The 114,191-nt window shown below is 44.1% G+C and overlaps 1 long non-coding RNA gene across 3 annotated transcripts; it reads left to right on the top strand.

Annotated features, from left to right (window-relative positions):
* The first annotated feature begins 29,501 nt into the window (after nucleotides 1–29,501).
* On the top strand, nucleotides 29,502–101,066 carry LOC128347368 (uncharacterized). 3 transcript variants are annotated; one of them, XR_008317530.1, is made up of 5 exons: nucleotides 89,141–89,372; nucleotides 94,630–94,774; nucleotides 94,916–95,054; nucleotides 96,833–96,930; nucleotides 100,873–101,066. It is a non-coding gene; the product is annotated as an uncharacterized LOC128347368 (long non-coding RNA). The 3 variants fall into 3 exon arrangements; XR_008317531.1 differs by lacking the exons at nucleotides 89,141–89,372; nucleotides 94,916–95,054 and adding an exon at nucleotides 29,502–29,610; XR_008317529.1 differs by lacking the exon at nucleotides 94,916–95,054.
* Nucleotides 101,067–114,191: the final 13,125 nt, after the last annotated feature.

Here is a 114,191-nt window from a genome sequence, read left to right as displayed (position 1 = left end):
TCAGAAAATTTGGGTACAAATCGAACCTGGGGTGATTCAGGGGAGGGCAGATTCAGACCCAAAACAGATCGGGGGTGATTCAATTTGGGTTCAGATTGAATCGAAAAATTGATTCATGCACATCCCTAGTTGTGCTAATACTTCATCAAAGGTTTTATAAAATTCTACCGATAGGCCATTTGGGTCCATGGCCTTGTTATTTTTCAGTTTCTTTTAAAAATTGTACCTTTCCATTCCTGCATTGTAATGGAGTTTTCTATTTTATTTACTTTCTCCTGTCAGATCTTGAATATCCCTAATTTCTCAATAAAGGATTAAACTGAAGCATTAGTTGGATGGTCAGAAGTATATAATTCTGTATAATCTATGTATATATTTCTCCTGGGTGTGCCCAGGAGAAATGTGTCCCGGCAGCCCAGCTGATTGGCTGAGCTGCGGGGGCGCCTGATTGGTCCTGGCGCACACCCAGGAGAATTATGCGAGGCGGCGGAGGCAATGGCCGGGGAGCCAGGCGGGCCCAGCTGCAGAGGCGAGGCGGTGGCGTTCTGACACCGGCGGCGGCAGCGGCGCTCTGGGGCCGGCGGCGGCGGCGCTCTGGGGCTGGCGGCGGCGGCGCTCTGGGGCCGGCGGCGGCCGCACTCTGGGGCCAGCCGCCGGAGAGAAGAGTGCAACAGGAGCCGGTTGGGCCGGCAGGCGGAGCGCCGCCACCGCCGCAAGGAGGAAAAGGGGTGTGTGGAGGGAGGAGGCAGCGGCAGCATGGGGGGGGCGAGGCGGAGGGAGCCGCCGACGGCGGCGGCACGGCTGGCTCTGCCCCCAGTCCCCGAGACGGCAGGGAAAGGCTGTGCCACGCTAGAGGTGCAGATGTTCTGCGCCCGGGCCCACTAGTATTAAATAAACCGTTGAAGTATCTCTTCAGAGTTTGAAGCCATTTCCCCTTCATATTTTGTTACAGGTATTAAACTTTTTTTTGTTTTGTTCTGTAGCATTCTAGTCAAAACTTTACCAGGTTTATTTCCTTGCTCAAAACATTTCTGTTGAGGAAAGCTATAAGCATTATTTAATGCTGTTGTTTGCAACACTTCTAACTGTGCCCTTAATGCATTTAGTTTAACCCAATCCTCTGATCTTTGCCTTTTTTAATGTTCCATTTCCCATTTGTTTATTTGTTCAATTACATTTTTCTTCCTTTGATCTCTTTCTATTTAAATCTTTTATTTTTCCAATAAAATTTCCTCTTATAAAAACTTTACAAACAACCCATATATTTCCAGTCTTTACTCCACTTTGGCAGTTAAGTCTAAATAATTCTGCCATTAATGTCTTGATTTCTTCCACAGTCTCCTGATCCTGTAATAAATGAGTATTTGACCTCCATTGCTGTCCTCTCTCTTCATCATAAAATTTCCACACAAAATCTTTTTTCTTTGTAAACCTCTTTCAGAACTTTGTGTGTGTGTTGAAAATTAAAATATAAAGATGATGATGATGATAATTTTGTATATGGTTAGGAAGATCACTTGCTTTTACTTCATGGAAGTTGTGAGATTGTAGTTTTCCCTGCCCATAGCATATGCATAGTCTTAGGAAAGTGCAACAGATACACTTCCACTAGGCCCTGTTTCCACAGCTTCCAAGTATTCCCATTTCATAATCTAACTAGTGTGTGTGTGGTGTGATTCAGACAAGGCTATTGTGCTGCTTCTTCCTTGCCTCCTCTATCTCACCTGATACCCTAGATCAGGGGTTCACAACCTCAGGCTCCCAGATATTGCTCAAGTACAACCCCCATCACTCCTTTAGTCACTGCATTGGAGGCCTGCAAATCCCACAGCAGCCCTCATTATGTCCTACATTTAGACTGTGTTGAGAAGTACTACAAAATGTTGCCTATGACTTTGGCTTAACTGTTCACAAATGGCACCACTTTGTTTGCAGAATTCAAAATGAGCAATTCCTTTTTGGTGCCACAATTTAGGCATGGCATGTTGTTTTAATTCAGGATTCATTTCCACCTCTCCTTTCTTTGTTAGATAAAAGGTGAAGCCACCACCACTGGTAAATTCTTGCTATCTCCAGTTATTGATATTCGTTCTTGCTTGAAAGTAAGCTGGTAGCTGCTCAGAAATGAAATACACTTGTTTCTCGACACAAGAACTGAAGGGTGGGGGAGGGCACTTGTGTGGGTCTCACAAGAACAGGTCACAGTTTTAAAAAGATGTATTTGTGTATACCAACTGTAGTGTTATTTGTAGTTTAGAAGACTGTTATTAGTCTAACTTACTTGAGTTCTTGAGCATGCCTAGTGGGGTTCTCTTTTTCTGGTGGGCTGAGTGTGCTCAGTGTGTTTGTCTCTTCATTTTGTGAGTCCCTTCAGTTTGGGTGTTCTTGTGAACTTCTTTCACTCAATTGTGATCTCCATTGCCCTTTCCCTCAGCGTTTCATCCTTCTCCTATCTTCCCCCTTCTTCTTTCCTCAAGATTCAGTAGTCCACACATTTCCCCCTCCTATCCAGAAACAACCCAGGCATGTTCATTACAGCACAGAGGGGACAATAATGTAGATGTAGATGCCCAAAATCATTTTTGCAGGTTTGGATATAGAGGCCCAGGTCCAAATCTTCATCCAGGCATGAAGCTCTTTGGATGGCCTTGGACAAATCACTATTGCTGACCCATACTTAGCAGTTGCAAGGCTTTCATGAGGGTAAATGTGAAACATATGTCCACTCTGAGATTTATTCTGAGAAGAAGTAGAAACAAAATCTACATGGCTAATAATAAACAACTGGCGACAGAGTCTGTACACATTTGGAGTTCACTTTGGCTCTGCCTGATAATTAATTGTTCTGAGGACTTAAAGTAATTTTCCATTTAATATTCCCTTCTGCTTCCCAAAATGTGGCATTCAGCTTCCTCTTGGTCCTCTCCTCTGACCATAAGGTGAGAGAAATTCGTTCACAACATAGCTGAAACTCCAGTGTTGTTCCTATACTAGGAATCATTTCCCTGAGACACATTTCTTGGGAATTTTCCTCCAGATGAAAAGAATGCCTGGCTGGACAAGTTCAACTGATTAAACCAGGCAATGATTCTACAGTTTTGAATTTTAAATGGTTATAATAATACTGTAGACTTCAAAGCTAATAGCTCCCAAAACAAACGGAACAAGTTCTTACCCCCCCCCCACCCCAATGCTAAGAACAGATCTAGAAAATCATAACCACTGATGTAAAATTACTTGGCATTATAAAAAAAAATGTCTATGCTCTGGGGATTGGCAAGGGGTTTTTTTTATAGTGCTGCTGGATACACTACCCGTAGGCCATAGCTGATCAGTGTGTTGTTTCAGATGATTAACCTAATTTGCATGTGGTTGGTGTTAGGCAAACAAATCTCATATTACTAGCTGAATCTCCCAGTCAGCTGATTCATGTCACCATTTTATTATGTACCCTCTAATACAAGGGTAAGTGTTTATAGGGCTGTAGCCCAAATGTGAACATGAGTGTTGAAGTTAAGCATTCTACCTAGACCACAGTTAAATGTGAGAATATTAACCAGAATTTCATGGCTTAATGTTAGGTCTACTACTTTTTCTTCCTTATCGGGTATGTGTGTGTGTTGGGGGTTGTTAATTTTACCCCCAGTAGGTAAACAGCAGAGCACTAAGGAAGAGAGCACACACTCCAGAGTAGGTAGCAGAGGATGGTTTAGTTGTTGCAGCTATTTAGAAAAAAATACATGGAGAATCTTGTAGGACTAAATACTAAGTATTTATTGGTTAAGTACACTTGGATAGGAAAGTCCTACTCCTAATCTAAAGGACTACATAATGAATAGGTAAGGAGGGAGAGAAATATTTCCATCTACTCTCTAAGAGGAAAGAAAGGATTGTGACTCAGCACAGGAAGTGCATAAGCGTTAGATCAGGGGTCATAGAGTAGGGACAGATAGGGAGACTCTTACTCACTGTCTCTACTCCCAATGCCCCTGTTGGTCATTAGGATAGTTGGTGCAAAAGGTTGATGCACTGGAACTCCGTTTCCAACAGGAGGGAGGCCTTTTGCACCAGGTGCAGGTGCAGTTGCAGCATTTCCATGGCTGGGACAATTGCATTTGTTGGATTTCTGCATGCCATGCTGCTGTTATTTGCAGAAAGGCAGAGGCTGTTGTCAGGAGCAAAGGGAGGCACCCCTCATAATAACCAACACTGCAATTAATCAAGTTACTTTAGGGTACATATGTAAAGAGAAAAAAGTGCGGTGGGTGTCTAACTTTTAAATCCTATTATTGGACATTCCATGTAAGAGTATTAGATGTAGCAAATTCTGTTTTTGAATGTTTGTATCTCTGTTAAAACTGCCAATTTTTCAACTGGCCTTAGATGTGGCTTTAATGGTAGCTTGATGTACAGATGCACATCTCCACACTGTGAAAAGCTTCACCTTCTGATTTCTGCACATCAGGTTGGTGTTCAAGATACAAGAAATGCCAGTTCTTCCCCCACTCCTTGGTCAGTTGACAACCTTAGTTTAACTTTACCCGGTTGTATAAACTTAGTTCCAGGACTGGTTTGGGCCCTTTTCTTATGCACTGTGTTTTGCCAATGAAAGGTGTGGCTGATGAGAACTTTGGGCACCAAAAGTTCCCACTCATCGTGAGTCTAGGAGGTGATGTTTCCCAAACATACTGTCTGGAACTGGTATATACAGCTTTGAAATGGCTTCAAACAAATACTTCACAGAAGAAACTTCTGCAGAGCTCTGGTGGGTGGAGCAGCCAAGACCCCACTTTAGTCTTGGCTTGCTTCCACCCCAGTCTTTTTATTTTGACATATTGTACCGTGCTTAGCTCTTCCCTGGAGCACTTAGTACATGCCACTGGGCTGAAACTAAAAAAATTAACTTTCTGTCCGCTCTTGAGCAATTGCCTCTCCTTGGCTTCAATGCACTCCTTTCACCTGCAACAGAGAATAAGCCTTGATCCTGCATGATTTTTGACTGATAACTTTTCATTCTCATAAGAACATAAGAACAGCCCTGCTGGATCAGGCCCAAGGCCCATAGTCCAGCATCCTGTTTCGCACAGTGGCCCACCAGATGCCACAGGAAGCCACAGGCAGGAGTTGAGGGCATGCCCTCTCTCCTGCTGTTACTCCCCTGCAACTGGTACTCAGAGGCATCCTGCCTTTGAGGCTGGAGGTGGCCCACAGCCCTCCAACTAGTAGCCGATGATCGACCTCTCCTCCATGAAGTTATCCAAACCCCTAAAAACCATCCAGGTTGTTGGCTGTCACCATATCTCGTGGCAGAGAATTCCACAAGTTGATTATGCATTGTGTGAAAAAGTACTTCCATTTGTTTGTCCTAGATTTCCTGGCAATCAGTTTCATGGGATGACCCCTGGTTCTAGTGTTATGTGAGAGGGAGAAGAATTTCTCTCTATCCACTTTCTCCACATCATGAATGATTTTATAGACCTCTGTCATGACTCCCCGCAGTGGTCTTTTTTCTAAACTAAATAGCCCCAGATGTTGTAGCCTTGCCTCATAACTCATGCATACTCTCTGATCACAAATTACATCAGTAATCTCCTTATTTTATTAGTTACTACAAATACAAGCATTCACCTCCCCACACATGTGCAAATGCCTGTGCTGTGTTATTTTGGACTCAGCTGCTCACATGCCAGGCAATGAGCCACCTATCTAAGTGACAGGCATGCTTGCTGCTTCTGCAACACTTTAAACCCTGCCATCACAGCTTGTGATGGTAGGGGTGGTTCTAGGCCTGCTAAGGAGTGCATCTTCTTACACCTGCTGCTACTGGTACTGAGAATACTAGCAGCCACTCACCCAGTCAATTCACTGCAGGAGTTTAACACCAGGTAGTGTCAAAATATTTCACTTCCGGCTGCCAGCTGCATATTTCAGTGGGAAGCTGTATACATATTGCAGATCACCCAAGAGTCATTCATACAGCCCAGAACGAACATAAGAACAGCCCTGCTGGATCAGGCCCAAAGCCCATCTAGTCCAGCATCCCGTTTTGCACAGTGGCCCACTAGATGCTGCTGGAAGCCACAGGCAGGAGTTGAGGGCATGCCCTCTCTCCTGCTGTTACTCCCCCGCAACTGGTACACAGAGGCACCCTGCCCCTGAGGCTAGAGGTGGCCTACAGCCCTCCGACTAGTAGCCGTCAATAGACCTCCATGAAGTTATCCAAACCCCTCTTAAAGCCATCCAGGTTGCTGGCTGTCACCACATCTCATGGCATAGAATTCCACAAGTGGCTTATGCGTTGTGTGAAAAAGTACTTCCGTTTGTTGGTCCTAGATTTCCTGGCAATCAATTTCATGGGATGACCCCTGGTTCTAGTGTTATGTGAGAGGGAGAAGAATTTCTCTCTATCCACTTTCTCCACACCATGCATGATTTTATAGACCTCTATCATGTCTCCCTGCAGTCGACTTTTGATAATTATATTTAAAATTTGTAGAGTCTTTTGAGTGTTCAAAGTGTTTCATATGAATTGTCTCATTTTAATCCTTACAGTGACCCTGCAGGGTAAGCAAGTGTTATCCTCATATTGCATCTGGGAAGCTGAAGCTGTGAGGACTCCCTCACAGGGAGAAATAAGGCCACCTAGTAGCTCATGGCAGAGGCAAGATGTGAAAGAGGCAGGGTTTTCAGAAGAGGCTTTCCAGATGTTGTTGGACTACGTCAGCTGAGAGTCTGAGGCTCTCCAGATGTTGTTGGGACAACACCCATCAAATCCAAGTTCTAGAACCCAGCCATGATTTTTTAAAAAGAAAATTAGGCTTGGTCCTGTACCGTTCACAGTATCCAGGTATGCTGAAATATAGCAGGTGAAACTTTTTCTGACATGGAGATAAGTGTGGCAAAAGTTTCATCTGCTATGCTTCTGCACATCAAGCTACTGTTAGGTACAGGAACGAGTCCAATAAAAATTATGGCAACCCTTGTGTCAGCAGAGTATCCTTGGCTATTCTGAAAGATAAGCTGGGAGGGGAGGGCTAACTACTGTATACTGTACATGTGATTAATTCCCTATGCCTTTTTTTTTTTTTAAGGAAAGCAATTTGAGGGAAATGGAAAAGCAGAGGAGAAGGGGATGCTAAAGCCCTCTTTCTTTTTAATACTGTACTAGTTCCCACTGGTCTTAGTGGATAGTGTACTGGTTCCTAAGATTGTTGAATCATCATGCGCTCTATGTGGGGCTGCCTTTGAATATAGTCTGGAAACTACAATTGGTACAGAATGCGGCAGCCAGATTGGTCTCTGGGACAACATGAAGGGACCACATAACACCGGTTCTAAAATTGCTGATATGTTTCTGGGTGAAATACAAAATGCTGGTTATTATATATAAAGTCCTTAACGGCTTGGGTCCAGGCTGTTTGAGAGAGTGCCTCTTTTGTCATAATCTATTACTATCTTCTAGAAAGGGCCGGTTAGGGTTGCCACTGGCTCGTTTGGTGGCGACCCACAGCTCTGTGGCTGCCCCAGGGCTTTGGAATAAGCTTCCTGCTGAAATAAGAGCATCTCCTTCTCTGTTTGTTTTCAGGAAGAACCTCAAGAACCTCTTGTTCTCTCAGGCTTTTAATTAGAATTAATTTTAATAATTTTAAAAACTGGTTTTAATAGTTTTATTATATTGTTTTTATTGTCATGTATTTTAATTTGTAACTTTTAAATATTTTAAATTTTTTACACTGCCTAGAGATATGCATATCAGGCAGTATTAAAATATGATAGATAGATAGATAGATAGATAGATAGATAGATAGATAGATAATCTTACAATTGCTTTTATGGCTCCTCTCATAGATTTTTCAGAGCAAGCTGCAAATATAACTCTACTCTGCTGACATAATCAATCACGAACGTGATAGTTTCTCTGTTAGCCCCATGATTTTAGCCCTATTTACCACATTGGCCTCATTAGCAAGTAACATGGAACTACAATTCTGCTCCTGTCCCCTGCTCGAAATGGAGAGTGCAGAGAAGAGGGGAAACTGGCTTTGTGAGCTTCCTTCTTGCCTGAAGGACAGCCTGCTCAGACAATCATGCCTGGAGAGAGGGAGGAGCTTTCTCCCTCAACTCCAGTTTGACAGAATGGAGCCTCCTGTGCTGCATTCGGATGTAACACTCCCAGACTGGAACTCTGGTTATGAGCAGTGAAACTCACTAGAAACCAGGGGTTCAAATTGGAGTCTGCAGAGCTCAACTTTGGGTTGCTGAATGAACGGGACTGGAGTTGCATGCATTAAGACATAACGGTAGGGAAACCTCTGGCCCTTGCAACTCTGGTTCTGCATTATGTGTGAATGCGGCCATTATGTTCAACACACATACAGTCTAACCACACCTTATGCTCAACACACAAGACTGGTTTGGACAATTCTTTCTCTACTAGCCTGACCATATGCAGTAAAGATCTGGTGTGAATACACATATCATTCTTCCTTTCTGAGGTAACTTTCCCTAATCATATGGGCAGGGGGTTCATCTTAAACACTCCTCTTCACATGCTATAAATATCAGTTTAAACTGTAGTTCCCGTAAGGAGGCAGTTCAGATGAACCGCTTCCACATGATGAAGTAATGGTGCCCCAGGTTAGGGAAAGGATATGTGTGCTCATGGCATGCACAATTCATATTGTGTGTTGTCAAGCCGGTGGATGAAGTAGTGTCTGAACGACCCATGTACAATCTATGTATTCTCTATGCACATATATTTATTCACACATTATGTTCAACACTTCCTATCTGTACCCTGCGTTTGAGGGAGCCTGTACCTAGGTTCACTTTTAGAATGAATTAATGTAGTTGTTCACACCTAATCATATACATGCATGAAGACACCTGTACGCTCACACAGTATGATCTTTTAATAAAGCTTTTGTATCAGCCACATTTCCAGAACCAAGTCATATGACCAACTCTAGCATGGTGTGTGCTGTATGCACCAGTACCATGAACTGAGATGGTTATGTGACAGCCAGTGGCACATGAAGACCAATGTGTGGATCTGCCATTTGGGCCTCAGCTTGGGGACTGGCATGTGTGTACAGAAATTTTAAACAACCCTGTTTGTTGCTGTGCAATGTGTGAAATGCCTGCTGGTCCAGGGTGAGAGTGGACCTAGCTTTAAGAGAGAATGTAATGGACTCCTTTGCAAAAGCCATTCAATTCATTTTTATTGTACTTGTGTAGCAGGAGTAATCAGTGGACTTCGGACAGCTTGTCTCTTATAAGTTGTCTCTTATCCAAGTCTCAAGCATTGCTAATAACTATTGTTTGTCATAACAGAGAAGATGTCTTCTGCCCCATCCTGTTGCCTATCACAGAATTCAAAATGTAGACACTCGCTGCAATTTGTAATTGCAATGAGTTTTATTTGGGGGGTCCCATTTATGCACCTGTTTGGGTGAATGCCCAGCATAATAGCTATTCTTAAAAAAAATAAAATGAATGCAGCCAGCTGCTTAAAAAGAAAAGAACCTGTGGAATGAAATAAAATATGGCCCTTAAATTAATACACCAGAACATTCAGCTACTGACTGCCCATAGATTTGTATCTTCTGCTACTGATATTTGTATTTTATTTTTCTCATTTACCAAAATTGTGGCAAAACCATGCACTTATCCTAATATGTCCCTGCAATGAGATGTGTGTCTCCTGAGGCGATCTGAATACAGAGACCATCTAATAAATAGGCCCTCTGAAAAGAAAACAAAGGCATAAACCTCCTCAAAGTAACCCAGTGCCTCTTACGGCAGGCTTCTAAGAGGCTCTGTTGTTTCATGTCCATATTGCTTTTTATCCCTTTGTTTTATGGCGCTTGCAAGTGAGGGGGTGTTTTGTCTTTCCTCTGCTGTCTGGGAGATCAGGGAAGGTTCCTGTGGGTTAATCACATTGGGAGATTTTAATTCCTGCCTTAAACAAAAGCTGGGATTGGCACAATGTTCCAGTTCCAAGACAGTGACCCAGTAATTCTAAAGCACTTGGGGGCTGTTGTAAGACAGCAAAAGCCGAGGCTGCTTTTCGCTTGCCCTGTTACTGAGCAATTTCTCCAGTAAAAAGCACAGGATGCAAGTTGCTAAGGCTTTGATTCCCCCTCCCTTTTCACGTACATCATTAGAGAGAGAGAGAGAGGGAGAGGGAGAGAAGGGGGTGAGAGAGAGCCAAGCCACATATAGGTAGAGTATATTGTTCTTCTACCTTTGTTAATGCCTACGAACATAAAGAGCAGATTTAAGGTCACTAGTCCATATTTTGCCCTGATTTTCTTCTGTATCTGTTTACAAAGTGTTTTCCATTGCTGTTTCCTTTGAACTCCCCCCCGCCCCCGACAAGGGCATAAGCTTAGCTTTCTCACCTGCTGCAGCATACATTAAAAATCAATAAAGCACTGCTGTGTGTATGCATAATGAACAACTGAAAAATCCTCACACTACTTAGCCACCAAGAAACCTGAACCAATAATTGGGCTGTTTATTGGTTGTTTCTGCTACAAATTTAAACTATACCATAGTAGTTTTACATGCTGGAGGTCTTTTGTATCCTACTATGTTCTATGGGAAAAACAGGAAAACATATGCTGGTATAAAATGTAGGTTCCTCTGTCACTGGAATGTTTGAAATCATATGGAAGGTGTCTTCTGAATGTTTAAAAATAAAAGTGGGCCTAGAGCAACTCTTCCAGTTCTTATGGGATGCCAGCTATCCCCAAATGCTGCAAACTAAAGGCCTAGTTCAGTTCTGAATGGCCAGATGACACACAGCCCTTACCACATTTTCCCCTGACAAATAGCTGCCCGACCTGTGATAGATGTATTTTTGGAAGCTACTTTTATACTATCTTAAAAGCACAAGGGAGAATAATGCAGGAATAGTGTCCAGATAGATTCAGTGCGACCCTTGTAGGTGTGGCTTTCCACATGGGCAGTGACACATGGGAAAGTTGGTGTTGAAGGTTGTCACCCCACATGCCTCCTCACTTTCTCACCTGGGCACACCTCTTGCAGACTGCTATGCAATTATGCACAGTTCTTTTCTGGTCTGTGACCCATAAAGATGTCGTGCATAGATTCTCAGCTATATGCAGAGATCCCCAGCTAATTTTTAAAATACATTTTTAAGGTGCTTTGGTGGCATAGCACTTTCCCTGCCACTCATCCATTCTCCTTGCTGCCCCGACCTGCTTCTTTCTCTGATTTTGAACTTTAGCATTATGCCTGCTTGCCACTATGCCACCTTCAACCTAGAATGCGTGTTCACCGAAGAGGTGACTGCGTGTGGTTCCATGCAGTGTTGCAAAAGCTTACGTGCAGCATATAAAATGATTGGACAACTGCAATGTGCTCGACGTGGGACTGCTCTTGAAGATGGCCGGAAGCTTCAGCTGGTCCAGAATGCTGCTGCAAGGATGTTCATGGGGCCAAGTCACTTCATAAGTGTCACACTCATTCTGCGGCAGTTTAAATGGTCTGCTTCTGGGCTAGATTCAAGGTGCTGGTCGTAACCTTAAAACGCCACACTGCTTGGGGCCAGGGTACCTGTCAGACCGCATTCACCCATATGAATCTTCCAGGGCCCTCTGCTTATCATCTCAGGCCCTGCTCATGGCCCCGTCACTAACTGAGATCCAGTTAGCAGGGTCTAGAGACAGGGCCTTTTCAGTTGTGGCCCCTCGGCTTTGGAACACCCTCCCTGAAGAGCTTCGCCATGCTCCCTCTTTCATTGTTTTTAAAAAACAACTAAAAACACATCTTTTAAAAGAGGCTTTTTAATGTTTCATCTTTGGTTATATCTGGTAGGTTCTTTAGTTTTTAGTTTCCATAATTCTCAATTTTTAGCTTTTAAAATAACTTTTAATTTGAAACTTAATTCTGATTGTGGTTTTAGCTTGGACGTTTAACTTGTTTACTTAATTTGGTTAATTCTATTAGTTTTATTTTACATTGCATCTATTTTATTGTTGTGAGCCACCTCAAGCAATAGTATACTAGAAAGACGGGGTTTAAATATTCTTCTTCTTCTTCTTCTTCTTCTTCTTCTTCTTCATAATAATAATAATAAATAATTTGTAAGAGGTCCCTTTTGCTAGCATAGGTTTCCGGGGCCAGGACTAGATAGTAGAACCGAAGCAACACATAAAGGCTATCCTCATGACCAGCAAAAACAGGGCTTGAGGACTGAAGGCATAGCACTCCCCTGTGAACCACTGGCAAGCCCTCTAGCTGTGCCCTTTCAAAAAGTAAAGTGTGCCGTTGAATTGGTGTCAACTCCTGGTGACCACAGAGTCCTGTGGTTGTCTGTGGTAGAATATAGGAGGGGTTTACCATCGCCTCCTCCCACTTAATATGAGATGATGCCTTTCAGCATCTTCCTATATCGCTGCTGCCCAAAACCCAAATCCCAGCCCCACCTCTTAAATGAGGTTTCATTCACAGACAAAGGAGCTTGCTTACCCTCTCCCAGTGCTCATGTGGAGCCACAAGTCATTGGTTGAGCTCCGACACCAACCCTCTCTTCTTCTTTATAGAGCTACCATAGAGTCTGGATACCAGAATGGACTAGGGGCTGTCCTGCAAAGAGAGCAAAACACTCAACAGAAGTCTGCTCAGTAACAGAGGGCATCACCAGCACTGAGCACTTGCTCAAGCATTCTTAAAGTGGCATGCACTCTGCAAATGGGCTCAAGACCAAAGAGGAACATAGGAAGCAGCCTTCTACTATGGCTTCCTGCCCTGAAATCAAGCCCTTAATGGTAATGGTCTGTCCTGAGGGCTCCCTGTTGAGGCCTGACCATGTCCTCGTGTGTTTGCTGTGAGGTGAGTGAAAGGGTTACCACAGGGCTCCTGTGGTTACCCTGTTTGCTGCTCATGAGAATGGACTCATAGTCATTCTCCACACTGTGGCTTCTCTAATGTTCACATGCAGTGTACAGCCAAAGATATTTCCAAAACAATAACAGCGAAGCAGCACAGGGCAATACTAATAATTTAAAAATCCTGAATTTGAATCATAACATCCTTGAATTTCCACTATTTCCACTATTCTTGTCTATAAATTGTTCTTTCTTTCTTTCTTTTTCTTTTTTTGCAGAACATGCACAGTGTCAGCTGCATAGCTGGCATATTTAGTGGGTGGGATTGGAAGGAAGAGTGGACAGAATATTGGGGAGGTAAGGGAGATGGGAAGCCACCTAATGGCACAGTGGGGAGCAACCTGTCTAGAGAGCAGGAGGCTGTTGGTTCAAATCCCCGCTGTTTTGTTTCCCAGAATACGGGAAACTCCTATACAGATATTGGGCAGCAGCGATATAGGAAGGTGCTGAAAGGCATCATATCATACTGAGTGGGAGAAGGCAATGGTAAACCACTCCCGTATTCTGCCAAGAAAACCTCATGACTCTGTGGTTGCCAGGAGTTGACACCGACTCGACGTCACAACCCTACCAACCTTGGTGGGCAAGGTATTGGGTGGGGAAGGTATCTTTGGAGGACCAATAACCACAGCAGTTCATAATGGATATAAAAAGTGTGGATGGGGAACTGTGGATGAATGGTGGGGGAAAACACAGTGCATGTGGACAACTAATCATAATTCTGCATAGGATTTAATGGAAGACACAATTGAATGTCCCGCACATCTGAAAAGGCTCTTAGCTACCCATGATGCCTACCGAGGTGTATATTCAGTCTAAGGAAGAGCTGTTGCTGCCACAGGCAGTATTATGGAGGAGGAACCACAATGGGGGAGATCCAATCCATCCTGTGGATCTTGGAGAGAGACAGCTGCTGGGGTTGGCCACAGCATTTTTCTGTCCTCAGGGCACTGGGGCCTTGGCAGCTGTCTGATTATGCTGACTCTTGGTTCTGGTCCTCATCTCACTTGGTCTACTTAATCTACATTAAGGATGCTTACAAGCATGCCACAAAATGTGGAAGGTTATTCAACTTGTTGCTAATGATTGTGAGAATACAATCAGACGGAGCCTGGATTAGCTAGCCCAGAATATATTTTTCTTTATATAAATCCTGTTAAGAACACACCAACTGTTGCCATAAGAGTGAACAAAGTGATTTCTAAGTGTCAGAAAAGAAAGTAGAATCTTAACTGCATTTTAAATTAAGCTTGTTCTTAAGGAGAATTACTAGGGAACAAATCCATTGAATTTAATAGGGCTTGTTTCCAAGTAAACATGTTATCCTATTACTCTTATGAATTAGTCATGCCTTTAAGCATTTTGACTGACATTTCTGGGAACATTTTCCATTTTTGGTTAACTAGAAATGGTTGAAGAATGAGAGGTAGCGCTGGAGGGGAAATTATATAAACATTGGTTGGGAAAAGATGGCTTTGGTGGCCAGCTGTATGTCAATAAGCTTGTCATAAAATGACAGAAATGACAGAAAAATATGTTTTAAAAATTTGAAAGAAGGGGAGCATTTGAAATGGTAGCCTCTCAACCAGTGGCTAAGAGATAGATCTCCCCTACAGGGATTTGTCCTGTTTTTCAATAGCCCTTTCTTTAAAGCACAAAGGCAACTATACCGAAGAGAGGAAGTGGAGAGCAAAAAGAACAATATGCTCTTGACATCTCTGTCTTCTGTAAACGTTTCATTGTTGTAAATATTTAACAGTTCTACATTTGTGGGCCAGTTTTAGAAAAGAAAGAAAGAAATAAATAATCAGTTCAGATCAGAATTTGGAAAATAAGGCAAAGCAAATGCATTTTGTTTCTCTTAATTATAACAACTGATATGAATATAGCAACTTCTATGTTTTCAAAACACCAAAATGTATTATTTTGTTTCTAGCTACATTCTTTTAATTTTTAAATTGCAGGAGAAAGTAAAAGACAATGAGGCGGGTCTCACGATCCATGACGGAGCCGGCGGGGCTCCAGTTGGCCCCCGCAAGCTCCAGCATGCCCTGCTCAAGTGCGCAGGGCATGCTGGCGAAACCCCCAGAGCTGGGAGGAGACTTTTCACTTCCCCTCTGGGGTTCTCCTCATGAGTAGCCACGGCGCGGAGCCACACCGCAGCTACTCATGACCAGATAGCCCGGGCTAAGAGGAGGGCTACCAAAGCAAGTTACCCGCTGGAGAACCACTGGGCTCGCAGCTGAGCCCGGTGGTTCTTACGACTGGGAAAAATTGGGCTAGACTTTCCTAGCCCAATTTTCCCCGATCGTGAGAATAGCCCCAATGACTGGAATAAAATGTTGTGGGTTATAGGAGGTTCATGTTCCACAGAGCTCACCCCTGCAATATTCCCTTTAGATCATGAGCCAGTAGTGGAGACAGGATGGCTATGAAACCACACTATTTGTTATCTGGAATACAATGAGCCCTTTCTCATGTGCAGATGATTGTCCTGCCATCCCTGGTGTGGGTCTACTTTGGTTGGCGTGGGCCTACTTTGGTTGGAGGTGCTATGCCTCAATTGTTAATAACAGGATGATCATAGATCAAATGTAAATACCAGTTACCCAGAAGATGAAGTTTTGGCAGTTGCATCCTCTCTCATAGTTGCACAAGCCACACCTGCCAAAATCCCCTCACCTGTGGATATAGGAGTCCTGTCTATGTGTATCTGGTCTCCATTATTGTTGATGGGTAAGATTTCCCTAATATCTTAGAGGTCCCAGTTTTTCCACAGAAGGGATCCTGACTGACCTAATTTTATGATCCTTGTCTCTGTATTATTCCTTATAGTTTCCTCTGGAGCTGGCTCATTAGCCTACCCAGGTTATGATAAGAACATAATAAGCCGTGCTGGATAAGGCCCAAGGCCCATCCAGTCCAGTATCCTGTTTAACATTGTGGACCACCAGATGCTTCTGAGAAGCCCACAGGCAAGAGCTGAGGTCATGCCCTTTCTCTTGCTGTTGTTCCCCTGCAACTGGTATTTAGAGACATCTTGCCTCTGAGGCTGGAGGTGCCCGATAGCCATCAGACTAATAGCCATTGATAGACTTGTCCTCCATGAGTTTGTCTAAGTCCCTTTTAATGCCACCCAAGCTAGTAGCCATCACCATATCCTCAATACCCCTGCTAACTTGGCAAAGGGGCACCTTTTAACGTGGTGATTCTTTTTATTTAGCAAAGGGAGAGTTACTGGCCCTATCCAGCCCCAGCACAGTACTTCCAGTGATTGTTGCTGGTGTCGGTCTTATGTTTCTTTTAGATTGTGAGCCCTTTGGGGATAGGGATCCATCTTATTTATTTGTTATTTCTCTGTGTAAACCACCCTGAGCCATTTTTGGAAGGGCGGTATAGAAATCGAATCAATAATAATAATAATAATAATAATAATAATAATAATGGGACTCACTATTCCCTCTGTTGTTAGTAATCGCCATGACTCCACTTTCACAAATACTTAACAAAACAGGCCTCAGATACCAAACATCTAAAACATCAAGTCTGCTGTACATGGACGACCTGAAGTTGTATGGAAAGTCCCAGTAGGAAATCGAATCACTGCTAAACACTGTCCGTAAAATCAGTAGCGATATCGCAGTGGAGTTTGGACTAGACAAGTGTGCTGCATTCATAATGAACAGAGGGAAAATAAGAAAAACAGAAGGAATAGAACTGCCCAATGGAAGCAAGATCAAGAACCTGGAAGAGAAAGAACATTACAAATACTTGGGCATTCTCCAGGCTGATAACATCGCACACACTGAAGTTAAAAGAAAAATAGGAAGTGAATACATCAGGAGAGTTAGAAAAATCCTCAAGTCCGAACTCAATGGCAGGAACACCATACAAGCCATAAACACCTGGGCTATACCTGTTATCAGATACAGTGCAGGAATAATAGACTGGACCCAGGCAGCGCTAGGGACGCTAGATCGTAAGACCAGGAAAATAATGACCATCAATAAAGCTCTGCACCCCCGCAGTGATACAGGCTATACCTCCCTCGCAGCTCAGGTGGAAAAGGAATGCTGCAAGTCCATCAAACAGTAGAGGAGGAGAAAAGAGGCCTTGAAGAATATATCAAGGACAGTGAAGAAGATGCACTTCAAATGGTCAATAACGAGAAACTATTCAACACCAATGAAACAAAGCAGGCCTAAAAGAAAGAACTGAGAGGAAAATGGAAGAATAAGCCACTGCATGGTCAATATTTGCACAATATGTGGAAAATCAGACATCACCAAGACCTGGCAATGGCTCAGAGGTGTAACTATAGGGGGGGCAGGGGGGGCACGTGCCCCGGGCGCCATCTTTTCTGGTCACGTGGGAGGCGCCGCCATGACCAATTTTTTTTTTAATTTTTAATTTTTTGTTAATACAAATGTTTCCTGCTCAGTGCAGCAGCGCTTCAGCAGTCAAGGGAGCGCGTCGGTGCCCCCTTCCCCACGAGCGGTCCCTTCCACGCCGCCTGCACCCCCCCATTGTTTTGCTGGCGCCTGGCAGCCAGTCAGTGGCCTGGCTTGGCAGCGGCGGCAGGCACTTGTGAGGAAAAACCTAAGTATAATGTAGTCTGTTGGGGGGGCGGTGGGGGGGCGCCATTTCAGTGCTTGCCCCGGGTGCCGTTTTCCCTAGTTACGCCTCTGCAATGGCTTAAGAATGGCAACTTGAAGAAAGAAAGAGAGGGTTTAATACTGGCTGCACAAGAACAGGCACTAAGAACAAATGCAATAAGAGCAAAAGTCAAAAAAATCAACAACAAACAGCAAGTGCCGCCTTTGTAAAGAAGCAGATGAAACAGTGGACCACTTAATCAGTTGTTGTGAAAAGATCGCATAGACTGACTACAAACAAAGGCATGACAAGGTAGCAGGGATGATACACTGGAACATCTGCAAAAAATACAAGTTACCTGTAGCCAAAGATTGGTGGGACCGTAAAATTGAAAAAGTTGTCGAAAATGAAGATGCAAAAATATTATGGGACTTCCGACTACAAACAGACAAACATCTGCCACACAATATACCAGATATAACTAGTCGAGAAGAAAGAAAAACCAGTTAAAATAATTTACATAGCAATACCAGGGGATAGCACAACAGAAGAAAAAGAAATAGAAAAAAACCACAAAATAAAAAGATCTCCAAACCGAAATTGAAAGGCTGTGGCAGAAGAAGACCAAAATAATCCCAGTGGTAATTGGCACCCTAGGTGCAATTCCAAAACAACTTGAAGAGCACCTCAACACCATAGGGGCCACAGAAATCACCATCAGTCAATTACAAAAAGCAACATTACTGGGAACAGCCTATATTCTGCGATAATATCTATAATAACAACAGCAACAATATTGATAATAAAATTCAGCCATCCCAAGTCCTTGGGAAGGACTCGATGTCTGGATAAAACAAACCAGTCAATAATAACAACAATAATACTATCCTGTGGCAGAGAATTCCATTATTAATTACGCACTGTGTAAAAAAGTACTTCCTTTTGTTGGTCCCAAAATTCCCGGCCTTCAGTGTCATGGGATGAGGTGTAGTGAGAGAGGCAGAAAATTTTCGCTCTGTCCACTCTCTGTACTCCATGCTTAATTTTATATAACTCTATCATGTCTCCCTGTAGTTGCCCATTTTTCAAACAAAAAAGCCCCAGATGCTGCAGCCTTGCCTCATAAGGAAGATGCTCCTGGCCCCTGATCATCTTGGTTGACCTCTTATGCACCTTTTCCAGTTCTACAATGTCCTTCTTAAGCTAAAGTGACCAGACTTGTGTGCAATACTCCAAATGTGGCAGCACCATAGATTTGTATAAGGGCATTATGATATTAGCATTTTTATTTTCAATCCCCTTCCTAATGATCCCTAGCATGGAATTGGCCTTTTTCACAGCTGCCATGCACTGAGTCGACACTTTCGATGAACTGTCCACTACAAACAACCCCAAGATCTCTCTCCTGGTCAGTTACTGACAGCTCAGATCCCATCAGTGTATATGTGAAGGTGGGGGCCCCAATATGCATCATTTTTCACTTGCTTACACTGAACCGCAATTGCCATTTTGTCGCCCACTCCCCCAGTTTGGAGAGATCATTTTTAAACTCCTCAGAAACTGTTTTGGGTTTCACAACCCTAAATAGTTTAGTGTCATCTGCAAATGTGGCCACTTGGCTGGTTACCCCAACTTCTAGATAATCTATGAACAAGTTAAAGAGCACTGGTCCCAGTACAGATCCCTGGGGGACCCCACTTCCTACTTCCTTCCATTGTGAAAAATGTCCATTTATTCCTACCCTGTTTCCTGGCCTTCAACCAGTTACCAATCCACACATGAACCTGTCCTCTTATCCCATGGCTGCTAAGCCATGACTGCTCTTTACTCATGAGCCTTTGATGGGGAACTTTTTGAAAAGCTTTTTGGAAGTCCAAGTATACTATGTCAACTGGAACACCTTTATGCACATGTCTGTTGACACTCTCAAACAACTCCAAAAGGTTAGTGAGGCAAGATCCTTGCAGAATCCGTGCTGGTTCTTCTTCAGCAAGGCCTGTTTTATACGTTTAACAATTTTGTACTTAAGTATGCTTTCCATCAATTTACCTGGCACAGAAGTAAATCTAACCGGCCTGTAATTTCTTGGATCCCTCCTTGATCCCTTTTTTAAAATCAGAGTTACAGGCCCTTCCTTCTTGGTATACATCCCAACTGAGTTTCTATTATATACCTGTTCCTGAACCAGGCTTTTTGGGGATGGAGGCTAAAGAACTGAATTAGACAGAAGTGACAAGAGATGATGTTCTAAACTGGAAAAACTGAAAACTAACAAATCACCAGGGCCGGATGGCATCCATCCAAAAGTCTTCAAAGAACTCAAAAGTAAAATTGCCAACCTCCTTGCTAAAATATATAACTTGTCCCTGCAATCAGGCTCTGTACTGGAGGACTGGAAAGTAGCAAATGTAACACCGATTTTCAAAAAGGGATCCAGGGGCGATCCGGGAAATTACAGGCTGGTAAGCTTAACGTCAGTTCCAGGCAAATTGATAGAAAACATCCTCAAGGATAAACTTGTAAAGCACATAGAAGAAAAGGCCCTGCTGGGAGTGAACCAGCAAAGGTAAATCTTGCCTCACCAACCTTTTGGAGTTCTTTGAGAGTGTCAACAAGTGTGTGAATCAAGGTGATCCAGTTGACATGGTATACCTGGACTTCCAAAAGCTTTTGACAAAGTTCCTCATCAAAGACTCCTGAGGAAACATAGCAGTCATGGGATAAGGGGACAAGTACATGTGTGGATTGCTAACTGGTTGAAAGACAGGAAACAGAGGGTAGGTATAAATGGAGGGTTTTCATAATGGAGGTGTAGCCCAGGGATCTGTACTGGGACTGGTGCTTTTTAATTTAATCATAAATGATCTAGAAGTAGGGGTAAGCAGTGAGGTGGCCCAATTTGCAGATGATACCAAACTCTTCCAGGTAGTGAAATCCAAAACGGATTGTGAGGAGCTCCAAAAGGATCCCTCCAAACTGGGTGGGTAGGCGACAAAGTAGTAAATGAGGTCAATGCTGGCAAGTGTAAAGTGATGCACATTGGGACGAAAAACCCCAACTTCAAGTATGAACTGATGGGATCTGAACAGCTGGTGACTGACCAGGAGAGGGCTCATTGAGTCGTGGTGGACAGCTCCTTGAAAGTGTCAACACAATGTGCGGCAGCTGTGAAAAAGGCCAATTCCATGCTAGGGATCATTAGGAAGGGGATTGAAAATAAAATGGCTAATGTTATAATGCCCTTATACAAAACTATACTGTGGCCACACCTGGCCATTTCTGGTCACCACACCTAATTCTGGTCACCACATCTAAAAAAGGACATTGTAGAACTGGAAAAGGTGCGGAAGAGGGCAACCAAGATGATTAGGGGCATAGACCACCTTTCTTATGAGGCAAGGCTACAACACCTGGGGCTTTTTAGTTTAGAAAAAAGATGACTGTGGGGAGACATGATAGAGGTCTATAAAATCATGCATTGTGTGGTGAAAGTGGATAGAGAGAAATTCTTCTCCCTCTCACATAACACTAGAACCAGGGGTCATCCCATGAAATTGATTGCCAGGAAATCTAGGACCAACAAACGGAAGTACTTTTTCACACAACACATAATCCACTTGTGGAATTCTCTGCTACGAGATGTGGTGACAGCCAACAACCTGGATGGCTTTAAGAAGGGTTTGGATAACATCATCGGCTACTAGTTGGATGGCTAAAGGCCACCTCCAGCCTCAAAGGCAGGATGCCTCTGAGTACCAGTTGCAGGGGAGTAACAGCAGGAGAGAGGGCATGTCCTCAACACCTAGCTGTGCCTTCCAGTGGCATCTGGTGGGCCACTGTGTGAAACAGGATGCTAGACTAGATGGGCCTTGGGCCTGATCCAGCAGGGCTGTTCTTATTTTGGTTTTGAATAAGTTCCATCAATTTGACCCTCTTGACTTGCCCTTTTTTCATTTTTACCACTCCCCTCATTTTTGGAAATTTTTGATCCTGCAGGACAAGCTTCATCTGCTCTTTGGCCATTTTAGGCATGTGGAGTGAGAATGTATCCCTTTCATGCCCGCATCATCTAAGAGTCTAACCACCTCCCTGGCAGGTTTTCTGCCTCTAATATATTTAAAGAAGTTTTTGTTATTCCTCTTGACACTTCTAGCTATATGCTCCTCAAACTCTCTTTTTGCACTCCTTTATGTCTCCTTGCATTTCCTTTGCCATAATTTATGTTCCTTTCTGTTTTCCTCATTTGAGCAGGACTTCCATTTTCTGAAGGAAGCTTCCCTGACTCTACTTGTTTGCTATTCTGGAGTCCTCCTGAACCTGGTGTTAGTGTATTTCCTCCTTTTTGGTATACATTCCAACTGAGCTTCTATTATTGTGATTTTGAATAAGTTCCAAGCTTTCTGAAGTGATTTGACCCTCTTGACTTTCCCTTTCAGCCTCCTTTTTACCAATGCCCTCATTTTTGAGAATTTTTGATCCTGCAGGGCAAGCTTTATCTGCTCTCCTCTTTGGCCATTTTAGGCATGTGAAGTCCAGTTCAGGGAACAGAAATGTGATTTCCACTCACTCCCCTGAACTCACAAAACCAGGCATTGCTTGCAGTTCATGTTCCAGGCAGCTGCTTAGTAGGCTCAAGCTCATATCAGCAACAATATGACTGCATGGCAGGGCAAGTGGGAAAAAAATCCAGTGGCTACTTTTCACTTGACAGGGTTGCTCCTTACATGACGGGGGGGAAGTGGCAGCTGTCAAATAGGTTTGGAGTGAGAGATCTCTATCTTTGGAATGTACCATTTGTCAATACATAGAGTTCCTCTGAATAGCAGTCACATTTGAAACTGAATGATATTGTGATATTGGGGAAAGTGCATGTTGAGATTACATGAAGGGAAACTCTTATGTAGAACTGCTGCTGAGTCAGTATTAAAAAAAGACCAAAGTGACAGAACATTCTGTCACTTTTCAGTACTTTCTTAAAAGCATTTGAACACTAAAAGCAATGGCAAGACAGTTACCTCCACACATTTGTAGAATTTTCAGAACAGGGATTTCTGCCAGTGTCTGAGCTGCTCAGAGATGCATTTTTCAGTCAACTTCCTTTACTGGTATGGTGATTATTGACCTTATAGGCAAGGTGGACTCATTGATCTGTTAATCCTGAAGCTGCTCCTGCCCCTCCCACTGAAGGGAAGAGCCTTGAATCAGCTGCCAAGGAGTAGAAGACACTGCGCTACTCCATGGGTATGTTGGTTCTGCTGAATGGCTATAGCCTGGTAGCAAAACAGGTGCTTTGCATGCAGTGGGCCACAGATTCAATCCCTGGCAGCTCCAACTAGGGCTAAGAAAGGGCACAGTCTGAAACACTAAAGAGTGTGCAGACAGTACTGAGCTAGAGGGCAGGGGTACACCTAAGTGTTTTAGGAGCCCCCCACTCCTCATTTTACTGAACTTCCCCTGCCAAACCTAAAAACCCACATCTACCTCAGTGGCTTTTCTTTCCTCATGAAACAAGCAAAGAGACGCTCCTCAAGCATTCTCTTATCCTGCACCCCTGAGGGTCTAGAACAGGGGTGGGGAACCTTGGCCCTCCAGCTGTTTTTGAACTACAACTCCTGGGAGTTGTAGTTCAACAACAGCTGGAGGGCCAAGGTTCCCCACCCCTGGTCTAGAATGTGCACACTTTAATTGTAAGCCTTTTTAGAAGCCTTTGAATATTGGCTGGAAATATTCAATATTTAGAATATTGTCTGAAAAGCAAGACAATAAATACTGTAAATATTATTGTAATCTGCATCACAAAGAAATATTGCTATAATGCTGATTGTTTGGTCATTATTTAAAGTATCCCTCAAACTGTACTTTTTCTTTTAAGTTGACAATAGCAAGTCATTCAGTTTTAAAATCTTCAGCTTCAAAACTCAGTTTCAACCTTTGAAAAGGCCTCTGTTATATTTAGCAGGGAGATAGCAACTCTCCTTTTCATCCCAGCATAGATGTCGCTCCCGTGGCTGTTGCTGGTGTCTCCTTTGTGTTTCATTTTAGATTGTCCTGAGCCCCTTTTGGACAGGGAGCCATTTTCTCATACCTTCTTTGATGTACATTGCTTTAAGAATGTTGTTGTTGTTGAAAACTGGTATATAAATATTCTCAGTAATAACTCTTTCTCTCTTCTCATTGTATCTGCACTAAGGTTATTCTGTTAAGTAGTTTTACCAGCAATATGTTGGTTTCTAAACTGACTTTGTATGGCTATTGGAATGGAATTCCTTCTCCCCACCAAGGTCACTGCAGACCTGTCCTCCTGGCTTGCCAGTAGGCCGTGATTAATTCAGCTAGATGTCTCCGTGCTTATTAGTGGGCTGGCAGGCAGTGGGAAGGATGGTGATGAGCAGCCTCTCTGTCATTTGGGTACAGTACTGAACACCCTTGTAGGATTAAAGGTGGGCAGTGGATGTAGTTTGGGAACAGAAGGAGATGAAGTGGGTGACTGTGAGGGCTCATAGGCTCATGAGGAGAAAGGCAGCCTGACTGACAGAATGAGTAAGCCGTTCTTTGATCTTCCAGTTGCTTACTCATGCCTTGAATGAGAGAGCTGGCAAAGGAGGCTGGCTGCAGCCTTCGTTCCGTTGCTTAGAGATAGCTGCCTATAAAAATGTACAGTATTTGTCTTCCCCTTCTCATGCACAACGGGAATATCAGTCATCATTGTACACTGAATATCTGCATATGTGTGGCAACTAAATTGACATTTGGATTTGGAGCACTGAGCTTAATGATGTTTTGTTAAAAACTGAATTGTATACTGATATTTCTGGGACTTTTGCCCCCACATCCACCCCCCAATTAAGGCTTTTAAAAATCTGCACCCAGGTAATCAACTATGTACCAAGAGAACTGGGATGCTGCAACCTGTACAAATCGTGCAAATTTGCATTGTTCCTTGTATTTCACATCATTCTAAAATGTTTGTGCTTTCTTCTGATTTTCTTATTATTGGAGGGACAAGTAGTTGCGCTGGCCAAGAATGTCAGCCCTGACTGCTAACCAGTGGAGCTCTAATTCATCCACATACCTGGCAGGCATAGACCTCACTTGCAAACATCTCTTTGCAGCAATGAGTGTTAGAAATTTACTCTTTTTAAGAACATAAGGACAGCCCTGCTGGATCAGGCCCAGGGCCCATTTAGTCCAGCATTCTTTTTCACACAGTGGCCCACTAGAGCTGCTGGAATCCTACAAGCAGGAGTTGAGGGCATGCCCTCTCTCCTGCTGTTACTACCATACAACTGGTACTCAGAGGCATCCTGCCTTTGAGGATGGAGTTGGCCTGTAGCAGGGTTTCTTAACCTTGGGCCCCCAAATGTTGTTGGACTGCAACTCCCATCACCCCCAGACATGGCCTTTGTGGCTGAGGATGATGGGAGTTGTAGTCCAACACCTGGGGGCCCAAGGTTAAGAAACTCTGGCCTATAGCCCTTCGACTAGTAGCAGTTGATAGACCTCTCCTCCATGAAGTTATCCAAACCCCTCTTTTAAAAATAGTTCTTAGGAAGCTGAATTCTGTACATAGTCTCTCTCTCTTTCCCCTGCTCCCCCACCATGCTTCTGCAGAATTGCGGATATACACAGACATGATGAACATGCATACTTACATGCAAAGGGTACAAATAAACATGTAAATTTAATACCTAAGGTGCTTATAAATGGCTTGTCTCTGGGTCATATTCAAATGCAAATGCAAAATTCTTTACTACAACTATCTTCAATAGCTGAAAAATTATATTTTAAGACATGGAAATGAACAAAGCACAGACACTAGTTAATGAAGTAAATTGCAGAGATGCAGAGCAATTATCCCACGTCTTCCCTCAAGGGTGCAGCTTATGTTGCAGATATATTCTACTTTCTGAACATTCAGACAACCATGTCATACACAGCACCTTATTTAATGCTATGCTTACTGTTAAATCATATGTGATTGTCTAAGTGTTATAGCCACTCATTGGCTGCCTTTGGATGTAATGTGGAATCGCGGGTCCAATGGACCTGTGGTTACACGCCCCCTCCCACCGCACTCCCATTCAAATTCAGACAAAATGGAGAGCTCTCTCTCTGCACTCTTGCTGACTGCAGAGAGGAGGGGTAAGTGGCTGCTGGGGCTTCCTTCTTTACTGAAGGACAGCCCCAGCAGCCAATAGCAGTCGGAGCGAGGGAGGAGTCTCCAGTTACAGAAGGGGGAAACTACAGTGCTAGCATTTGGACATAATGCTGGCACTGCAGAACTGGAGTTAAAGGCACTTAAACTTTATTCTGATCAAAGGTAAAAATCAGAATCTGGGAAGGGAAACCACGGGTCCATTTTCCCCACAAAACTGTGGTTGCTTGTGTTTGGACGTGCAGTTTCCAAGACTGGAAGTGAAGGGACCTCCGGTTTCATGTTATGTGCAAATGCATCCAGTGAATCAGTTTGTGACATAGTTAATGATAAGTGACACACCTCTTTCCACATGCTCATACAATACTGTGATCTTTCTAGTTTTCTTTTTAAATAGTTTATATGGAAGCCACTTATTTATTCAATTTAATGCATGGATATACCAATAGTGAATGTATAGAAAAGCGTTAAAACATCTGAGTCCCAATGGCCAAGCAACATATTGGGTTCATGTTTATCTGCCCTTGGCAGTCACTGTATTCTCAAGTGTTAAGCCAGCTGAGGTGGTCGGTACCATTTAGGGGGACTCTTTGTGTGATTTTTGACAAGGTCTACACCCCAAAGATAGAAAATAGGTGATAGCATTGCAATGCTGCATTTTCAGCTTTCAGCGTGTTATCATGCTTTTATTGTCCTGACTATTGGGGCTGCAACAACAAAATTTCCAATGGTGTTTTAAAAGTTTTAAAAGCACATAAACTACTATACAATTGTATTGATGTTATCAGAGGAATGAAAATGAAAATTGGCAGGAATGTCCTCCAAAGATTACTCCATGGAGAAAGTACACAATTTTTTCATTGTCACCCTGACCCTATCCTCTGCATACAAATGCCTTAAATTTTACCCTATTTGGGGGAGATTAGGGTAAAGGGGTGATAATGCACAGAAAGCTGTAAGTATAACAACGCTATCAACTATTCCCGATCCCTAGGGGAGTAGATGTTGGCAAAAACCACTGTGAGCATCCATCCCCTGAGATGATACCGATGGCCACAATTTATGGGTGTGACTAATGGGCTATATTAAATAAGCCACCTAATGGAGCAGCGGGGAAATGACTTGTATAGCAAGCCAGAGGTTGCCAGTTCAAATCCCTGCTGGTATGTTTCCCAGACTATGGGAAACGTCTATATTGGGCAGCAGCGATTTAGGAAAGATGCTGAAAAGCATCATCTCATACTGCGTGGGAGAAGGCAAAGGTAAACCACTCCTATATTCTACCAAAGAAAACCAAATGGTTCTGTGGTTGCCAGAAGTCGAGACTGACTCAACAGCACAATTTTACCTTTACCTTTACTGGACTACATTAACAATTGGTGCTGAAAGCAATGGAGTGCTAAACATAATAGATACAGGTATGGGCCTTTCATGAGGCAGGATGAGGCAGTTGCTTCAGGTGGCAAATTATTGGGGCACCAGCGGGGTGGCAAAATTCCCCCCACCACCATCAGGGCAGTTCTTTGGAACTGAACTGGCCCTTGCAAATCTTGCCAGGTGTGCCTTCTCACGCTCCTTGCAAAGCTTGCAAGAACCTCAAGGAGAGAAAAGAAGGCTGTTTCACTCCTTCCTGCCCCCCATTCCACCTTGGAAATTATATATATTCAATTACATTATGCTGCCCATTCTTGAAGAATATTTTAAAAACTGAACATGATTCCTCACTGTTTGTCTTCACAACAAGCTTGTGGGGTAGGTTAAACTGAGATAACATCATCCAGTGAGCTTCCTAGCCAAGCATTGTCCCCACCCCACCCCAAGTCTCTCTTGACCAAACCCAACATTTTGCCCACTATATTCCACCGAAGTGCAACATTGTGATAAGGGTGGTGCCTTGAGGCCATGTGAACGGTCCTTACCCTTATTATATGGTGCACTGTGAAAACTAGTAAGGTGAGCAGTTATAATGGAGGATAACTTTGGCTGGCAATGCAATGTTTTGCTTTTTTACATTTCATTTAAAAATGATCACACAACAATGATTTACAAGTTATTATTTACATTTCTTCTGTGATTATTTTGAAAATTAATGTGTCTTCTGTGGAGTGTCAACAGGTTTGAAGTCAATGTTGGATTTTTGCCTTTGCAGATGTCAAGGTGCTATCCTGTTCTTAGAAAGAAATGTTTTCATAAACAAGGGTGTAGATAGTCCTCTGAATTTATCAAAGAACTGTCAGTATATGGGGATTGATTTCAGCGTGATTTGCCAGCAGAACATGTTACTACATTAGCAATGGAAATATTACATATGCTCTGGTTCAGCTCAGCTGAAATGTGCTTTGCTTGTTGCCTAAGTCTTTTTAAATGCTGCAGCTATATAAAAAAGGCTTTTGAGAATCACAAGATTCTCTTTTATGAGGCTGCATTCAAATTGTGATTACTGTAAGGTAGTCAGATGGAGAAAGGAGCAGTTCCAAGAAGGACTTAATTTTTGCTCTGAGCCAACATTTACTATGAGACTCCAGTAAAAATCTGATGGGAAAAGGCCACAGTCAGCATAGAATAATCTTTTAAAGCTGACATCTCCATGCAATTAGTGGTAACCTTTATGGAGAACTCTTCCACCTGGAAAGCTTGGGGCACAATTTATCATCCTTACAAAATGGCATTCGAGGCCAGACAAACACTGTGTAACTGGTTTTGAGCAAAAGGAAGCACACAGCTTAAATGCCCGAAGGTCACTGCAAGGATATACTTCCCAGGCTCTTCTCTGTTTGAGAGAGGAAGGAAATTGACCTTATGCCCAATGTAGTAACTGACTGTGCTGTGCATTTTGGGGTGAAACCAAACTCAGCCAGATCCCACACAGCTGAGGAAGTAGTCCACATGATGTTTGCTTTCATCTGCACAGTAAACTGCAACTGGATCAGTGGCAGATCAACTAAGAAGGACCCATTCTGTACCCCAAATCTTGCTTTGGTAGATAGAGGTTTTCAGGTGAATGTAAGGATTGCCTTGCATGATTAAACCAAAGGTGTACCTGGTACAACACACTAGGCCTGTTCATACAACCATTTCAGGGTGGGTTGTAGGGTTAGAGAGCTCCCACCCCAGTAGCAGCAGATGATCAGAATCTGTGTTTGAGTCAGGAAACCCACAATTAAGACAGGCATTGTTGAAATCAGGAGCTGCAAGCATGGAAATTCCTTTTAAGGGTGTGCATGAACCTGTTTGTAGGCCCTTTTACGGGCATCCGAACAGGTTGGAACACAGGCCGTTTCGAAGGTTTGAAGGCGGGGGCGTGTGGGGGAGGGTGCACTTGCCCCTCCCTCCTCTCTTCCCCCGCTGGCAATCGGTTAACTCAAAGTCCATTGGGGCGGCAGCATACCTCCCTGCCACCCTGTTGCCCCCTTTACTGGAAGCAACCGGAAGTAATCAATGCACCTGTGTGTGTCGGGCACATGCGTGCAATGTGTGCGACGTGCGCACACACTCTGAGTACCTCCATTTACTACCAGCAAAGTGGGCAATGGGGCGGCAGGGAGGTATGCTGCTGCCCTGATGGACTGTGGAAAATGAGCACTGGCAGGGGAAGAGCAGAGGGGCGGGTAAGTACACCCTCCCCTGCCCTTAAAGGCAGATGCCACCCACCTTCGAACGGAGCCCACCCGGTTCCATGCACATCCCTAATTCCTCTGAGACCTAGCAGGCTTTCCTAGCATGTTTTGCTCTGCCAGTAGACTGGAATGCCTCATTACATCAGCAGCTGCCCTCTGATTGGCTATGAAAGAGTAGGAGGGGGACTCAGCCCTGTTGAAGCTACTGCAGCTACAGGATCGTAGAGTGTGCTTTGCAGAGTGGCACATTCATGGATTCAGCCCCTGTAGCCACAGTTCTCTTTTGTTTACAGGCCTGCTAGGTCCTAAAGGTTGAGTAGAAAAGGTAAGTGGATCCACATGACCAGAAAACAAATGTAGGAGAACTTGGTTAAGAGGAAATGCTGGGTTATCTTGCTTTGAGCATTATGGTTGGAGGGATTTTTATGAATTCTCACAATCATGCAAACCATGGTAGAATGTTTCCTACCCTGATTTTGATTATTATGTGAATAGGCTGACTCCTAGAAGGTTGTACCAGATGCAGTACCAGATGTTGAATGTGGTCAGTTTCATGTAAAGTATGGAGATGAATTGCAAGCACCACGGAGGGAGAAAAGCAGAAAGAATTCACTTCAGGGTAAATGCTTCCAAAATGCAGCCTATTGAAACAATATAGAACTTAGTCACTGTGTAATTGATTGATCTTTATCACAGACTATATATTAATCACATAACTGTGCAAACTAACTGATGAGGGAAAGATTCCAAGGGGCTTCTTCATTGTTTCTGTTTAGCTTCCAGGGTCATTCTCTTGCTTTATATACTGTAAGTAACAGCTTTTCAGAAACCTGCATGAATTAGTGTAGAGCTGCTGCTCATTCTTACATCTTCTTATGGCCTCTGGTCAAACTGGTTCTGCAGATATTCAGAGCAATTCAAGAAAAACCAGATCATCCCCTAAATTCATGACCAGTATTGCTGCAATAGGCACATCGATATTTTTGTGGTACAGCCACATGCACTCATGATGAGGGATGGACAAACACACATCCACACAGTCTGCAGCTTGTATGTGCAGTGTGACCATAATTGGTGCTATCAAGCCCTGAAACTATGCTTTTGCTCTAAGTGGAGAAATTGGCTCTAAAACCAATGGCAAGCATGCAATAGCAGCAATAATATTGGACTGTTAGCTGTGGGTAAAGGCAGTTTAATGTTAAAGTACCCCTAGTGGAGCAAATCTCTGGGAGAGGGCTGGGGGTCCTGGGCAGTGGGGTAAATGTAAAACTCACAGTCAGCCCATTTCAGGAATCTCTCAACCTCCAAGAGGCTTTAAACACAGGGCTTCTACCGCAAATCTCTTTCAGAAGAGAGTGTGTGCATTCACACACCAGTCAAAGTTACCCTGAAGTCCCTTTGAGATCCTTGGACCCACTCCACACACAAATCAGGCTTTGTGATGTGAATTCAAGCTTATCTTGATGTATTTCTGGATTTTAAAAATGCTGGTTTTAAGCTACTTTTTTCTGAAAACGCCGATGTAGAATCATTAGCATGATAAGAGGGATGCTCTCTATATAAATGCAGATATTACTCTCTCTCTCTGCCACCCATTGGCTAGAAGGAGGAAAACACGGAGGCATGCCATGTGAACTTGTTTAAAAACAAAACTCGAGAGCAGAGGGGAGGGGCTGCTTCCCTCAGTGCTGCGAGTGTAGTTCGAAGTTGCTTCATTCAACATTTACCCCGAAGCATGAAGTCATGTGCGAATAACTCCCTGGAGAGATTTTTCTGGCCTCTGAATCCCACAATCCAGGGTTCCTAGCAAATTCTAGAAGCCAAGTGAATTCAGTTTGGAAAGGTTCTGAGCTAGTGAGTCTTTAGTAATGTGGGACCACTAAACCCACACAGAAGCCAGCCAAGAGAGGGATCTCAGAGGCTGCCTGATCAGGTTCCCACACAAAGCTGATGAATGAAAGATAGGTGCTGGTTCTCTGTGCCATTCAGGTAGATGCATAGGGCAAAAGGGCTGTTATCTCGAACCTGCATACTTGATGAAAGGTTCCTGCCAGCTTGATTAAATTAGAAATATTTGCAGTGATCTGAACATAGGGAGGCTTCACATGGCTTTGAAAGCTCCAGAAAAACATCAGCATATCTTATTGTCCCACAGAACTATATGCTTTCCCCAAGACACAGGTCACTCGATAGTGTGTCCTGCTGCTTTTGCTTAAAGAACTTCCCTGGGGGCCATTTTAATTCCTTCCATGGCTGGCTTCTTCTAAAGTGCTAAAATGTCAGCTCTCACTGCTGGTACTGTTCCGGGGACAAACAAGGCTCCAATGGACACCACTGCAGAGAGGTCAGGGGGTGAAGCAAGCTGTCTATTAATAGCAGTTTTTAAAAGTGAAATTATTATTGTTTCAATATGTGAAAATAATGGTACAAATCCAAATCTATATGTGTGCATCTATCCCTTTCAAAAGGCAGAATGCATCAAAATTTCCCACTGGAGTGTCATAAGCTAGACTGGATGCTGTGTGTGATCTGGTCCACCCAATTTCACTATCCCATTGACTTGTATGGGCAATCTGTGTGCAGTGTATGCATGTACATATCTGCACATATGTACAGTTATTCACATGTTATGATGAACAAATGCACGTAACACTTCTATCTGTACCATGCATTTGAGGAACATGTTACCTGCTTTACTTTTGAAATGAATGCTTATATGTTATTCATACCAAAAAAATGCACCTATGTACAGACATCTGGATGCACATACAGCATGATGTCTGAATAAGGTGACAAAAACATGTACATGTGTACAAACATTTCTATGCAAGTATAGCATAATGTCTGAATAGGGCCCAAGGCTTCCTTCCTTCCCTATCATCTGTTATATTTGTACAATTATCAAACTTCTGATATAAGATCAGAGCTAGTGCCATAGTTGTAGTAAAGAAAAGTCATTCTGTTGTTCCACCAAAATATTTTTAGTACACAGCCTTTAAATGATACATTGGGTTTCAATTAAACATTCTTGCATCCAATGCAATTAGTTCTACTTAAATATGAGTTTTATAACTGCCTGCTATACTGTAGCAAGTAAAGGCATGGTTTTTCTCTTCCATTAGTAGTACTATCACTTTCTAAATAAAATTCCCAGTTAAATTCCACTGTACTTTAACTCTAGTAGTTTTAATTCTTGAAAAAAGAATGACCATCACAAGGTTTTCCCTTGACCTGCCAGTTGACCCAAATGATGCAAAACTCAAGCAATTAATTTGCTTCTGACACAATACACATCAGGGCTAATGAAAGATAGCCGTGTAAATATTTGGGACCAGCTCTTGGAAAATGATACTAGTATTGTTGTTTTCCGGTTGGGTTTTGTTGTTGTTGTTGTTGGCTCAATTTTCCTCTGAGAAAAATAACCCAAATAATCACAAATAATCCGAATGGCTTGTTCTTGTGAAGGCAGAAGACAAAATGCACTTGACCTTTCAATTTTTCTTGGATTTTAAACAATTCCTGGAAAAATGAGAGACAAGAAGCCAACAATTATACTTTCCAATGTCAAATGTGTGGTTCACTTTAGTCAATCCTTTGCTAAGTCAATCTCTTAGGCAGCATGCAGAACATTTCCACTAGTCATCAGAAGGGCACCATCATTATCCCAGATTGCAAGGCAATATGCCTTTATAACATGTTCTAAAGGTTGTATGAATCAGCCCAGACTCTAGTAATCTTTTGATGTTCAGTACTGACCAGTGTTCATCTTATCAAAAGGATAAATGAGGAGTATTTAGCAAAGATTTCCAAATCACACCAAACACACTACAGAGCCCTTTCCTTTCAGGCAAGAACAGCACAAATAAAAATTTCAGTGTGAGTGACTGTCACTTGTTCAATCAAATCTCCAAACAGAAAGTAGGTTTGCACCTCTGGAATAAAGGAATGAGGTGTCTCCTTGTATTGGTTCTGGATCATTTGTGGAAGAAGATCAAACATTTTATTTTATTTTATACTTTTCTAGGTCCTTCAATGGAACTACCAGAGCAACATGCAATAAAACAAAGGCAAGCAATACAATATATAAATACAATTAAACAAAACACAGGAGGTAAAGTGAAGAAGAAATATGAAATTTAAAAAAATCAGTGCAAGCAGGAGAAGATCTGGTCTTATGGTAAAGTGTGTGCCATTGAGTCAGTATCGACTCCTGGTGACCACAGAGCCCAGGGGTTGTCTTTGGTAGGATACAGGAGGGGTTTACCATTGCCATCTCCCACGCAGTATGAGATGCTGCCTTTCAGCATTATCCTATATCACTGCTGCCCGTTATAGGTTTTTCCCATAGTCTGGGAAACATACTAGCGGCGATTTGAACCTGTAATCTCTGGCTTGCCAGTCAAGTCATTTCCCTGCTGTGCCATTAGGGGGCTGGTCTTATTCTAGCAAGCATGAATTGTCCCCTTTGCTAAGCAGGGTTTGCCCTAGTTTGCATTTGAATGGGAGACTATATCTGAGCACTGTAAGAAATCCCCCTTAGGGGAAGAGGGTCACTCTGGGAAACATTTGCATGCTTCTGTGCAGAAGGTTCCAAGTTCACTCCCTGGCATAGCCAAGATAGGGCTGAGGGAGACTCCTGCCTGCAACCTTGGAGAAGCTGCTGCCAGTCTGGGAAGACAATACTGAGCTAGATAGACCAATGGTCTGACTCAGTATATGGCAGCTGCCTATGTTCCTATATCCCTAAGCTCATGTTTTGAAACAACAAGAGATCCTCGATTCAAAATCTAAGCTGTACTTACCTGTCCTAAATCTATATAGGAGCACTTCTTGTTCAAAACCTTGCTAGCATAGTCATACTATTCTTACAGTCAAAAGCTATTTGACACATGGTTGAATGAAAAGTCTCAACTTTCTTTTTGCATGACATGTATTTCAGTCCTACCTGCTCTGAACCTGTTCTTATAATTATTTTCTGTCAAACTGTAATGAGTTTCTATTTTATGCCAAATTCTTTATTTGCTGCCACGTTCAACTTCAATACATTTCCTTCTAAAAGGGAAAAATACAGCATTAAAATCTGAGAGCTAGTTTTTCAGAGCTAGAGGTTAGCAATTCAAGGAAAATGCTATTTAAAAAGAAAATGTGGAATGATTGTCAGTTGATTTATCCCTTAAAGCATTTTGTTAGATAGCTAGGTTATAATTTCTCAAGAACTAGAGTGTTACTGCTCTCTTTGAAAAGCAGCCTGTGAATCTGAGTGGAGTCATCAGGGGCAAATAATACAGGATCATAGGTAAAAGCAATTTCTTCTATGAAATACTATATGCAAGAGATTAGGAATTACATCTGCAAGGAACAGGAGCCCATAGAACACTTCTGGGTGAACTTGTTATTACAGCAGACATTTGTATTAATGTCTCTGTATTATTAATGTCTTTGCAATTTGTATTTTTATTAACTGCATTACAGCTATTGTTTCAATAGCAAAAAACTAACAATAAACCACTTGGCAGAAAAGAATCTAGCTGCTACAATTTTCACTTGTGCTCCAAAATCATGGATATTGCAAGTTAAAGTGCTCACTTTAACTTCCATATCATGTACAGTCCCATATATTATGTGGCTTAAAAAATTAGGCTAAATGCACCCAGACTTTTCCTTGGGCTTTAAACTTGACACTGAGCTGGGGAGGGATGCATCCAAGCAGACATTCAGCAGGTACATCTTTCCCAAATCACTTCTTAGAGATGCACCTCATGAATTTCTGCCCATTGCATCTCTACAAGGCATAGTGTTTTCCCAAAATGTCACCTGGGAATTTTCTGGAATATGAGATTTGTGCCAATTAAAGTGTTGCAAAGTGCCAATGAAACAGTGGCTTGAAACAGCGAGTACAACATTTCTTGATGCATTTTTCAATGCATCATGACAGGGTTTTGACTGCTTATATTGCCCACCACTGCAGCAGGTTTTCCAGGCAGGGGGTGTCCATATTCCACCTGAATCGTATTCACTGCCCTCCCCTCCTCCATTTTGGACCAATAGGGTCACAGAGGGGGCGGGGAACTGCTGACACAATGAACTATTTTAAAAAATTCTCAGTGTCTTTGCACAAAGCTGACAACAGGGGGAAGTACGGCTCAATGTGCTCTGCTTTCTGCTAGTAAGAGCATAAGCTAAGGCTGAAAGCGGAAATGAAATGAAGTGGAAATATATAATTAAAAGTACATATAAAATTGAAGAGACAAATGTGACCAAAAGATAGGGCTGAAAGCTGAAATGAGAGCAAGAAGAGATTGCACCCTTGCGCAAGAAATGGAGCGATAATATATATATTAAAAAAATGTGGCCTTACATATCAACAGATCCTCGATCTGCCGAATGAGCCAGCACACAAGAAAGGAGGAGACATGAACGTGTCTGAAAAGTAACTTGATGAAAAACAAAAACAGATGCAATCGAAATCAAAAGCCAAAAGCAGATGAAAATTGGGTTGCATCTTTGTGCAAGAATCTGGGTGGGGAAATCCCCCCCCCCATTTCACGGAACAGATTATTTCATGAATGAGGCTGTAAAAATCAACAAATGGTTGCACCACAATTTGAACCAACCACACCACACCACACTGCAATGCATAAACGACGGGGCAAGCCTCCTACAACTGAAAAATACAGCTACTTTCCTGCAATGTACGATACAACATTATAGGGCTACAAAACATCTATAAAATCAGTAACAAGGCATTGGAAATATGAATGGCCCCCTGCTGACAGGGCAGCGAATGTGATGTCGAAACACAGGCAATATAGAGGGGCACTTAGCGGACATGTTGTGAAACTGTTGCAGTGTGTAATCTGGAAAATGCCCTACAGTAGAAAAAGTCCAGGCAGAAATTCATGGACTCTATTTACAGGCCTACTTTAATAGCAATAGCAATAGCACTTACATTTATATACCGCTCTATAGCCAGAGCTCTCTAAGCGGTTTACAATGATTTAGCATATTGCCCCCAACATTCTGGGTACTCATTTTACCGACCTCGGAAGGATGGAAGGCTGAGTCAACCTTGAGCCCCTGGTCAGGATTGAACTTGTAACCTTCTGGTTACAGGGCAGCAGTTTTACCACTGCGCCACCAGGGGCTCTTTAAGTACTTACAGGTATATGCTGAGATCAGAACAGTAATGCAGGGAGGTCAGTGGCGGCCCCAGTTCAGCCTGCTGCCAGTGGCCCCCTAGTCCCCCCCCCCCCTGCATCCAACGTCAGATGTCAGCATCTGACATCAGACACTGGGGGTGTGGTTTTGCTCGCAAACGGGACTGTGTACTCCGTGAGCAAAATCTGGCCTGTGCCACGTTCACAGCGGCCTGGAGTGGCTCTCCCAGCGGCTGGCTGGATTTTGCTTGCAAATGGGGTGTGCGTCAGATGCAGGGGGCAAGGCTGGGGTGTGAGGCATGGCCCCTGAGCATGGTGGCCTGGGTTCTTTGAACCCATTTGCTCTATGGTGGCTCTGCCCCTGGATCAGAGATTTAATTAGGGATCCAGCCAAAGGGAAAGGAGAGGAAGTTATATTTGTTACACATGGTTAAATGCCGTGTTGCTTTGATTAGAGTTATTATAGGCATGCCACCTATAGGTTATACAATACATCTTTTAGTTATTGATTCTCTCCCCTAGGGGAGAGCGATGATTGCAAAAAAGTCATTGAAACTACTTAACTACTTCAGAGTAGTTGCAAAAGTAGTTCCAATTACTTCTACTAAAATGTAGTAGTAGTTTAGCAGCAGCAGGCCTGGCTCCATGTTTCAGAGGGTCTTCAGCAGCCTGCCATCCATGGATCCCCTCCTACCTGCATTGATCCTGAGAGAGTCATTCTGTCGCTAACACATGAAGGCTATCCTTGCAGGCCTTCTGAGGGCCCTGAGCCTCAGCAGCTGCCCAATGACACCACACTTGATGTTGGGCCTGGATAGTGGTAGTGGTTAATAAGGTCCATCAGTGCCAGATAGACCCTTGTCTGCTCATCAGGGCTGTTATTATGTTCTTGCATGTCTTTTCTCCATTTGTGTGAGTGTGTAAACTGGCCAGTTTTAATATTAAAGGAAGAAACTTTAAGTACAAATCAATTACTATATTAGAACTCTGCAAGCTACTAGCACCACAGAATAGAACACATTACAAGGAAACTGGGCATTGTTGCAGCGACTAAGGAAAATCTGGATCTCTGAGTTTTTGCTTGTATTTTTTTCACTTCATAAAAACAGCCCTGCGGGATGAGGCCCAAGGCCTATCTAGTCCAGCACCCTGTTTCACACAGTGGCCCACCAGATGCCTCTGAGAATCCCACAGGCAAGATATGAGGGCATTCTCTCCCTCCTGCTGTTACTCCCCTGCAACTGGTATTCAGAGGCATTTTACCTCTAAAGCTGGAGGTGGTCTATAGCCACCACCAGACTAGTAGCCATTGATAGACCTGTCCTCCATGAATTTCTCAAAGCCCCTTTTAAAGCCATCAAAACTAGTGGCCATCATCACATCCCATGGCAAAGAATTCCATAGATTAACAATGTGCTGTGTGAAAAAGTACTTCCTCTTGTCGGTCCTAAATTTCACGACCTTCAGTTGCATGGGATGACCCCTGGTTCTAGTGTTGTGAGAGATTTCTCTCTGTTCACTCTCTCTACTCCATACATAAGTTTCCTTATTCTGCATCCACTCAGCATATTTCAGAAGTAGGATAAATTTCCAGCATCACAAACAGCTGCATTGCATTGCTTCTCTAATATAGCAGAGCTAAGCAAAATGCCAGAAGGCAGCAGGTAATTTAATAAGGCAAGGCATGTAAGGCATAGACTTGCCCTGCCATGGCGATATGAATGATGCTATTGTGTTGTGCTGCTGCTTTGAAAACCAGGCACCCTTTCCAAATGGGAAAAAATTGGACTCTTTTGTCCCGATTAAACAATTTTCAAAACAAAGATTAATATGATTGATTGTCAGTGTTTATTATATTTTCCCAGGGAGAATTTGGTAATTTTACATCTAACAAAGAAGAAAATCTATTCTGTGTCTAAGGAGCGTCTTTCTTTCCTTTCCAAACCACTTAATTTATTTTATACCACAGAACGAAGTGTTTATTATTGTGATGGAAAGTAAAGTGACCAGTGTCGGTGATTTTTTACAGCAATTCCTTCAAAATCCATAGCACCATGGTAACCGCCCCAGTGATTTTAGAATAGAAAGAAGTTGTGAGTCTGCAGGCAGGGACTTGTCCTTTCTTTTTTTGTACAATATTTGTACAATATTTTTGTTTTGAGTAGTTTTATACATAGGAAGTTATTATAACAACCCATTTGAATGCCTCTGTTGTATCAGAGAGGAGAGCTGTTCTTGTGGTAGCAAGCAGCATGACTTGTCACCTTAGCTAAGCAGGGTCTGCCCTAGTTGCATTTGAATGGGAGACTACATGTGAGCACTGTAAGATATTCCCCTTAGGGGATGGAGCTGCTCTGGCATCTCCAAGATAGGGCTGAGAGAGATTCCTGCCTGCAACCTTGGAGAAGCCGCTGCCAGTCTGTATAGACAATACTGAGCTAGATAGACCACTGATCTGACTCAGTATGTGGCAGCTTCCTATGTTCTTATCTTTTGGGAGAAACAATACGTTCAGAGTGCTGTTCTTTTAATTGTGATGGGACTTCTTTGTGTAACTTTCCTCATTACTTTGATACGCTCTTCAAGCTGCCTGTTCCATACAATGCTATTGCATGCATGTTTTTTTTTTAGCCAATAATATGGTGACATAAACAACAAACATAGTCACCACCTAGATGCCATGACCAAGAGTACCAATCCGATATGACCTTTTTGATCTTGATCTGTTTGATCCTGGTTTTTATCTTTAAAGCAGAGATGGACAAATTTCTTTGCACTCAATTTATAATTTATGTGCACTGCCTAGAGATACATATATAAAGTGGTATATAAATAAGTAAATAAATAAATAAATGGTGGTGCAGCTATCTGAGCTATTTCCCCCCAAACAGTGGCAAATTGCTCAGTTATTTTTAAACTCCATTACAAGCTCTTTTTCCTTTGTTGCACTCACAATGATGTCATGTCAGTGGGAGTGGGATAGCAGCCAACTCCCTTCCTGCTAGCCCCTCTGAACATCCTACCCCAGCCCTCCGTACCTGGCTGCTGCAGCTTCCATGCCTGCAAGTTTCTCTTCCTCTTTTTTCTTGGCTGCAATGAAGGCTGCAGGTAGGTAGGTCTCTCCTTCCTCCTTTGTCTCCCTCTCTCCCTTGGTGCAAAGGGATGCTTCCATAGCAATGTCCACCATGAAAAGGAGGAATGAAAGGATGGAGCAACTTGACATCATCTTAGCTGCCATGGTACATAAGAACATAAGAAAAGACAAGGCCAATCTAGTCCAGCATCTTGTTTCACCCAGTGGCCCACCAGATGCCTCTGAGAAACCCACAGGCAAGAGCTGAGGGCATACCCTCTCTCCTACTGCTGCTTCCTTGCACCGGTATTTAGAGGCATCTTGAGGCTGGAGGTGGCCTATAATCCTCAGTCTAATAGCCATTGATAGAGCTTTCCTCCATGAATTTATCTAAACCCTTCTTAAAGCCACCCAGGCTGTCAGCTGTCACCACATCTTGTGGCAGAGAATTCCATAGTACTTCCTTTTATCAGTGCTAAATTTCTTGGCAGTCAGTTTCATGGGATGACCCCTGGTTCTAGTGTTATGAGAGGAAGAGAAAAGTTTCTGTCAACTTTCTCCACACCATGCATGATTTCATAGATCTCAATCATGTCTCCTCTCAGTTGTCTTTTTTTCTAAACTAAAAAGTCCCAAGTGTTGTAGCCTGGCCTTGTAAGGAAGGTGCTCTAGGCCCAAGATCATCTTGGTTGCCCTCTTCTGCACCTTTTCCAGTTTTACAATGTCCTTCCTAAGATATGGTGAACAGAATTTACACAGTACTCCAAATGTGGCCACACCATAGTTTTGTACAAGGGCATTATAATATTAGCAGTTTTATTTTCAAACCCATTCCTAATGATTCCAAGCATGGAATTGGCCTTTTTCACAGCTGCTGCACATTCAGTCAACACTTTCAACAAGCTGTCCACCATGACCTCAAGATCACTCTCTTGGTCAGTCCCCGACAGCTCAGTCCCCATCAGCATATATGTGAAGTTGGGTTGTTGTTTTTTTTAACCCCAATGAGCCTATTCTCATGGTCATGCAAAATCTGGCTAAGGGAGCCTAGCCCGATTTTGCAGGACTGTGAGAACCACCAGGCTCGCAGCCGAGCCCGGTCTCATGAAAGCAGGTCACCCGCTTAAATAACTCTCCCCTAAGCCCAGGTTAGTGAGCGCTCCGCTAACCCGGGCTCTACGATTGTGAGTTGCTGTGGTATGGCTCTGCACTGTGGCAACTCACGAGTAGACCCCCGACTGGGAGGCTTAAAAGCAGCCTCCTGGCTAGGGGGACTCTCCAGCATGCCCTGCACACTTGTGCAGGGCATGCTGGAGCTTCCTGGGGCCGCATGGCCCCCAATCCCCCCAGCACCCCGCCGGCTCCATAATGGCGCTGGTAGTCATGTGGGCGGCCCCTTTGGCCGCCCGGAGCAGACTGACTGCTCGTCTGCGGGGAGAGTGGGCTTAGCCCGCTCTCCCCGCAAACTCCATCCAGGCTCTTCTCATCGATCATGAGAAGAGCCTCAATATGTATCAGTTTACATTTGTTAACACTGAACTGCATTTGCCATTTTGTTGCCACTCCCCCAGTTTGGAGAGATCCTTTTGGAATTTCCTCGCAATCTCTTCTTGCTGATAGCCACAGCAATTAAGAAAGGCGAGGAAGAAGGGGTGGTATGTGAATGAGTTGGGCTGGAATGTGGCAGAGGGGTACAGCCTGAGCTGGGGAAGACTTCTAGGGTTGGAATGCTTGCTTTGTCAAATTATAGGTGAGTATTATAAGCTGACAATATTTGTATTCTGAGCCAGGGAATTATAAGCTTGGTGGCATTGCTACTTCAAAGCTCTCATTAACCTGGGTCCAAGGTCGAAGGAGCATCTTCTCTTGTATATTCCTACTCATGGCTTGAAATCTGAAGAGGAGGGCTTGCTTTGCGTCCTTCTGTTGTCGGGCTTTCTGCAGCTCCCTGTTTTTGGCAAGCTCACTGAGCTAACTCCCTCTTGACATTTAGAAGGTTTGTGAATATTTCCCCTGCTGAGGAAAGCCTTCCGGATTTTGGAGGGCTGATTCGTTTGAGAACAGCAGGGGGCTGCTTCTTATTTGCACTGTTGAAATGGGGGTTTCAAGTTAGCTTTATTTGTTGTTATTGATAATATTTTGTATTCAAGACATTTCAGTTGCCCGAATTGGCTTGTTTAATTGAGATATATAAGTTTTAGAATAAACAGGACATAGATTTATTTACAGAAGCTAGAAATAAAAAAAGCTTGATGATCAGTACAAACTAAGGGTGGTGGAGGGGACCTCTGAGAAATCTTACTCACCATCCATTTCAGCATTACCATTTTCCCCCATTTCTATAATCTTTTAAAAAATAATAACCACTTTTAATCCTTACTGTGGCAAAAGGAATGCAGTCTCCATACTTCTGAAATGACGGGTAGACAAGGTTTTATAAGCTTAAGCTGCTTGCTGTTGGAGAACAAAGTACTGTAGTGCACTGAAAGATATGCTTTGTCTACCTAGCAACTGGTTTTTGCATTGTAACCATAGGAAATTAAACACCTATCTACTGGAAAAGTAAATTATGACTGAATGGAAATATATGATGGAGCCTTTTGAGTATGAATACTGTGTTGTGTCATACTACATATAGTACATGACTAAGATGTGTATGTGTGTGTCCACAGAGACAACCACAAAGGGAAAGATGTGATCCCATCTCACAAGGGATTTGTGAGATGATTTGTGGAGTGAGCAAGCCACTCCAAGGCTTGCTCTTAGAGTGCCAAGTTTTCCCATACTGTACTAGGAATTGAGAAAATGATTTATTATTAATTCAGACAAAGTATGAATTATGTAAAATATAAAATATTTGGCTTGGTCTTGCTAATCTGATGAAGTAATTACTTTTATGAGACGTATATTAAATACTTCAGAATTTTGACAGTCTGTCTATTTGAGTTGTTTTTCTCTTGAATGTGATGAAGTTTTAGAATTCCTCTACATCTCCTTATGCAGTTCTACAGAGAACCACAGTACCTGATCTTTGGATACTAGAACAAAATCTTCTGTAAAAGAAACAATATGGCTCTCTCTGTTTCCACTTAAGATTATGAATAAATGTGTATATTTGGCTAAAACCCACAAGATTACAGTCTGACTTCTTGCTACTACAATGAAGAATCTGTATGATTGAATGTATATGTTTGGTGCTGGCCAAGGAGATAACTATTCTTTCAATGATACTGCTGCTGAGACTTGTCACCAATCCAGGATCTGTTGCTGCTGCAGCCATTGGCACAGCAGCAGTAATGGTATTCTTTATCCTCGTGCAGCACAATTTGCCATATTATTTACAACTAAGTGGGGCAAGCAATGTTCCCTTTTGCTTAATTATTCAGGCCACCTATTGAGTCTTTCCGTATGGCAAAAAAGTGTGGGATAATCAAAGCTTTCATACACTTTCAGAGAGTAGTCTTACCTCCTCCATACGCTGCTTCCTACCATAATCTTACCCTTTGTACACATGCTGAGCAGGGTTCTTGCACAATTTTCACTGTACCACCTGCTGGCCAGCTCTTGCAGTTTGCAAAGAATACACCCGTTTTTCCAGTTGCCACAGAAGGGGTAATAAAAAAGAGTGGGTTCTTCTCAGAATGCAAGAATTGGCCAGGAGGGGGTACTGTGAAAATCACACAAGCTTAGTGTGTGTACATACGGAAAGATCATGTTAGGAAGCAGCACGGAAGCCTGCAGCAGCATGTTTACAGGGAGTAAGATTACATTTGGAACTTATACAAAAACTTTATTGCTATATAGAAAGACTCATTGACTGACATACCATATAGGCTTTCAAGCATAGAGCAAGAGCTCTGTCCTCAAAAGCAGTCAGAAAAAGAAATGCATGCTAGACTTGCTGTGCAGTGGTGGGGGCTGAAAGGATTTTCACTTCCTCTCCCCTCCCCACACATGTTCCCCTTTGCATCCAGGAGTATGGCTGTGAGGGCTGCACAGACACATTCCTGGATGCAAAAAAGGCTATTGCAGAGTGGAAAGGAGCAAAAATCGCTTCCCTCTTGCGCTTCCTTTGCACTGCATTGTGAGGCACGCCTCATGTACAGTTAGTTTTCTGGCTGTGTGAGGATGGAGCTCTTGCTCTGCCTTCATAAGCCTCTCTGGTCATGTAAGCCATTGTCTATAGCAGGGATTCTCAACGGTGGGTCCCCAGATGTTGTTGGACTTCAATTCCCATTATCCCCAGCCCCAGTGGCCTTTGTTTGGGGTTTATGGGAGCTGAAGTCCAAGAACATCTGGAGGCCCACTGTTGAGAATCCCGGGTCTATAGAACCAGGAACAAGGATATAATGGACCTCTTTGCCCTTTGGAAAGGAGCACTTAGGGCAAGGGGCATAGGAGGCTCTCTATGTTGTCAGACACAGTATGCCACTTCAGCTGCTGTAGTGTAAATTACTGTTTACACTATTGCAAAAGGTAAAGACAGGGCTACATGTGGTCTGCACTTAAAAAAACAACACCCTATTATTTTAGATGCTTTGACAACATTAAAAAGATGCCAGTGAGGTTTTTTTAAAAAAATAAATAAAAAATCTCTGATTTGGTCTGTGTACAATTAGCAGTCTCTTCTTGTTGTCATCATCTTTTCCTTCTTGGAAAGTGAACATCTATTCCTAGTTGTCTGTCTTCTCCTTTTGCAAAATTATTTTGTGTATAAAGTTGCATTGTGTTGTGGAACTGTTTTTCATGTTTTGATCTTATGGCATGCAAATTGCAGGTATTTACCATGGCGGCTAAATCATGATTTGATCTTATGGCATGCAAATTGCAGGCATTTACCATAGTGGCAAGGTATTCTTCCAATAAAAAGTAAGTCGCCACTTAAAACTGACTCGAGCGGTTTAACAGGTAGAACACTCAAGACATAAACTGCTGAGATTAGACTGTCTCCTGGAACAGAACATGTGGGCTGTGTCCATACAAGTTCCTGAAAAAAAGAAAGGTGGTGTCAAGCAACATATTTTGATTTATTTTTGCAGGGAGTTTTGTGGGTGTGCGGTGGGGTGGCTGGTGGGTGGGTGGTGGTGGTGTAATTCCTTCTGGTTTTATTAGCAGCAGCAAACAATCACAGATAATGGAGATGTGAGCCTCTGGGTCAGTGTCCCAGTTGAGTTCTAATCACATGAAGTTATATGTGAAAAATTGCTGCAGAAAAAAGTTGTGTGTGAAATAGCTGCAGCGGTGGATGAATACTGAAAGTAATGCTTTGGATATCGATAATGAGGGGATTCACACAATCAAAAACAGTGTTCAACCCAGATTTTTGAGCTATGTGTGCTCCTAATTTTCAGTTGTTTGGAAGCCAGGTAAGAGGAAAACCTGGGTAGCGTTTCTTCCTACCTTGCTTTCACATAATCTCTTTTACCCAGGTTTTCCTCCTACCTTGCTTCCACACAACCAAACATTGGGAGCACACACAGCTCCCAAACCCGGGTAGAACACAGTTTTTGATTGTGTGAATGACCTCAATATCTTCAGTTTGGATGTGCATTCACAGGTGTAAATATCGGGTGCACTATAGGATCTGCGTTTGCATGCATATTCCAGTGTGTATGTTGTCAATGTGGTCTATTTTCTATTGAAGTGCATTTGTATGCATATCTGATTGCAGCATCTGCATTCACAGTCTACACAAATATCCATGTATAAGTACATACAGCTCGAGCTTGATCAGAGTGCAGGATGTGTGTGGCTTCAGTCTTGCTACTTCCTGTTTTCAGCTTGACTCCCCACGTACATAATGTATAAAGTAGGAATACATATTCAGAATCCCTTAACAGTTAAGGCATACATAATGAGGCTATTCACACAGGTGTGCAAAACCTGCTACGGGAGCCAGGTTTTGCACACGTGTGTGAACCACCAGGATCACACCCGATCCCAGCAGCACCATGGTGGCAAACCCGCCTCAGTAGCCTCTCCTCTCCTAACCCCGTTTTTCTGCTCATCTGTCAGCCCTGGCTGCCAGACTGTGGGGAGCCCGGAGAGGGGACGGGGGATCCTAATGATGCGCCATGCGCTTGCGCTGTCCATTATGTTATTTCCGGGGGCCAGGACAACACATCCCAGCTCCCGGCCCTCCCCACTGCCTGGGTGTGCAGGAAATCATTGGGGAGCACACCCAGCACAGAAGGAGCGGTTGTCTGCGGGGAAGGTAAGTCTAACCTGCCTTCCCTGCAGCCTGCTCTGGAGCCCTTCTCACCAGTCGTGAGAAGAGACTCATTGTCTATTAAGTTACCCCCTTTTTTAAAGAGCATAAGAAATTCCTTGCTGGATCAGATCAATTCCACCTACTTAACATGTTTGTACAGATCCCAACAATGTGAAAGCACTAGGTGCATCACTCCCTGCATCTAGGACTGTATGTCTGCCAACAATTGGTCAGTGGTCCACCAGTGAAACACAATTTACCTTCTACCCACTCCTACTCAGCATAGTTCATCTCTTAAAATAATCTTTGCTGCCCAACTGCCCAACTCAGTTTAGCTGAGTTTATTTGGCTTTAAATCAAAGTGCACCCCAATGTGACACATTGGCCAGGGAGATGTGGATCAAGAACTGTCGCATGCATGTTCTTTGCATTCATAAGAGCTACTCTTCTCCAAAATGTGGTAGATGACTTTAGCGATGGGCAAACTGCCCTCAGCTCAGTTCAGAATGAGTTCAGTATTTGTGAGCTTCCCTGGTGAGAGTTTGGAAAAGCTCTTCTGCTTTTCAAGAACTCTCTCCTAGCAAGTAATGTTTCCACATACAGGCTGATGGCGCCATGCATGTGCACATTACCCCTGGGTACTGTACGTTAACCTCATATGCCCTACACCCAGCCTCTAAAGCCTGTCAGGGTGAAAACTGCCTGCAAATTTAAGCTCCCCTCCCCAACAAACACATTTGAAAATGGATTTAAGATCTGGATTTTAAGATCACAAATTTCAAGATTGTGAGCCCTATGGGGACAGGGAGCCATCTTATCTATCTATCTATCTATCTATCTATCTATCTATCTATCTATCTATCTATCTATCTATCTATCTAAACCATTCTGGAAACTCTTGTTGAAAAACAGTATATAAATATTTGTTGTTGTTTTATGGGCACAACAATAAAATAAATAAACTGTTCTCAGGAGGAGCCAATCCCAGGCCTAGGCAGCTGGGCTTGGCTGTCCATGAGAACCATCAGAATCCACGTGAATCCCAGTGGTGCCAAACCCAGCGTCGAAGCCTGGCTCTTAGCTTGGGTTAATGGAGTGAGCACACCATTAACCCAGGCTCTGGGATCGTGTGTCAGCATGGGCTGCAAGTTGCAACCTGCGCTGACACAGAGATGAGCCCCTAGAGTGCCAGTGTCCCAGGAGAATCCCCCAATGCACTGTACTAGTTGCACTCTGCATTACGGGATTCTCCCAGACTCTGGAATGCCACATCAGTCACCACCATGGCAATTGTGTGCATGGTGTTGTGGTTCGGCTGGGGCCAGTCCAGATTCTCTGTGGGGACGTTAGGCTTAACCCTGCCTATTCCCTGCCTGCTGTGTGATTGTGTAAAAGGCCCCAAAGCATTTTCAAGGAACAATCAAAAGGAATTATTGACCCAAACAGAGAAGATGCTCATCAAACACAAGGCTGCTTGATTGACTCAGCCAATCTGGTCACAATAGTTCTCAGTAATCAACAAGTGTTTCAGTGAAAGTATTCAGCTAATATTAAAGAAGTGCTGGGCATGCACCTGCAGATTAGCTTTGGACATCTGGTCTTCTGAACACTGACTTGATGGATCTCATTTAACAGTATGTACCAGAAAACAACTTTTCCAGGAAAGTGGCTCTTGATTCATAATACTGCCAAGCATTGTGATCTGGACAACTAAGTATCTCTAACCCGATAATTGCACATTTCAGTGACATAACTAAATACCATGCCCATGCTCCCATTTTAGTGTTGGCTCAGATAGACTTGTGTAAGATATGACTCAAATGCCTCTGAATCAAGACTATTGACTCAGCTGCAATAGAACTGCTTGGTCAAAAATGCAGATTTACAGGTCCAGCTACCTTACAGGGACTCTCCACCCTGAGGCAAACTCTACACAGGGATGATAGAATTGTATAAACTCAAAATCAAGTAATTTACTCCAAGGTTGCTGCAATAATGTGCCTCATGCATTCTATCCACAGCATGTTCACTGAAAGGTATGTTTTACTAATGGGACTTATTCCCTAGTAAGTGTGTTTAGGATAGTACCTGCTATCCTGGACAGGTAGCAGGGTACCACCCTGCTAACTGAGCACAGAGGCGCTTTTAAAATTGGTGATTATCTTATATTTATCAAGGGGAGAGCAACTGGCCCTATCAAACTCCAGCGCAACATTCCTCCAGTGGCTGTTGCTAGTGTGTCTATATTTTTAGATTGTGAGCCCCTTGTGAGAGGGAACCATCTTTATTTGTTATACATTTCCATCCAAAGCACAACATCCCTCCAGTGGCTGTTGCTGGTGTGTACCTTACTTTTTTTCTTTTTTTCTTTTTTTAAAGATTGTGAGTCCTTTGGGGACAGGGAACCATTTTATTTTATTTTATTTTATTTTATTTTGGGGTGTGTGTGTGTGTAAATGGGAAAAAGGATGACCTTTACCGGGGAACCAACAGAGGGACTGTGACTTTGCTGGTTCTTCTGAATCTCTCAGCAGCCTTCGATACCATCGACCATGGTATCCTTCTGGATAGCCTGGGGGAGTTGAAGATAGGGGGCATCCTGCTCCTATTTCTTGGGTAGATTCCAGATGGTGGAGCTTGGTGACAGTTGCTGCTCAAAATGGGAGCTGTTATATGGGAGCTGTTATACCCTCAGGGCTCCATTCTGTCACCAATGCTTTTCAATATCTACATGAAACCGCTGGGTGAGGTCACCAGGAGGTTTGGTGCTGGGTGTTATCAGTATGCTGATGACACCCAAATCTACTTCTTTTCATCTTCAGGAAATGGCACTCATTCTCTAAATGCCTGCCTACAGGCCGTAATGGGCTGGACGAGGGAGAACAAATTGAAGCTGAATCCAAGCAAGACAGAGGTGTGGGGGCTCAGAATCTGAGGGGTGATTCAGAACTTCCTTTGCTGGATGGGGTTACACTCCCCCAGAAGGAGCAGGTGCGCAGCTTGGGAGTACTCCTAGACACAGGCCGCACCCTAGTATCTCAGTTGGAGGCCATGGCCAGGAGTGCTTTCTATCAGCTTCAGCTGATTCGACAGCTGTGCCCATTCCTTGAAGAAAATGACCTCAAAACAGTGGTGCATCAGCTGGTAACCTCCTGGCTTGACTATTGCAATGCGCTCTACATGGGACTGCCTTTGTACGTAGTTCAGAAACTTCAGTTAGTTCAAAATGCGGCAGCCAGATTGGTCTCTAGGGCAACCCGGAGAGACCATATTATGCCTGTCTTGAAACACTGGCTGCCAATATGTTTCCAGGCAAAATACAAAGTGCTGGTTATTACCTTTAAAGCCCTGAATGGCTTAGGTCCGAGTTATCTTAGAGAGTGCCTTCTTCTGCATGATCCCCACTGCTCGTTAAGGTCATCTGAGGAGGTCTGTCTCCAGTTACCACTGATTCGTCTGGTGGTTATACAGAGGCGGGCCTTCTCTGTAGCTGCTCCTGGGCTATGGAATGCACTCCCAGAAGAAATCTGTAATTTGAGTTCATTATCATCTTTCAGGAGAGCCCTTAAAACCTATCTGTTTCACCTGGCCTTCCAGGGTTTTTAAACTGTTGTAAACTGTTTTAAATTATTTTAAATGTTTGTCCTGGTTTTCCAGGGTTTTTAACTGTTTGAATGGTTTTATTCTCTTTTTATAGTTCTGATTTTAATTGTTAACTGGTTTTAATTGTTTTTTTTCTGTTGTAAACTGCCTTGAGCCATTTTTGGAAGGGCGATATATAAGTTGAATAAACAAACAAACCACAACTGTGGTTGAAAAGTGGTATATAAATATTTGTTGTATTTTTCTATGTAAACCACTTTGAGAACTTTGGTTAAAGTTCATGGTTGAAGAACTTTGGTTGAACTACTACATAGTAGTAGTAGTAGCAGTAATAGCAGAAGCAGGGGCATAACTATAATAGGGCAAGGGAAGACAGTTGTCTGGGGGCCCACTGCCTTGGGGGGAGGGCCAGAGGCAAGTCACATGACTGACTCCCCCAGCCACGCACCCACCCGGGCTTCCTTCAGTTGTGTTCATCCTCTGGAATTGATGTGAGTGTTAAGACCGGGAGCTACCAGAACAGCATGTCTTTCTCTAGTACCATTAAATGACTTGCATCGTCCACAATTACAAAACCTTTTTAAAAATAATTTAGGATGATGTTCTATTGTGGCACATAGGTGTGTGTACACACACACACACACACACACACACACACACTTTTTACTATGCTTTTTGTTACCACTATTCAGCCTCATTTAAGATTTCTTTACTTCATGAGCTGAACTTGAATGAGCGGGGGTGGCATTTTAAAATTTTTTCTCTGGGCCCACTCCAACCTTGCTACACCCCTGAGCAGCAGCCACCTATATTTACCTATTGTACATCCTACCTAGCCTTCCTCCTGATCTTCCCAAACTCTCCAAATCTCATGAGAGTTTTTCTTCGTTCTGGGTATAATCTCCATTATGCCTTTGCATGGCCCAAAAATTCATATTCTGACATGACATACCAAGACCAGACAGTGGCACTGTTGGGAGGGGCTGTGTTGGCCCCTCCCAACTGCCACATGTACCATATCAGATATCCAGCATGTCTGTCAGTCCCCCACCCGCACACTCCCTCTTCTCCTCTTCCCTTACCTTTGACACAGTAGGGTTGGAGGCAGACCATACATTGCTTGAGCTTCGCTCCCGATGGAGCACACCCAGAGGGAACCTCCTTCCATGGCTTCAGTTTCAAAGGCACTTTTTCATTATTTTTTTTTAAAAATCCTTTCCCTGAGGCTGCAGCCAGTTAAAGTACCTGTGCCATTCACAGAACCGAGAAAGAATTATCTTTTTTTTTTAAAAAGAGTCTCTTTTATACAGAAGCCATAGAAGGCAGCTCCTTGTGTGTGCGCTTTGTCTGGAGTGAAGGTCAAGAAACATGCAGCGCATCTGCTGTGCACAAACAGTTGTAGGTGGAAGAGTAGGAAGTAGAGGCAGTGGGATGGATCCAACTGCTGGGAGCCTCCTGACAATTCTGACTGTTGGATGACCCCTACTGACATGGCAGATCTACCTCTAACAACTGCCTGTGATGACTCCCAACAAAAGGAAACAAGGTGAGGCTCTCCACATGAGCAGTATGGAGAGCTTTACTGGGCTATGCATGGAGAGCAGGCTTAGCCCACTCTCCCCGCAGATGAACAGTCGCTTGTTGCTGGGCAGCCGGATCAGCCATCCACATGATCACTGGCTCAATCACAGAGCTGGTAGGGGCTACAGGGATCGGTGGCCGCCCAGCCCCTGGAAGTCCTAGGATGCCCCACACAAGTGCGCTGGGCATCCTGGGGAGACCCCAAAACCAGGAGGCTTGTTTTAGCCTCCCTGTGGGGGTCTCCTTGTGAGTCACCATGGCAGAGAGCCACACCGTGGCCTCTCACGATCGGGAAAATGGGGTTAGCGGAGTGCTTGCTCCGCTAACCCCGTTTAAGGGGAGGGCTACTTTGGATGGCTAGCCACCAGAGAACCACCGGGCTCATCCGTGAGCCCTGTGGTTCTCGGGCTGGGAGAAAACCAGTCTGGGCTCCTCTAGCTCAGTTTCTCCCCATCGTGAGAATAGCCTCTGTGTCTCTTGGACCTGACATGATGCATGGTTCTAGAGGCTATTCACATGTGCTTGCAAACCCAGGCTAAGTGAACCCAGCCTGGTTTTGCATGTACATGTAAACTGCTGGGATTGGGCCCAATCCTGGCAGCTACATGGCGGCAAACTCGCCTAAGTAGCCTCCCTTTAAAATGAGGTTAATGGAGCGTGGCTGCTTGCAGCCGTGGCTGGCACACTTGGGTGGAGGGGGGATTCATTCCAGTTATACACTGTGCACTCGCACAGTGCCTTATTGGAGCTCCAGGGTGTGGGGCAACGCGCAGAGGCATGTCCTGGCTTCCTGACCCTCGGAGTTGCAGGGAGTAGCTGCCGGTCGTATGGGTGGGCAATTTGTCCACCCAGGGAAGCAAGGACGATTGTCTGTGGGGAGGGTAAGTGTAACCCACTCTCCCTGAAGACCGCCCTGGAGCTCTTCTCATTGATCGTGAGAAAAGCTCCCTAGTCTCTGTATCTTGTATCCCTTTTCTTAATGCAGCATTTCCATTTAGCCCTGATTCTCAGAAGAGTTTGGCACCCGTTCTCATGGTGCACACACTGCCCAAATTCATTCAATACCAGTGAATGGGCTAGGCTGGGGAGCAGTGTACTGACTGATTGCATTTCTATCCCATCTTTCATTCTAGAAAGGCGGTTTAAAGGTAAAGGTAAAATGTGCCATCGAGTCGATGTTGACTCCTGGCGATCCCAGAGTCCCGTGATTGTCTTTTGGTAGAGTACAGAAGTGGTTTTCCATTGCCATCTCCCATGCAGTACTCATACTCATACTCATACTCATACTTGTGATGCCTCTGGGAAACATACCAGCGGGGATTTGAACTGGCATCTAATGAAATGCTCTGCAGGGACATGTACATTACCTATTCTACAGGGACATGCAGGGGGAAATTGTTAACAAATCTAAATCCAGCACATTGCTTTCCCCATTGAATTCCGCTGAAAGTATGCAAGTATGTTTAGGATTAGATTATGGTGTTATATGTAACCAATGCAAGGGGAAGGTGGTTATTGCCAGCTTTGTTTTTCCTTTTCATCAAATATAGGGGAGGCAGCTGACATTCTGAACAGGTGGCCAAAGAGTGTAATGGGCTTAATGAGTGCCAAGAAACTGAAGCTCAATCCAAATGGAAGACTGAGGTACCATTGTTGGGTGATAAAGTTGACCTGGAAATGGCCTGCTTTGAAGGCCTATTTTGGATGGATTTCCACCCTCTAAAGGTCAGCAGCATAGTGGTGCAATTATATCTGGATGGATGCACCGGTGTCTTCCATAGCACTTTTAACAGTTTGGGCTGCTTCACTAGCTGTAACCCTTCCTAGGGAAACCTGATATGACCACAATTTTCCATGCTCTGCTAACATCCCAGTTAATGTGGTTGCCTATAACTATTGTTTGGAAATGTCATAAGACAGCCAGGAGGCTGCTATTTATTTATTATTATTTTTATTTATCATATTTACATGCTGTCTGATATATACATATCTCTAGACAGTGTACATAATCATTAGCCCTTAAAACCTATCTGTTTGGCCTGGCCTTCCAGGGTTTTTAATTTGTTGTAAATTGTTTTTAACTGCTGTAAGTGTTGAGCCTGGTTCTCCAGGGTTTTTAATCGTTTAAATATTTTAACTGTTAATTATATACTGTTGTTATAGTTTTGATTTCAATTGCTAATTGTTTTTAATTGTTTTTACTTTGATGTAAATCACCCTGAGCCATTTTTGGAAGGGTGGTATATAAATCGAATGAATGAATGAATGAATGAATGAATGAAATTAGCTGAGACATGCAGAAATGTGTTTACTGTATTTACTCAAATAGAAGGCAACTCCAAATTAAAGATGATGCCTTAAAAGACAGAGGTTAAATACAGGTTATACTTATGTGTACCCAAAAGAAAGAGGACTTTAAGATGCCCCTCACTCCCATATTTAAGGAAGGCTACTCTGGGAAGAGCAGACACAGCTGAGAAGATGAGCAAGCTTTTCTAAACATTTAGCCTTTTCCCCTTCAAACAAACTAACAGGAAGAGGGGAGATTTGCAGGGGCTGTTTCTCTTTAAGGGGTAGGTCTTACTCTCTCTCTCTCTCTCTCTCTCTCTCTCTCTCTCTCTCTCTCTCTCTGTTACTTGTTAGGGTTACTTGTTAGGGTTAAGATATCACAGGGCTAGGAGTTGTTAGGGTTACCTAACTCCAATGTTTACTTGGTGGATGCCTGAAGGGGGTGGAGTCAGCTGGCCTGGGAGAGGCACCACATTCCTTTCCTTTGATTCACATCCTGTGTGTTAGTTGGAAGGCTACTCTACATAAGAGGTGAAGGCCCGAGAGCATAGCGAACAGGGATAGCAAACAGGACGTAGGAGTATTGCAGGAGTTTAGTGGGAAGTGTGCGGGAGAGCCTGAAACAAGCCCCTGTGATCACAAGGATCACAAGGAGCCTGGTGGAGAACAGAACGTAAGTACATTTCCCTCCCCTGTATCCCTCATATTCTTGGGAAAGGCTGTTTGGACAGTTAAATAGCTGACCATTACAGCTGAGACCTATCCTTCTAATAAACTATCTGATAAATGGACAGTAAACTCTCTAAATACTGTAAACAGCCAAAAAACCCAGTATGAAGATAGAAGGTCATCAGGGGAAGGGGCACTTCCCAGTGTATTGCACAGAGTGCCACATGTACGACTATTTGCCCCATGGGCAGAAGTCATGGGTGTGTGCTTGGTGCAAGGAGCTCCTGGCTCTCAGGGAACAAATCCGTTCCCTCGAGACCAAGGTGGTGGATCTGGAGAAGCTCAGAGAGGCATGTGGACGAGACCTTCAGGGATGTGATAGAGGCATCCCACTCCAGGGCTGGTAGCTCCTCTGCTGTAAGGGAGAATGAAGGTCTTGGGCGAGGAGGACATCGGTCTGAGGAAGAGGGAAATACTCCTTTAGAAGGGACCCCTTCCGTGGATGATGAGCCCATATCCTCTCACACAGGAGATACTCCTCTAGGGGGTGGGAGCCTCCTTGTAGTGGGTGATTCGATCATTAGAGAGATAGAAAGATGGGTTTGTGACCTGCGTGTTGACCGCACGGTGACTTGCCTGCCTGGTGCGAAGGTTGCGGACATCACACAGCGTCTAGACAGACTCCTAGGCAGAGCTGGGGAGGAGACAGCTGTCGTGGTGCATGTAGGCACGAATGATGTGGGGAAATGCAGTTGGGAGGTCCTGGAAGCCAAATTTAGGCTGATAGGTAGCATTTTGAAGTCCAGGACCCCCAAGGTAGCATTCTCAGAAATGCTACTTGTTCCTCGCGCAAGTACAGTGAGACCGGCAGAGCTGAGGGGTTTCAATGCGTGGATGAGATGTTGGTGCCGGGAGGAGGGGTTTAGATTTGTTAGGCACTGGGACACATTTGGGGGCATGCAAGGCCTGTACAAAAGGGACGGGCTGCACTTGAACCAAGATGGAACCAGACTGCTGGCGCTTCAAATCAAAAAGGTTGCAGAGCAGCTTTTAAAATGACACCTGGGGAACAGCCGATGGGAGCTGGGCAGTATCCCGTTTGGCAAAAGCCATCCTTTAAAGTGTGAGGCTGCAAAGAATTCAGATAAAACAGAAGGGGACAGAGCAGAACCGCATAAAGAGCAGATGGGAGCATGTGCCAGCAGGTCAAAGAGTCAAAGGAATAGCATACATCAGGTGAAAGATTCAACGTATAGGTGCTTATATGCCAATGCCAGAAGCCTCCGAGCCAAGATGGGTGAGCTGGAGTGCTTGGTTGCTAATGCAGAAATAGACATAGTGGGCATAACAGAAACATGGTGGAACAGTGAGAACCAGTGGGACACTGTTATCCCTGGGTATAAACTCTATAGAAAGGACAGGGAGTGGCGCCTTGGAGGAGGGGTAGCAATATATGTTAAAGAAGGGATAGAATCTAACAAGCTAGAAAACCTAGGTGGACTAGAGTCCTCCACAGAAACCCTGTGGGTGACTATACAAGGCCAGAAAGGGTACGTGTTACTGGGGACGTGCTATCACCCTCCGGATCAAAATGTCGACAGTGACTGGGAGTTGCAAGAGGAAATCAGGGAGGCGTCAAGGAGAGGCAGGGCTGTAATTATGGGTGACTTCAATTACCCACACATAGACTGGGTAAATTCACATTCATGTCAGGACAAAGAGGTCAAATTTCTAGATACGCGAAATGACTGTGCCCTAGAACAGTTGGTCATGGAACCAACCAGAGAGAAGGCGACCTTGGACCTAATTCTGAGTGACACCCAGGACCTGGTGCGTGATGTCAGTGTCATCGACTCTTTAGGGAATAGTGACCACAGTGCCATCAAATTCAGCATACATGTGGGGAGAGAATCATCAAGGACGTCTAACATGGACATTTTTAATTTCAGAAGAGGAAACTTCTCCAAAATGAGGAGTATGGTGAAAAGAAAGCTGAGGGGGAAAATCAGGAGAGTCACTTCGCTCCAGAGTGCATGGCGTTTACTCAAAACCACAATACTAGAAGACCAGTTAGATTGTATACTAAAAAGGAGGAAAGGTACCACTAAGTCCAGGAGGATGCCAGTATGGCTAACGGGTACCATCAAGGAAGCCAAAAAAGGGAAGACGACTTACTTCCAAAATTGGAAGGCCTGTCCAAACGAAGAGAACAGAAAGGAATACAAACTCTGGCAAAAGAAATGCAAGGTGACAATAAGGGAGGCAAAAAGAGAGTTTGAGGAATATTTAGCCAAAAGTATCAAAGGGAATAACAAAAACTTCTTTAAGTACATCAGAAGCAGGAAACCTGCCAGGGAGGCAGTTGGACCATTAGACAATGAGGGAGTGAAAGGGATTATTAAGGAGGATATGGAGGTTGCAGAGAAGCTGAATGAGTTCTTTGCGTCTGTCTTCACAGCAGAGGATACAGAGCATATACCTGGTCCTGAACCAGGATTTTTAGGGATGGAGACTAGAGAGCTGAGTTAGATAGAAGTGACAAGGGATGATGTTCTTAACTGTCTGGAAAAACTGAAAGCTAACAAAAAAAGGGCCGGATGGCATCCATCCAAGAGTCCTCAAAGAACTCAAATGTGAAATTGCCGACCTCCTTGCTAAAATATTTAACTTATCCCTGAAATTGGGCTCTGTACCAGAGAACTGGAGAGTAGCAAATGTAACACTGATTTTCAAAAAGGGATCCAGGGGCGATCCGGGAAATTACAGGCCGGTTAGCCTAATGTCCGTTCCAGGCAAATTGATGGAAAGCATCCTCAAGGATAAAACAGTAAAGCACCTAGAAGAACAGGCCCTGCTGGGAGTGAGCCAGCATGGCTTCTGCAAAGGTAAATCTTGCCTCACCAACCTTTTGGACTTCTTTGAGAATGTCAACAAGTGTGTGGATCAAGGTGATCCAGTTGACATAGTCTACCTGGACTTCCAAAAAGCTTTTGACAAAGTTCCTCATCAAAGACTCCTGAGGAAACTTAGCAGTCATGGGATAAGGGGACAGGGACATATGTGGATTGCTAACTGGTTGAAAGACAGGAAACAGAGGGTAGGTATAAATGGAGAGTTTTCACAATGGAGGGAAGTAAGAAGTGGGGTCCCCCAGGGATCTGTACTGGGACCAGTGTATTTAAATTTATTCAAAAATGATCTGGAAGCAGAGGTGAGCAGCGATGTGGCCAAATTTGCAGATGATACCAAACTCTTCCGGGTAGTGAAGTCCAAAGCGGATTGTGAGCAGCTCCAAAAGGATCTCTCCAAACTGGGGGAGTGGGTGACAAAATGGCAAATGCAGTTCAATGTTAGCAAGTGTAAAGTGATGCACATTGGGATGAAAACCCCCAACTTCAAGTATATGCTGATGGGATCCGAGCTGTCGGTGACAGACCAGGAGAGGGATCTTGGGGTCATAGTGGACAGCTTGTTGAAAGTGTCGACTCAATGTGCAGCAGCTGTGAAAAAGGCCAATTTCATGCTAGGGATCATTAGGAAGGGGATTGAAAATAAAACGGTTAATATTATAATGCCCTTATACAAAACTATGGTGCAACCACACTTGGAGTACTGCGTACAATTCTGGTCACCACATCTTTAAAAGGACATTGTTGAACTGGAGAAAGTACAGAAGAGGGCAACCAAGATGATCAGGGGCCTAGAGCACCTTTCTTATGAGACAAGAATACAACACTTGGGGCTTTTTAATTTAGAAAAAAGATGACTGCGGGGAGACATGATAGAGGTCTATAAAATCATGCATGGTGTGGAGAAAGTGGAGAGAGAGAAATTCTTTTCCCTCTCACACAACACTAGAACCAGGAGTCACTCCATGAAATTGATTGCCAGGAGGTCTAGGACCAACAGACGGAAGTACTTTTTCACACAACGCGTGATCCACTTGTGGAACTCTCTGCCACAGGATGTGGTGACAGCCAACAACTTGGATGGCTTTAAGAGGGGTTTGGATGACTTCATGGAGGAGAGGTCTATCAATGGCTACTAAACGGAGGGCTGTGGGCCACCTCCAGCCGCAAAGGCAGGATGCCTCTGAGTACCAGTTGCAGGGGAGTAACAGCAGGAGAGAGGGCATGCCCTCAACTCCTGCCTGTCACTTCCAGCCGCATCTGGTGGGCCACTGTGCGAAATAGGATGCTGGACTAGTTGGGCCTTGGGCCTGATCCAGCAGGGCTGTTCTTATGTTAAGAAATGGATTCTTTCTTAGATTTGGGTAAATACTGTACCTTGCCAGATAGAAGAACTTCGCTGGCTACCAATTTGTTTCCAGGCACAATGCAAAGTGCTGATTTTTTACCATGAAAAGATGGAAACTGCCTAGGACCAGGCTCTCTGAAGAGCTCCTGCTCTCCCATGAACCTGCCTAGATGTTAAAATTAGGCCTGGATCTGGGTGCCCCAGCTTTCTGAGGTGAGATGGATGGCTCTTGGAGATTGGGCCATTTCAGTAGCTGTGCTCAGTTTCTCTGTGGAAGTCCATCACCTTACCGACTTTTGGTATGGAATCCGATGCTCTTAGGCACCAACAGACATTTATTTTGTTTCCCCAGGATTTTAATGCCTTTTAAAAAGTTGCCCATGTTGTTTTAACCATAGCATTAAATGTTATCATGGGCTGCTGTTGTCTTGATGTTTTATGGCTTTTTCATTAGTTACCTTTTCGTGTTTTAAAAGGGCCTTATAAGGCACCTTGGGAATCTTGTATAAAATGGAGGCGGCGCAAAATGTTGTAATTCATGGGGGGGGGGAGGCAGCGGAATCAAGGCACCTTAATCATTTCAACACGTAGGAGAGTTTGTCCATTCGGAATGACAGACCATATTTAACCAAGCTCTGCCTATTATCAAGGTGTTGTTTGGTTGAAAGTGATTAGACCTATGAGACACCTGTACTTCACAAAACATAATGGAAAGTCGGACAGTGTTTTACAGTGCAAGCAAATGTGGAATATATCCTTCTCAAGGACAGGTACATGGGAGTACTACTCTCAGCCACTGTTGTTTTAATCTAATTAGCCCCTAATGGAGACAAACACTGAGGCGAGTCTCATGATCAGTGAGACTCACCAGAAGTGGGGTTGTGGGGAGAGCAGGCTTAGCCCGCTCTCCCTGCAGACAATCGGAAGGCAGCCATGGGTGGCTGGATCGGCCAACCACACAACTGCCGGCTTCATCACAGAGCCGGCGGGGGCTACGAGGATTGGGGCCATGTGGCTCCTAGAAGTTCCAGGATGCCCCGCGCAAGTGCGAGACCCCCGAGCCCAGGAGGCTGTGCCACCATGATGCGGAGCTGCGCTGTGGCGGCACATGACCAAAAAGATGAGGTGAACAGAGTGCTCATAAAATTAAAATTAACCTCATCTAAGGGGAGGGGTATTTATGGAGATTTGCTGCCGGGAGCCATGTGGCTCCCGTTGCAGCACACGATCAGCCAAAAGTGGGCTAGGTTCCCTTAGTCCACTTTTGGCCGGTCATGAGAATAGCCTCACTAGCAATTTGTATTTATTGGTTCCACTACTGTAAACCACTGTATGTGGCATAATCTTTATTATGCCTGACTTTGGACACATGAAGTTATATGGTTATGCTAGGGGTGGTCAGCCTGAAGCTCTCCAGCAATTGCAGCTGGTGTTGGTGGGAGTTGTAGTCCAGCAAGAGCTGGAGAGCATCAGATTGGCCTCCCCTGGTTTATACTCTCAGAATATTTGTATGTCCAATTTAGTGCTCTCTGTTCTGACTGGCATAAATTCCTCAGTGTTTCAGTTAGAGATCTTTCCTATTCCTGCTAATAGCCTCTTCAACTGTAGACAATGAAGAACTGAACTGTCTACCTGTAAGGGATACATTTTAACCTGCATTGTGAGAACCAATCCCTGCCACTTATTGGTGCTGATGGGAGATTCCCTCCCAGAGCAAAAGTAGCCATAGGGACCTTTGATCCAGATTGGGACTGTGATGGGAGTAAAAGGTTCACGTTCCTCTCCCCCTACCAAAGTCCTGTTGTGGATCAGGATTCCACACATCTGCTATTTACATTAAAAACAAACATGCGGGTTTCCATCACACTATTAATTTATTTTCCGGTCCAGCCCTAGGTTCTCCAGCCTTCCCTGCAGGAGTCCGTAAATCAATCACTATATTTTCTAAAGATAAGGTAAAGTTGTGCCCTCGAGTCGGTGTCAACTCCTGGTGACCACATGTGCTTTTCTTTGGTAGAATACAGGAGGGGTTTACCATTGCTACCTCCTGTGCAGTGTGAGATTATACCCTCCAGCACCTTCCTACATCGCTGCTGCCTGATATAGTGGTTCCCCATATTCTGGGAAACATACCAGTGGGGATTTGAACCAGCATATTTTCTAGGTTAGGTCTAAACTGAAACACTGAGGCTGTTCTTACCTGCAGGCAAAACTGGGCTAGGGAAGCCCAGCCCGGTTTTGCCTGTGCATGAGAACTGCTGGGAGTTGCACAACTCCCGGTGGTGATATGGTGGCAAACCCACAAAGGAGCCCCAGCTGTTAGCCTGGGTTAAGGGCACAAAGATGCAATTAGTCCAGGCTAACTGATCATCTGTCGGTGCCGCACAGCTCTGCACTGCACTCACACACCAGCAGCCTCCCTGCCAGTGTCGGGATACTCAACATAATGCACCACGCACTCATGCAGTGCATTATGGGAGATCCAGGGGACTCCTGGCCCTCAAACCTCCCTGCTGCCTGCAGAATCTGGCAGTTGTCTGGGTGGGCAATCCCTGGGCTGTAGATTGTCTGGGCTGGGATCGTCTGTGGGGGAGGTAAACCTTTCGAGGCTTCCTTCCCCTCGTCCCTTCAAGCCCTTCTCACGGATTGTGAGAAAGGGCTCATTATGTTAGGGATGTACAATAAACAAGAAAATACCAAGAAGTAACATGGCATTTATACTTTTTTAAAATGTCAAAATATCATTAGAAGGAAATCAAAGATAAAATTAGATAACCTGAGATCTTATACCTTTATAGCATTCTAGATTTCTTGGTTTGGATGATCTAAACTTGTTCAAAGTCACTTTGCCATTTCATACATGCAAATATTTAATTCAGTCTAATTAAATTGAAGTTTAGCCATAGCAGTTCAAGGGTGTCATGATAACATTGAAGCTGACAGGTCAGAGTAACAAAAGTGACTCTGCTCTTCACTTTTCCTTGGCATCTATGTCCTTATACTATCCTTCCAGTGTCTTGCTTTTATGCTAGAGGAAACATTGCAATGACAGGAGTGAGGCCAAGTTATTCTTTTACAAAGTTTAATTGAAGGGAGGGATGCTGCATTTTTCTGATCACAAGATAAAAAGATGTTTTATCTTGCAATTTATGAACTTGTGTTTTCTTGCCGAATAAATTAATCTTCAAGGGAATATTTGGAGCGTATTATAAGCCTATGAGCTCGTAATATGGGAATGTAGCTCCAAACTGTTTTTCCTATGAAGGAAATGGAGCCTGTGACCAAGAATTCTCAGCATCTGCATAGAAGTACAGTTCCTATGGTTCCTTGGAGTTAAGCCAGTTAAACCAGCTTAAATTCGTAGTACAATGCATGACTGGGAGTGGAAAGGAGCTAAAACAACATAACTATGGCAAGAATCCCTATATTTAATGTACTTATCCCTCATTTATAAGTGCATGAAACTGCCTGGAGAATTTGGTACCCAGTGTCTGTTTACTCAATGTGGGTGTCAAGATCTGCAGTGTTTTGATACCTTTTGCACAGTGAGAGAAAAGACAGGTGGAATGAGGAACTGTGAACCTGTTGCCCAGGCAAGTACTTGATTGTAAAGCTGTGTTGTGTGATGGAAGCCACATTTTTATGCACAGTTACATGGAACTTAAGTCCCACTGCACTCCATGGAATTGATTTCTGACTTACCATGCATATGACCATACTATGAGGTTCTTGAGATCAACATAGTCCTTGGTCTCTCATAGCCATCAGACCAAGGGAACAGATTGAAAATAAATTACCCTAAGAGAAAAGACATGGAAACTGTTATGATGTGTTACCTTAAGGAAGGTACAGTAACTGTGTTACTATAAGGAAGCTGCAAAGCTAATACAGCAACTGAAATGATACATGTTTCAGGGCAGATCTATGATAGCCACTTTCTCTAAATGCTAAACAGAAAAAGAGAAACAGCTTTCCATACAGCTTACATTAAAGATGTTTGAAAAGTAACCTTAGAAATAAAGACTTATGCCCAGATAATACCATTTATAGTGCAACAAATATTCTGGTGTTGCTCATTTGTGTGAAGATTGAACATATTCCCTTAGTGAAAATACAATTACTTACCTACCTATCATGGATTGGAATGTGTTGTCTGGAATGTGATTACCCAAGTGTCATGGACACCTATTGGGTAATGTTCATTATATCATCACAGAAAATGTGTGTCACAGTTATACCTAGCCTCATACTTGTGCCATGCTATGTGCCAGTGCTCAACCAGTAAAGACAAGCAATTGGGCTGGAAGTGACTGGTCTAACAGGAATTTACAGAGAAGCTCATTTTTAATTTCACTTTTTCCATCCAGATGCGTTTTCAGATTTTACCTTCAGACTTTAGCCACCTCCAACATGCATGTACTTTGTTTGATTTCTTGTTGGATGATTACTCAAAACTTGATGGCTCACAGCTGAATGTGTGAACTGGCTCAGTTTAGAAGCAATGAGGCTGTTCTTCACATGTGTGTGCAAAACTGGGCTAAGGGAGCCCAGCCCAATTATGCAAGCGCATGTTAACCACTGGGATCAGGCTGATCCTGGTGCTACCATGGCGGCAAACCCGCCTACAAAGCCTCTCTTTAAAATGAGGTTAAGAGAGTGAGCACTCCCTTAACCTCATTTTACTGATTGTCAGCCGCGGATGCAAGCAATCTTGGCTAGCAGACTTGGGGAGGGGAGGGGGGATCCCCATAATGCATCACACACTCATGGGGTGCATTATTGGAGCTCTGAGGGGTGGGACAACTCAGGGTGATGCACCCTGACCCTTGGAGCAACTGGTAACAGCTGGTGATCATCTGGGTGGGCAATCCACCCACCCAGACACAAGGACCTGCATGTCTGCAGAGGAAGTAAGCTTTTTGCGACTTCATCCCCTCTCCCTATCGGAGCCCCTTCTCTGCTCGTGAGAAAGGGCTCATTGTGTCTGAGTTGATGTGATCAGTTTTATTTCACAGAAAGGTAGCGAGCATTCTTCCCAAAGCAAAATGAACAGTAAGCTGGGATTAGACAAGTGTGATGGTTAAGAAGATTAATGTGTAATACAACTAATTATCGGAGGTGCTTCCAGTGAACATCCTTGCAAGCACTCAATATCTAGGGCTAATTGGCTTAGAAGCAGGAAGCTACCACCTAATAAATGATTCATCCTTTGCCTGCAATACAGTTTTGAAGTGGACAATAAATAGATTTACATCTTGAAGTGCAAAGACAAAGCCCAACTTTGGCTTCAGGTTCAAAAAAAGGCACAGGGCTACATACTTTCAAATGCAAATATTGCTTATTATTGCTTACAATAACGGCATTGTGTTAAGTCACTCGCAGGTACTCTGAATCATGACTGAATCAAATGGTTGAAGAGCTGGGTCTGCTTGATTCATACTGCAGCCTAATAGAGTATAATGAGGGCAATGCAACACTTCCTTGTTCTTCATGGCTTTGGCAAGTGACTCTCCTCCATGCATATGTTGAGCTGCAGCTGAAATCAGCCACTAGGTTGATTTCAACCTCAAGTCATTTGATTTCAACCCCCAAGTCACTTTTCTGTTTATGTAGGGCAGGGCTGCACAACTCCAATGCCCTGGTGGGCCGGAACCATCCACAACTTGGAGTGCAGGGGCCAAGGTCAACTTTTTAGCACATTATTACATTAAAATTAAAAATGTTATTAGTTACTTGTGGATCTATTCCCTCTGTCAATGGACCCATAGTTTTAACCAAGGATAGTGTACAGAGAATTGGTCCTGTCCCTGCTACATCAGTGGGGCCCCTAGAGTGCATGCTAGCCCCAAACAAATGCCAAGTCCTCTCCTCTCCCTAAATTGTTGTTGCTAGTTTCAGGCTGCAATGCTAGTCATGCTTACAAGGGAGTAAGCCTCACTGGGCACATTTCTGTGCATGGAGCATATTTCTGAGAAAGCATGCACAGGATGAGGCTATAAGGCAGTTTCCAGCACCTGTGTTGCTGCAGGATACCTGGGGGCCAGTAAAATAGTCCCTGTGGGCCAAATCCGGCCCCCGGGCCTTATGTTGTGCAGGCCTGATGTAGGGGCTTGCTGATTCTCTCCTTCCTGCTGCAGCCCTCCGTGCCTCAGACCATTCTGCTCCAAAGAGCTCCAGCACTCAGAAGCCAGTTTTCAGGGGTTAGTGACATTGCCACCATCGAGCAAGGAGGGGATGTCCCAGGGGTGTGGGGGCTGCCAGGATGCCCTTTCCTCCTCCCCAAGGCACCCCTTGCACCATCGTGCTGTTGCAGCTGCTGCCCCCATTGGTGCCAGGCCCCAGGCCTGCCCATCCCTTCGCTGCTGCTGCTGCTGGGTGCTGCACTTTCCCGCTTTTACTGCTGCGTGTGCAGAGGTCAGCCAGCCAGCCAGAGCTTTCTTGGCCAGCCTGGCTGGGTTCTTCTTTCGCCCTTGCAAGTGAGGGAAAGGAAAGAAGTAACCAGCCAGGCTGGCGAAGAAAGTGCTGGCTGGCTGGCTGGGCCACACATTGGTACCTGATACCAGAAACATTCCCTGAATAGGCAAGCTGACACCGCTGGAAAGAGGCAAGGCTGGTTGTTGTATTCTGTCTAGTAATTTTTCTTGTGTGTTTTGTTGTTTGGAGGTTGGTTCCAGTAGGGATCCTGTAAAGCAGGCATCCCCAAACTGCAGCCTTCCAGATGTTGCTGAACTACAACTTCCAGCATCCCCAGTTACAGTATTGTGCCTGATGTAAAGAGTGTGGAGTCACAAAGGTGGAGTCAGAAAGAAAAGGGAGGAAAAGGAGAAGGAGAAGATGGAGCTGTTTCTGGAATAAAGTCTTAGTTAAATCAGCATAAGATTTATTCATGTTTACTACAAGGAATGCAGCTATAAAACGTTTGGTGACAAGATTTTGAACTGGCTATGCATGTGAGCCTGCAAAACTTGTGAATGTTCCTGCATCTTCGTTTCGTTGCATTGCTGGGCCTACATTCCTGAATTGCTGCATTCTACTATTGCTGGTGCTGATTGTTTCTCCAGCTTCTTGACCTGCACAACCCCTAAAGGTACTTTTTCCTTATCAGTCCTAAACTCTGTTGTTCGCTGGATACCCACAGCATGGTCAGATCCCACCATCACATTTTTGTCCACCCCAGGAGAACCTGCTCTTCCTTGGAAACAATGGAGGTCCTATTTCTGCAATTACCTTCTCAATATACGGACCCCTGATTTTACTCCAGCAAAGCAGAAGGCTATTTTGCTTCACTATCTGGGCCCTGAAGGCCAGAGAATATATAATCAGTTGCCCTTTCCTACCTAATGGCGCAGCGGGGAAATGACTTGACTATCAAGCCAGAAGTTGCCAGTTCAAATCCCCTCTGGTATGTTTCCCAGACTATGGGAAGTTGGTATGTTTCCGAGACTATGGGAAACACCTATATTGGGCAGCAACAATATAGGAAGATACTGAAAGGCATAATCTCATACTGCGCAGGAGATGGCAATGGTAAACACCTCCTGTATTCTACCAAAGACAACCAAAGCACTCTGTGGTTGCCAGGAGTTGACACCGACTTGACGGCACACTTTACCTTACCAACTGGGAAGGGGATGCCAACCATGAAGCTGCTCTTCAAGACATAGGTGATCATTTCAAACCTAATTTGAATGTGACTGCTGAACATTACAAGTTCTATACTAGATCCCAACTGCCTGGTGAATCCATCGATCAGTATGTCACAACACTGCATGCCTTAAGAGTAACCTGTGAGTTTGCCAACTTTACTGATGAAATGATCAGGGATCAGATTGTTATGAAAACAAACTGTTCCAATTGTGTGAAAAACTGCTACTGGAGTGGAAACTCACCTTGGATAAAGTTCTAGAGAGATGGGAAATGCTCTTCACTGTGCCAAATCACTTTCTTTGTTACCTTAAAACCAAACCCAAATTTTGAGGTTTTAATTTGTGGGTGATTTTTTAATTGTTAAATTGTTTTAAGTTTTTGTATATGTTTTAACTTGCTTTATGCTATTGTTAAGTGCCCAGAGATGAAAGTTTGGGGCTGTGTACAAATTTGATTATTAATACTACTACTACTACTACTAATACTACTAATACTACTACTACTAATAAATAATACCCTCCTGAAATCCAGGCTGTTCAGTCTAAATCTTTCCAAACCCAATCTTTTCATATAGCTCTGTCCTGGAACATGGTAGCACAGGAAAGGAAGAACTACCAATGCAACCGATGTGGAGAGACTGTCCACGAAGCTGATTTTGCTCACTCTCCTGAACAGAAGCTCACGTGCAACAGGTGCAAGAAAAAGGGAAACTTTGCTACGGTTTGCAAGTCTACTGTCCACTCCATTAGTGAGATAAGAATGAGGCAGATGAATCGCTTCATGACAGAGTTTTAAGTGTGACATAGTCAGAGTCTGCTTCTCCAAATTCTCAGGTAAATCTTAATGGCCATGAAGTGCAGATGCTGGGTGATTCTGGTTCTCCTTACACAATCATTTCCCATCTATTTACAAGAAATGCCTTACTACATCAGATCTATACCTGCCTGCAGCCTTCAGAAATCTACCCATGAGGATATGGGTTTTCTTGTTGCCATAAATGGATACTTCACTGTTGTCCTGGAATACAAAGGATGTACTGCAGAAGGGGAAGTGCACATGTGAAAAAACTGAGTCTCAATATTGGGCTGGCAACATCAGAAAGATCTGTGGATAGTGTTGGGCCCAAATAGCATGGAACCTGTATTACAGATAACAGAGCATCCATATGCTGACATGATTGCTAATTTATTGGATGTTTTTGCTGATAATTCTGGCACTGTCATACATTTCAGACATAAAATTCAGATGAAGGCAAATGCCTGTACATCACAAAGTGAGGAACCTACTCATAGCATTGTTCCAACCACTAAAATAGGAGCTTTTAAGACAGCATGCTGACACCATAGAACCTGTTGATTCATCAGAATGGGTCTCTCCCATTGATCTTGTGTGGAAATCAAACAGTACACTTTGAATATGTGTGGATTTAAGAGATGTGAACTCCAACAGTGTAGTGGATTGTAATCCATTAGCAAATATCAATTAAATGCTGCTTACTCTGATAGAGGGCTCAGTGTTCACAACTTTGGGCTTGTCCTTGGCCTATCATCAAAGCAGCTCAAAGGTTATCACAGATACATGCCTTCATTACCCCAGATGGTCTTTTTTCAATTCAAAAAACTGCTCTTTGGATTAGGCTTTGCAGCTTTGGAATTTCAGAGAATGATGCATACAATTCTTGGGACTACTGATCACTTAATTTCAAGATGACATTTTGGTGTATGGCAAAACCATTGAGGACAAGAATCACTGTTCCCTCTAAGGAATGTGCACGTGCATGCGCTCACAAGTTTTCTGATGTCTGCTCAGTTAATTTTAGATCCCACTCAGGCCCCACTCCGAATGCATGTGCACACACAGTGCCTTGATACTGCTTCCCAGAACAAAACTAATTCTGCACAGACCTGAACAAAATTAGAGGGACCGCTGACCATAATGCTAAACTGACTTCTGTCTTAAGAAAACTCTGACAACACAGACTTACTATCTCTGCAGAGAAATGTCAGTTTTGCACACACTTGGAGGCATACTTGGGGAACACCATATCTTAGAGTGGTGTACATCCCAAAACAGACTTGGTGGAAGCTATTTGGAAGGCACCAGAGTCACACAACAAGGATACCCTTCAGTCATTTTTAGGACTGTGTCAAGAGGAGATCCCAGAAGAAGAGGATGAAGGAGTAGTAATTGCACAAATAGCTTCATACACTAGTGTAGTAATCATGTCTTCTGAATGGAAAGCGTCCCTCAGTGCTGATCAAATGCTTACTGATCTTAAACCTTATGTAAATAATGGATGGCCATGCAAAGACAGGGTACCTGTACATCTTCACATCCATGACAGTGAGCTGTCCCTTCTCAATGAACTGGTGCTGAGGATTGCTCTTTTGGTGGTGCCAACCTCCTTACAAGCAAAAGTGATCGAAATTGCCCACAAAGGTCACCTGGGCATGGCTTGACTAGAAGGTGAATCCAAGAATTTTTGGTGGCCAGGTATGTACAAACACACTGTATGGCTTGTGCTGCATCTGAGAAACCGCAGAAGATCTTTGCCACCCCCTTGACTCCAGCAGACTATCCCAGTGGTCCTTGGGATAAACTTGTTCTGGACATGATGGGACCTTTTGATAACCAACCTACAAAACAAAGATAGTTGTGGTGGATTACTACTCCAGGTGACCAGAAGTTTCATTTGCTGACAATATGACTACAAACAAGGTGATTCAGTTCATGGATGCAGTTTTTGCAAGGGAAGGTCTTCCTAAAGATCTAGCAACTGACAATGTGACATAGATTACCTCATTTGAAATGCAGCAATACTTGCATAACCATGGGAGAAAAGTAAGACTCTTTCCTTGTACCATTCTCAAGGGAATGGCTTAGTGCAAAGAATGAACATATTAGTGAAGGAAAGTTTACAACTGGCTACTGCACAGAAACAACTCTGGAAAGAGGCAATCTATGAAACTCTATTTGCTTATCAAACTACTCATCATTCTACTACAGGAAAATCACTGTTTATAAATTTATTATTTATTCGATTTCTATACCGCCCTTCCAAAAATGGCTCTGGGCAATTTACACAGAGAAATAATAAATAAATAAGCTGGATCCCTGTCCCCAAAGGGCTCACAATCTAAAAAGAAACATAAGAGAAACACCAGCAACAGTCACTGGAGGTACTGTGCTGGGGGTACTGTGCTGGGGGCTGTGCTTTTGAACTGCTGAGTGGAAAGCTACCACCAAACTTACCCAATGACAACAACTGGTAGGGCTTTCCATGCCATCTCACCCTGAGGATGCAGAGATTCATGATCGTGTAAGAGAGAAGCAACAAAAATATAAATTGTATGTGGATCAGAAAAGGGGTACAAAACAGCAAACATTTCAGGTGGGGGACTTTGTTCGAATACATTTGCCTTATAAATTGAGAAAGGGATGTTCTTGATATTCTGGACCAAAAGAAATCAAAATATGAGGAGAGTCTGTCATATTGGATAATGGAAAGAAATGCAACAGTTTGAGATTTTCAAGCATGCATAGTATGAGACAAGAAGGAAGGGAGTCTGAACTCAAGAGAGGAACTGGAGAGTACTTTGATTTTGCCTCCAATTTTGACCTCATAGATGAGGCTGATGAAAGTGAAGGATAATCCTCGGTACCAGAAGAAACATCACAAACATCTCCTGTGTCAGAGAACCCAAGAATTAGGAGGAGTGTGCATGACAGTAGAGCACCTAAAAGACTTCAAGACTTTGTCACCATATTTTAAATCAATTCAATTCTGGTTGATATAGAGGGGAGGGATGTGTTATATTACATCTAGTAATCTTCTTTTGTGTTTTGTTGTTCGGAAGTTTGTTCCAGTGGGGAACCTGTAGAGATTGTTTGGAGTAGAGTCAGAAAGAAAAGGGAGGGAAAAGAAGGAGAAACTTGAGTTGTTTCTGGAGTAAATTCTGAGTTAAATCCACTAAGGATGTGCAAACTGGCTCGAAGTCGAGCAGGTTCACCATCAAACCGGTCTGACTCAACCTTGAGCCGAACCCCCCCAGGCTGGCTTGGGGCCAGTTCAGGGGTTCTAAAATTAATTTAATTGTTTTTAAAGAACACTCACTACCAGGTCTGGCAGCCTCAGGGGGTGTTGCCACAGCCACAGCCACGCACACAGGGGTGGGTGGGTTTGTCTTTCACTTCCCCCCTGCTCTTCCAAGGGCCGTTTCGGCCTGTTTGGGGGCTGTTCTGGCCCTTTCGTCAGTGGTGGTGGCTATTTTGGAGGCTGCCGCACATGCGTCCTGGTCATTTGCGTGGCTGGGTCTTTTAAACTTTAGAACCCAAGAACCAGCTTGAATCCGATCTGAGCTGGCAGGCACAAAACTGAACATGCCCGGTTCAATTTGAGTCTGGTTCAGATTTGAACCAAACTGGGCAAACCAGTTTTGTGCACACCCCTAAAATCCACATAAGATTGTTTTGTGTTTATGAGGTAAGCCTTTATAAAACAGTGGTGTGTGGGGTGGTACATCCAGTGGAGGAGAGGGAGGTTCAGTTCCTAGCAGCAGTTCCATCCTTCCCAGGGCCACTGTCAACCTTCCTATGCTCCTGTTAGCAGGTATAGCTGGTTGCAGAGGGAAGGAAGGACTGGTGGGAAATATATAGAGAAAGACACAGATATAGATTCATTCTCTCTCTCTCTCTCTCTCTCTCTCTCTCTCTCTCTCTCTCTCTCTCTCTCTCACACACACACACACACACACACACACACACACACACACACCATGCATGGAAATGCCTCCTCTTCACAGAACAACTCTGGATATATATCCACACATTCTATAAATTCCATAAAATAATGCCTTATCCGCCATTTCAATTAGACTCTTGTCTGGCTGTGGGCTTAAAATTAACCCAATGAGGAATCATTTCGGCAGTTCCATTACTAGGCAGAAGTGTTTTTCTCCCCACCCAAAAATTCACCAGAAAATCAGCATAGCTTTTTAAAAAACCCCTCTACTAAATACATTTTGCAATGGACTTATTAACCGTCATCATTAACAGACTTTTACATAAAGCATTTTATGGCCAGATTCCTCTCTGGGAACTCCATCCATATAAAGTGTTCCACAGTTGGCTTTGCTGCTCAAAATCATTCATACTAGTGGGCGTAATTGTCCAGCATTTGCTTTGTTCCATGGGTGTATAATTTATTAGTATGTCACATTCATTCCAAACCCTGATGCCAGCATTTCTGTCATGAAGTGCCTTTGTTAAAAATAAACAAAAAATACAACACAAAGCAGTTTCATTCACATCTACTACAGTTGAAAGAATATTGTTTGCTTGTTTATTGTAAATAACATCTTATGCTTGTGAAGGTTTTAGATGCAAGTCCTTCATGAGAATGATTCAATGAAGAAAAAAAGAAGGAAGGAAAAGTAAGCCTTCAAGCATATGAAATCAAAATATGCCATTCTTTCTTTAAAACCAAACAAAACCAAATTTCAGATAGCAGATTTTTATTTATTTATTTATTTTTGAATTTATATACCGCCTTTCATTAAAAACAATCTCAAGGCGGTTTACAAAAGTTTAAAACATACAATAAAATGACAATAAAATATTAAGCTAAAAATATAAAAACAAACCAAATTTAAAACCTATAAAATACAAGCATAAAAACTATACACAAGTAAAAACACACAGAAACAGCAATAAAAACAATTATGTAAAAGCCTGGATAAAAAGCCAAGATTTAACAAGCTTCCTAAAAACTGTGATGGCGTCTGAGGAGCGAATGGCCACTGGGAGAGCATTCCAGAGTCTGGGGGCAGCAACAGAGAAGGCCCTGTCCCGAGTGCATGACAGCCGAGCCTCCCTCATTGTTGGCACCCGGAGCAGAGCCCTTTCAGATGACTTTGTCGAGCAGGCTTCAACCCTTGGGAGCAGGCGATCCTTCAGATACCCCAGGCCCAAACCATTAAGGGCTTTAAAGGTCAAAACCAGCACCTTGAATTGGACCCGGAAATGAACTGGCAGCCAGTGCAACTCTTTCAGAATGGGTGTGATGTGCTCCCATTGGGCAGCTCCCGATCAAGGCAGTCTCAGTCCCATACCCAGGGCAGAAGCCAGATTGAAAAGGGTCCAGATAATCCATATCATCCAAGACCCTCTGCAGCTGGGACACCACCACACGCTCTATCACCTTGCCCAAAAAAGGAAGGTTAGAGACCGGTCTATAATTGTCCAGGTTGGAGGGATCAAGGGAGGGCTTTTTTAATAATGGTCTTACCACCACCTCCTTGAGGCACGGTGGCATCCTGCCCTCCCTTAATGAAGCATTAATAGTCACCTCCAACCATCTACCTGTACCCTCCCTGGCAGCTTTTATTAGCCATGAAGGGCAAGGGTCAAGATGTCGCCTGCACACTGCCCAGGATCTTGTCCACATCCTCAGGCCGCACTAACTGAAAAGAATCCAACACAGCGGGACCAGATGGTACCAGAGGTACGTCTGTTGGGACTGCCAAAACTCTGGAGTCCAAATTGGCACGGATGCGAGCGACTTTATCTGCAAAGTGACAAGCAAACTGATCACAATGAGCTGTAGATTATTCCTCCCCCATTACCTAGGGGGATGTGTGGAGCAATGTTTTTACCATATAAAACAGCTGTTTGTCTGCACTGAGCAGATGCAATGGAGGCAGAGAAAAAAATGTTTCTTTGCCGCCCCCACCACCACAGAGTAGTCCCTAAAATGGGCTCTAGCCCGTGTTCAGTTGGATTCGTCATGACTCTTCCTCCAGCATTGTTCCAGTCGTCGTCGGAGTTGTTTCATCGCCCTAGGCTCCGAGGAAAACCAAGGAGCAGATAGGGCTCCACCAAGCCGGAGAGAGCGTTTAGGAGCTACCGTGTCAACAGCCTGGGCCGTCTCTCCATTCCAGAGATCAACCAGGGCCTCAACAGGGTCACCAGCTCTGGACACTGGAAACTCCCTGAGGGCTGTCTGGAATCCAAGCGGATCCATAAGCCTCTGGGGGTGGACCATCCTAATCGGCCCACCACCCCTCGGCCCACGAGAGGAGAGCTGGTCTTGTGGTAGCAAGCATAACTTGTCCCCTTAGCTAAGCAGGATCTGCCCTGGTTGCATTTGAAAGGGAGACTACATGTGTAGCACTGATATTCCCTTTAGGGGGTGGAGCCACTCTGGGAAGAGCATCTAGGCTCCAAGTTCCCTCTCTGGCTTCTCCAAGATAGGGCTGAGAGAGATTCCTGCCTGCAACCTTGGAGAAGCCGCTGCCAGTCTGTGAAGACAATACTGAGCTAGATAGACCAATGGTCTGACTCAGTATATGGCAGCTTCCTATGTTCCAATGTTCCCTGCAGAGGGCAGATGGAGCAGTCAAACTAAACCCCACCAGATGATGATCTGTCCATGACAAGGGAGTCGTCTCAAATTCCCCCACCTCCAGATCATTTATTTCCCTGTCGTCAAAAACTAGATGCAGAGTATGTCCTGCCACGTGGGTAGAGCCCGATACCAACTGAGACAGGCCCATGGTTGCCATGGAGGCCATGAAATCCTGAGCCGCACCCACTAGGGGGGCCTCAGCGTGGACATTGAAATCCCCCAAAACAATAAGCCTGGGAGAATCCAAGGCCACCTCCGAGACCACCCCTGCCAGCTCAGGTAGGGAGACTGAAGTGCAGCGGGGTGGTTGGTACACCAGCAGAATCCCCAGCCTATCTCGGAGGCCCACCCTCAAAGACAGACACTCAAAATTCTGAGATTGCCTGAACGGGCATCTGGAAACGTGGAGGATTTCTCGATAGATGACTGCAACGCCCCCTCCCTGACCCTCGAGGTGGGGCTGTTGCACGATCTGGAAACCTGGAGGACAGAGCTGAGAGAGACCAACTCCACCCAGCTCATCCAACCAGGTCTCCGTCACACATACCAGGTCAGCATGCTCATCCACAATCAGATCGTGGATGAGAGAAGTTTTAGGATTGACTGACCTGGCATTCAGCAGCAGCACCCAAATCCTCGAGGGAGTGTTCTCAGAGCTCCCTGGGGTCAGAGGGTTGGGAGAAGAGCTGGAAAAAGGAACAGGCCTCAATTGCCTGGACCGTTTCCCCCTGTAACAGCCTGTCCAACTCTCACCGCCATATCTCCCTCTGCCCGCTAACTGTGATATTGCTGCCCCCACTCCATCCCCGCTTTTCTGCTCTCCCAGACACATCTCCTCAGCCCAACCAACCACAGCTCCTTGGCTTGATAAAAAACCAAATCCAGACCTATGCAGCCTCTTGCTCTTGCTGACTTCTTTGTAGCAGGAAGGAAGGTCTTCTGGGCCCCCGGCAGCTCGCCCCACGGCTGAGAGCCACAAGGACGAGAGCCCTTGTGCTCTCACCAAGAGGCTCACGCCCTTGGGCCAGCCTGCCCTATACAGCAGCAGAGGCCCAGCAGCAGCAGCCCGGAGGAGATCAAACACACCTGGAGGAAAGCTGGGGCAGAGGCAAAAACAGCCCAGTCAGTGCCCCACCCAAGCTGTTCCCTTCTTCCTTCCTTCTTCCTTCCAACCTGTTCCCTTCCCAGATGGGAACATTAACTAATAGAGCTGAAGAAATGAGTCTCTAAAATATTTTTCAGTAGCATGGGGAACAGCAGAAATTTTTTCGAAGTGTTTATAGCTAAGTAATAAACTATTTTTTTAAAAAAAAAACAAACCCCAATGACTTACCAGGTTAGGAACATAGGAAGCTGCCATATGCTGAGTCAGACCATTGGTCCATCTAGCTCAGTATTGTCTACACAGACTGGCAGTGGCTTCTCCAAGGTTGCAGGCAGGAATCTCTCTCAGCCCTATCTTGGAGAAGCCAGGGAGGGAACTTGAAACCTAGATGCTCTTCCTAGAGCGGCTCCATCCCCTAAGGGGAATATCTTACAGTTCTGACACATCAAGTCTCCCATTCATATGCAATCAAGGCAGACCCTGCTTAGCTAAGGGGACAAGTCATGCTTGCTACCACAAGACCAGCATTTTTTCCTCTGAAATGAAAGTTTGAAATAATACTTCACTCCTCCTCATTTTAAAAATTTGCTTATATAAACCCACAATTTATCTCATTCCTTATCTGTTAAACACTCTCATGCAGTTTAACCATGCCCTTGACCTTAGTGTGATTGTTCCCCGTTCCCTGCCAATAAATAGCAAGTGCAGGGCCCTGATCTAGATTAGAATTGTGGCATGGATAGCGTTCCATTCTGAACAGGGTACCCAGATTGTGCTATTCGCTCAGTCCTCAATATGAGTATTACTTCCTCCCACCCAGGGCAAATAGCATGTGCAGCGAGAGGGGACTTGATCTATATTATTATTATTATTTCTTGTTTACACAGTCAGACAGATGTTATTGACTGATTTGTTTTATCCAGACATCGAGTCCTTCCCAAGGACCTGGGATGGCTGAATTTTATCATCAATACTGTTGGTTATTATAGATATTGTCACAAAATATAGGCTGTTCCCAGTAAAGCTGCTTTTTGTAATTGGCTGATGGTGATTTCTCTTCCTTCAAGGAGCCCAGAGCGGTGTACTACATTCTTGAGTTTCTCTTTCACAACAACCCTGTGAAGTAGGTTAGGCTGAGAGAGAAGTGACTGGCCCAGAGTCACCATTAGGATCACTGCTCAACTCAATTAAAGCCTCTTATCCCCACCATGTTCCTGATTTGGATTGAGGCCCCACATATCCTATTTGCAGAAGAAAGGCAAGTAGGACAGGGCCAGTGACTCATCTAGTGTGGCCTAAGAATCTGGGAACAGTAGAGCTTTCTTGTGATTGGCTAGCTCCCCTTGCCCTGCTCTGCACCACCCTGACTTGATTGAAAATGAGACATTTATTTCAAAACATGCTTTTCTCTTATCCCATTCTCTTTATTTAGCAGGGGGAGAATAACTGACCCTATCCACCCCCCCGCACAGTACCTCCAGTGACTGTTGCTGGTGTCTGTCTTATGTTTCTTTTAGATTGTTAGCCCTTCAGGGACAGGGATCCATCTTATTTATTTATTATCTCTCTGTGTAAACGGCCCTGAACCATTTTTGGAAGGGTGGTATAGAAATCGAATAATAATAATAATAATAATAATAATAATAATAAGAAGAAGAAGAAGAAGAAGAAGAAGAAGAAGAAATAAGAATAATAAATAATAATAAACACCAAATAAAGAAGAAACAGTGCAATTCTGGGGGAAATTATGAGACAATCCAATAGATTATAATAAAAAAGCAGGCTGGATGAAAGAGGTCAAAAATGTAACCATCAAATGCAAGATCTAATAATAACACCAGAATTAATAAGTGAAAGAGCAAAGAAAATTAAAAATTAGACTGCACCAGGCGATGATGAACTGCATGGCTTTTGGCTTAAACACCTAACAAGCCTTCATAAACGACTATCAAAACAGTTCAATCACATTTTGCAAGGAAGTGATATTGAACAATGGCTAACAACTGGGAAAACTCATCTCATAATGAAAGACCCAGCAAAAGGTGCAGTCCCAAGTAATTATACACCGATAACCTGCCTGCCAACCATGTTCAAACTATTAACTGGAATAATAGCAGATGAAGTCATGCAACACTTATTAACTAACAAACAGCTTCCAGTTGAACAGAAAGGAAATTGCCCGAACACCAGAGGCACAAAAGACCAGCTGCTGATTGACAAAATGATTTTAGAAAATGGCAAGAGAAGAAAAACAAATCTAAGTGTTCCATGGATTGACTACAAGACAGCCTTCGACTCATTGCCTCACACATGGATACTAAAATAAGAAACAACTGGTATCAGCAAAAACATTCAGATATTTATTTAAAAAGCAATGAGCATGTGGAGTACACAGTTAACAATCAATGGCGAGACACTTGGACAGGTTAGCATTAGAAGAGGTATTTTCCAAGGGGACTCACTATTAGGGATGTGCAAAAAATTTCGGGCACAGAACAATCTGTGCCCGAAATGAGCAATTTCGGGTGATTCGGGGCCGAACCGAATCACCCCCGATGTCCCCTGATATTTTTCGGGCCCGAGCCGAATCACCCAAATTTCGGGCCTGAAAAATTTGGGTGATTCGGCTCATGGCTGATTTTGGGGGATTTTTTGAAGTTTTAGTGACTTTGGGGCAGTTTGGGGGCATAGCATTCTATCATAGCAAATGAGATTTTTTTCAGCTAAACAACTCTCATGACCCCACTTTCACTTTTTCACACTCTCAATTACTATGAATATGAGGAAGTAATCAATTTAGCACACTTCACCTTATGAAGACAAACCTCAGAAATTCACCCCTCTGCCCAATCACTCTGAAATTGGGGACGGGTGGTAGCCTCCACCCATTAGGCACTATCTACCAGCCCACCCCACTCCTTTGGGGCAGATCCACTTTCTGCCCCCAATCTGCCCCAAAGACACCAAAACTTCAAATATTCCCAAAAAATCAGCCCACTGCCCAATCCCCCTGAAATTGGGGTGGTAGCCTCCAACCATTAGGCACTACCACCCCACCCCACTCTTTTGGGGCAGATCCACTTTCTGCCCCCAAACTGCCCCAAAGTCACTAAAACTTCAAAAATTCTCAAAAAATCAGCCCTTTGTCCAATCCCCCTGAAATTGGGGTAGTAGCCTCCACCCATTAGCACTACCACCCCACCCCACTATTCTGCCCCAGGCCCCACTTTCTGCCCCAATCTGCCCCAAAGACATGAAAACTTCAGAAATTTCCCAAAAAACAACCCTTTGCCCAATCCCCCTGAAATTGGGGTGGTAGCCTGCACCCATTAGGCACTACCATACCACCCCACTCCTTTTGCCCAGATCCCATGCTATGCCCCAGAACTGCCCCAAAGTCACTAAAACTTCAAAAATTCCCCCAAAATCAGCCCTTTGCCCAATCCCCCTGAAATTGGGGTGGTAGACTCCACCCATTGGGCACTACCACCCCACCCTAAAAATTTGCCCCTGAGATCCTTCCCCCCCTGAATCTATTCAGATTCAGATTCAGATTAAATCCGGATCCGAACCGAATCAAGGGTGATTCGGGTGGCCCATATTCGGGCACAAAACAGAACAGGGGTGATTCGGTTCGGGTCCTGAACCGAATCACCGAATACCCGAATTGCACACCCCTACTCACTATCCCCTCTGTTTGTAATCGCCATGACCCCACTTTCACAAATACTAAACAAAACAGGCCTCGGATACCAAACATCTAAAACATCAAGTAAAATCAACCATCTGCTGTACATGGATGATCTGAAGTTGTATGGAAAGTCCCAATCAGAAATCGAATCACTGCTAAACAGTGTCTGTATATTCAGTAGTGATATAGCAATGGAGTTGGTAATTGATGCCCTAGGTGCAATTCCAAAACAACTTGAAGAGCACCTCAACACCATAGGGGCCACAGAAATCACCATCAGCCAGTTACAAAAAGCTACTTTACTGGGAACAGCCTATATTCTGCGATGATATCTATAATAACAGCAACAACATTGATAATACAATTCAGCCATCCCAGGTCCTTGGGAAGGACTCAATGTCTGGATGAAACAAACCAGTCAATAACACCTGTCTGACTGTGTAAATAAATAATAAATAATAATGAAAATACTACTAATAAAGTTCAGGCCTCCCTACCTCAGACATGGCCCTCTTCCTTTTCCAAAACGTACCTGCAAATGCTAGTGTAGAGGTCTTGCTTTGAAGCCTCTATTGGATAATGCTGTGCAAGCGCAACAGCATTTAGGGCATAATGAAGGCTTCAGCACAAGCCCTCTATGCTGCCATTGTGAGACATTGTATATGTGGGACAGTGAAAGAAAAGCAGTTAGCAACCTCCATGGTTTCACAGATGAACACAGAGACATTTTTGTGCATGAGTGGGTGGGGCACTGGACACACTCTGGCTGCGAAGCAATGTGAACTGATGGACAATGGCGGGACCAACAACATCCAGACTTAAGTTCACCACCACTGAATGTGGGAACTAGAATGACACGCAGCCCTTGTTATTCGTGGAGGTTCTGGGTTTTTCTATATGCGCGAATACGGAAATCACAAATAACAAAACCTTACTCCTTTGGAGAATCTAGGGGTTAGGTTCCTACACACAGACACAAGGTTGAAAATCGGGAATAAAGTTCTCTACTTTGCTCTCCGGCTCTCCAGAAATGCCCCCTCCAAACTCCCCAATTCTTCCAAATTTAGCAAAAGATCATAAGATTTATTTATTTTTAGAACAAGAGCTACAAAATGGCTCTGTGCTGCCTCCAGACTGGAAATTGCACCATAAATGACTATCCACAGCCCTGAATCCGTGGATAGGAGAAAACTGCCTGTTTTTACACCCATGTATATAGAAACCAGGTCTCTAGGACCTCGCCATGGATACATGAAACAGCAGTTGCTGAACTGCAGATAGTGAAGGCCACCTGTACATGCAAACAAGTGTCTCCAGATAGCACTGAGGAAAGGCACTGACTATAAAGTGTCAAGAACATATATGGATTATATCACATTTATACCCGTTATAGGACATTGATCCCAATTGACAGATGGGGAATACTGAGGAGAAGCAATAAATGACTAGCCCAATATAAGCAAGTGAATCAATTGCAGAAAATTCAAAAGGAGAAATAACAGTCAAGTAATAATGGTGAGTGCTAAACAATAAGATAGTGAGGCGATTCTCAAGATTGCCAGGAATGGGCGGGGAGGGCACGGGGGGGGGGAGGCTGCTTTCAACTTACCTCCCCACCAGATGTCTAAGTGGACCATCTTCGATGCTCCTCCCATGCACCCACATGTTCCGCCACACTCCACGAAGGAGCGTGGAGGGATCTCCAGCCAGAACTTCTTGTTCCAGCTGCCTGTACCCCACAATGCATCACACCACATGTGCATTGCATTGGAGAATTCCCCATCTCTTCAGGCTGAACTCAGCCCAACAAGTTACACAATACTCGGCAGCCAGGTTAAGGGTGCACTTGCACCTTTCACCTCAGCTAACAGCCAGATTGGTTTAGAAGGTTAGGTGGCCGGGAAGCGGAGTGATCCATGGGAATCACGCCACTTCTCATGACCAGCCTAACCCAGGCTGGGCTGTCCCAATTCGGTTTTGGCTGGTTGTGAGAACAGCCTCATTGAGTGCTTCTGAGCATATTCTTATGTATTTCTTTTTAGAATTTTAAAATCATTTTTCACGTCCTCCCAAAGTGATTAAAGATACAATAAAACAAAAATAAGGCCTTTAGGCATCAGTGTGCATAAACCCTTCCCACACCTGCCCATTCTCCCCATAAATGTTCTTCACAGTTCCTTTCCCCCACAGCTGGGCTTGTCTCAGTCCTGGAGCCTGGCTGGGGTACAAACAATGCAACACGAACAAAGAAAAACGTGGCTTGTGGAGGACATTTGAATGGGATAGCCTGTGGTCAGGGCTGGGCTAAGCTCCCCTTTTCTCCTGCTGATTCTTATCAACAAATGTTGCCTCTCACCCCACGATAATGCTATAATACACACAGATTTGGGAGTCTCAGGCTTTCCTCATAGTATGCAGTTCTGTGCATGGCATTCGCAGTTGAACAAACATACCATAGTAGTTGAGAAAAGAATTAATTCTACGTACGTTTTGTGCTGGGTTGGAAACCTGCAGATGTGGCTCTGCACCAGAGAGCGTCAGAAGTGTGTCCAGTCACATGCCTAACATATTGATTCAGCAGAGTCATTCCCCTCTTCCTGCCCCAACACACACACACACACACACACACACACTGAAATGAAACATTGTTCTGTTGGGAACAATTTGTTATAGATCTTAGAAAGTAATTCCAAATTAAAGTCCTTGACATGCACACCTCTGTAGTGGAATTCCTGTGGGCCTGGGCTTCAGTAAATACCACCTCCCTTATCACCATGTTTTTGGTACACTGACACAGATATGCTCTGGAAAACCTTGCAGTAATCAACAATATCTTGAACTGTTGTTTTTTTTAAAACCCCAAAACAGAAAAAACCCACAAACCATAGGGCATCATCCAAATGGCACAATCTGGAGATTTGATGCTTCAAGTAATATATTATTTTATACTGCTAACTGGGGCAAAGAGGCACCTTTTACCGTGGTGATTCTCTTTATTTAGCAGGGAGAGAGTAACTGGCCCTATCTACCCCCAGCGCAGTACCTCCAGTGACTGTTGCTGGTGTCTATCATGTGTTTTGGTTTTTTTTTAAGAATGTGAGCCCTTTGGGGCCATCTTATTTATTTATTATTTCTCTGTGTAAACTGCCCTGAGCCATTTTGGAAGGGTGGTTTAGAAACTGAATTAATAATAATAATAATAATAATAATAATAATAATAATGCCATTTTATCCTAACCAAATAACACTTCTGAAAAGTTAATGAGCTTTTTCTTATTTAAGCTCAATTGCTGAAATACCTAGAAGATATATTAAGTTTGACTGTTTCCCCTATTTTTTCTAATTACCTAGTTTTTACTAATGCCATGTTCTCATGACCACTTTTATGCTCCCAGAGGTTATCCAGGATCAGCAGGTGCATCTGGCAGGCAATCAATATTGCTGCCTGCCAGGTTGCTGTAGTGCAGACCCCACACAATCCCAATTAGTGGCTCCAGCAGAGTGTATCGTGACCCTGTTGATTCTTGGAGCAGGGTTGAGGGAGGCAACACACTAAAAGGGGCTGTCCAGGACTAGACTGACAGGTCGGCTATACAATCAGACAGCCCTGCCTGAACCCCATGGGCCTCAGGGCAGCTCCATCTATGGTGCCTGTCGCCATATGGGCCCTCCATGGTGGACTGGTGTGCATCCCAGGAGGGGAGGGCAGGGAGAAGGGAGGGAGGGACTGTTACCCACACTCAGCCACTCTGAATTCAACTGTTGGCAGGAGGCATGGGGCAACATCCCACTCAGGGACCCATTGCTCTCCAACTGGCTTAGCAGAGAGGAATTTGCCCAGCCATCAATTGTTCCCCTCCCTATGAACTTGGCATCTCCTCCCTGCTCTGGCAGAATTGTCCTTGAATGATTGGTGCCATCCCCAGTGCCCAAATGGGGAGTACAGTTTTTTTGAATGGCTTGGTCCCCCAACCTCCATTGGTGAAAGATTGAACTAAAAAATAGAACTAACAAGGGAAGGGGACATAGAAAACTAATAGCTGTTTCCCCTTCCAACTGTCCTGCCAGCTCTTTGACCTTGGGGAGCAGTGCCGACCACCCTTGGAACCTCACCTTGCTCCTCTGTAATGCCAGATCGGTCCAGAACAAATCAGAAACCCTCTATGATTTGATTCTGGATGAAGGCGCTGACCTGGTATGTATTACAGAGACCTGGCTAGGAAAGGCTGGGGGCCCAGTGTGGTCCCAGCTTCTCCCTCCAGGGTACTCTGTTGAGGAGCAGTTGAGGGACTGTGGGCGGGGAGGTGGAGTGGCTGTGGTCTGTAAGAATAATACCTCCCTTACCAGGATCCCTGTTGGAGTGTCAGACCATATCGAATGTGTGTACTTACATTTGGGGACCAGGGATAGACTGGGGCTTTTGTTGGTGTACCAATCGCCCTGCTGCTCAATGGAGTCCCTAACTGAGCTGACGGACTTGGTCTCGGATTTGGTGTTGGAGTCCCCTAGGCTTGTGGTGCTGGGGGACTTCATTTTGGGACCAATTTGTCCGGGGCAGCTCAGGAGTTCATAGTGGCCATGATGACTATGTGGTCTCAGGACTGACACACATTGCAGGTCACACGCTTGATTTGGTCTTTCACTCTGATCAGGGTGGTGTTCCGTGGATGTGGACTCCTGTGATTTCCCCATTGTCATGGACGGACTACCATCTGGTTAAGGTTGGACTCACAGTCACACCCCACCTTCACAGGGGCGAGGGACCTATTAGGATTGTCTGCCCGAGAAGGTTATCGGATCCAATAGGATTTAAAGAAGCCTTGGAGGGATTTCGTGTTGGCTCTGCTGGCGATCCTGTTGATGCCCTGGTGGAGAACTGGAACAGCAAACTCACCAGGGCAGTAGACATGATCGCCCCTAAGCATCCTCTCCGACCCGCTTCAGAATTGGCCCCTTGGTATACAGAAGAACTAAGGGGGCTGTAGCGGTAGGTAGATGACTGGAGCACAGGTGGGGGAAAAACTCGGCTTGAATCCGACAGATTGCAACATAGAGCTCATTTGAAGACCTATGCTCAGGCAGTACGTGCAGCAAAGAAGCGATTCTTTTCTGCCCATATTGCATCCGCAAGTTCATGTCCGGCGGAGTTGTTCAGGGTTGTGAGAGGGCTAGTATGTGCCCCTCCTCCCTTGATTCAGAATCTGGAACCATCAATTACCCGCTGTGATGTGTTTAATGAATTCTTTGTGGAAAAAATATCTTGTATTCAGACCGAATTAGATACCGTCTCCACAATTCCTTCAGTGTCTGATGTGGAGGTGTCCAGCGACTCCTCTTATGCAGTTAGGTTGTATTAGTTCCAGTTTGTGACTCCTGAGGATGGAGACAAGCTGATTGGAATGGTGCAGCCCACCACCTGTCCTCTTGACCCTTGCCCGACATGGCTTATGTTATCTGGCAGGCGGCTTGTTATAGAAAGCCTGGTAGAGATTATAAATGCATCTCTGAGGGAAGGTAGGATGCCTCCTAGTCTTAAGGAGACAATTATTATTAGACTGCTTCTGAAGAAGCCTACCTTGGAACCTTCAGAGCTGAGTAACTACAGGCCTATCTCCAACTTTCAGTGGCTGGGCAAGGTAATTGAGAGGGTGGTGGCCTCCCAGCTCCAGACAGTCTTGGAGGAAACTGATTATCTAGACCCATTTCAAACTGGCTTCCGGGCTGGCTATGGGGTGGAGACTGCCTTGGTCGGCCTGATGGATGATCTTCAACAGGGAACTGACAGAGGAAGTATGACTCTGTTGGTCCTTTTAGACCTTTCGGCAGCTTTCTATACTATTGACCATAGTATCCTTCTGGAGCGTTTGAGGGGGTTGGGGGTGAGAGGTACTGCTCTGCAGTGGTTCCACTCCAACCTCTCAGGCAGGTTCCAGATGGTGTCCCTTGGAGACTGTTGTTTTTCAAAATCTGAACTTTTGTATGGTGTCCCTCAGGGCTCCATATTGTCTCAGTCGTTGTTTACCATCTACATGAAACCGCTGGGAGAGATCATCAGGAGATTTGGTGCAAGGTGTTATCAGTATGCTGATGACACCCAAATATATGTCTCCATGTCAGCATCATCAGGAGAGGGCATAACCTCCCTAAATGCCTTTCTGGAGTCAGTATTGGGTTGGATGAGGGATAACAAACTGAGACTGAATCCAGATAAGATGGAGGTACTCATTGTGCGGGGTCGGAACTCGGGAGATGATTTTGATCTGCCTATTCTGGATGGGGTCACACTTCCTCAGAAGGAACAGGTACGCAGTCTGGGGGTGCTTCTGGATCCGAGTCTCTCCCTGGTATCCCAGGTTGAGGCAGTGGCCAGAGGTGCCTTCTATCAGCTTTGGCTGATACACCAGCTGCGTCTGTTTCTTGAGATAGATGACCTCAAAACGGTGGTACATCTTCTGGTAACCTCCAGACTGGATTACTGTAATGCGCTCTATGTGGGGCTGCCCTTGTATGTAGTCCGGAAACTACAGCTGGTCCAGAATGCGGCAGCCAGGCTGATCTCTGGGTCATCTAGGAAAGACCATATTACTCCTGTATTGAAAGAGTTACACTGGCTGCCGATATGTTTCTGGGCAAAATACAAGGTGTTGGTCATAACGTATACAGCCCTAAACAGCTTGGGCCCTGGGTATTTAAGAGAATGTCTTCTTCATTATGAACCCCACCACCCATTGAGATCATCAGGAGAGGTCCGTCTGCTTTTGCCACTGGCTCGTCTGGCGGCTACTCAGGGATGGGCCTTCTCCGTTGCTGCCCCGAGGCTTTGGAATGCACTCCCTAGTGAAATAAGAGCCTCCCCATCTCTGACAGCCTTTAAAAAGTCTTTAAAGACATATCTGTTCACCCAGGCTTTTAACTGATACTGTTTTGATTGTTTTTAATGTTGTTTTAGAGCATTGTTTTAAGAAATTTTAAATTGTTGTGTTTTAAATTTCTTGTTTTGTTTTTAACCATGTTTTAATGTTGTTTTTATCTGTTGTAAACTGCCCAGAGATATAGATCTTGGGCGATATAAAAATATGTTAAACAAACAAACAAATAATAAAAATAATACCACACATAGTAGCTACTATACAGCCTCCTCTAACCCAGGCTGTGGCTGGAGGCCACCTTGCAACCATCTCAACTGCTTTGTCTACACAGTGGTGCTTTACTACTGCTGGGACTCTCCCCAGCACTCCCCCTCCCCATCTTTGGTCAAATGTCTGGCTGTGGGCCACAACAGAGGGGGGCATTGTCTCTAGTGGAGGCCAAGCCATTGCTTCTTAGCCCTGCCAAATAAGATGCATGCAACTGAAGGAGGGAAGGTGGGACATAACTCTGTGGCATGTGGAGACATTGCTTGTATTAAAGCTAAATAGTTCTCAAGGGAAAATTTGCAGTAAAGGGGAAACTAGAACCAGCCAGTCATCACTGTCATCTAAACAGTTAACAGCTTCCTCATTCAAAGCTGTTTTTCTAGGTAATATACATAGGATTGTCCTGCATGAACATTTCTAAACAATGCAAAGAGAAACTGGAGATGAGATGGCCTTTTAGATATGCTAGTATGCTTCAGATAGATATGATATGCATCATACTAAATGTATAGTTTGCCAAATACACTTCCAGATAAGTTCAGATATGGTACTGTCATTGTCCTTTGATTATTTCATCAAGAGACTGGTGAAATACCTCTTGTGAAGTATTTAAAACTTTTGGAAATCTTCAGAGTGCCCCATTCCATGCTGAAAGGCACAGAATTGACATGCCTAAGAGTCTGAATGAATGTGTTGCAGAGAAGCATATGCAGGACCAGGGAAAGAGTTAAGGAGATGCTTTGGAGTAACAGAGAAAGGAGGAGCTTTTCCATTTCAAATATTTGGGCAAAGACATTAAGGGTGTATTAGAACACGCAACTCATTCTGTTCCTTTACTATTGTCGTGCAATGTGACCTTTAATAAACTTGTCCGCCTTAATCAGAAGTTCTGCCAAAACGAATATTGATACAATGTTTGCTTCCCTCACTGCCTTATAGCATCACTTTCCCTGAGGCACAAGTAGCTCAAACAGAGCTTATATTTTAATGGAAGGAGAACAGCAGGTAAAGAAAGGGGTTTCCCCCCATGGATCCATAGGCCAGGACCATCTGTTATTTTCCATTACTTTGTTTTCTTGACATTTAAGCCTAGATTGACCACCCTCTCACTGAGGTGGTAAATCTACTCAGTTGTAGATGCAGATTTATGTCTGCAGCTGCACTTCTGTCTGCAGGTCTGCTCTTGTGGTGGCTCTCTCTCTCTCTCTCTCTCTCTCTCTCTCTCTCTCTCTCTCTCTCTCTCTCTCTCTCTCTCTCTCACACACACACACACACACACACACACACACACGTGTGAATATAGCATGTCAGAAGAAGGTTGGATAGTAACTCCTTCTCTCTGACATCTCTGTGTGTGGAGATTGATTTTTCTATGGAGAAGTCTTCAGTCATCTAAAGTGAAGCCGACATAGGTTTCAAACCCCAGTGGGCTGGACCTGAGCTAGCCCTGCTCACACACAGTACAAGAAGTGAATAAGTACACACACACCCTCCTGGCACACCCCCTTCTCTTAATTGCAAGGGGTGGTGCCCCAACCAAAGGCGCTCTTACCCTTGGACTTCTGGGGGGAGGTCCAGGGCCTCCACATGCCCTGGGGGCAGGGACGGAGCCACCATTGGGCCAACGGGGGCCGGTGACCAATCAGGAGCCGTGAGAGCGGCCCCGACATGCCTGCCGTGTCTGACGTCAGACGCGGGGGCAATAGTTTAGCTCCCGAGCGGGGGGCGCGCGGCCCCTTCGGAAACTAAACTAAGGCTGGTGCTGCGTTTACAGCGCCAGCCAGGAGCGGCTCTTCCCTGCAAAGGCAGGGAAGAGTCGCTCCTGGCTGCGCGCTGCAAACGCAGCGTCAGCCTAACTAGCTCCTGAAGGGGCTGCGTGGCCCCTTCAGGAGCTAAGACTGGTGCTGCAGGGAAGAGCCTTCCTGCAGGGAAGAGCCACTCCTATGCTGTGCTGCGAACGCAGCACCAGCCTTCTTCTAACTGGCGAAGGGGCCGCGTGGCAGTTACAACTGAGCTGAGTCCCAAACAGAGCCTCAAGGCTCCGTTCGGGAGCCAGGCCACGCCCCTGCATCTGGTGTCAGATGCGGGGGTGTGGCTATCCCCTGCGTCTGACGTCGGACGCAGGGGTGGGGCTATCGGGGCGCCCGCCGTGGCCGCACACGGGCCGCCGGCGGACTAGCTACGCCCCTGCCTGCCCCCCCCGCAATTCTCCTTTGTCTGTCCTGGGTGGTGTGGTTGCTGTGACGTGTCACTAGCCCACGCTGCATACCGCTTTTGTTTTAATTTTTTTTCCAATTTTATTGAAACCTAAAGCAGAAGGAAAAAAAAATACAGTGACATGATATTTCTTTAAGCAAGCACTAAAAAGAAAACATTCTAAATATATTAACAGTTCTAAGAAAATTCGGCAGCAATGATCAACATTTGATTAAACCTGATCAACACTTGGTTGCATAAAGCCGGGTACATAAAGCTTCACAAATCAATTCTAGACAATGGGAACAAATGATGTCTTTGCTGGATATTAAAGTTTATAAAGGGATCCCAAGTTGACACAAATGACTCAGGATACCGCTTTTCAAAGTTTCCAAAGCGGTTGACATAGATGTAAATAAATAAATAAAATGGTTTCCTGTCCCCCAAAGGGCTTACAATCTAAAAAAGAAATTTAAGAAAGACACCAGCAACAGCCACTGGAGGGATGCTGTGTTGGAGATGGATAGAGCAAGTTTCTGTCCCCCTGCAGAAAAAAGAGAATCACCATTTTAAAAAGGTGGTGCCTCTTTGCTCAGTTACATCTTTGTGAATTCAGTTGCTGTTTGTGCCCTCAAGAACCTACATGTTAAAAACTATGTGTGTGTTGTGTGTGTGTGTGTGTGTGTGTGCAGGGGGATCCAAAGGCATTTAGGTCCAGGCTCCAAAATTACCTAGGTGTGCCTCTGGCCCCAACTCCCTCATCATACACTGTTTAAATACTGCTTTAATTTATTTAGTTCTTTGCCATTTGCTCATCCTTCCCTTTTCCCTCTTGCAGCCTTCCTTGGGGCATGTATCCTCAACAGAGTGCTGTGAAGGTGTGTCTGTGGGGCAGGAAGGATCCTTCTCACTTGCTATGACAGCAAAAGCACTGTTTTACAGCTACCTAGTGGTGACTCTTGCTCTACATCAGGCCTATGCAACTTCAGCCCTCCAGCTGCTGTTAGACTATAGTTCCCATCATGTTGTAGTGGTTACAGTGTTAGACTAGAACTGGGGAGACCTGAGTTCAAATCCCACTCAGCCATGAAACTAACTGGGTGCTTCTGGGCCAGTCACACATCTCTCAGACTAACCTACCTCACAGGGTTGTTATGAGGATAAACATAACCATGTACACCACTCTGGGCTCCTTGGAGGAAGAGCGGGATAGAAATAATAAATAAATAAATAAATATTAGCCATTGTGGCTGGGGGTAACGGGAGTTGTAGTCCAACAGTTGATAGTCCCTGCTATCAAAATTCAGGTTTTGACCTTTAGCCATGTATGCAAAGGGACTGAGAACCTTGTCACCCTCAGTTTTCCAGCGTCCTGATGACATCTGGATGATATATTATTTCCTGAATTTCTGGATGAAACAAATTAGTCAGTGTTCTGCCAGGTCAGTTTGCCTTTTCTTGCTGATGGCACTTGGAGCTTATTATAACATCTGGTAATTTCCTGCCTTATTGCTAGACTATACATTTTAGAGTGCTGAAGGCTGTTTCCCCTTTTAATACGGCCCGGCATGTCCCACTGCCAATTTGGCAGAAACTGATGATCAGTTCCTAGAATGTACCCAGGAGAAAGCTTCCCATCTTATGATTCGTCATCTTGAGACTGATTGCTCAAGGTGCTTCATGGAAAAAGCATTTGCTCTGCAGAGAAAGCAGCAGTGAGATTCCTGCCCACAGCCACTGCTGCAGCCCTTTAGCTCCGCCTATCTGTATTTTCCCACCACTAAGAGGCTTTCCAGTAAAGGTAAGAGCTAACAGGCAATCTGAGGAAACCTCACTACATTTTTTTCTCCCCCCTCCACGTGAGGCTTCTCGTAAGCAGACTGAGTTCCGCTCCCCGTCGACGTCAAAGCTCAGGGGACAGCAGTGTTGGAAGACAGAACTGCTTTGTGGGATCTCTGGCGTTCTCTTTGCCCTGCTCACTGAAAACACAACCAGTTTTGAAATCTGCCTGGTTAAAACAAAGTCTGAAGAAGGAATAACCTGGGCTGAAAGGTTTGATTTATAGGGGTTAGTATTCATTTCAAGAAAACTCTCTTTAACAAAGAAACAAAAAAGAAATCTTTCTTTGTACATCCACAGAGGGGCATCTTGCAAGTGAAGCATCTTAAAAGCAGAATGGGGATACCATATAAATGGAAACCTAACTGGGAGTCATATCTCTTCTTCTTGGTGATTCTTGTTGCCTCCAAATGATTTTTTTACATGCTCAGATGGACATCCAGGCGGATGTCACATAGCAGAGTGGATGTGCAAGGTTGCTCAGTGGCTTGTGCTCTCAATCTGCTTGCACAACACTATTTCTGTGCACAACATATCGCCTCCCTTGCAATATATATGCACGGAGGAAGAGGTTTCACAGCTGCAGCACAGGTGGTGCAAGTGCACCTTGTTGCACTGGTGCAGCAGCAACACTAGTCTGGAATGTGAACGGAACTGGCTAGCACAACATCCTTGCACTACTGCAAGACATTTGCACTAGTGCAGCATTAGCCTGTCTATCATCATTCTCAGGGTAGTTTTTTTAAAAAATTGTAAGTCTGTTAAATTAGTTTTGTGAGTTTTCCCTGTTATATAACTAGACCATAGATATTCTTTGGTTCTGCTTACCACTTGCTTATGTTCTTTTTCATGGATAGAAGCCAAAGGAAAAATGAATTGTTAGTGTCCCATTAACAGTGACCTTATACCCAATTCTGCCCTCACTTATGTTTATGCAACTCTATAACTAGCTATAACTCATAATTGTGATGGAATGGAACCTCTTTTACATCAGGTGAAGAGGAGGCATTATCAGGCAATTTGTGTTTGCTTTTCTCCCCTCTGATTAAACTGGGCAGCTTGAGCTGCAGAATGGGAACAGTGGTGTTGTGAAATTGCATTGCATGATGCGCAATGATCATTTTGCACAACAGAGTTATATATTTTGGTTACAGCAGAGAATTACTTTTTAAAGAATGGCCTACAAAAGAAAGTTTCTATATGCCATTCATGGTCAGCCTCACAAACCCTTGGCTCTTAGAGGCAAACCTTCTCCTAATTTCTAAAGAGTGATCTAAAAAGGAACAAAGATGATCTAAAAATGAACAAAGATAGTCATGTAATTTATTGTGTAGATTTCCATGGAATGTAGAGGACTCTAGTGATTAAACATAACGGCAGGAAGCAAACTGCTAAAAAATGTCGAGATCCATGGATCAGTCTCACAAAATTACTTTTGTTTTCTGGTTACAGATGATAAGGTTGTTCTCATGACCATAAGAGAGACAGGGAGGGAGGGGAGGGGGGAAGGCAGGGTTGAATCTACCTTGCCTTCAGATGAGCAAGGAGCTCCTCTTTGCAGCACTGGCCTGTGCTCATATAATCCACACTTCTCCTGGCACTGCAGATTGCTGGAGGCTGGGAAAATGAGTCCAGACTTCCAAGAATCCCATAATGGAATTGCGCTCGCTCCTTTAACTTCCATTAACTTCGTTGAGGGGTTGTTAGGCGGGCTAGCTGCCAGAGAACCACCAGGCTCACTCCTAGCCAGGTTTTGATCAATCGTGAGAATAGCTTCAATGGCTGACACTGTTGCAGACATGGAAGCAGCAGCACCGCAGTAGAAAACCAGCAGAGGTACTACAAGTGTTACCAAATTTCTTCTCATAATCACATGATTATGATTATGAGAAGAAATGGGAAAACTACAGCAACACATGTAGTGCATCTGCCGATTCTCTGCAGCAGTACGGCTTCCAGGTGCTGCAAGTCCCTCCAGCTGTGTTTTTTACTGTGCTTCTTATCAGCAACTATCATTTGGTAGTGTTATAGTTTAATTGTATTGCCCTTTATTTGCTTATTTGTTTTATCATACATACCCCACCTTTCCATGGGAAAATGCTCAAGGCAGATTCCAATGCCAGGATTTAAAACCAATCAGTAGATCACAAAATAAAATAAACACCGAAACAAAATCACATTGCATTTGACAAGGTTTTATTGCATATCATTTGACCATTTCTTCTTAGTGGCTCTAGTGGTTTTAATGGAACAGCAGCATTTGAGTATTTAAAATTAATTAATAAATAAATAATCAAAAGGCTACCATCCGTTATAATATTTATCTCACTGTCTTTGTACAGGTTAAATTCCCTTTCCTGAACTGCTCCCTCTGTCAATATTGAAAGAGTCATTAATTTGAACATTAAAGAAAGACAAAAGCTGGCTTGGCATATCAAGCTTGACTCAAAGTTATACTATGGTTGGCCAGGCTTGGCCTACAATAATAGACATCCTGGAACAGATTTGTGCAAAACAATGTGGATGAGAGAGACCAACGTCAGCCTGGCCTGTGTTTGTTTGCATTGTGTGTAGCTCACTGACCTTGAAGCAAACAGTTCAGAAAATGTGCACTTAATTTTGCTGCCCCACAGATTGGTATTTCTGCATGCAAGGTCATCTCTACAGCTAGGAAAAGGGGAAACAGTTTCCTGTTTGATGGAGGAAGAAACTGAAAGAAGCTTTCCTTTCCTAGCACTGTCATGTTACATATGCCTCTGCTGTCAGGAACACTTGAAGTAAAGAAAGAACAGACTTCCTGATGCCTCATTTCTTTACTTACCTGCATTGATCAGGTGATCAATGGGGTTTTTGTGTTGTATTCTATCTAGTAATCTTTTGCAGTTTGTTTGTTTGGACATTTGACCCGGGAGGATCCTGTAGAGAGTGTGCAGGAGGAGTCAGAAAAGAAAAGGGAGGGAAAGGAGAAGGAGAAAAAATGGAGTTGCTGAACAAACCTTTAGTTAAATCTACATAAGATCTCCTTGTTTGAATGAGGGAAGCAGCTAAAAAAAAGGGGGGGATGAAGAATTATTATCTGAAATAGACCATCTATTCATATCCCATCAGTATCCACTCAGATGACCTTGAAAAGTTTATGTGATGGAGACAAACTTCTCAAGTTTTGTGTTTCCAGTTTTTTGGAAATCACATAATTTCATCTTCTAAATATTGTGGTTTCATCCCTCCGCCCACATTATCACCACTGAGTTCCATTAGCAGCAGCGGCAAGTGGCACCTTTAAAATGAGTAGTGCAGATCCTTTACTGCGTGCCTGCTACTCCATGGAGCTTCCTGCTGCTGTGGCACTCACCCCAGCAACCCATGTGCAGCGTTGCTGTGCACATGGCCTCTGTGCATGCTCTGAAGCCATTTGTGTGGTCAGCAACACCACCCTGACTATGCAAATGGCTTCCATGCATGCGCAGAGGAGATCGTGCCATGGGGGGAGCGCGATCAGGACGCTGCATGGAGTGGTGGGCACGCAGGTAAGGACCTGTGTCACTCACTTTAAAAGATGCCCGCTCTCCGCCCTGACAGTGCCACACTCGAACTGCCAAACTGGTTCGTGGTCTGTTGAACCAGAACAAACTGGTTTGCCGAACCATGAACCAGTTCATAAAGCAGTTCACAAACTGTGGTTCCTGCACATCCCTAGCCCTAGTTTGCATTTGAATGGGCGACTACATGTGCACAATGGAGGATATTCCCCTTAGGAGATGGGACCACTCTGGGAAGAACATCTGCATGCTTGTATGCAGAGGGTTCCAAGTTACCTCCCTGGCATCTCCAGAGAAGGCTGGGAGAAACTCCTGCCTGTAACTCTGGAGAAGCTGCTGCCTGCTGGACTATACTGAGCTAGACAGACCAATGGTCTGACTTGGTATAAGACAGCTTCCTAGATTCCTATACTAATTTCCCCAGCTCTTTCAGAAATAGTATATAGATGTATTTTATATATAGGCACTCCCCAAGTTACAAACAAACAACTTACACACATCCGTACATACAAAGCTCCATAACATATTACACTAAGGAAGTGCCCAACTTTTAAATGCCAGCCACACATACAAACAAATTGTCACTCCTGGGAATGGTAGTTGTGGACATTCGACTTATAAACAAACTTTTGGAGCAACACAATCTGTTTGTAAAATGGGGACTTCCTATTTAATTCTTTAATAATATGCAACACGTATCTTTATGCACATGGCTTGTGAATCAGGCATTTAGAATACACTTCAGAAGACAATATACTAGTTTTACGGATGGGAAATGCTGAGGTTGAGGGTTTCTTGTCTGAAAGACAATGAGGGAATTCATGGTTGAAAATGCAGAATGGAAAGTAAAACTGCTCCTTCCTGTGCCTTATGAGGTAAGGCAGTTGTGACTGGTGAGGGGGCCTTCTTTGTAGTGGCACCTTGCCTTCTAAGGGGGATACCTCATGCTCACATTGTTACCTTTCCAGTGCCAGAAGAAGGCTTTTTAAAATTCTCCCAGTCCTTTTAAGTTTATATGCATTTTAGCCACTGATTTTAATGCTGGGTTTTTGTTTGTTTGTTTGTTTGTTATTGCTTTGACTTTTGTAACTGTGGCTTATGTGCATTTATAATATTTTTGTAAACTGCCCTGACTGAGAACACAATCTAAGCACAGTGAAGGCACAATATATGAATGTTTTCAATAAATAAATTATGAATAGTATAATCTGTGGCTGTTTGAGTCATGCACTTTAAGTCTTGCTTTGAGTTTGTGACCTACTTGGAGCTTGAATTGTGTTTGATTGATTTGTGTTGGCCTGTTATCATGTATGGCCATATTGCTTGGTGGCAATTTAGAGCTTCTAAATACATGTGACAGCTTTGCATCTTAGATGAAAAAAGTAAGGCTCTCCACAGGAGTATTGTGGAGAGCCAGAAGGGGTTTGGTGGGGAGAGGGGGCTTGACCTGCTCTCCCAGCACATGAGCATCCAGCCCTCCCTGGGCAGCTGGATCGGCTGCCCATATGATTACCGGCTCTGTCACGGAGCCAGTTGGGGTAGCGGGGAACATGGGCCGCCCAGCCCCTGGAAGTCCCAGAGTGCCCTGCGTGAATGCGCGGGGCATTCTGGGTAGCCCCCTGATGCAGGGATGCTTGTTGTAGCCTCCCACTCGGGGGTCTCTTCGTTAGTCCTTGCAGCGTGGAGCCGTGCCATGGTGGCACACGGTCGTTGAAATGGGGTTAGCGGAGCGAGCACTCTGCTAACCTCATTTAAGGAGGGGGGATTTAAGCGGGTATACCACCGGGAGCTGCATGGCTCTCAGTGGTTCACACACACACAGGATACTGGGCTGGGCTTCCTTAGCCCGGTTTTCTGTGCGTGTGAGAATAGCCTCAGTGTGTTCTGAAGGCTCTCCTCCTTTACTGAAGTATTGAGCTAATTGGCCTCCACTCTTTTACCACTAGGTTCTACTCCAGGGCATATGGACTCTGCCATTTTACTGCTGGACTCTGCCCTTGGGTGCATGAGCTCCCACCCAACAGGGCTCTGATGTGATCCACCACACATAGGACCAGTTCTAATGCTTCAAGGTTCTGCCTCTCAACTCAGGTACCAGAAATTTATCTCTCGGGAGTTGACAATTCAAAGTATAATGGAAATTCCTTATTCATTTTCCCCTTACCTATACAATTGTCTTGATTTGCGTATACATACAAATGTTAAAAAGAACTTCTTTTTATCGAGAACCAGATTACCAGCCTGCCGCCTACACCTCTTATCAGTGAAGCCACATTTTGCAGATGGTTGTCAAGGGTAGGAGGAAGAACCCACCCACTAAACTCTGCAGGATTGTAGCCACTAAAGGTTTTCTGCAGGAGACAATTTTTTGGTAGGAAAGCACATATTTACTGTTCTGTGTGAAGTGTGATGCAATTATTTTGGAACTATCCGTTCACATGTTGCGCTGCCAATGTACACAGTGGCTGCCCAAATGGAGTACTTATGGCACTAAAAACTGCTTTGCCTTTAGGTTACTGGGAGCCTGATTTGCTGATTTGAACTGTACCCAGCTCAGGCTGATGAACTGCATACCACAAAACAAACAAAGTGGTGTTTTTGACCCTGTTGCTCTGCATGCCATAACATCATCTGATGATCACATCAAAGCTCTGTGCCTTGCACAGAAAAACTCAAACCTCTTCTTCCCTCAGTTTTAGGCAGATGGAGTCACTTTACAGGATATAACTGTGTCTGCAGTTCCTTCAGTCTTGCCATGTCATCAAGTTTGATCCAAAAATATCTGTTTATTCAGCTAGGAAATGTTTAACCCGAATGACTGTTCTAAAAGGCATATGAAAAACCATTTTAATATCACAATTTCATAGACTAATGTGAATTCTATATGCATGTAAGAGAAAGTAGCACCAGTTTTCCAACTGGCTGCTTATTTGGAGACTCTGTAACTGCCGCAATTTAGACCCGAGTCATAAAGATGTGCTTATGGAAATGCTTTTTAATGTGCAAACCATGAGGGCGTGATGTGAATATCGACCTGAACCTTCTACGCTGCATTTATAATTGGAAGCAAAATATTTTAGAAATCATGCTATTCCATCAGGGTGAAGTATGACCTTTCTTTTCCCACTTGTGCACTTGATGACTGCACAAGACTGAAGCAGAGCGCAGCAATTCCTAGTCTTTGCCCTCTCTTAAGTGCATCTCTTGTTACCGTCAGTTGTAATTTAACAAATCATTTTCAACTCAGGACCTCAAAGAAGGCAGTAAAAAAAGCCACTTTTTGCTGTGTCTAAGAAATCTGACTACTATGAGACATCATGGAATCTCTTTGTATCTTAGGGCCAGAGACTCAGATGTTGTGTGGGAGCACCATCATTGCGCGCGCGCGCACACACACACACACACACACACACACACCATCTTTCTTTCCCCCCAAACAGCAATTGTGGGAGGATGGAGGAGCTATTTGGGGCTGTGGTGCAGGAGTAGGGGCTTTGCCCCATGATGATTCCCTGAGGTAAATTGTCCTCAAAGCTGCTATTTGCCTCAGTGGGGAAAGCACATATACATGACTGTCACAAGGGAAGCTGGGGGGAATTTCCATTGGCGAATCAGCAAAGGGCAAACCTCCTCCCTAACTTCATGATGTCCCCAATCCAAATTGCTTCTTATGGCTGCTTTTTGAAAAGGATGTGAGGAACTTGAATCCCAAACTTTATTTTATTTTAAGAAGTTTTCTGCTGCTCTTCAGGTGACACGGATCCCAGAGTGGCATATGTAAAAAGAATAAAAAGAATAGAAATGAGAGCTGGTCTATAGAGAGGAGAGCTGGTCTTGTGGTAGCAAGCATGACTTGTCCCCTTAGCTAAGCAGGGTCAGCCCTGGTTGCATCTAAATGGGAGACTTGATGTGTGAGCACTGCATGATATTCCCCTCAGGGGATGAAGCCGCTCTGGGAAGAGCAGAAGTTCCCTCCCTGGCTTCTCCAAGATAGGGCTTAGAGAGATTCCTGCCTGCAACCTTGGAGAAGCCGCTGCCAGTCTAATACTGAGCTAGATGGACCTATGGTCTGACTCAATATATGGCAGCTTCTTATGTTCCTAACAAGCAAAAGCAGCCACAATAATATTTGTTTCCTTCTCTTGATAGCTTCCCCTTCTCCTCACAGAATGGTTGGTGGTTCTACTGCCTCTGTCAGGGGCGGAGGAGGAGGCCCAGCCCAGCTCAGAATGGAAAAGCTGCAGCAGGTGAAGTTCTCCCCATAACTACACCTCCATGCTGGGAAAAGCTACATCTGTGAATTTCTACTTGTTGTCATGCAGCTGTTAAAAGCACAGGAGGCCTGCCAGGAAAATGATTGACAAGCCTAGTTAACAGCTCATGAAGTTACTACATACAGCCAGACGTTAGGTATCTGTAGGCAGAAGCATTTTGCTTATGTTTGTATGTTATCTTATCACAAGTAAGAATGATGGGACCCATGGTTCCCAAAATATATCCAGGAATCTTCTGCCCTCAAAAGCACAGTGTCAACCCCAAACCCACTAGAAGGAACTGGAAATGTTTACAGATTCCCAGTGCAAAAGATGAGCTTCCTGGTCTGGCCCTATCCCCCTTTCTTCCAAATGCATGGAATGTGGGGAGATAAATGACATCCGCAATGCAGAATGTAGAAATGTGCTGCTCTGGAGTACAGCTGTGTCATCACAAGGCTGGAATGTACAGTATTGCTCAGCCCGTGAATATAACTTTGGGCAGAGACATGTGTATAAGATCAACAGCACCTGCCTCCCAGTGGAACAGCTCAGCTGTTGTGATAGCTGATGGTCTAAATTTAAGGCTCACACATGCTCGATTCTATTTAATACCCTGCACATAACATCCAAAAGGGGAGGAGTGAGGAGGCAAGCATGGCCACAATTCTGAACTGACAAATATTCCCCTCTATTTTCTCTTGATAGTTGTGCCTAAATGACTCTTTAAGATGGCACATTTAACCTTCCCTTTCCAGTAAGGCTTGTGTTGTGGCATAGCTATCTTGTAACAAGATATATGAGAATTGTATCTCTCAAGATAATACCAGGGAAGCCACACTCACAAATATGAGGTGACTGCACATTTCAGAATAACCTATCTCTTCTTCTGTCTGCCTTGCTCACATTTTTAATGTTTTAGTTCAAAGTGTACAGCACACAGTTGGTTGAACTTTCCAAAGAATTCCAAGTCCATGTCCTATATGAGGGCTTAAAAATATTACATTTGTTCCTTCAGAAATATTCAAGTATGAGAGACATATGCTAAATGTGGTTTATTAATCATGATGGGAATTGAGATACCGCGGCATACTTTCAACATGAATACAGGCCAAAAAGCCTTCTTCAGATTCCTTTCCTGCTCTGGCAGGGAACAGCAAATCAACCATGACAGATATTCATCTGTATTAGTATAGCAGTAAGTGAGGAGTTTAAAATGCCTTAAAGGGCCAGTTCACAAAATATTTTAAGAAATTAAAGTGAATGCTGAATCCACCTGCAGATGAAATGTAATTATATAACTTCTTTAGTTCATATTATGCTTTTAAGACAAGCTATAATATATTTTTCCAGTTATTTCCACTTTGTTTCTATAATGTCCATGCTTTACTTTTAATTAATTTTATTTTAATCTGTGACTTCTAAATATTCTAAATGTTGTGCACTGCCTAGAGATGTACATATCAGGTGGTATAAAAATATGATAGATAGATAGACAGATAGATAGAGAAGATATTCTTTCTTAACTATATAGCATGCCCACACTTCAAGACTGGGCAAGGAAAACAATTTGAATTTTGTTATGAACTTCATATGGAGCTGAGTCCCTCTACCCTCAAATGAACTTGCAAGGGTCTCTTACAAATTGAGTCCCATTAGGTGCAATGGTTGCTTTTCCGTCCTTTTTACTTCTCTTCTGGAGGGATTCAGCTCTTTCCAGCAACTATTTCCCCTAAGGGAGCCATGGCTCTGCTTTAACTCATATTTTCATCTTGTAACCTATAAAACGCCCCATCAGGTATGGGCTAAACTCCCTATATGATTTGGGCAACCTTAATGAGACATCAAGAGCACCCACTGTTGATATTCTGATAAGTTTGTGCTGGCATCTAAAATTTCTGAACCATGTGGAGAGAGTCAATTCATGTTGTTGTCCATTCTTTTGTGAGCTAATCGCTGGGTAATGTACAAAGAGACCCAGATGATGTTTTGCTATTGACTCTCTGGGCAAGTTCACACATAATGCTACACCTCAGGTTTGCACGAGGTGCCACAGCCTTGGGAGCTTGCACCACCCCTTCTTCTGGTGTAAGTTCCACTATGCTGGGATTGGTCACATTGTGTGAATCCACCAATCTTGGTATATCCTGCCCTACCTGCTGCAGGGCACCTGGCATCTGCAGCTTAGATTTGAAGTGAGGGGCAGATGCCCAAATCCCTGCATCAAGTAGGGCAGGATATGCCAAGATTGGGGGGCTTGCACGACATGCCCAGTCTCAGCATATTGGAACCTGCACCACCCTGGAAATACGGGCTTGAGGTGCTGTGTTATATGTGAACTTGACCTTTGAATGAATGAAACCATGATGGGCAAAGCCATGATGGGCACATATGAAGCCCCTGAAAGGAGCGCCTGAAGGTATACCACTTGGTCCCCCTCCCTCCCCTCCAAGAGATGTGTGCACAAAGCCAGGGTAAAAAAAAGAGCAGTCAAGCCAACAGGGGAGACCCAAGGAAATGATGAGCTTGAAATGGATCAGTCAAGGCGGAGAGCTGTCGGATATCAGGATAAGGGTTTGGCCTTTCTGATGTAACCTATTGCTGACTTGTAAGAATGATGTTATCGCCTGTCTCCCCAAAGGCAGCTTAAGTCTTCAGTGACTGTCCTCCCAAAGGAAGCCAGAATCCAAGGCAGGCTGCAAACCTCTAGAAGTTCTCAGTGTTTGGGAAAGTGGGGCAGCTGGAGGCATGCTTAGCAACATGCTAAGTTCCAATGTGCTAATATGCTATTCGAATATTATTTATTCGAAATCGAATAAATAATAATATGAACAAGTTGCTATGTGGAACATCCTCCACCTAGCTGCACTGCAAGCAACTTTCTGACCTGCAGAACCAGATGTTATCCAATGCAGCTGTTCAGATAGTCACTGGAAAGGCATATCTTGCTCCCAGCATTCAAAGTATTCTATGAAATGGCTCCCTCTTTTTTTGGTGATACGTGCATTTGTGTACTAACATTTGCATTGCTGACCTTTAAGTGATGCACATGGAGGCCTCTTACATTCATCTCTAAAACATCCTAAGAACTCTCAGTTGGCTTCATCCTGCTGGACAGTGTGCAAATACAATTGCAGAAATGTTGCAGTATTTCCCAGTTGTGTCTTACTACTCAGAGATGAGTAGAAATCTCTGCCATTTCTTATTTGTATGAAAGATAACTATGAAATTAGTTATTAAGGTAACTATGAAATTAGGAGAGACCTTCCAGGGTCAATTTCTCCTATAAACTAGGGATTATGTAGGTTGGGTAGTTTAATCTCCTTATTTGTTAGAGAATATGTTTGTTTGTGTGTATATGTATGTAAGGTATGTGTATACGTCTGCCCACTCTTGCAGTTAACTCAGTTGACAGTGTCAAGGATATCAAAATTGTTGGGATACTTCTCTAGCAGACAGCTGAAATTTGTTTCATGTCGCACACTGATCAACAGAGATATCTAAACATTAAACATGTTGTGCCTTTTATTGTAAACCTGCTATATGAAGACCAGCTCCTTACAGTGGTCAGCAGTCTTATAAAAAACAAGCCAAGCCACATTTATGCTAGAATGCTGGGATGTGAGAATACAGGGATGTGGGACTTGGTGAAGAGTAATTTGTAGCTGCAGCCAGGAACATGCCCTACATGGGACCATTCATATATGTAAATTCATGAACTGGGAGGGAGGAGCATTTATCATGGCAGCTTGGGAATGTGGCTGTTCAATCTGGCAGACATTGTGGAAGAACTCCAGGCATAATTCTCAGGAGAATTATCTTGTGGGTGCTCCTAAATTTAAACAAGACCAAGAAGAAGAAAAAGTAACTGCATTGGGGAAGGCTGAATCTTGTCATTTCTCAGAGTGTAAGTGATGGATATCTTCTGTCTTTTAGGATTGACTGTCAACAGTAAAGGATCCTGAAGTCAAGAAATACGCCGCAGACAGGGGCGGAGCCACCATTGGACCAACGGATTCAAAGAACCTGGGACGGTGACCAATCAGGAGCTGCGAGAGCGGCCCCGACACGCCCCCCGCGTCTGACATCAGACGCGGGGGGCGATAGTTTAGCTCCCGAGCGGGGGCCACGCGGCCCCTTCGGGAACTAAACTAAGGCTGGTGCTGCGTTTGCAGCGCCAGCCAGGAGCGGCTCTTCCCTGCAAAGGCAGGGAAGAGTCGCTCCTGGCTGCATGCTGCAAACGCAGCGCCAGCCTAACTAGCTCCTGAAGGGGCTACGTGGCCCCTTCAGGAGCTAAGACTGGTGCTGCGTTCGCAGCACAGCCCAGGAGCAGCTCTTCCCTGCAGGGAAGAGCCGCTCCTGGGCTGTGCTGCGAACGCAGCACCAGCCTTCTTCTAACTGGTGAAGGGGCTGCGTGGCCCCTTCAGCAGTTACAACTGAGCTGACTCCCGAGTCCCAAATGGAGCCTCAAGGCTCCGTTCGGGAGCCAGGCCACACCCCCCGCATCTGACATCAGACGCGGGGGCATGGCTATCCCCTGCGTCTGATGTCAGACGCAGGGGGCGGGGCTATCGGGGCACCTGCTGCGGCCGCCCACTGGCCGCCAGCGGGCTAGCTACGCCCCTGGCCGCAGACTAGCACTTGGTAGGGTTGCAGTGAAGGCCTTGGAAAGGATATTTAGATGTCGTGATGTGTCTACACCTACAAAGATTAGAATCGTTCGGACAATGGTTTTTCCCATGACACTCTATGGATGCGAAAGCTGGACTTTGAAGAAGCAAGATAGAAAAAGTATTGATGCTTTTGAACTTTGGTGCTGGAGAAGACTTTTGAGGATACCATGGATAGCCAGGAAAACAAACAAATGGATCCTAGAACAAATCAATCCAGAATTTTCACTTGAGGCACAAATGACCAGGCTCAAACTATCATACTTTGGACATAGTATGTGAAGACCCAGCTCTCTTGAGAAGTCCATAATTCTGGGAAAAGTTGAAAGAAAGAGAAGAAGATGACCAGCAGCAAAGTGAATGGACCTGATCATGACAGCAATGAATGTACCACTGAGAGACCTTAAAGGCCATCATCCTGGAGAGAATCTATCTATGTGGTTGCTAAGAATCGACACTGACTTGACGGCACTTAATCAATCAATCAAATGTTTAAAATAAACAAATACTGGCAGGAATGATACCAAGTTGGTTAGCTGAGCCACCAGGAAATGGTATATATTCTATGAGGTCATTCACACAATCAAAAACTGTTCTACCCAGTTTTGAGAGCAGTGTGTGCTCCCAATATTTGGTTGTGTGGAAGCAAGGTAGGAGGAAAAGCTACTCAGGTTTTCCTTCTACTTTGCTTCCACACAACTGAAAATTGGGAGCACACACAGCTCCCAAACCTTACTAGGGATTGTGAGCCAGCTCGATTAGAACTGCAGTTCAAATTGAATCAGCCTGGTTTGTCCAGTTTGAGTTTGAATTGGATTGGCCCTGGTACTAAAAAGAACCTGTCTCAACAGGTTTGGGGATATTCTGGTAAAAGGGAATCCAGTAAGAATTCCCCTTGAGGGGCATTCCCAATAGTAAGGCCGGATTGTGGGGGGTAGGGTACTACGTACTGATTGGAGGCAGTGGAGACATTGGAGGTGGCTGTGGGCAGTGGCAAGGGCTCATCCAAGCCCTCTGCCATCCTCCTGAATTATCCCCCAGATAATTGCAGCCTCAAGCCTCCAGGTACATGCAGACTGTTATAGCAAATAGCTATCTTAACTTGTATGTCTGTATTGCAAGTATTTAGGATTTGTTTTAGGCATTAATATTGCATGTGCTTGCTACACCTAAAGCTAGATAACTCTGAAGAGGTGTGTGTGGGGGGGGTGTTCTTTCTGCATGCTAATGGCCTACTACTTCACCAGACACAAGGAAGCACTGTCCAGCTAATCCATAATGTTCATACCAATCTCTTTATATCTATAATTCTCAGTATTAGCATATTTACATACATAACTCATCCTTCAATTTATTAGGAAGCTCTTCTCCTACTTAACATAAGACTTTCTGTACTTTTCTGTGCCCCGGCTCCAAAGAACAGTTAAATCCCTCCTGCCATAACTGTATTTCACTTCTTGAGAGAGAAGCCTCGCTTTCCTCCCTGTGCTGTATAAAACTGAGACTCAGTCCAAGTTGGACCCTTATTCCTCCCAGAAAGTGGGCTTGCTCTGCTTTCTCATAAGGGAAGAATTTTTCCACTTCAGCTTAAGGGTATTTTTTTAAAAAAAATTATTTATGGACAAAGATTCTGAGGGCTGAACCCTGTGGCTCTTGCTCATAGACAGACCCATCATGTTCTTGTATTCTCCCTTTCTGGTTTTTGTTTAGTTCTGCCATTCTGAATTAAAGAACAATATAAATCCAGTTTGGAAGGTGATAGGCAGGCAAACCATATGTAGGAAAGGTTTATAAACAAGAAAACCATTTGGGAAACTCTTGAATGGTTGTAGAGAGAGAGCAGATGATCAGATAAATATGTGTAGAGGCAAGTATTGTTATTGCATTTCAATCATGTTATGGGCTGCCTTGAAATTAATAATAAGAAGCAGGATATAAATATTTAAAATAAACACTATGCCAGTTTGAGCATTGGGATGAAGTTAGCTGCGTGTAGATAGGGATTAGTGATAGCCATTAATACACAGGAAAACAGATCAGATGCATTTGCTCAAGAAAGGTGAAGGATAATAAAATGTATATATACCACTTTCAAACACTGTAACCAATGCATTTTTCTTTGTACATTTTGGGTTGGATTATTGAAAACTGTCACTTTGCAAAAGCTATTTTAGTGGTAGTTTTTTAAATTGAAGTAAAGCAGATATAAGGCTTCTTCCTCTATCAAAGCTTAAAATGAGCATGTAGAAAAACAGTGGGCAGTAACCTGAGAAGGGTGCTAATGAGACTTTTTAAAGGCTATGTTATGAGACTATTACGGACAGCCATGAAAGAATATTGCTGCTATGTATAATGAGCTGTCCACAGTTAAATTGCAAGCATATTCAGACAAGCTAAATTCTAATGTGAAAGGAGGCTGTATAATGCCATATGATTAACTTTCCACTATTCAGGCTCAGAAGACAGATGCAACAATACTGAAAAATTATTTTTGGGTCATGGTGGAGTTATGGAAGGCTTCAAACATTGTCTTTTAGAGTAATATAGCTTATTTATTATCTTGTTAGCTCAGAAGCCATGAGTGTGACAATCAACTAAAATTAGAATATCTATTATGAGAAATATCATGGCATCTGCTCACTAGAGGGGCTTCACCATTTCACAACAGGTCTTGCAGTCCTAACTTATATGTACTCTTCTGGATTGTTCTTCACAGTTTTATTAGCTGCCACCAACCCTTCACAACAGGATCACACAACTTTGCCTGCCATCCAGATGTTCTTGGACTACAGCTCCCATCATCCCTGAGTATGCGAATTCCCACTGTGGCTGGGAATTATGGGAGGTGTCGCAAAACAGTCGCTGGAGGACCCAAGCTGTGCACCCTGCACTCCAGAATGTTTCTACTGACCCAAGATTGAGAGAGCACTTGCAGGGGTTGCTGAGGAGTAAAGATACTGGAACGCTTGCCACAGTCATGTTCAGAAATAAGTCAAGGAAGCTCTTCACACACGTAGAGGAAACCGAGCAAAGGGAGCCCAGCCCGGTTTCCACCGTGCATGTGAACTACTGGGAGCCATGCCGCTCCTGGTGGTTAACCTGCTTTATTGCCCCCCAAAAAATGAGGTTAGTGGAGTGAGCGTGTCACTAACCCTGTTTAGTTGATCATGAGTCGCCATGGTGTGACTCCAAGCATGACGATTTGTGAGTAGACCCCTGACCAGGAGGCAACAAGAAGCCTCCCAGCCTCAGGGGTCTCCCCAGAATGCCCTGCGCGCACACACGGGGCATCCTGGGACTTCTGGGGGCCAGATCCCCACTGCTCCTACCGGCTCCGTGATGAAGCCAGTGGTCATGTGGGTGGCCGATCTGGCAGCCCAGGGCTAGCCCTATGATCATCTGCGGGGAGAGCAGGCTTGACCCGCTCTCCCCACAGAACCCTATTAGGCTCTACACACTGATCATGTGTGGAACCTCAAGGGCTCTTAATGCTAGGCTCCAAGAAGAGGTGAGCATCATGAACCCCCCGATTTTTCTCTGTATCAGATTAAAACTGCACCCACCCAGACCCCAAACACTTTTCTTCCCTTAAATTATCACACTGTCAAGTTGCAGCAGCAGAGGTCGCATTCCAGCCAAAAGAAGGAAGGAGGGATGGAGCAAGATCTTTCCCCTCTCCTTCTGAGTGTGCTTCTAAGATGCCAGGGAAAAGAGAAGTAGTCATTGAAATGAGCAGAGGGGATTAGGATCATGGGGGTTGAGGTGAGGGTGGGAAAGAAAGGTTGCAGGAGGAAATTTAGATTGCCTTGGAAAATTAAGCCATGGTTTTTGGAAACAGCTCAGTTTATTATATTTTGATTTGATTTGATTTGATTTGTATACTGCCCCTCCAAAATGGCTCAGGGTGGTTTACAATTAAAACTTTAATTGTAAAAATTTATTCCCAATCCAAACCAATATGAACATAATGGGGAGCAAGCTTGCCCATCTCTTCTGAAGAGTTTTAGAGATGGCAGGCACTCCAAGATAGGAATGTGCACCAATTGAATTTTTCTATTTGATTCAAGTTTGAATCAGATCAGCTTGATTTGATTTGAGCTTGATTCTGCTGGCATTCAATCTGGGTCAATTCAAATTTGATTTGATTTGAATAGAATTTGAATCAAATTTTTAAGGGCTAAGGGCACCAAAGTGGGTTGGATGGCAGGGAATCATGGATGCCACCCACTACCCAACCCATGTTGCAATTGGCCACTTGGATGATTTTTTGTGTGTGGTAAATTTGTAACATTGTATGAGGCAGACACACTTATTTTAATAGGTAGACCATTTCTCCAGCAAAACCAATGCGAATTTCCTATTTTGCTGGAGAGTTGGTCTACCCATAGAACCCAATGGGTAGACCAGGTCTCCTTAGATTGGGTCATCCCAGGTCAGCGACCTTCAGTTCCCTGTGCCATGCACTGTGGGATGCACACACATGAGCTACAAGTTTTTAAAACGCAAAAAGGGAAAGGGTGGTAGCTTGGGGGGCCAAGCAGCAAAAGGGTGTGTGGAGTGGGCACACACAAGCTGCAATAATTGCAGCTTGTTGCAGCTTGTGTGTGAAATAGCAAGCTGCAACGAGCTGCACACACAAGCTGCAATATAACACAAAAAGTGAAGGGGCGGGGGCTTGGGGGCCAAGAAGCAAAAGGGCCAAGGGGTGGATTTCTTTTGAAGGAATTAAAAAGTCTGGTAAGTGTTAGGTGTGGTCGGGGACTCTTGCATTGCTAACCAAACTCTCACCTACCTAATGGGGATCCTTCCCACAAAACCCCTATTGGTTTTTTAAAAATCAAACTTAAATAAAGATCCATCCATCCACCCATCAATTTGTTTATTTATTTATTTATTTAATATATTTATATACCACCCACTACCAAAGTTTCTAGGCAGTTTACAATAATGATATATACCAAATTAACAATTAAAAACATATATAAAATTTAAGATTAAAACAATAAAATTCAACTGAAAACATCAACTCTGACTTTAACTAAAAAGCTTGGCGGAAAAGATGTGTCTTCATGCCTACAGCTATCAGGGATGAAACAACTCTAATTTCAGCAGGAAGCGCGTTCCACAGCTCTAGGGCAGCTACAGAGAAGACCCACCTCTGAGCTACCACCAGACGAGCTGGTGGCACCCTCAGATTGATGTATCGGGGTAGCCTTGACCCCAATAGGGGAGGTTCGTTCCTGGGCAGATGGAGTCAATAATCAGCCCAGATGAGAGGAATTACGATCACAGCTTTATTATGCTCTTAAGTAGCATAGGTACTGCTTGACTAATGTCAAAGAGCAGGACAAAAAAATCATTCAGAAGGCAATACCTTTATACTCTAAAAATGCTTTTCAAAAGTCAGCTACACAGAGAAACAGAACGTTGTGGTCAGGATAACGGGCCAAGGTTGGGGAACAACGTACAAGCTATGCGGGCAGACAGCCAGTCTCACCAGCCTTATCATCACTTTGTTACTTTGACTTTAAGGGAAGGAAAAGTACCAGTAAACAGTTTACAGTTCAAGAACTACTGACAAGGCTCTTCTTTTTCAGGGGACAAAGAGCTTAGTTAAACATAATGGCGTTGCTTATGTCAAGCTGTGCACTTCTATATCTAATTTGCCATACATCAAGATGAACCTGCCCTGATGATCTCAATAAGTGGCAGGGTTCATAACTAAGAAGGCATTCACTTAAATACCCTGGGCCCAAGCCATTAAGGGCTTATAGGTAATAGCCAGCACCTTTGTATTTTGCCCAGAAACGTATTGGTAGCCAGTGCAGCTCTTTTAAAACCACTTTAATATGTTCTCTTTGGGATATCCCAGAGACCAACCTGGCAGCAGCATTCTGCACCAATTGCAGTTTCTGGACTACATACAAAGGCAGCCCTACATAGAGTGCATTTCAGTAGTCAAGGCTGGAGGTGACCAGCATGTGCATCACTGTCTTAAGGTCACACTCTTCCAGAAAAGGGTGCAGGTGGCGTATCAGCCAACACTGTCAAAAAGCACTCCTGGCCACCACCTCCACCTGAGTTATCAGAGAGAGAGAGTTGGGTCTAGAAGTACTCCCAAACTTCAAACCTGTTCCTTCTGGGGGAGTTTAACCCCATCTAGAACCAGTAGATCTATCTCTTCTCCTGAATTGCAGCTCCCTACAATGAGTAACTCGATCTTGTTTGGATTCAGCCTCCATTTGTTATCCGTCATCCAGCCCATTATCCCCTCCAGGCAGGCATTTAGGAAAATTATGCTATTACCTGATGAAGCTGACATGGAGAAATAGATTTGGATGTCATCAGTGTACTGATAGCACACTGCACCAAATCCCCTGGCTGGAATGTTAATTTGGTTGTAGATGTTAAAAAGCATTGGAGACAAAATTGGGCCCTGAGGAACACCATATAAATGCTTTCGCTTTGTAAATCTCCAAGCAGCACCATATGGAATCTCCCCAAGAGGTATTAGCGGAACCACTGTAAAACAGTACCTCCTATACCCATTCCCCTCTGATGGTCCAGAAAGATACTGTGTTCTATGGAATCAATAGATTTGGATGTCATCAGTGTACTGATAGCACCCTGCACCATATCCCCTGGTTGGAATGGTCTCTCCCAATTGTTTCATGTAGATGTTAAAAAGCATTGGAGACAAAATTGGGCCCTGAGGAACACCATATAAATGCTTTCGCTTTGTAAAACAACAATCTCCAAGCAGCACCATATGTTGGGGACATGCCCCCCAACATATTAGACCCAGAGGTACCAACTCAGAAGTATGTGGAATTGAGGCCTGTGTCTGATTTCATTTTATATTAAGAAATGAATTAATACCTGGACTCAGAGTGAATTGACACCCCAGCTCTCAACTGGTCTGTGAGGGAAGAGGCGATCCAGCATTGTATTGTGAAATGGGCACTCAAGGAAGCACAAAAGCCAGGCCAGAACAATCCAAATGCTAAAATGTGACTCACTGTCAGATAATGTCTGTGGAAGAGGCCAGAGGCTGATCTCCCCTTTCCTGTTGCAAGAAGTCTATGTTAATCCTTGTCAATTATTGCTCTGCTATACTTAATTGCTCTCTATAGAAATTCAACATAGGTAAATGCACACAAATAAAACACCTATAGACTTTAATTCTTACTTTGCTAACACTTTAACAACTTTTGGGATCAGGCTAGCAAATCTGGGACAAGAGAAGATGCCCATTTGCAGCTCAGAGATGCAGATTTGCTTTGGGCAATGCCCCCCCCTTCCTAAGCTCACACCTTACAGAAGATGGGATTCAGATCTCTCTGGACTGGCCAATATCCTGAATAATTAAAAGACATTATCCAGAAGGTAACAGCATTGTCACCCTTTTGGGGACCCAGGAAAAGATGAGGAGATTTGAATAGACTCTATGAGAGATCAAAGGAAAATACAACTATAAAGAAAAGGCTTACTGGACAGAGAGCTAGCAGCCTTGTGCCTACACACAATCTTCTGCCTACAAGCAAGACTTGCTCATGAGTAATCCAAGAGGTTGCTGCCCAAGCCGCGGGGCTAGAGGCAGGAACTCCGTCCATGGACAGGTTTTGTCTGTGACTTCCACTGCGCAGTGAGAAGTCAAGACTCCCCCAGCCATGGTGCTCTGACTCTCAGCCGTGCTCTGAGCAAACTGCATGCTTGATCTAAAAGCTCCTGTCTCCAGCCAAAAGGTTCTCCCCTTCAGCTGAAAGCTCCACCGTTCTCAAGCCTCTGATCCTGGTAATATGCTGCCTTCACAAGCCTTGGATCCCTACTTTCTTCCTCCTTACTCATCACTGCTCCCCCCTTCCTAAGCCCCCCCCCCTTCCTCCTTCTTCTTTCTCTGCTTCTCTCTAAATGTTTTCTTTAGGATTTGTTAGATTGTTAGATAGCTGTAATTACTGATTGCACACACATATGTTAGTTAGGCACATTACACTATGCTTTGAATCGGAAACATGTTTTTATTTTGTCCTGATGAGCAACTTTTTATAATAAAGCCCATTGAACTTTCTGAGTGTCTCTCTCTCTATCTCTGTTTGCGCGCCCACATCCTACATGGTCACCATCTCCAAGAACCAATTCTGTTTTTGTATGATATGACTTTGCCTCTTTCCCTCTGAGCATGTACAGAGTGCGAAACCAGGTGTAGTTCACAACAATATGGAATCTGCCCAAGAGCTATGAGTGGAACCACTGTAAAACAGTACCTCCTACACCCATTCCCCTCTGATGGTCCAGAAGGATACTGTGTTCTATGGTATCAAAAGCTGCCAAGAGATCCAAAAGGATGAACAGACTCATGGTCCCTCTGTCAATTCCTAATTGGAGAGTGTCCGTCAGATCGACAAAAGCATCTCCACCCCATAACTTGCCTGAAATGGGTCTAGATAATCTGTTTCATCCAGGACTGCCTGGAGCTGAGAGGCCATCACCCTCTCAATCTCCTTATCCAACCATGGGAGGTTGGAGATGGTCCTATAATTGCCTAACTCCGAGGGATCTAACGTAGGCTTCTTAAAAAGAGGTCTAATAATAGCCTCCTTAAGACAAGGAGGCATCCTATCTTCCCTCACAGAAGCATTTATTATCTCAACCAAACCCTCTCCAACCTCCTTACTAAATAGTATAAGCCATGTTGGGTTAGGGTCAAGAGAACAAGTGCTACGATGCCCCACTCTAAGTAGCTTGTTCACATCCTCAGGAGTCACAAAGTGGAACTCATCCAGCCTAACCACGTAAGAGCAGTCACTGGATGCCCCAGGATTAATTTTAAAGATTAAACCTTTTAATCCTTAGCAAATACTTGTAAAGTGGTGGTGTTGTTTTTTTTAAAAAAAGTATTTTAATTGGTTTTAAATGGTTTTAATTATTTTTGAATTGTTTTTATATTGTTTTAGCACTGTTTCAAATTATGTGTTTTTATGTCTTTTTAAAAGTTGTTGTATACTGTCCAGAGCCTCTGGATGGGGTGTTTTATAAATGTATGTATGTATGTATGTATAAATAAATAAATAAATAAATAGCATATCTCTCTCTCTCTCTCTCTCTCTCTCTCTCTCTCTCTCTCTCTCTCTCTCTCTCTCTCCCTCCCCCCCCACTCTCTCTCTCTCTCTCTGCACAAAGAAAAGGGGTACTCACCCTCTGAAGTCTTCTGCAGTGTGGAATGTCTCAGTGCTCTCCTCTCGTCTCTTCAACTGAAGTCTCTGGGGAGCTGCTGCCTGCCAAGCAGCCCCACTGGCACCACTCAACAGCCAGGGGGAAGGTAGCTGGGCACCATGGGGTGGGCACATAGCCACCCAAACAATGATAAATAAAATAAAAAGCTGGAGCCTGGAAGCAAGCCCGCCAGCAGAAAATAAAATTGAAAAGAAAAAAACCCACATTAAATTAAATTAAAGGGGAGAGAGAGCCACACACAGGCTCCTTCTCTCCTCCAGCCATCACAGAACAGGCCAGCCGACCACTGGCAGTGCTGCAGTGATTTCTCAGCTCTGAGGAATTTTTTTAAAAAATTTAAGTGGAAGTATTTCTGCTCCTCCAGGCAGAAGAATCCAGTGCAGATCAAAGGATCTTCTTCTCAGCAGTCCTCCAAGAAGAATCCACTCTTTCATAATAGCAGCAGCAGCCACCAGCAGCAGCTCTTTTCTCTTCTCCTCCCTGAGGCAGACACAATGACTTTTGAAACTCCCTCCATCTGCCCCCTCCCTTGTCCCTTCCCCGAGCCAATGGTGGCATAGTTCCCTTTGGCAACACAGCTCTTGAATGATAAGCCAAGCAAGAACCAAGGGAGATCGCCAGCCAATCTTGAGGTAGTACAAAGAAACCAGTCAGAGATGTCAGAGAAGCTTGGAGAGCTGGCATTGTGGAGAACAAAATGGAGGCTCAAATCACTAAATCAATTCGACCTCAAATCTGTTCAATACCCTCAAGGGTGTTTCAATTCGAGGTTGAATCACTCAAATTGGCCAGATTCGAGTGAAATCATGAATCGATTTGCACATCCCTACTCCAGGAGCATTGACTCTTGGCACTTTTTATCCTAGTGACCACTAGCGGCAATAATAATAATAATAATAATAATAATAATAATTATTATTATTATTATTATTATTATTAGATTTCTATACCGCCCTTCCAAAAATGGCTCAGGGCGGTTTACAAAGAGAAATAATAAATATATAAGATGGAGCCCTTTGGGGACAGCCCATGCTGGCCCGTGGGGTTAGTCAAACTCCTCCTCTCCAACAAAGAAGATATATTGTATTCACTCAGAACCTATGATCCCAAGTCTTTCTAAGAGCAGGGTCCTTCCAGTACTCCATTCTCCCTATACTCAATCTTAGATGGAGCATTTTGGAATGTGGGGTGGGGTGGTGAGTCTGAGCTCACCAGTACTGAGAGTTGAAAACATCAAGAAAAAAGAAGGGCAACACTGGGGAGAAAAAGCAGAAACAAATGAAACAACCTTATACTGGCATTTCAGGGTTCATAGTTGCAAGCTACAATTGTGTGGAAGCTACAGTTGTGTGGAGTACACAGAAACGAAACTATGAAACACATACTTACATGATAGATTTAACATGATACACAGTGGCTCACCTTGTGGGATAAGACTGATAGTTTTCATAGGCAAACCCCTTTTTCAGAATATTAGACTTACAGATGTTAACATTGTTTTAAATTTTAAATTCTTTTAATGTTTTGATTTTGTTTTAATTTGTGCTGTTTTACTGTAAACCACCCAGAGACATGAGTTTGGGGCAGTATACGAATAAGTTAAATAAATAAAAATAAATAAATATTTGAAGTGATCAAATGGAAGAGGTTTTGAAGCACTGTTGGTCCAGTCAGTCCTCAATAGCTGAGTTTGTGTAGAATGCTAACTCAGGATCCGCCAACATTAGTATGATTTCTTTCCTATAGTTGTGGAGTTAGCAAAAGCAATGTGTAGAGTTTGTGTAGAATGCTAACTCAGGATCCGCCAACATTAGTATGAGTTCTTTCCTATAGTTGTGGAGTTAGCAAAAGCAATGTCGTCTGTTACTAAAATCCACTCAACACAGTGAGTGCAAATAAGCAAGATTTTTCTTCCCCGCAACTCAGTTTTCCTTTGCAAGAGAACAGTCCTAGCTCATAGTTGGTTAACATTTCAAAGAAAGAGATGAGCCATCAGATAAGGGGAGAATCTTTGTTTAACAGGAGCAGTTCATTTACATTTGACTAGCAGCTCTCAAAGTCCCCAAGCCAGTGATATATCTGACAAAAGGAAGGTTGGTAATTAATTAACACCAACATCACCAGGGCTGCAAAGCTATAAAGAATGGCAGCTGCTTCTGGGACACTTCTGCCTGCAATACTTGCTCTGATCTGGGCAACCTGAGCAGAGCAAGGTGGCGTATCTAGGTGAGGGTTGGGGAAGAGAAAAAATAGAGATGTCCTGTTATCTCTCAGCTCCCACCCTGCTGGTTGCTTTTGGTGCCAGTGCTGGCTTTGTGGCTTTTCCGCTGAGAAGAAGGGAGGAGATGCTGTAGCCCAACACATGTCGGCAGTCCTTTAATGACATTGGATGTGCATTCTTGGCACATCCCTGATTTCACTACATGTCGAGGGCCATTAGGGGCTTTGTTCAGTATTATAAAGGTAAAGTGTGCCATTGAGTAGATTTCAACTCCTGATGACCACAGAACCCTGTGGTTGTCTTTGGCAGAATACATGAGGGGTTTACCATTGTCTCCTCCTACGCAGTATGAGATGATGCCATCCAGCATCTTCCTATATCACTGCTGCCTGATATAGGTGTTTCCCATAGTCTGGGAAACAGACTATGTTTCCCATAGTCTGACAGACTATGTTTCCCATAGTCTGGGAAACATAGTCTGGGAAACATACCAGCAGAGATTTGAACTAGCAACCTCTGGCTTGCTAAGTCAAGTCATTTCCCCACTGCACCATTAGGTGGCTTGTTCAGGATTATAGTAAAGTAAAGTGTGCTGTCAAGTAGATTTTGACTCCTGGCGTCCTGTGGTTTTTTTTTAATACAGGAGGGGTTTACCATTGCCTCCTCCCACGCAGTATGAGATGGTGCCTTTCAGCATCTTTCTATATTGCTGCTGCCCAGTATAGTACCAGCAGGGATTTGAACCATCAACCTTCTGCTTGTTAGTCAAGCATTTCCCTGCTGCACCACTTAAGGTGACTTTATTCACCTGAAAAAAATTGACCTTGGTCCCAAATGACTGTAACAACTAATACCTAGTATCCAACTTGCAATTCTTGGACAAGGTTATGGAGTCCATATTTCTGGAGGAAAGTAGGTATTTAAATCCATTCCAATGTCATTTTTGGATGACCTTTGCTAGGTGGTAGACAGATTCTCCTAGATCCTTCAGCAGTTTTCATTCTCATTGTCCATGGTGTCCTTCTGGTCCACATTGTTGAGGTGGGACTGGGAGCATTGTATTCCAGTGGTTCTAGTCCTTCCTGGAGAGCAGGAGCATAGCTAGGGGAGAGGGGCCCCATGTTAGCCCT

Source organism: Hemicordylus capensis, chromosome 2, assembly GCF_027244095.1.
Source record: "Hemicordylus capensis ecotype Gifberg chromosome 2, rHemCap1.1.pri, whole genome shotgun sequence".
Lineage (NCBI taxonomy): Eukaryota > Metazoa > Chordata > Lepidosauria > Squamata > Cordylidae > Hemicordylus > Hemicordylus capensis.
This window is presented reverse-complemented; position numbering and strand designations above follow the sequence as displayed.